Source organism: Chanodichthys erythropterus, chromosome 5, assembly GCF_024489055.1.
Source record: "Chanodichthys erythropterus isolate Z2021 chromosome 5, ASM2448905v1, whole genome shotgun sequence".
NCBI lineage: Eukaryota > Metazoa > Chordata > Actinopteri > Cypriniformes > Xenocyprididae > Chanodichthys > Chanodichthys erythropterus.
This window is the reverse complement of record NC_090225.1, coordinates 16,008,932-16,123,472: the sequence shown is the minus strand read 5'-3', so window position 1 is coordinate 16,123,472 and position 114,541 is coordinate 16,008,932. Positions and strand designations below refer to the sequence as shown.

Here is a 114,541-nt window from a genome sequence, read left to right as displayed (position 1 = left end):
ACCTGTTCACTCTGCATGAAATTCAATTGAACCCCTTTCTCTCTGTTAGTTAATGAGAAAGCTTTTCATTTTGAGTATCATATTACCCATTTAAACTAAGTAGAGCTTATGAGTGAAGCAAACTGGTCAACTGATTTTGGACATGGACTAATGACTAGTGTTGTGCTACTCCATGTCCCAGTGGGAATATGGACTTCTTTTAAGAGCTATAGCTTTATCTACCATAGTAAGCACTTTTTGAATCAATATTTTATTAATCAAGTACTTATCATCATTATTATTTAATGCAAGGCATGTGCTGTAGATGCAAAGCTATATTAGAAAAATACCACTGAGAATAGCTCCACGGTGTTTGATGTAAACAACGCTTTCCTATTGTCTTACTTGTGCAATACTAATGAGAATCTGTTTGACAGAATCTGACAGTAAAAACTGTGATCTTATCTACTATAAGACGGGCTATCATCTGAAAATGATCTTGTCAAGTAACCACATTTAAAAAGAAAGGAGGTATATGTCATGAATCTGCCTATGCATTTGCCTGTCTGTATTGATTTACAGTGACCATATGTCTGAAAATACCACTGTGTGTCTGTTTTAGAGTAACCTGAGCTTTTTTAATCTGCATCATGTATATGGTTATGAGCCTACATGCTGCTATGTAAACAAAACCATCCTGTGGTTAATATGCAGAGTAAGTGAAATATTTATACGGCATAACAAACATCTCAACAAAAAGGTGGAGCTGGAAACTACACCTTTGTGCTCTTTGTATTTTTATGGGCCATAGTTATAATTGTTGTGTATAATTAATATTAAAGTTGTAATTATAGAATTATATATATATAGAAATATATATATATATATATATATATATATATATATATATATATATATATATATATATATATATATATATATATATATATATATAGAAATATATATATATATATATATTATACAAATATAGATATATATAATATATAATTAGTGTGTGTGTTCAATTAAAGTGCACTGTCTGGTAAGTGGCTCTGCTTGTTTATTTCTGTTTATTTCTAAATAGGACACACATTTTTGCTATTTCCATCATATAGCCCAGAATTGGAGGCTTTTATGATTGTAAAATACCCCTATTAATTTTTTGCATACAAAACAACAGAGAAGTTATTTTGTTACCAAACCAAAGCATCTTTGGTTGCCCTCTTTCTCTTATATGTATGCTTAATTTGAGGTCTCCACTATAGTTTCATTTGGCATCCATCAGGGCAGACGTTGATTGGAGTGATTGCCCTGTGATGCACTGGTGGGTTGCCCTAGAGGCAGAGTAATGCATCATGCTTACCCCTCTTCACAGAGAGCTAAGCAGTCAGCTGGTCCAAGAGCAACCCGGCACAGACATAGACTGGTCCTAGACACTGCCAGACATCAGGGCCAAAATGGGCCGACACCATCTTGAACTCACAACAACCCTCTTAATCCTTGGCCTTTACTGACAGTATTAAATTCTCTAGAACACTGTTGTTTTGAACATCAGGCTTTGGGTGTGGTTTGTCCTGTTTGTTGATTATTGTGCCTGTGCACCTGATTCTTATTAAACACTGTTTTGGAGCAAATAAAATGTTCCTGCAAGGATAGTTTATTTACTTTAATTTATTTTATTGTGAATTAGTTTGACAAATCTTATTTCGCTCATACTTTTGCCCTGCACCTCTGTTTGACATAGAAATGGACTTATTCTCGTCATAGTGCATGATTTTAAACAGTTCACATTTTTATTTTTTTAGCTAATATAGAGGAGTGGGGCTAGTTGTCACACAGGTTAGTTACTGTATGAACACATTCCTTAAAAGTCTTGGATACAAAATAATAATAATAATAATAATAATAATTTCCACTGTTATTGACCGGGAAAAAAGTTACAGTTTATGTAACATACATTAATCTTTTGCGACAACATGCCCAAATTGCAGCATATTTTATACTACGTGGAATAAGTTCACGATATATATATATATATATATATATATATATATATATATATATATATATATATATATATATATATTAGAAAAATCAAGCAACATCAACGAAAACAGCAGGGGAAAAAACAACTGAAACAGTGCAGTCCACGAACAGCAAAAATGTTAAAACACGTGACAACTTACCCGAACTTGACAAAAAATTTGAAATCGTTTAAAGAGAGAGAGAGAGCTTTTTGCACAAGCTCTTTGAAACCAGCAAAGGTGACTACGTCAAAAATCAACATGTATGTAATTGGAAACCTTATGATTACTGAGATTAACATTTTAAGGCAATAATTTCCCCTCTGTTCCCCCTTATAACGCAGATATCTGTAAATGAATTGAGTTACTTGCTGCGTGAGTTGTGTCTGCACTGCATATTTAAAAGGATAGACTCTGGGAAATGAGTGTTTATAAAAAACTATCAATAATGAATAATATAACCTAATGCATAAAATAATTGAAAACCAAAAAGTGAAAGATTACAGTTACCTTTTCCCTTTACCACATTATTTGAATGTCCCCAAAATGCAGTTTTAATTCATTAGGAACTCTTTGACTCATTGAACAGCCGGCGATGTGATTCAGGACGGAAACACACATCTGAGGAAATTGGCTGAATGTGATGTGAACCTCCCCCTGCTGCGCTCTGTGTGTGTGTGTGCGCGCGCTCACGGTCCAGCAGCTCGCGCTGCAGTCACCCGTCAATGGGACACTCACGTTAAGGACTTTTGTGGCTCCTTCGCGCGAATCATAAACACTGTAAAGTTCTGTTTTGGGAATCAGAATACTTTTGCCTGTTCATTGTGAAATTACACCTATGATTGACAAGTATGGGAACTACGCGTGGAATCGTTTGGAGAGACATCGCGTTGCTCCTTCTTCTCCTGTCTGAAGGTAAGGATTAACAGTCTGATGTCACCTCGCGCGAAGTCTACGATATCTAGCCCTCTTTGTGTGGGATAACAACTGTGTTGAGATCTAGAATTTGTGAATTACTGTTCAGAGGCAGTACTTCAGCTGTACACTTGTCGTATTTTAACTTAAATAGATTTGTCGCCTCTGGTGTGCATCCTTCAGAAACCAGTGACAACACAGGGGCTGTGTGTCAAAACCTAGAGAGCTACCTACCTAGACTATGTTTTGAGCAACATATGCTCCTGTAGCATCTCAGATGACTCCGATGAACGTTTTTTTTATTCCCTTGTTCTTCAGAAATCCTCCTAGATCCACAGATCTGAAGAACCTGTGATGTGAATTCACGTAGCCTACTTCTTTTAATTTCCAAAGAACCCTAGATAGTGTAAATAGTTCTTTATAAGAAGAGGGTCCTTTGCTGAAACGAATGTCCTGAAAAAAATAACCTCTATTTTTAAGGGTGTAGAAAGGTATCTCAATAGTTTTTGAGACAAAGCAATGATATCATAACATAACTCTGCTCTTCTGCATGCTTTCCTTTGGATCATTAAATGTCATTAAATATACATATTAAAATACGAGGCCTCATAATTTATATAAATAAATCTATAAATTTTGAAACACAGTAAGCTAAGTAGAACCTTCGTATATTGTGTTCTCCTGATTAATTTGATTTTCTCAAGCATGTTTTTGACTAATGGAAAACATTTTATTCTGTTTACTTATCGAAAAGTGAATGATTAGGCCAAAATCAGCAAGGATACACTAAAAAATCAGTTTTGCTTTAATTTAATTTGAGTAATGAAGAGCAAAGTAATGTATTTCACAGTTTTTGTCACTAGTTTTAATAACAATTTACATTTCATCATAAATTATACATTTGTATAAAACATCATTTTACTTTACTATCTTTCATTTAGTTTAATTTTGCATCCTATTTTTTCCGTAACTATGTTGCCAAACAAAAGGAAATACAGAATTCATCTTTATATCCAGGGGGTCTGCATCTGCCCCCACACACGGGCCACTGTATGTTACTGGAGAGAATTACCAGACAGTTTCATAGAGGCAATCTGGAGCTGAAGCCAAAATATGTGCAACCTTAATGTGCCACATGGTCCGTGCAAGAAGTACGCATGTCTCTATATACGTCATTATATTATAATCCCATTTAAAACCTCTCTGCCCAACTGTACTAACACACCTCTCTCAAAATAACTGGAGTTAACTAGAGTCGAACACGTTCCCGAATAGATCCTGTGGCCTGTTGCATTAAAAAGAAACGGTCACTTCGCAACAGCTTGAATACTGACAAAAGTGAAACATAGCAGAGGTTTCACAGCTATTCTGGTCATTCGGAAGACATTTGGCAGTGTGTGAATGCAAAAGTGTTGCATTTCTTTTAGCTCAATAGTGGTTCCTGGATGGCAATGATTGTGGTGACTAAATGATCATTATTTAAAGAGTCAAAAGCAAGAAAACAACAAAAGATGCATTGTAAAGTACTCAATCTCTCAGTCTAAATAATGGGAAATTGAATTTTAATGGTCTTGTTGACTCATCAAGCACTCATCTGTCCAGTAAACTACCAGGAATTATACAATCAAATACACAATTTCCAAAAATGGATGTAAAATCAGCAATATCAAGGTCTGTTGGAAGCAGTTTATTGTTTAATTCTTTAAAGTCGAGACTTCATTGTGCTTTTTTGATTAGCATATTACTAGATATATTAATACATAATGCATATAGTAGGCAATTGCAATGCTTATTAAATTATAATAAAGCATTTTAGGGAGCTGAAATACGAAGAAAACTAACAAACAAACATTTTTGATGTGAGTTGCTATTCTCATGAACGTCAGTATTAATTAATAATTGCTTTTATTATAATTTTAGGAACAGTTTTGACTTTATAAATATTGATGTGTGCGTGTATGGGTCTGTTTATTTAATATATTAATTTTTAACACTCTTCTCTGGGGGCAGTGGCTGATCATGTGCTTGTCTGATGTTTCAGTACGAGTTTACATTTAAATCAGTTGTTCTCAACACAAACTTTTAGAATTTACCTTAAACATGTATGTGAATATTATCTTGGTAATCACCAGGTGGGAAAGAACAATACAATTAGATCTCATCCTATTGAATGGCTCTTGTTTTAACCTTTGTTCGAGATGATGCGGAAGCACCTTGATTCTTTGCCGTGAGGAAAAACAAAAGCCTGGAGCCGAGAGGTGGTCAGAGGGCAGGTGTGCAGCAGGTGTGCTTAGCTCTGGGCAAACACATTGTGTTTGTCTTCCGAAAGGAAAATACTGCCAGTAAAATAATAGAGTACACAGCTCTCTGATAACAGATGAGGCTTAAAACCCCTCATTAAAGGCACAGGATGGTTGGCAGCGCCTCCCGCAAAATGGATCTCATCTATTTTATGACAAGCCATCCCATGAAAATGGATGATGACAAAAGCAATGGGTTTTGTCCATGTTGGGGATACATGTAATCGTGTCTGGTGTCGCCACACTTGCTTTGATGGTTTGACTTTTAAAATACAGTTTGTTTGGCTATATTATACAGTTGTTTGTCCTTGAATGCGTCATTAGTATAGTGATGCAAGATCTCTTGTTTGCTGTTGATAAGACCTCAAGTTTACTCCTTTGTCATACGTTTCTTACTTTATACTAATCACCAAATATATGGTTGACAATTTATTTTTTATCAGTATCTTCCGTGCATGCCATTCATTTTCAGCAATGCTGCATATTGTAAATAAAGCAATATAATTTTTTCAAATTAATAGACGACTATTAAGGTGATGAGCTTCTTTAATGAAGGAGAGTATATGTGTGATTGATAATGAAATATATCCTTTGACCTCTAAAGTCACATAGCTGTCCATTGCTTTCCATCATACTAGTTGTTTGCATAAAATAAGTCCAGACCCCATGTCATGTATTGTGTGTGAGGCATTGATTTGTGGATACACAGCTCTGACCCTGTTACTTTATCTGTTGGAGTGCCATGGCTTCTGACCTCTGAAACCCTCACCCATGAAGTATATCCCTATGATCAGGCCACATGAGATTGCCCATCCAATGGGAAGTTACATTAGGGAATCAAGTTCAAAGCACCTCACAATCCTTCCCTGTATTAGGACAATCATTTTTATCAACCGTCATTGCAGACCGATAAATCTCCCTTTGATACGTTGCACTGTTTTATTTTGGACTTTATTGCATTAAAAGGTTTAGTTTAGTTTGTGTCTTTAGCAGTCTATATACAGGAAATCCTGCCAATTTCCTCAGCGTCATCACTACTTTCAGCATGATTGGAAAAACAGATATGATTTAGGTAGTTGATTTTTCATATTCTCTAATGCAGATCATTGTTCGTACCTTTAAGAAAGTCTAAGGCCAAATCTTTCATTTAATTTATTTTAAATCTTGAATGAAGTTCAATGACCTACTATTTTCAACTTTTTAGCATGCCTTTAAAGGATTATTATTTATTCCCACTGTAGTCAATCATTTCATCCCTTAAAACTCATCTTTGATTACCAAAATGAAATATTTAAACGTTTTTTACTGTGAAAAACTCTACATCCTTGCTTCATTTAGTATACGCAGATATATGAATATGATAATTAGCCCCGCCTCTACTCACTCACAGCTCAGAGATCCACTCGGTTAACTTACTGAGGTAAATACTGCACAATGGTATTGATTTTTACAACATTGGACACATAACCGTAATTAATACGATTAGCATTTTGCTTGACTATGTTATCAAACAGCTAATAATGTGTTGCTAATGTTACACAAACCATGTTCGCGTTCGCCATCTCTGAGTCAGACAGCTGCCTTCTAACAATCAGTAAAAATGCTTTAACAGCTCAGAACGTCAGTGGAGAAAGGCATATAGTTCATCATAACGTCGTTATATACACTATACTGCCAAAAGTTTTGGGACGCCTGTCTTTACGTGCGCATGGACTTTAATGACATCCCATTCTTAATCCATAAGTTTAATATGGCATTGGCCCACCCTTTGCAGCTATAACAGCCCCAACTCTTCTGAGAAGGCTTTCCACAAGGTTTAGGAGTGTGTTTATGGGAATTTCAGACCATTCTTCTAGAAGCACATTTGTGAGGTCAGGCAGTGATGTTGGCGAGATGGCCTGGCTTGCAGTCTCTGCTCTAATTCATCCCAAAGGTGTTCTGTCGGGACTCACCAGTCAAGTTCCTGCACACCAAACGCGCTCATCCATGTCTTTATGGTCCTTGCTTTGTGCACTGGTGTGCAGTCATGTTGTGAAACTGTTCCCACAAAGTTGGGAGCATGAATTCACATTTGTCGCAGAATTCTCTGTTAAACCACAGATATCAGATCAAACAGTGCCTATGCCTATGATCTGATATCTGCGGTTTAACAGAGAATTCTGTGACAAATGTGAATGTTTCTCACAGGATTTCACAGTGATGTTATTAATTCTGCGGTGAATTCAAACGCTTTCTTTCCATCGCTGTGTAATCTGAAAACCATGGGAAACATTGTGCCATGAACACAAAGTGTAGGTAGTGTAACTTAGTAACACTAACAGAAATAACTCAGAAAAAGTCTGTTTTCAAGTGCTTCACACAAATTCTCCCAGTACTTCAAAGCCAAATTTTAATGTTATTTTGATGTGATGTCCAAAGCATTATTTGTTCATTCTTCATAGTTTATCCCCATTTGTAAAACTAAAAGTTTCACAATGTAGGAAAGCAAACACTTATTTAGAAATAAAAAAGACTATAAATTACCACTGTAGTAGATGCTGCAGAGATGCACTTATTGGCTTATTAGCCATTTCCACATTATTAATATTTATTAAATAGAATAATAAAATAAAAGTTAATATTATCTGCTTTTCTGTCAGCCCTCACAGCGCTGCTAAATCAGGGGCTGGTGCCACCTTGGAACTTAATGGCACCAGTGCTACTGCCCTCAAATGTTAGTCTGGAGCCCTGCAAAGGTTCAGAAAAGTAATAACAATGTTAAAAGAATTTAGTCTGTTTTATCGTTTTTTGTCTTTTTTACAGCAAAACAACAAGAAATGCTGTAAATATTGCTGCAAATTTTGAGAAAAGCCACTGCAAATTCAGTCATTTTAGACCGCAAAAATCAGAAAAAAGTCCCGCGAAATCCCGGTAGGACTTTCTAAAGTCCGCGTGCATGTTGACGTGAAGGCTTTTCTCCTTGAAAGAAGGCTCTTGTCTTCATGATGATCCTTTGTACATGCGCATTAATGAATATATCACAAACCTTGTTTAGACTAATTGCACAGCTTCTGTACCTATTGGAGTCATATCCCAGATCCTTCAGTTAGTTATGGGTCACATTTCTCCCCTTGCATCAGTGGAATCTAATTTGCTTTGGTGGAAGGACAAGAAGACATTGATTGAAATTGTGTCCCAAGGGCAGTTGGGGCTCTCGATTTCTACATGGGTCTTTACATGTTATTTTCTAGTGGTCATTGATGCATGGTGTGTTTGACCGATCATTTACAACAATGAGCAACCAACACAATGGCTTAGTTAGGACTTAACTGTCCTCGTTTGGTCTTGAGTTTGTTTGGAGGGGGAAGGGTGCTTGATTGTGAATGACTATCATTTTGAGATTCATTCATTACCTGAAAATGAGTCGGTGGAGTTTCTTAAAACAATTACAACAAGACTTTTAAAAATGCACATACAACGTTGGCATCATAATACTGAAATCATTTTCACTGTGAAAAGTGGTAACCTGCAATTGTTACCTTATTTATCTGATCTAATTTTTAAATTCAGATTTGTTTGATGTAATACAATATATTTTATTTGTTTTACTGATTGTAAATAATATTCTGACTTAAATAAAATCAATTCATTTACATTTAAGGTTAGCATCTTTTTCAGTACATGGGTGGCTTTACATTGCACTCTTAAAATGCATGGCTTAGCATTTAGGAAATGCCAGCTCTTGATGACCTAATGACTCAAACTCACTAGTCCATGTAAATTCACCCACTGGCCCATTTCAACCTGCACTGTGAATTTTAAGACTCAGCAGGTAAAAGCCACAAAAACGTCAGTATGTGCAGTTTGAAGCAGTGGAGGTGAACGCTGAGGAATATACTGAGCAATGGATCATACTGGAGGTTATTTCAAAATATTGCACAAAATAGTAAAGAAATACTTCCAGGTTTTGTTTCTGTTTAGTCTAATCTTGACTGTTGTTTTGTCTCTGGCTTATATTAGAACATTAAGTGAATAATGTTGGTAATTGCTTATGGTAATGATACCCTCCAAGAGAACATGTTGTTCAAAGGTCCCTCATTTATGAGCTCTAATGTCCCATCCAATCCCAAAAGAGATTATAAAGTAAATTCAAACATACTTCCTTATCCCACAGGAGATGTGAAATTAGATTTCTTAATGACGGACGTCCATTCCGTGCTTACATTGATGGGATGCTGAATTACATTTCTGACATTGAATTTCTGATGATGATGGATATATATGGCTGTTTGATAACAGCTTTAGATATACACTTTAGATATGTTTAATTGTACCCTTGTCTGATTCTATTATAGAAATCTACCATGTCGCATTTGGCTAATTCAATAAATTTGTACTAATTGTACAATTCTTGTCCTGACCCTGCTATCTCAAACCTTCTCAGTGTCGCATACTAAAGAAAAAGAAACCCGTTCACATCAGAGTGAGGGGAATTTAACCATAATAATCAATAATAATAGTCCCATATTGAATTATAGCGTAATTGGCAGCCTTTTAGTTAATTAAATCGTTTGTGGTCACAGAGTAATGATTCTCATTACTATATTATAGAGATGGAGTCTTAATCATTTTGCTTTGTAATTAAGTTTGTTTACTTTGATTAGTCCTCTTACGCTGCATCCATAGTATGTCATATGGATCTTAATTCAGGAAAAAGACATTAGCTGCTCCGAATAATCAGCATCATTTTAATACTTCATTTTATATCCTTTTGTATCTTTATTATTTATTAGAAACACACTGAGATTAATTGTAATGTGAGAAATTCTTCTTATTAATAAAAACAAGTATTATTAATATATAGTTTATTATTTGTAATTTTTGATCATGACTACATGTCCATAGGTTTAGGATGCGGCTACTACAATACTTACATTTGACTTTGCTGATTTTAGGTGGCTTTTAATGTGAGAGTTTGATGGCATCCTTTACATATTTACTAAAGTCACATGCTTAATGCAGGACAGTTATTGGCTGAATGTGCTCAGCTGTTGATTAATATTGTTATTGATTGGCCTGCAACTTCTCAATTTGGTCATCACTGTGGACAGATGCTCTGCACATTGACCTTGGCTGGAAGGGCAGGGGCCAAGGGGCCGACATCAGCATGGTTTATGATGATCCCAAACAGAAAGAAGTTCAGATTGTCAGACTGAATCATTATCAAGATTACACTATATTGATATTTACAGCAGTTGTAGCTGCAGACATGAAGCTAAATGGGAATGCTAGTGATTGCAACAAACACATCCCTGTGTTTACATACAGCATGTCATGAATGGAGCCCTTTGAGGAGTAACTGGATTATGGAAAGTGGATTGCTCTGACTGCTAGCTTGTTTCCGCCACTGAGTTGAGTTCAAGGAAATGGCAAGAAAGACCCATGCGCTCTTCCAGCTCCCATGATCTCATAGATGGTACATTTGTGCGGCGGTGTGCATGTTGAGCTAATTGAATTCTTGGCTTTGAGCAGTCCGGTCCAGAGGTCGTCCCCCCATTAACCTGTTCTCTCGCTGAGAGATCAAGCTTGAAAACATGCAGACCTCACCAGAGTGGTGATTGACGCTAACTCGGGACATTGTAAATGTCCATTTGGTTTCAAATGAATGCTCTGAAACAATTGTGGATTTATTTATATTCAGAACTGATTGGTCTCTTGTTATTTAATTAGCTTGTTGCATCATCAGAAATGTTTTCAAGTAGCAGACTCAAGAGTTACTTTAGGTTAAGAAAAAGAGAGCTGGCACACCTTCTTTTGACCCATGACAACAATGAACAAATCGCTGATGGAAATTATGTGCAGATGTTTCATATAATTCCTAATTCAAAAATAATATGACACGTGATTTCACTCGTTAAGCTTATCCTGTCTCGTTTGTGCGTACGTGTGCGCTAAGTTCAAAGTCGATTCGCCTGTGAGCTGAAATCAATATGTCAGATTGCATCATAGTGCTTACAACCTTGATCCATGATGTGGCTGTGAGAGGTCAGACCAGTGAGCCCAATCTGATCAAGTGATCGAGCATATATCCTCCCGCCCTTCTGCCATCATCCTAATACTCACAAAATGCTCATCCACGTGTCACATCCTGTCATACTCGTCTTGCTGAATACCTCATGTCAATCTTGTGACGTCACAGAGTCATTCCTGCTGTGTACTGATTCTCTGAGTTAATTAGCTTGATATAAACTGCTTTCTGTTGGCTTCCGGCCTGGAAATAAATTGAATTTGGAATGATTCAAATCAGTTGGATAGACTGTAGTTTGCAGCTGCCATACCGCAAAAGTTTAGAATTCAAATGACTTAATGTTTGCTTAAGATTATTTCTTACCTCGACTAGGACCATCAAGAAGATGAAAGTATAAGAATTATGAAGATTACGGTTTTCGTTAAATGCTGTATGTGAAGTCAATCGTGCATACACACGCTTTAAATCCGAAAAAGATCATCGTATTTAAACTTGTCGTCATGATCAGTGGCTACTTTGTTCTTCATAAAATTTAATCACACAACATTTAAGGCGGAAAACTGATCAATACATTAAAACTGCCATTTGAACAGTGTTGCTAGAGCAATTTATTCGTGCTTGTTGGATCCTTGTCAACGTTTGATCATTAATCACTGGAAGCATTTGGTTTTTGCCAACACTTCTCTTCCTCTCTATCTTCAGATTGGAACACTAGCTAACTAATTACTCAATACAACACGGTTTACACTGGCTCTGTTTACACTTGGCATTATTTTGTGTTTACATTTGGCCGCATCAGTTAGCTTCTATAACCAGATAACAAGTCGGATGTCTTTTCCCTGCACAATTAATTAAAAAATAATTGAAATTACAATTTCAGCTGCCGCAATTAAGTAAACATAAAGTGTTAGAGAGTATTATATTTAGATGAACTCCTGCTGCATCAAAGGTTTCTATTTACAGCATGTTTTTTCAGCACTGAGAACTGATATATTGCAATTGCATTTTTAAGCCATGAAAATTATGTCAACTTTTGACTGTCAGATCAAATAATATCAAAAGTTTTGTCAAAAGTAATTACTTCTGGTTCATTTATAACACTGGAAATGTTGGGTCAAATTTGCATTGTGTGCTCTGTTGTATACTGCACATTTTGACATAATATTCTTTCCATACAGAAAATGTGCATAGTATATACTTTTGTATTAAGACATATTTGGATAAGTGATCACCCTCACTTATATGCTTACTTAATTTATGCAGTTTCCAGATAGATGTATAAAGCTGTCAGTCACAGGCCCTGAATTCTGCAGTGGAGCAACAAGGCAAAGGGTTTTGCTTGCATTACCATGTTCTGGAAGTCTGGAAATCCTTATCCCAGGAGGACCACACAACTACTCCAATTTCATGCGTTTATTTAAGTACAAACGAAAGTAAATGCTATCAGCCCTGCTCTGAATCTCCGAGTGGCATAATGCTGCTAAGCACTTCACCTGATACACTGACACAGGATGATGAATGAGTGTCACAGCAAATCCAGTGGCTTGTTCAACACAGTATCTGCATCAGCTAAGATTAATGCTGCCATCCTGCAGCTATGGTTTATGAACCAAGCGTACACGCCTTTCTTTGTTCTATTGACTTTCTCTGAAAAAACGCACCTGAAATACATCATGGATTTCACCTAACACGGCTCAGAAAGCTTATTTTAAAGAAATGAATCTTCAAAAGTTTTTTTTTTTTTTTGGGTTCAGTGCCTGGTCATGTTACCTGTTACAGTTTTATGGATGGATTTATTACATCTTAGTCATTATTTAGATTTTTTTTTCTATTCTTTGCATTATATTAACAGGGAAAATGTTTTTAAAAACCTATAAAATGGCCTGATGACTTTTCTTTCTTGAATAGACATAGTTTGTACTGAAACAGGAAGGGGACATATCAAAAGCCTCATTATTTGTTTAGCGGATATCCTTTAGTTCAAGTCACATTCTTGAACCGTTATTTGCTACTTTTTAGAGCAGGAAGTTAGCATCACCCTGGTTCCCTAGACAAAAACCCAGTAGGATTTTTCCAGTGGCTTTAGGATTATTGCAGAAAATAAGCTCTGTTTATGATTCTTACGTTCATTTTTGTTCATCATGATTTTCACAAATAAACTAACCCGATCTCCTAACACTGCATATCTATAGCACAAGTTTCGTACTTTAATTTGGCGTGCTCTTTAAGCGCAGAAATCACTTTTTAATTGGTTGTCTAGCAACAGCATTCCCAACAGGCGTCAGTTTTCCTAAACACAACTTTTACGAATTTCTCAGCCTAAATTCAAACGGCTAAAGTAGAAGAGCTAAACGCTATAAACAAACTACACCACAGTCACATGACTTCAGCGTCACCACCATTAAGCTTCTGACAACTCTTTCAGTCTTCATTTAAAAACATTTCCCTTTGAGTTTGAGTTAGAATTATTTGCAAGAGCGTGGTTATAAACTCAATGATGATGTAAAAGCAGACTAGTAAGTAGATGAGTTTACCTGTTTGGCGTGGTGACGTTTAATTTCCTTGACAACCTCTGTAGTCCCATTTAGTTACTTGTAAACCACCATCTTTTTCAAAGCTTTAAAAAGTCACAAGAGGGTATTACTGATATATTTTATGTTGTAGAATAAAATGTGCTCACCACACACCCTATTTCAGGCATGTAACCAAAACCCAATAAAAAAAAACACATTGACTTCAGGATGATGGAACTGGAAGTGATAAATTGCTTTTTCCCGGATTTTGGCCTACGAAATACGTCATATCTGCAGCACTCTATTGCTATTGCTATTCAGAGACAGGTGAAGAAAGGCATTCTAGAAAGCGTTTGATTGGATAAAAAGTTGGGCGTGAGTGTCAACAACATTTTTGATCCATTTCCCTAGACGATAAAGATTTGTGTTAAGCATTTGTGTTACCTTTCTCAGTACATTAGAATATTGATGGTTTCAAATAGATATTTACTAAAACCCAAATAAGTTTAAGTTTAAATTCGTGAGGTCTTTAAAGAGACCTTTTATGTCTGCACACAACGACTGGTGATCCCATAAAGGAAAGGAACACAAACCAGTTCTGTGCTGTCTTTCTGTCTTGACAAGGCATTTAATAAAAATGGTTGTAGTGTTCCTGACTGCGTCTCCATCCTTCAGGAAGGTTGGCCACATTGTATCCATCAATCCGGCCTCCTGTCATCCCAGCACAGCTAAATTAAATCAATGTCTGAAACCAGAGACAAGGCTTCAACTGCAGCAACAGAAATAGAAAATCTAGTTTTGCTGTCTGCTAATGATATTAGTACGTTCCTAAGTGGCCGCCCACCGTCGTCGGACAGGAACACAGGAGAGATATAATTACAGCCTGAACACTTGCATCTCCATTTACTGGTAAAACACATGGGGATCTTACAGTGTTTTATAGATTACCCTTCCCCCCAGCCCCCATCCACACTCGTTCCGCAGGTAATGATTCATTTCTAGGCAGTATTATGTTATCCACTGTAATTAAACTTCTCAAGGTGAACCCAAGGAGAATCGGAGACCGCATCATATTGACCATGTGAGAAATTCATTAAAAGACCAGTGTCGATGTCATATGAGACGCTGTTTCATTTTTCGATGACAGAGGAGCGAGGGCTATTTCAACAGAAAAGCGGATGTGTTTAATGAGTTCATTGTGTAACCTGCATACTTGTGTGGACGTTTCTGTTGTACAACAGATTGAGATAAGAAGCAGATCAATAAGGGGAGATTTGATGGAGTTAATTGCAAACTATTGAATGCATCATGAATGCCAGAGGTTAAATTGTGTGTTTTTAAATTGAATGTTCTTTTTTATCATTTAGAGAGGATCAACAGCTATATGTTGCTTTACCAAATGCACTTGCACAAAATACCTTTAAACAGTAAAGATTATTTGAAGAAATGTTCATATTGTTCATTTGTGGCAAAATGTTGATTACCATGAGAAAAAAAATTATAATAATAATAACAATTTGGACTCATCTCATCTTCTTTAAAACAAAAAGAAAAAAAAAACTAGTCAATGGAAGTGAATTGGAGCCTTTTTTTAAAGCAGAAATGTGAAGATTATAATTTTTTAATCTTACGTAACACTTACATTAATTATTATTTTTTATATCATTTCTGTGTTATTTGAGCTGTAAAGTTGTTGACATTTTTATGGTCATTTTATGTGTCAAGTTTTATGACAACAAAGTTGTAAAATTGGATTTTCTAACCTTTTCTTTACACAAAAGAGGTTTGTAAGCAGTTTAGCTTTTTTATGGAAAAGGAGGAAGAGGTTTATTGAGCTCAACATTTATTGAACCCAAAGTATTTCTTCATGGGAGTGATTAAATTGCTCAGTTTTCTTCATCGGTGACAGGTGTATTGAGGATTGCCAAAGTTAACAATGGCTGGAATCAGACTGAAATGATGAATCTCCACAATGCACGCAGTATGACATTTCGTGTTTATTTTGGACAGGTTCACTTGGACTGTATTTTCCACAAAGGGTCTACACAGAGAGCATCTTCGTGGGTCAGCCGCAGGGATCACCAGTGCTTCAGGTCCATTCAATGCTGGAAAGCAATACAGAGAGGCCCTATTTCTTCGTGTGCTCCCATAGAGAAACTTTTGCACCATGGTTTCACATGGATGAGGCATCTGGAGTCCTTTCAATGAACAAAACCCTAGAGTGGAGTGACTTCAGTAGTATACGTGAGTTTGACATATCAACTTATACATATATATGTGTGTGTGTGTGTGTGTGTGTGTGTGTGTGTGTGTGTGTGTGTGTGTGTGTGTGTGTGTGTGTGTGTGTGTGTGTGTGTGTGTGTGCTTTTGTTTATATTACATTGTGGGGACCAAATGTCCCCATGATGTAATATAAACCTGAGTTCACCTACATCGTGGGGACCAGCCAGCGGTCCCCACAATGTAAATGGGTTTATAAATCATATAGAATGAGTTTTTGTGAAAAAGTAAAAGTTTGCACAGTTTCCTGTGAGGGTTAGGTTTAGGGGTAGGGGCAGGGTAGGGGGATAGAATGTACAGTTTGTTCAGTGTAAAATGCATTGAAGTCTATGGAAAGTCCCCACAATTCACAAAAACAAACATGTGTGTGTGTGTGTGTGTGTGTGTGTGTGTGTGTTTGAATGCTTCCTTATATGACAGCTATTTTAATGATATATCACATCATCTATCAGAAAAGTAGTCTCTATAGTTTGACTGAAGCTAATAGTTGTATGCTTATACTGTATTAACACTGTAAAAGGTTTTTGTATTTTAAAAAAAATATATATATATATCTAAACATGCTTAAAGCATATTTCATTTGATTTATTTAACTAAGATAAATTTACTTGAGATACAAAGAGAATAAATCTATTTTGTCAGAGAATGTCTTAATTAAGTTTACATATTGTTTTCTTCTTTATGAGTACAATACATCTCACTTAAATTTGTTAGATTTATGCTTAAAACAAGGGGAAAAATTGCCATTGAGGTAAAACATATTAAGTCTTAATTACTCTCTTTATTAAGTACAAATCTTAAGCAGTTTTGCTTCAAAAGTGATTTTTGTTTTAAGGATGTGTAGATATTTTTTTAATCAAAAAAACTGATCACAAAATTAGTTTTTGCAATGCAGTGCAATGTTATTATGTATATTTACAAAGAGAACCTTGTCAGGTGAACACTGAACAGTGGGTTAAATGTCACTCTTGTTAAAGGACTCATGCCTTAAAAACATGCCTCATGATCTCTCTCCTCCAGGCAGCAGCTCGGGCAGGTCCCAGAAGGATCTCAACCTAAAGGTCGGAGTCTCTTCAGTGCCCCCGCAGAAAGGGATGTGCACGTTCCTGCCCAAAGTGGAGGTCAAACTAATATTCATTAATGACACAGCGCCCTCCTGTGGTCAGATCAAGCTGAGCACTTTGTGCTATCCTGATAAGGATTCAAACCCCCACATCACAGAGAACCGTATGCCAGGGGCCCTGCGGCAGCTCCGGCGCTTTACACGCATGAGCATTTGCCCCAACTACACCATCAGTTATGGCGTGGAATCAGGTATGAACCAAACCCAGTGTAAATGTCAATGCTTTTCTGCATATTACAGCACTGTAGCAAATTAGCCAAAAAGGAAATATGAACAAGTAATTATAACTACTTATAATTATTATAAATACTAACAAGAAGCTATAGCAAACCATCAGTTTCTTAGTTCTAACGCACACTTCTTTAAAAGGGTTATGGATACTTAATGTATCAAATAATGAGACTAAGTTTGATACTAAGTTTGATTTGCATGTCTCACCCATTTGAATAAAACTGTCCTGATGCAATTTGTTGAGGCTCCAGTTGAGGCAGGGAGCGAGAGATTTAAAGGGGCCGCGCAGCCTGAATGGGCACATAGTTACAGGGATACTCCACCGTTTTTTCATATTAAACTATGTTATTCCCTTAACTAAGACGAGTTGATACATACCTCTCTCATCTCAGTGCGTGCACTAAATCGCTCTGTCTTGCGGCGAAACTTTGTTAGCACTTAGCTTAGCCCAGTTCATTCAATAGGGGCCAAGCAGAGAAGCTACCAAACACCTCCACGTTTTCCCTATTTAAATACAGTTACTCGAGTAGTGTAACTCGACCTAGGACGGTGACACAAAACAAAACGTTGCGCTTTTCTAAGCGTGTAAAATGGATAAATATATTGTATGGCGGAATACCATAGTAAGTGCTCGGGAGCACTTTGACTTGGCGCAGTAATATCTTCACTCGTGAAAAGTACTCTCACCATCCCCCGCTCCCTCTCCTGTAAAAGTCACGTTGGTTCTATTGACGGAAATGAGAGGGAGGATGAGAGGGAGCGGGGGCCGGTGAGAGGACTTTTCACGAGTGAAGATATTACTGCGCCAAGTCAAAGTGCTCCCTATCACAGCATAAACAAAGTTTACACAGCTAATATAACCCTCAAAATGGATCTTTGCAAAGTGTTCGTCATGCATACTGAATGCATGCGTCGGATTATGTGAGTATTGTATTTATTTCGGTGTTTACATTTGATATTGAATGCGTTTGAGGCTGTGCTCTGTGGCTAACTGGCTAACACTACACTGTTGGAGAGATTTATAAAGAATGAAGTTGTGTTTATGAATTATACAGACTGCAAGTGTTTAATAATGAAAATAACGACGGCTCTCATCTCCGTTAATACAGTAAGAAACGATGGTAACTTTAACCACATTAAACAGTACATTAGCAACATGCTAACAAAACTTTTAGAAAGACAGTTTACAAATATCACTAAAAATATCATGTTATCGCGGATCATGTCAGTTATTATCACTCCATCTGCCATTTTTCACTGTTTTCCTTGCTTGCTTACCTAGTCTGATGATTCAGCTGTGCACATCCAGACGTTAATACTGGCTGCCCTTGTGTAATGCCTCAATCATGGGCTGGCTTATGCAAATATTGGGGGGCGTACACCCCGACTGTTACGTAACAATCGGTGTTATGTTGAGATTCGCCAGTTTTCCGGAGGTCGTTTAAACAAATGAGATTTATATAAGAAGGAGGAAACAATGGAGTTTGAGACTCACTGTATGTCATTTCCATGTACTGAACTCTTGTTATTTAACTATGCCAAGGTAAATGCTAGGGCACCTTTAAAAAAAATCTATGGGTTATTTTGAGCTGAAACTTCACAGACACATTCAGGGGACACCTTAGACTTATATTACATCTTTTGAAAAGACGTTCTATGGCACCTTTAAAGTGACACTACATTTCTTTGAGTTGTAAACCAGTCTTTTCTTGAGGATTTGTCTTTGTTTCTATGATAAACAGAGGTCTGGTGTTCATGGGTAGCTCTGCCTCATGGTTTGCTTGTTGGGGGAGGGTTATTGTGGATTATTTGTCAAAAATAACAAATAATTGTGTGTTTGATCCGTCTCAGTTGCTACAGCGCAGTGAGATTAGTTTTCTTTTATTGCTTGTATTAAATTCAGAATCTCCAGTTCCATTTGCGGTCGACAGCTCCACTTCAGAACTGGTGGTCACTGCACCTGTGGACCGTGAGGAGAAGGAAGTGTACCATCTGGATATAGTGTGCATGATACAGACAGAAGAAGAGCTGCATAAGTACTTTACTTCTCTGCACGTGAACATCTATGATGAGGATGATAATCCTCCGTACGTGAATGGGACTGACAGTGAGGACGTCATAATAGAGTTTAACCGCAGTGAGGTGTGTATCAGGCACTGAAACCACAACTGTCTGGCTGTCTCATAAATTCATGGCCTTTTTGTGTTCATATATGAAATATGAAAGTGACTGAATAATGGTAATCTGTTTTCTTTTATAGGGTACTGTCTATGGAACTCTGTTTGTATATGACAGAGACACAACGCCCGTTTATCCCACAAACCAAATTCAAAATAAATTGGTGGGCACCCTCATGACAAATGACTCCTGGATCAGAAACACTTTTACTATTGAACACAAATTTAGAGAAGAAAAGTCCATCTTTGGCAATGTCCGCGGGACGGTTCATGAATACAGTGAGTACCTTTTTTTTCTTTTTCTTTTTTTTGGCAGAATAATTTTTCCTTTTTACACAAATAAGCCCAAGACTTTGATTCCATCCAGTCGGAGGATATTAAACAAGTTTAATATTTTGAGCTGATTATTGTTTTCATTTGTCATGCACCTCATTTAACATTTAGTATTTTAAAAATTGTTTAGATTTTAAAAGTCATGAATTCTGTATTCCAGCCTTAATTATTTAAATCTTTGAAATACAGAATGGTTGTTTTAGGAACAACAGAATGGTTGTTTATAAGTCCAAGAGGACTGTCATGTCGGACGGTGAAACAATTACTCAGTGCACCTTTATTAACTGAATAGCTTTTTTCCATAACATATAGCATTGTTCTTTATTCTTTTGTCTGCCCTCAGAGCTGAAACTCAGTCAGAATCTGTCTGTGACTGAGCAACGTTCATTTCAGTTGGACTACCTAGTAAATGACACCACTTTTCCAGGCCCCGAGGGAACAGTGCTGTTACATTTCAATGTGACTATCCTGCCGGTTCCTATTCGCTTCTCTAATATCACCTACTACTTCACTCTCTCAAAGAAAGCAACGACATACTCCCAGGTGCTTTAATAATGTTTTTAGTCATTTTGAACATGTGCAAGGAGGAGTAGAGAAGTGCTATTGTAAATATTAAGATCTGCAATATTAAGAAACAGATTTGCAATTCCTGAAGATAATACCAGTCTTTGCAAAAGAATACTGTTTTATGCAGTAAAAAGAAACATTTTAGGTAAGTTTAAAGTTTATGAAATGTCATCTCAAAGCTGGTACTAATTCAGTACATACAAACATAACAAGGCTTGTTAATCCCTATTGCTGCTATTGATGTTTAAATAGACAAGAAATGCTAAGTCAATCACAATTGACCTATATCAATACATTTCTATGCCTCTGTTTTCAAGTGCATGTGGAATTATGATTTGTTGTTGTTGCTTTTATTTGACAATTTTCATATAATAAATGAAATTACAATAGACTTCACAGATTGCTCCAGATGATCCCCACTGATGTGTTGTTTGTTTCTTTATTAGATTGGAAATGTCTGTGTGGACAACTGTCTGAAGTTTAAGGGCATTCATGTCACATATCAGTTAGAGATCGCAGACAGGAACATCTCTGCTGATGCTCAGTCGTGTTACATGGCAGTTAGCCTTGCACAGACCCCAAACGATAAGACTGGTGTGCTCTATGTGAATGACACTGAGGTGTTAAGCAGAGAAGAGTGCCTAAATCTGCAGTACGTAGTTATTGCCCAGGAGCAGCAGAACAATTTTCAGGCCAAGACTCAGCTCTTCATCATTTTTAATCCTGAAGGTAAGGACAAAAGTTTGCAAGACTATGTCCATGAATACCAATCATGAACCATAGGTGTGAAAGCAACAGACCTGTTGATACAGGTGCTAGTGGGATTGTGATTCTGTGCTCTGCTTTTTCCTGTCTGACTGTGCCGTGTAACAGAACAGATGAGCAGCGGGACGGATGAGCAGCGGGTTTTGGCTTGTGCAGAGAAGAGACAGCGAGGGGAGTGTGAGGCGTCTCGAGGCCTGGGAGCCCCTACAGGCAGATGCCAGTGGAGACAAGGCAAAGATAAAGGTTACCCACAATTCCCTTGACTTCTAAATGGGCATAGAATCAAATACACTGCACTTACCATATTACTGTGGAGCTGTTTCTATCATTCGAAAGGACAAATTCTGTGTCATTGTGTTACTTTTGCAGGAATATCTAAAAAATACTCCACCTGTTCCCCTGACCTCCGCACGTGTCCAGATGGTTACTGTGATGCCATTGAGAGCAAAAACATATCCATATGTCCTCAGGATTGCTCCAGTGAGACTTTAAACTTCTACCATGTTTTGAGGCTTTCATATACTGTTTAGTTAGATCAGCATAATTCTGCAGTTATGCTTTTTAGGAAGTGCAACGACTACACTGTAAAAAATCTTTTGTTGATTCAACACATATTTTGTTCCTTTTTTGCATGGGCTTTTTCGAGTTTTACTTATTTGCAAAAACATATCTGATAAATTATGAAGTAATCTGAACTGATTAAATTTAGTTATGAAAACTTCACATTAGTTATATGAACTTAAATTGGAGAGTTATGACAACTTCACTTTAGTTAGCTGAACTTTAAGAACTGTAGCTGCAAAGCTGCTTTAATCAATACTGAATGTATTAGTACTAGAATATTAATTTGTAAATTACATATGATTTAGGCTAAAACGATGGCAAATTAAAATCACAGCAACGAATTTCAATACACAATTACATTTATTGCAAATGATTCACATTTTGCACGTGACATATCGTAATATAACGTGATAATAAAATCAAATAAATTACTAAATAAATTAATGAATAAACAAGTAGGCTAAATTAACCAATGAGGGGGGCCTCAGACTTGCTGTTCAGAATCGGACCAGTGTCTCTGATTCATTTGAATAAATGAACTAAATCAGTTAGACCAATATTTTGGTTTAATTTAATGAATCTGTGCTGATGATTTTAAAATAACATTCATATTTTAATGTCTGTGTAACTCATTTATATACCACAGACACTAGTAATAATTAAAATAATAGAAATAATGATTTTATTCACAAAAGTTGACTTTTTTATACTTTGGTCAAATCAATGTTCACAGTAAATTAAGTTTAGTTTACAACAATTTAAAAAATATTTGGAGTGAAGCCTGCAAAAAATCTACTGTTGTTTCAACCTGCGTATTTGAAAACTTGTTCATTCAACTTGCGGCATTGTTGAGGACAAAGAAACTTAAATTTTCTTGTCTGGAAAATCTATATCTACATAAAAAAATTAGTTAAATTAACTAAATCGCAAAATTATTTTTAAAAATTACATTTTTACAGTGTATAAGAACATGTCTTTTTGTCAGGTCTGCCCATAATTGGGGGTTACGAGAGGGACCTGTATGGAATCAAAGCTGGACATGGGACCTGCTACTGTTTTTCAGGAAAGTGCTTCTGTGAAAAGGAAGAATTGCAAGGTGAGCTGTATGATTTTTTTTTTTTTTTTTAATTTTTCATCAGAAGCTACATAAGATATAAACATGTTTCCCAGAGGTCAAAATAAGCCGCAATCATCCAGTTAAATAAGTTTACACCCCCCTGTGTCTTATTTCAGCGTGTTGCCTTCTTGAGCATCAGTGAATGATTTCACCTTATGTAATAGTTGTATATGAGTCCCTCAATTGTCCTCAGTGTGAAAAGATAGATCTCAAAAGTATGCAGTTACTGTTGGAAAGGATTAAAATGTGAATAAGATGCTAAAAACAACAAGAAAATGTGCAGGACCTAAAGGATTTTTCTGAAGATCAGTGAGCATTTTAACTGCTCTGAACAAACAAGGGACTCGTGAACAACTATCATAAAACATAAAATCAGTCTTTGATCATCCAGGTAAAAGCACAAAGAGATTAAGATTAAAGGGTACTAAAATTTTGAACTGGTTCATTTGTGTAAAATCACTTATTTTGTCAAAATTAAAAATAACATGCAATTTTTATAATCTTTTATAATATAAACTTACCACAGTACAAATATTAAAGCCAAAAATATGCATCAATGCTACTTTCATAAAGTAAAATCACTAAATGCCTTCCTTCTGCTGGAAAAAGTAGTCTGATGTTATTTCTTTAACAGAACCGTTGGGTGAAGCGGTCATAATCGCGCTTTATCATGAATAAAACGCAGCTAATGCCCAATCAGAATCACTGACTGAAACTATATATACAGACAAAAATTGTAATGCTTTGTTTCTAATTGTTTTTCAGAGGCTTTTTGTGACAACACGTGTAAGACCGTCATTGCAACTGGTGTCCTCCTATCCTTCATTGTCTCCATTATCCTGTCTTCATACTTTCTCCACCGTTATCACAAGAGCACACCTAAGCCGCCCATCGCCTCAGCTGAAATGACTTTCCGACGGCCGGCCCAATCCTACCCAATCAGTTACTCAGCCAATAACGTTCGTCGAGCTTCTCTTGATTCCATGGAGAATCAGGTGGCCATTGACACCTTCAAAATACCTGTAAGTGTTGCTCGGTGTCTTTTCAGTCCAGTTAATTCATACATGTTTTTATATATATATATATATATATATATATATATATATAGTAGGCAACATTTGAAGTGGATCAAAACCTTTCATCAAAGTTTCATCTTTTTCAACTTTGATGAATTTTTTTGATCCATTTCAAATGCTGACTATTGTATATATAAATTTGAACTGGTTAATGAAATTATTATTAATGAGATTGTTTCTGTTCTGTCCTTTTCTCATTTCTGTTAACAGGAAGATCCAAAGTGGGAGTTCCCACGAAAAAACCTAGTGCTTGGTAAGACTCTTGGAGAGGGAGAGTTTGGGAAGGTTGTGAAGGCCACAGCTTTCCGGCTCAAAGGAAAAGCTGGATACACTACAGTTGCTGTAAAGATGTTGAAAGGTATGCAACTCAAAATTCATTGCTCAGATGCAGTTTTGCATTTGATCAAATAACTTTTTAAAAGCTGGAAAATTCTCTCTATAATGAATCTTAAGCATCCTTTTTTTTCGCCACAGAAAATGCGTCTCACAGTGAGCTTCGAGACCTTCTGTCAGAGTTCACATTGCTCAAGCAGGTTAATCATCCTCATGTAATAAAAATGTATGGAGCTTGCAGCCAGGATGGTAAGACATTTTATTAAAATGCATTTGTTTTTGCTTTGCTCTGTTTGCACAGTGTGCTTACACAAGTTCCTCTGTTCAGGTCCATTATACTTAATTGTTGAATATGCCAAGTACGGCTCACTGCGGAACTTCCTGAGAGAGAGCCGGAAAGTTGGACCAAGCTACATGAGCAACGATGCCAACCGCAACTCAAGCTACTTGGAAAACCCAGATGAGAGAGCTCTGACCATGGGTGACCTCATCTCCTTTGCATGGCAGATCTCCAGAGGAATGCAATACCTGGCTGAAATGAAGGTATGTCAGCAGTTTAGGGAATATCCATCACAAAATATCAAATGTTCCATTTTAAAGAAATGTTGTAATGAAAGAAAATGTGCTTAGCTTGTTCACAGAGACCTTGCTGCCAGGAATGTGCTGGTGGCAGAGGGAAGGAAGATGAAAATATCAGACTTTGGTTTATCTCGAGATGTCTATGAGGAAGATTCATATGTGAAGAGGAGCAAGGTGATACATTTTGTTCAGTTGCATCAAACTAGATATGTCCTATCTTTCACAGATTCTTGAATATTTGTCTCATTCATTCTCTCGAATAACTTATTTGGATGCCAAATGTTTCCTACATATGGTTTAATGCAATTTTACAATTGTTAGACTTTATGTCTTAATGTGCTCTTAATTTCTAGGGTCGTATTCCTGTCAAATGGATGGCTATAGAGTCTTTGTTCGATCACATCTACACCACACAAAGCGATGTGTAAGTTATGGCAAGGTTTCGTGCAACACACATAACTCTAAAGACCCATTCACACAATATGACGATAGCATTAACGATAAAGATATAGTTATAAAAAGAATTCAAACAACCATAATTGGAATCACTTTTCAGAATGATATTTTCCATCTGATGATCAATAAAAACATTGACAGCCAATCAGAATCCATCCTGTTTAAGGAGCTCAAGCATTTAAAGCAGCAGAAGACGCTAATATAGTTATTGTTATTATAGATATCTTTATAGTTATCGCTCTTGGTGTGTGAATGGCCTTAAAGGGTTAGTTCACCCAAAAATGAAAATTCTGTCATTTATTACTTACCCTCATGCCGTTTCACACCCTTAAGACCTTCATTCATCTTCGGAACACAAATTAAGATATTTTACTTGAAATCCGATGGCTCCGTGAGGCCTCCATAGGAAGCAATGTCACTTCCTCTCTCAAGATCCATAAAGGTACTAAAAACATATTTAAATCGGTTCATGTGAGTACAGTGGTTCAATATTAATATTATAAAGCGATGATAATATTTTTGGAGCGCCAAAAATAACAAAATAACGACTTATTTAGTGATGGCCGATTTCAAAACAATGCTTCAGGAAGCATCAGAGCACAGTGAATCAGTGTGTCGAATCTGCTGTTCGGAGCGCCAAAGTCACGTGATTTCAGCCGTTGGCAGCTGAAACGTGATCCGATTCATGATTCGACACACTGATTCACTTGTGCTCCGATGCTTCATGAAGCAGTGTTTTGAAATCGGCCATCACTAAATAAGTTATTATTTTGTTATTTTTGGTGCTCCAAAAATATTCTCGTCGCTTTATAATATTAATATTGACATTAAATATGTTTTAAGTACCTTTATGGATCTTGAGAAAGGAAATGACATTGCTTCCTATGGAGGCCTCACGGAGCCATCGGATTTTAACTAAAATATCTTAATTTGTGTTCTGAAGATAAACGAAGGTCTTACGGGTGTGAAACGACATGAGGGTAAGTAATAAATGACATAATTTTCATTTTTGGGTGAACTAACCCTTTAACCCTAGCTAACATGTATCTGTACAAACAATCTCCACTTCATATTTAACATTTGAAGAATTAGTTCTTGGAATAGGGTCCAACTTCCTAATGCAATCTGCCTCTACATTTTTTCTCTAGTTGGTCTTTTGGTGTCCTGTTATGGGAGATTGTGACTCTGGGTGGAAACCCCTACCCAGGCATTGCTCCGGAACGGCTTTTCAACCTTCTGAAGACAGGCTACAGGATGGAGAAACCAGAGAACTGCACAGATGAAATGTGTGTTTAACAGTCATCCCGCCATCAGTTGAATGTATTATAGAATTAAGAGATGAATTAAGAAATCATGTTCCAAAACCACCATGTCATCATGGGATATATATCATTTTAACATTTAAGTTAGCATATTTAGCATTATATGACTTGACATGTTGTGTCCACAATGTACTGTACTTATTTTTTGTGTATTTGTTCTGCATTTCACTTGTATAATTTATTCAATCAGAGATATTCTGTATCAGGTGATGAGTGCTCTGTTATGTGATGTAGGTACAATCTGATGCTTCGTTGTTGGAAACAAGAGGCAGATAAGCGTCCCACTTTCTCAGACATCAGCAAAGAACTTGAGAAAATGATGGTGAAAAGCCGAGTAAGAACACAATGAACACTTCCTCTCACATACAATCACACACACAAATCAAAACACTTCTGAATGAAATCACAACCTGAGCTGAACCTGACTTCACAAGTCATTTTTAAACTTTATCAGTTAAACATGAGTAGTATTTACACACTAATTATCTTATGCATACATTACTGTTCAAAGGTTTAAGGTCAGTAAGATTTTTAGAAATTAGTACTTTTATTCAACAAGGACTCATTAAATTGATCAAAAGTGTCTTTTATAATGTAACAAAATTTCTATTAAAAATGCTCTTTTTTGGACTTTCTATTTATTGAAGAACCCTGAAAAAAAAAAAATGTATGACAATTTCTACAGAAAGTTTTTCAACATTGATAATTAATTTTCTTGCATATTGCTAATATATGTTTCAGCATATTAGAACGATTTCTGAAGGATCATGTGACACTGAAGACTGGAGAAATAGCTGCTGAAAATTCAGCTCTGCTGTCACAGAAATATAGTAAATACTAATAGTTAGTATAGTAAATAGTTGTTAAAATAGAAAACAGTTATTTTAAGTTGTAATCATATTTTACAATATTACTGTTTTTACTGTAACAAATAAATGCAGCCTTAGTGAGCATACGAAACACCTTTTAAAAACATTTAAAATATCTTATTGACCCTAAACTTTTAAACGGCAATATATGTTTATTCATGTATGTTGTTGTTATAATGATGAAGAATTCCTCTAGGTAAGTGATAATGTAAAAGAGTGGATGAACACAGAAGAACCCTCCTGCAGAGAGTAAAGGTTTTTACTACTTTGTCGATTTTCAACCATCATAACCAAATGTAATTATAACTCGGAATAAATTAAATATTAAACTAACTTTATTTCACAATTATTATAATTTGACAACCTGCTCTCTAGTGAGGGATGTTGACTAGTGAATAAAGACAAATCTCATCATAATGTAAGTCTTGCTTTTTGACATGAAATATGTGATGTTATGGTACCTTTTCTCTCATTGGCATAACTGTGTGTTTCCCTTCATCAGGACTATCTGGATCTCGCGGCTTCCACGCCGGCAGACGCCCTGCTATATGACGACTCCCTCTCTGAAGAGGACACACCTTTAGTGGACTGTAGTAACGCCCCTCTCCCTCGAACCCTCCCCTCCACTTGGATTGAAAACAAGCTCTATGGTAGAATTTCCCATGCATTTACTCGATTCTAATACAGGGAACAAAATCAGTTTATGTTTGTGCCTTCCATAGGAAGTGCTGTGATTGTGCTAACGGCATGGTTGCCAGTGGCTTATGAATACTGCTCGTGTTTTATAGACTCAGTTAGTGCTGTAGTGTCTGGATCTAGGGATCAGATGTTTCATTTGGACCTGCTTCCGATGTACTCGGAAAATATTAATTTTAAAAGGCTTTATTGTCCAAGTATTATTACTACTGATAAAAAAATAAATCAATTTTTACACATATACACACAACTTAATATGTATTATGTTCAGCTAGGAAAATATATTTTAAGATGTGGTTATGATTTACATCATATGTTAAATTTGTATTGGTTTGCAGGGCTTTAGGTTAAGTTTTACATTTGAAACAGGTCCCGTGTGCTCTGGATGTGCTCTCTCTGTAATATCATGAACATATTACAGAAAAAGAGTGTTTAACATAGATGGAGTCAGTTCTGAAAGCAGTAAGGCTTTTGAATTAAACTCTTCTTTAGATCCTAACAGTATGCAAGACTTTCTTAGCTTTCCCTAAAATGATGGCATTAATAGTAGAATAAATAAGCAATAAAATGGCCAGGAGTAAAACACTTTCTATGCATGGGCTCTTTGATGTCAATTATTTTTGGGAGCACACACACACACACACAAACATTTTAGCGGAGTACTGATTATCTCTTTCATTTAAAAGCATGTGCAAAAAATGCCAAAGACAACAGGAGCCACAATACTGATGTCATGATGATGTCATAGAATATATGATGTCACCTCAGTGGGATATTGACATGAATGACCAAAAAGCACTCAAAGGACCAAAGAATGATTTCATGCTTATACCACATGCTCAAATGAACCCGTAATTCATGCTATTTTATATAACTGTGTTCAAAAGCTGAGCTGAGTTTTGTTTGAGAGCCTTACTGTCTGGACTTAATGCTTCCTCAGTGCAGAAAAAATGATATGTTCTCGTTTTTAGGCATGTCATACCCGAACTGGCCTGAGAAGAGCCCGGTACCGCTCAACAGACTTGATGCCACTAACCCTGTCTTTACAAGATATGCCAATGATAGTGTTTATGCAAACTGGATGGCTTTGCATTCTCCCGCAAAAATCGTGGACACGCTCGATAGTTAAAAACGCAAACCAAAATCATTGGTGGAAAAGACGTGGGGGGTGGGGAGATGTGTATATTTCTATGATACTGTATATATGTTGTATGATGATAAAGTGGGTTCCCTTTTATTTCTGCTGTTGTGTAGAAGATGGGAGGGTGGTCAAAGATTTCAAATTGGCTGGAATTGGATAAAATATGCTTCAAGCAGCTCATAGGCAACTGTTACCACAAGGCCCTGTTGGCCATGTTGTATCACTGCATGACTCTGTACAGTTTAATGTCCATGTTTAAGTGCCTGTGCCGCTTCTGTTAGGGAACACCAGTTATAAATGCATGACCGAGACATTCTTGGTCCCACTCCAGGAATTAAAGGGAGCTTCTTTACCATCACCTACTGAAGATGTTTGCCTCAAAGACTGGACATGATTATTTGAAAAAAAAAAGAAGCCAATTTTGTTTCTTCTTGATCATGCGTCATCTGTCATATGACAGAATCAACTACTTTTTGTTTTTTAAATATTCATATTTTGCTCTGTGGTAACTATGAGTTATGAATATTGCCATAACAGAGTATGAACATGTTTAATTTAATGTCATATGGTGATTTAATTTTCATTCCTTGTAAAGACATTATTTGTGCAACAATAACTAGGCCTACAATACATAAAGCTGAGTGTGATTCCTCATTATGTTGTCAAAACATTACATTTCAATAAATAAAACTGTTAGAAGATGTCAAGGTTTCCTTGTTATTTCATTATCAGACTTAATGAAAGAGTGAAAGAATCATAATTATTTACATAAATAAAAAGTTTCAAATGTTATAACATCTGTCCATCCATGATAGCAGACACATTTTTATACTGTGACCACAAAAATGAATGAATGAAAGATTTATTGAAATCACACACAATAAAAGTTTTTCCTTTCATAGAAATAAAGTGGATCAGCAGCACGAACACAAAATAAATAGAACCCTATAAAAGACACGAAATGCAACTTTAAAAAGCAAGTGGGTTAACTTTCAAAAAGTAGGTAATTTTGTTAATGATAGTCTTTAACGATTTTAAAACATCTGAAGACGACATACTGGCTTTTATTTTGAAATGCTGCGGCTCAAAGCGGAAGTAACATTTTTATTGTGCTTCCTTTTTTTGTTGCCCCGTGGCGTTCTGTTCCCACATTTATTATGCTCGGTATTCTGTTGAACAGTTGCATAAAGAAACGGTTACCGACAGCCACATACAATCACAACTACCGAGGTAAGTGTCGTACATTACGTGTTTGTTTTACCCAAGAAAACAACTTCAATCTCGATGTTATCTTCCGCAAATTGCTATAATTTTTTTCTTTTCATCAGGCAGATGTTCTGCTGTGCGCACAAAGCTGTATTTTCGGTGAATATGAATAGTTATATTGTGTATGGAGTCAGTCTATAAAATAAACAGATAGGGTGATCAGGAATCCGACCCCACTTATCACACGGCTACCTACCAAATATCAAAAACATTGATATAAAATAGTCATTATTTAATTATTATAGTTAAAATATTTAAATTGTCTTATTTTTAGATTATCTTAAAGTTTCGATCCTCTAAGAATTATAGTCCACTATTTAACAATCTGAAATCTGCCTAGCAACAATTTAACAATATTAATTTACATATTATCAGTTTGCAATCCAAGTCTCTTTACTTTTGTGTATGTATATTCGTTTAATAAATGAATAACGTTTTAATAAAGAATAGTATCATTAATATTTTTTTTTAAATGGAGTGTTTTCATGTTAAAAAGCAAGGTACTGTAGGCTGTCAAGTTATTTTTATATAGTTTTAAATTATTTGAATATTTGTTTCACTATTGTCTGGTCTACCGTTTAATATTTTGTCAGTTCATGCTTGGGCTATAAATATATTGATTAGAAACTATATTTATCATGATTTGAATCTCTTTTTAGATGTGTTGCTTCTCATAACTGAGGAATATTGTGCAAGCAGGATGGCAGTTTGTCAATGGTGTATTCACACATCTCTGAGGAATCTGAGCATGATCGGCATGCTGTAGTCTCAGAGGAGCATCATTACAAGAGAAATGTGACACTAGCGCACGCCCTTCGCTTTGCTTGGGAATGGATTAATGTGAAAGACTTCATCCTTCCTAAAGGTTACGTTTTGACTGGGTGGGAATGCAACAGTGTGGCTGGTAAAGAGCACCCTGCCTCTCAGAAATGCCCAGACGGGGGCTTCCTCTGCAGGGGCGGGCGCGTTGGCTTCTCCTGGGTATATTTTTGCTCCTGGTGCTGCTGCTCTTTGCTTACCTGCTGGAATGCACACCACCTGCAGATGTGAGTCAGGTGCTGCCTGGCCTGGGCGGAGATCCATATGGGAAGGAGTATTACCAGGCCCTCCTGCAGGAGCAGGAAGAGCGGCATCTCAGCCGAGCGGCCAGCCTCAAGAGGCAGATCGCACAGCTCAAACAAGAACTCCAAGAGATGAGCGAGAAACTGAGAGTGCTTCAAGAAAAAAAAGAGGGTCCCGGGCCACAGAGCCTGATTGATGGCAGAGATCAAGAGCCGAGTGACCTCTTGGAGTACCTGCACTCACAGATCGACAAAGCAGAGGTGAATACAGGAGCGAGGCTGCCGAGCGAGTACGCGCTTGTGCCCTTTGAGAGCTTCACCACCACAAAGGTGTACCAGCTGGAGATGGGCCTGACGCGCCACCCCGAGGAGAAGCCCGTGCGGAAGGACCGGAGGGATGAGTTGGTGGAGGTGATAGAAGCAGGTTTGGATATTATTAATAACCCAGAAGATGATGACGGACAGGAGGACAACATCCCCATGCAGAGGCAGACGTTCACAGAAAGCCATTTTTTTGAGGGTAAGAGCTGTTTAGATGAAGTATACACTATGTTCTGGGTTTGTGTGTGCTTGACGGCGACTGTTTGTATTTGAGCATAATAAAGGTGGTGTGAACTTTGCACAGCACAAAATATTCAGTAACTTGAGCTGCTTTTGTGTACTTGCTATTCTTGGCAGGACTCTACAGGACCGAGAGGGACAAAGGCACACTGTATGAGCTCTACTTCGCTAAAGAGAATTCCCACGAGTACCGTCACGTCACCCTCTTCCGTCCATTTGGGCCTCTCATGAAAGTGAGGAGCACGTCTGTAGACGCCGCCGGCACCATCATTAACATCATAGTGCCACTGTCAGGCCGCACTGAAGCCTTTGTTCAGTTCTTGCACAACTTCAGGTGAGAAGGTCACTATAGAAAGTTTCAGGAGGATTACTCCTGAAATGCGTGCAGTTTAAATGTGATGACGTATTTTGGTGAGCGTTAGGTTCCCTAGACAAAAACTAATAGGATTTATTCCATTGGCTTTTGGATTATTGTAGAAAATAAGTTCTGTGACCAGGAAAAGTTTTACGATTCTTACATGTTTTCTTCATCATGATAATCTTCACAAGAAGAAGACCATTTAGGGATTTTGAAGAAGAGCTAAATGTAGGCTATAAAGAAACTACACCACAGTCACCACCATTAAGCTTCTGAAAACCATTAAGCTTCTTTCAGTTCTTTATTTAAAAACATTTTCCCTTTCAGTATGAGTTAGAGTTGTTTGCAAGAGTGTGATTATAAACTGAGGCTGTAAAAAGCACAAAAGTGCGTAGATGAGTTTCACTGTTTGGCTGATAACCCAACGACCTCTGTAGTCCCATTTAGCCACATGTTAGCAATCTCCTTTTTCAGGATATGTAATATAAAATTACGAGTGGTGTATTACAATATCATAGATATATGTAGATGCCACATTTGACCACTACAGACATGTCTGCATGCCCACCATCTTGGATCGGTCAGAGTGTCATCACTCATAGTAAGAATCAATGATTCCACAGCTTCTGGTTGTGAAACTGCCAACATTCCCATTCCAGAAGAAATGGGATAACCTTTCATATACAGTCGTGCCCAAAATTATTCATACCCTTGGTAAATATGACCTAAGACTGCTGTGAAAATAAATCTGCACCGTTAATACTTTTGATCTTTTATTTTAAAAATCTACAAAAATCCAACCTTTCATTGGAGAATAATAATTTTTAATGGGGGGAAAATCTCATTATGAGAGAAATGTTCTTCTCTAATACACACTGCTCACAATTAATCATACCCTTTTATTCAATACTTTTTGCAACCTCCTTTTCCCAAGAGAACAGCTCTGAGTCTTCACCTATAATGCCTGATGAGGAGTTTGGAGAACACCTGACAAGAGATCAGACACCATTCCTTCATGCAGAATCTCTCCAGATCCTTCAGATTCCCAGCTCCATGCTGGTGCTTCTTCTCTTCAGTTCATTCCACTCATTTTCTTTAGGGTTCAGGTCAGGGGACTGGGATGGCCATGGCAGAAGCTTGGTTTTGTGTTCAGTGACCCATTTTTGTGTTGATTTTGATGTTTGTTTTGAATCATTGTCCTGATGGAAGATCCAACCACATCCCATTATATGATTCTAACAGGGACATTCAGGTTTTGATTTTTTTTTATCTGTTGGTATTTGATAGACTCCATGATGCCATGTATCTGAACAAGATGTCCAGGACCTCCAGCAGAAAAATAGGCCCACAACATTAAAGATCCAGCAGTATATTTCATTGTACACATGGGTCACTTTTTACCCCTGTGTGCACCAAAACCATCTTGAGTGTTTGCTGGTAAAAAAGCAATTTTTGCTTCATCTGATCATAAAACATTTGAAAAGTAACTGACACTACTGGAACTTCAAACAGGATGGGTTATATAGTCAGATTTTACCTGCAAACACTTAAGATTTCTCTCATAATGAGATTTTCCCCCCATTTAAAATTATTATTCTCCAATGAAAGGTTGGATTTTTGTAGATTTTTTTTTAAATAAAATATAAAAAGTATTAACGGTGCAGATTTATTTTCACAGCCTTTTTTGGTCATATTTACCAAGGGTATGAATAATTTTGGGCACGACTATATATATATATATATATATATATATATATAGATCACTTCTGCAGCACTAACTAATTTTCAGAGACATTGATCACACAGAACTCCCTTTTAATTCATGTAACCAACTTGAACCCGATGCAAAGTCTATATGGGAATGTGCAAAATGTTTCACCATCATGCACACATGATGTGGATTCCTATTGAATGAATGGATTATAAAAACAAAATTCGCTAAGCATGTAAAAGAGATCATGTCAGGGAATGTGCGTGTCAGTTTGTTCTTATGTGCTCCAAATCATACGGTTGAACTTTTAAAGACATGTGGGATGCAGCAACACAGAGCCAGATGTTACACTGTTTTACAAAAAAATGTTTTCCAGAACAGTTTTCTCTTTGGAAGTTTTGTAAATGTTATGATCAGATGGTGTTTTCTGTGTGCAGGGAAGTTTGTATACAGCAGGACAAGCGGGTGCATCTCACAGTGGTGTATTTTGGTCAGATGGGCTTGCAGGAGGTGAAGGCGTCTTTGAGGAAAATGTCCAGGTTTGAGCTTTAAAAATGCTCTGTCATACTACATGTGCGTCATTGAAGCATTCTCTGTTCGCCAGCATCCTGAATGGAGGAAACCCAAGGAAAAGAAATTTGCTGTTTACCCATCTTAATGGGGCAGTAGAAATGTTCTTTTGATAAACTGTAATTTTCTTGACTAGCAGGAAGTAAGCTTCCTTTTTCATAATTATTGCTTGTAGAGCTCGTAGAGTAATTCACATTATCTGTACACTACCATTCAAAAATTGTGCAGTCAGTAAGATTTTTATTGAAAGAAATTTATTTTTTTTATTCAGCAAAGATGCATTAATCATTTATAACATTACGAAATATTTCTATTTCAAATAAATGTTGTTCTTTTGATATTGCTTTTAAAGAATACTAAAAAATATACCATGGTTGCCACAGAAATATTAAGCAGCACAACTGCTTTCATGAACATTGATAATAATAAGAAATATTTCCAAATCAGAATGATTTCTGAAGGATCATGTGACACTGAAGACTAGGGATGTGTTAAAAAATAAAAAATAAAAGCCTGTGTTTATGTATTATATATCTGTGTTTAATAATTATGTATATATAAATACACACACATACATGTATAAATTTAAGAAATATATGCATGCTTAAATAAATATATATATTTATATATATTTTATATTAAATATAAATATTTTATATATAAATCTAAAAATGTTCTTAAATATATACATGTATGTGTCTGTATTTATATATACATAATTATTATACACAGAACACACATATAATACTTAAACACCGACTTTTATTTTGCAAACGATTAATCGTGATTAATCGTTGCACATCCCTACTGAAGACTGGAGTAATGATGCTGAAAATTCAACTTTGCCATCACAGGAATAAATTACATTTAAAAATATATTAACATAGAAAACAGTTGATTTAAATTGTAATACTATTTCACAATTTACTGTTTTTCCTGTAATTTTGATCAAATGAATGCAGCTTTGGTGAGCAAAAGGGACTTAATTGAAAAACATTTACAAATCATACCAATCCAGACTAGTAAATGGTAGTGTGTGTAGATTATAAACGTGGTGTTATCCAGTATGTTTCATTTTGTTTCCTACACTTATGCAGTTTAAGCTTCATTTTGTTTCCTGCACTGTTATTTATGATCCTTTCCAGTGAAGAGAACTTCAGTAACTACACTCTGATCCCTGTGGATGAGGAGTTTTCGCGTGGTCGCGGTCTGGACATTGGAGCTCACGCGTGGGAGAAAGGGGGGGACGTGTTGATGTTCTTCTGTGACGTTGACATCTACTTCACCATGGAATTTCTTAGTACCTGTCGGCTTAATACAGCTCCAGGTTTGTCTGGATCTCAACAAGCATTTATATCTGAAAATTCATGGACCCATTACTAGATAAAACATCCATATTTCTCCCATTTTGCAGTAATAATATTAGTAATAATAGGGTATGTAGCAAATAAATTAATGACATTTTCTTGTTTTATGCATGTTTGACAGAACAGTAAAATATCTTCATCAAAAATCATTTTTATACTAAAAATATAATCCTTTATGTAATTTTATAATAACTTTTTTTTTCCCTCCCTTGCAGGTAAACGTGTTTTCTATCCGGTGGTTTTCAGTTTGTACAATCCAGCTATAGTTTATGGAAATCTTGAGTTTCCACCCCCAATTGAGAATCAGCTGGTATGTAAGCTCATGATTTTTGTATGCAACTACATATTTTTTAGAACATATTGTTTTCTAGTGATAAAAAAATAATACAATTGTATGTTATTTATAGATTCATAAAAAAGATGCTGGATTCTGGAGGGATTTTGGATTTGGCATGACTTGTCAGTATCGCTCTGACTTTCTAAGCATTGGTAAGTTAATGTGGACTTTTAGGAAAATAATGTTCTAATAATAATAATTTTCTTATTTAGGGTGAATGGCTTTGACCCATAATTCTATTCACTCAAAAATAAATAAATAAGATTTTCAGCATCATTACCTCAATCTTCATAAATCATTCTAATATGCTGATTTGATGCTGTGGTAACATTTCTTCTTATTATTATTATCACTGTTTAAAACAGTTGTGCTGCTTAACATTTTGTGGAAATGGTTGTTTTTTCAGGATTCTTTGAGTAGAATGTTCAATGAATAGCATTTGTTTGTACGTATTAAAGCATTTATTAAATAGAAATCTTTTGTAACATTATAAATGTCTTCACTGTCACTTTCGTTCAATTGAATTTATCCTTGATGAATAAAAGTATTAATTTATCTTTGAATGGTATCATTTCCACAAAATTAAGCATTAAGTTTTCACTATTGATAATGATAATAATGATTATTATTATTATTATTATTATTATAAAAATAATAATAATAGATGTTCGTTGAGCAGCAAATCAGCATATTAGAAGGATCATGTGACAATGCTGAAAATTCAGCTTTGTCATTACAGAAATAAATTTAATTTTAAAATGTATCAAAATAGAAAATTATTTTTAAATTTTAATATTTCACAATATTACTGTTTTTAATGTGTTTTATTATTATTAAATAAATGCAGTCTTGGTGAACAGGAGAGACTCCTTTCAAAAACATAAATTGTTTTGTAATAAAAATGTTTTCAAAATTTTGGCAGGTATTTTATATACACTTAAAACAAAATAAATTCAGCAACATTAGATGAAAGCGATGTTTCATGTATGCCAATAATATGTATTATATAATATTTTATTGTACTAACTCTTCTTGTAAAATTAAACAATGAAACTCAACTTTTTTTTTCCTTCGTAAATGAATGCATGCATGAGAATACTTTAAAACAAATGCATCAAAATACAATTAAAAAAAAATACTTTGCTGCTTGTTTCATACAAATAAACTCCCGTTTCTCTTTTCTAGGAGGATTTGATCTGGAAGTGAAAGGCTGGGGTGTAGAAGATGTGCACTTGTACAGGAAGTACCTACGGAGTGATCAGATTGTGATCCGCACCCCTGTATCAGGCCTCTTCCACCTGTGGCATGAGAAGCTGTGCGCAGACGAGCTGACCCCAGAACAGTACCGCATGTGCATCCAGTCCAAGGCAATGAATGAGGCGTCACACTCTCACCTGGGCATGCTTGTGTTCAGGGAGGAGATTGAAACTCACCTTCGAAAGCAGGCCTACAAAACTCAGAGCAGACCAGCAGAATGAATCAACAATGCAGCAAGGAGCACAACTTTGTTGATAACAGCAATGAAGAAATGGGTCAAAATAATTTTCTTTTTCATATTATTTGAACTAAAGTCAAATCTATATAATTATCCAAGGATTACAGAAGACTTAGACAGCAAAGACTACGTGTTATGGGAGGATGGTACTGATTGGTACTACATAAAGCGTTTACATCAATTACTTTGATTTACAGTCTGGAATAGTTTGCTTTAATGCCAATTAGGGTTAGGTGTTAAGCACTAAAAGGTCTTTTTGGATTTGTTTACTACATAAGTGAATAATGACTAGTCCCTTTGGGGTAGTTAGTTACTGAAGAGATTGTTTGGGCCTCATTCATGAAAACAAGTTTGTGGAACCAATTCATAAATTTGTTGTGTAAATTGTCTTGTTGAATTGAATGCAACAGCGTAAAAACATACAAATGATTTGCACAGATTGCACAATGATTTGCAAGTAATGGCAATTGAGAAGACATGCCATGTGTAAAGTATGTTTGTTTTTTTGCCATTAATTGACAAAGCCATGCGTTACATTTTTATATTATTTCTGTTGAAAATGTGTATGGTGTGACAAAAAGGGAGATATGTTGGTAAAAGGGACAATCATCCACATGTGGATGTAGTTACACTTGCTGGATTTGTACTGTAGGTTATGTTTCTGCTGGAACAGTATTCAGGCTCTTCCCTAATCTTCCACATTTTTGCTGTGTAAGATAGCATGGACCTGATATGCATTTTGATGCATGTGTCAAACCTTTACTTTGCACCATGTGTGAGGACACTGGTCAGTGCCATAGTGATATCTGTCAGGGGTTTATGTTACAGGCTCTAAACATCCAATGCGTTGGCCTCTGCAACCACTTTGAAATGAATCTGTGGTATATAGTAAGGACATTATGTATTAATTCCACTTAAACTGGCAGGTAGATTAAAACTAACCATTGCTGTCTATTGTAGAGCCTCTAATTGATCAGGATGTTGGGTTACATTGCTCATTTTCTAAAACAAATAAAAGGAATACAACAAGCTATTTTTAATGTCCCCAAAATAAGGTTTGTGCACTGATATCATAATTGATTAGATCTTGGTGCTAGATCGAAATCAACAAAAACTGTCACAACATCTGGGAAGTTTGAACCTTAAAGCGTTGACCTGCTATTTGATCCCCAGTGGTTCTGTCATAAACTTATGTTTTGGAAGCAAAATCTGTGTGCCAGTAAATCAGTTTACTCAAATATACAGAAAACATGGGCTAACAAGCCAGAGGAACAACAGCTACTAATAGTTCAGTTTATTGTGACTTCTTGGTTGTAGTTTTTACACAGCATAATATTTCTTTGCTAACTCTAGATAAAGTTTCTGTTAATACCATTTGATTCCATTTGCAATTGCACTCAGACTTCTTCAGATCTATAAGCTATAAAAATGTTATTTTAAACCGTTGCAGTGGTATTGAAATCCACTATTAATTTCTTAATTTAAGACACATGGAATAATACAAGTGTATTCATTTTTATACAACAGACTACAGGAAAATAAAATAAAAGAAAATAACAAAAACTGCTGGGACAGTCCCAGTTGAAGAGTTGAAAACTGTTTAAAATATTTATTTATCTTCAAAGTAATGTGACTTCTGATGACTAAGGTGTTTTAGTGACCCATCACATCAATGCACTGGCTGATCTGGCCGAACGTTCATGGTCTTATAAATTTCCTTGAGAAGAAGCAGAGCTGTATCTTCAGATTCCCTGAAGAAAGAGACAAAAAGAGTCTGTATTGTATTTCATAAAATGACTAATACAATTACATAATGACAATGTTATGGAAGATCGCGTACCAGTAACACAGATGACTCTGGAGTGCAAACAGGTATTCGTTAAAGCTCTCGATGGGTTTCTCTTGCAGGACATAATCAATACGATTCCCTCCATTCAGCAGGCCCACTTTTACTCGTGTCTCCTCTTCCTTCTGAGGCTCTGGACTCTCAACCATCTTACTGTCCTCTGCAAACAAACATTGAGATTCAGATTTTGATTGAGTTTGCATTGAAGTGTGCACAGTGAACTGATGAGGCTGAGAGGATGTGCACTGTGGTTGACTCACCTTCCCCTTCCTGCATTTCCTCTTCCGCTTTGATCTGACTGGCGACCATGGCCAGCTGTTCGTGCAGTTGAACAGAAGAGGTGTGAGCACGAGCAAACTCATTCAGAGTCTGCCAAGCACTCTTCAGAGAGCTGATGAAGCCTTGCTTAATGTCAGAGCCCATCCTGGATAAACTCTCTTTTAATTCTGGATGCAAGACAAAAAAAATTAATTAAATCTCATACTAAAATAAATCTCGAAAATAAAAAAATAATTTATTTATTGTTTGTTTTTATATATAGAAAGAAAGAAAGAAACACACACACATTTGATGAAATCCGAGAGCTTTCTGATCTGCCTAATACACAGCAACGTCATAAATTTCATGGCCCAGAAAGGTAGTAAAGACAGAATAGTCCATGTGACTACAGTGGTTCAACCTTAATGTTATGATGTGACATTGCTGTGTATAAGGAGATCAGAAAGCTCTTGGATTTCATCAAAAATATCTTAATTTGTGTTCCTTATGGGTGTAAGGAGTAATTAATGACGGAATGTTCATTTTTGGGTGAACTAACCCTTTAACTGCAAAGAAATTGTTACATACCGAGATGAAGCCTCTTCCTCCCTTTATGATGAGGGATCAAAACCGGCTCCAGTTCAATGTCTGGTAAGATCATGGGTTCGATTCTGTATGCAACTGGATCCAGCTGAGAGCACAATATCATCAATGTATTAGCGACACAGCTAACCCTGAGAATGTTAAAGTTCCAAATCTTGTTCATTATTCTTCATTTACACTGACACTTTAGTCATAAACCATGTGATTTCCAAAAGATCAGATGCAGCTGTAGAGAAGCAGTTAGACAAGCTAAGACACAACTCACTGGATGGTAGATGTTGAAGAACCCTTTGCAGGTGGGAAGCTGGTAAGACTCTTCGATTTTCTCCACCCCACGTACTGTCAGAAACATACCGATGGGAGAGCCGAGAGCAAAGAAATTCACCGGTTCAAAGTCCAGAGCGTGATATACCACGGACACCTGGAGGAGAACAACCAAGATTGCAGAGCATGTTCACGTTTTAGTCCCACAATCAGGTTCTGATAAAATTATCTTCATTTAATCATATTGGTCCATAGATCAATTTGGGATGGTGTATATTCGAGCTTTACCTGTCCTGTGCCTATTTCGAAATAGTTGTAATCTACATGGATTGAGGACATGTTTCTTCCCGCTGGCAGTTTGCTGATGGCAGTATCTGGTGTGGGCTCTGTCTGGACAGGAGGTTGGGTCTCTTTCGGTTCCTCTTTTTCTACAATTTTCTCTTTCACAGCCTTTCGTGCAGCCTGTTGAGAAGAAAATGTGTTTCAAAGCATCACATTAGAATGAAAAAATGAAAACCTGATGCAATATAAAGACAACTGAAAATTTGCCTGTTTTGCAGACTTCTCTTTGACAAAGTTGGCAAGTTTTTTACGTGGCCCCAGAGGAATACTCATTTCTTTTAGGTCATCTATTGTGCACAACAGCTGCAATAGAAATAGAGATATAGCAGTGATTAGTTACTTATTGTTTTCAATATAAAAATGTGTAAAAACAAATTTAAAATGCTCTCACCAGAGACTCAACATCAATCTTCTCATTTTCGAAGGTGCTCAGATACTCAGACAAACCCAGCATCTCCAGAACAGATGACATGTTGCCAATCTCCTCTTCTTCCTCTTTAGCCTCTTCCTCAGCAGCCTCTACTGTAGGCACTTCATTGGCCTGGACCACGGGACTTACCTACAACAATTAAACAATTAAAATAAGAGAAAGCCATAAACAGACCATGTCATATTTTAATATACAACCTTAATAAACATGCATCATTTTAAGATCATCCTCATCTAAAATGTACTGATACCTGTTTCACATTAGTCGGAGCATTTCCATTGGTTACTGGATCTGATAAAGGTGAGCTGACCTTCTGATTGGACAGCAGGTCAAAAAGTATCAAAGAGCCTAAAGATTAGGGGAAAATAATAAATTGTAATACAAATATGAATACTAGTTCAGTTCAATACATGGTGTTGTCACACACTATAAGTGTACTCTAATAGTGCATCACTTTAGTTCAATTTTTATCTTAATCATTTAAGACCATGATTCAGAGTTAAAGCATGTAAAAGGAAAGGTTTCTCACCCAAGCTGTGTCCAGCCACGGACACTCTGCCTTTGAAGTCTGGGTTTCTTTGCATGAAAAGTGCATGCAAGCGGTTTATTTCAAATGCCACGGTGTCCATAATGGTCTGGCAGTAGGTTGGGCTGTTGTAGAAAAGCACGTCTAAGAGCGTTTCATTAGTGAAGTGACGCAAACGACCTGTGCTGGGCAGAGTAATCTTCTTTATCCTCCTACATGATTCAAAACATAAAAAGACAGAAAGAACTACTGGTAAATTACAAAACAAAAGGTTTATGATATTACAGACATTCAGGCAGAAATGTATAGAGATTTCAAGTTCATAGCAGAACCAACTGTTTTTTTTTAGTTAAAAAAAAAAAAAAAAAAAAAATATTTTCTTAAAAAAGGTTCCTAAACTTTCTGACCAGCCAATTTCCTTTTTTTTTTTCCCAGAGTGGGATAAAACTTGATCAAAAATACAGTAAAAAACACACTATTGTGAAATATTATTACAATTTAAAATAACTTTTCTCTTTTTATATATTTCAAAATTGTTATTTATTCCAATGACGACAAAGCTGAATTTCTTCAGCAGCCATTACCCAAGTCTTTAGTGTCACATGATCCTTTGGAAATCATTCTAATATAATGATTTGGTGCTCAAGAAACATTTCTTATTACTATCAATGTTGAAAATTGTGCTGCTTTTTGGTTGTGATACATTTTTTCCAGGATTCTTTGATAGATAGAAAGTTCAAAAGAACAGCATTTATTTGAAGTGGACATTTTGTAACATTCTAAATGTATTTATTGTCACTTTTAAAAAATCTAATGTCTTTGTCACTTTTGATCACAATTTGTTCAAAACAAGCTCAGATAGACGCCAACAGAGACACTGATTTGACAAAACCCGACGAAGTGTCTGTTGTTGCTGTGTGAACTGGCCTTAAAGGGATAGTTTAATTTCTTTAAAAAAAAAAAAAGGAGAAATTGTCATCAGTAATTTGTATTTTGAATAGATTTAACATTATTAAATTATATAAAATTATATATTGGTGGCTGAAGGGCCTGTGCAAAAGAAAGTGATCAGCAAAAACAAAAATGGGAACAATAGTTTTAGGCCTAATATAGAGCACCCAAGTAAGGCTTCTTCTGAATGTGGCTGAATGTTGTGTCTCTACCTGTCAACCCCTGTAGCATCACCGTGCAGAGCCGTGTGCCAGTGCACAGGCAGAAACTCCACACGACTTATAACATGATCATCACGAGCCTTCTTAAAATGACTCTGCAACAACTTCAAGGACACACTGCGGAAGTCATCCACTGAAAACATAAACACACAGTTTGACTTAAGTGCAATATAACAGTATGATTCGTTTTCACTGAAAGTGTTTGACTGAAATCCTTAGAAAACTGTTTTCATCAGGAGACTAAAAAATGTGTGTGTAACATACCACACTCCACCATGCTCCTGAACCTCAGATCACAGACGGGGCCGATGCCATGCACCATAAACACCAGATGATCCACCTGAGGCATCTCACCTACACAGGAAAAGACAATTTTCTTCAGTGATTCTGCCATGCTCTGCATTCACCTTCAAATAATACCCAAGAATCTTGAGTTTGAGGGCTGTTTGATGAGTTGTATTTTGAAACATTTTGAAAGTTGGCGGATTTTAAAATGAGAAACAGCAAAACAAATCACAATTTTTTTGTCTGGCTTAAATGAGAACAAAAGGCTGATTTACCATCAGGAACTTCATCATGATCATCATCCACACCCCTCTTGACAACCCGAGGTCGGGTCTGACCGTCCTGCGTCGTGCCCCACTCATCAGGCACGGCAGATGGCTGAAACTGCACAATCACCTGAGGAACCAACCAATCATTTATGCTACAAGAAACAGTTTACTATAACTAGTGTCTGTTCTAAGAGTACATTTACACGACAACGATGTACTAAAAAAAGGGAACGATTTTTCACGATTTTCCAAGTACAAGCAACAACGTTGTCAAAACAATCCCCAATCACACAGATCTGCGAAAATGGTTAAAAACGCTGTATTATCCTGCCAGTCCAGTAGTTGGCAATGCCATTTTGTAAGCAACACTACACGTCTATAAACTGAACACGTAGTAAACATGCGCATGACGTCACCATTTTCGCAAATCAGGTTTTTGTAGTTTACACGGAAACAGTCACGGTATCGTCTCTGAAACCTTTGAAAAAATTTGCGTTTTCATGCCCCCAAAACACCACTGTTGTGTAAATGAAAGGCCAAAATACATAAAAAGTTGTCCATTATTAGTTGAAAATGATGTGTAAACTGCCTTTAGAGCATTTGAAAAAGTTGTACCTTTGGATTGTGCATTACGATGGTCTCACCAGATGGGAATTCCAGTCGTCGATGCCACTGATTAGTGGTAACAGCTTTCTTATATTCGGCCTGTTTACAGCAGACATAACAGATAAAGCAGTTCAAATGGCATCCTAATAATCAGTGTTCTGAATACTAATGAGAAAAAAGTATTGGGGAGCACAAACCTCCAGCTTCTCACTGAACTCTTCTGAATAAGGGATGAAGCGACTGTCTGTGTCTCCTTTGTAGAACCAGGAACAGCGGCGGACCTCGGTGGGCTCTTCCTCCCAGTATACGGAGGTCCGTATGCGATCATACAGCTGCACGTCATAGCGCCCTCCATCCGTACACACAATCACATTCTCTGGATCTGGCTGAACTGAATCAACAGATTGCAAAGTGACTATGTTGTGAAATAGACTAAGAATGGCCATATGCTCTTGGCATACATAGAAAAACACTTTACTATTGTTTAAAAAACAAATTAAGTTACAGTGACAGAGGCATTTAGCCTAACATTACTCAACTTAGTTTTCCTAAAAGTAAACAGCTGGTTTCATACATCATAAGTCAGAGAACTATTGCCAAAGTTTTGGCAGTGCCTTGTACAATTTTTCTGCCAATTTAAGTGGGTTTGATGAAAACACTCCCTGTCTTACCAGAGTTGAACGTCTCTTCCAAGCGAATGGAATCCAGGATACTAAAGGGAAGCCAGACCATCTTTGACTCCACTTGTTTACAGTAGAACCAGTGATGTTGGATAGGTTCATAAACATTATATGTGTATGGCACCATTGTGTTGGCAGGGACTAACGGTCCAGCCATGCCAGTCGATCCAGGGGGTGGTGGAATCTGTGGTGGGGGAGGCTGAAGAATAGCAAAACAGTATAAGGACAAAGTACAATCCCTTTTTAAAACTATTACAAAATATGCCAGGTTTATTAAACATGCTTAAAAACACAATTAAGTGAGTCTTTTTTATCTCAATTTTATGAACATTACATAAGGATGCACCAATATCAATATTCTGGTCGATACAAATACGACCAGATATTTTTTTTGTTGTTGTTGTTATAGTTCATAAATCATATTCATATTCTTATTTTGTATGTATTAATATTAAAATGTAATATTATTTTGTCTAAATAAATGACAAATAAAATATTAAAATATTTTTTTTTATAAAGTGAATTAAGTTATTACAACATTACACTGTATATTTTTTTTATTTTTATAACTAAAAATAATAAAAATTGATAGTGGTAATGGTGAAGGGATGGATTCTGGAATCCACTGCCGCTTCAATATATATCTTTTAAGTTATTAATCAACATTTATATTTCTGTTAAATTATGTGAATGACTTCAATGCATGTTAAAGGATCCTCTGTACCTCTCACTGAGAGAAAAGAACATGTTATCAGTATGTTTCGGGGAAAGTTTCCTGCTCAGAGCAGATCTCAGATCAACTTCAGCCTTGAAGAAGCTGTGAATCGTGTATGTGCGCTAAGTGTTTTGTGCAGGTCCCTTTGTATTGGACAACTGGCATTCTGCTTGAGACCAGCAGACGCTATGTCATGACCCCAAAAGGACATCCGGTACCTAAATCCAGGGTCCCCCTCGTCATCTCCATGACGAAGGCAGATATGCTTCTTACTATCTGTCCACGTGTGGAAAATTTGTAATCTTGTCTATTTTTCTTAGCCAATCAGAATCATCCAACCTGAAGTAATGACGTAGTTAGTTGACTCTGTTAGAGTATAATTGTTATGGAAATGTGAATGTACGCAGAGCGGCCTTACAAACTCGTGAGACTTGAAGCTGGCTTCTGCTGATGAAACTGCAAACTATTCTTCATTAAATTTTTCTTGAATTAAGATGCCTATCTTTTTAAACTTTGACTCCGGGTCTTCATTCGACATATTTGGTTTCAAGGGTCCTAAACTGTTTATCCCCAACAATGGAAATAAAATTGAAATAACATAAAATATAAATGAGATGAAATAAGAGTGAAATAAGTTTAAGCTGAAGTACTAAAATGACTAAAACTAAAACAGAAATATTAGAACAAACAGGAAAAAACACTAAGAAAAATGACAAAAGAACAACAAAGGTTTAAAAAAAAAAATGTAAATGGAAAATATAATCATTCAAAATATTAATAATACTTTAAGTGTATAAATAACACTAAAGTATCACTATTGTACAGTATGAAAAAAATAAGATTTTATTTGATGTTATTGTATTATTAGTGTTTTAAAAGATTAATTTTAAATGAGCATTAGATGATGGCAAAGGTAATCTAAATGTAAAACAGGAATTGAGCATGAATAATTAAATACCAATATCGGCTGCTATAAATCAAATATCAATTGATTACAATAAAAACATTTATAAAAAATCTCTAATGCATTTCTAATATTAACTGCAGTCAGTCTCAGTAGAAAATGAAAAACTCTGATAATGGCAGCAGATGATATTTTGAGTATTACAGAGCCAGTAAAATCTCTCTTATATGTAACTAGACAAAGATGCCATTACATGACCAACCTTGGTGAATGCTGTGGGTGGAGTCTGGAATGAGGGAGCAGGTGTCGCCTGAGAATAGGGGTTTAGATGCTGGGGTGTTTGGCTGGGGGGCTGCTGCTGTAATTCAGGAGCCATGAGATAGGGACTAGCTTTGCTACTGGCAGCTGTGTGACGGTAAGGATTATAGGACTGCTGGGAGCTCTGCGGAGGAGGAGTCGGTGCATTAGGCGGAGGAGTGTATGTACCCACAGGAGTCTGATTAGCAACAGTGCCATACTGCTGAATGGGGTTCATGTGAGATATTGGTGGGTTTAGAGGCAGACTAGCTGCAATGGATACAGGTGACGGGCCTGTTGTTGATGGAACGACAGTGGCGGGTGGAGGTGGGCATGGTTGCTGCCCAATAGAGGCAAACGGGTCGCTGCTGTTGGTGGTGCTTGAGAAATAATTGAACGTCGAGGCCTGAGGAGCTGCTGATGACGTCTGACCAAGAAAACTGTCTTCTTCTCCAACTTCACTGGCATCATCTTTACAGAGGATCACATAAAGAAATATACATCAAATTTATAGTTTAGAATATTAGTATATGATATTAATATATATCAGTATTTATATTATACTATTAGTATAAAGAAATACACAAACTTAATTTATTCGGTTAGTTGGAATATAATAACAAAAAGCACTCAGGCTATAATAAATACTGGCCTGGATTGAATCTGTCTTCCTGCAATAATAAAAACCCTCAAAATTAAAAACAAAACTAAGCTTAAAAAAAATTAAATAAATAGCAATACAAATGTATTAAAATTATTATCAATTGCTGTGATGTTTTTAATCTATTCACAGGTGAAATATGAATATGAAAATAGAGCTTCAGGATGAAGACTGACTTTGATATTTCCAGATTTTATAAATGTTTTCATCAATATCAGTTAGAGCATATGAGGACAAATGCATATGGCATTTTTTAAAATGAACCTTGTCATTTCAGGACATATTAGTAATGGTTCTTCAAAAGATGCAGATGTATATTTATGTGTTCCTATAATATATAATGTAATTTAAATTATGTTTTGGTGTGATGACAGGTGGTTTCAGGGACAGTGGGTGATAATGTAACGCAAATCTTATCATTCTGATGAAACGAAATGGCAGTTTTGAGTTAAGATCATAGTAATGAAAACTGATTAATTTCACACTGAAAACGTTACCGTTTAGTGTACATTTGCCCTGTATATAAAAGTGAGTGTAACGTCAACTGTTCTCCTTTACTAATCAAACAAATAAAATAAATACAAAATTCATAAAATATTTGACAACAGTAAAAACGGGAAATTCTGTTTACTGGATTTAAGAGTAAAATAACCTTATAGAAATCATGAGCTAATTATCATAAAGAGCAGAGACCTTTGAGCTGAAAAAAAGAGGAAAGCTAACATCACTAGCCACGTAAAGCAGCTCATTTGAAGACTTTATAAGCTCACCTCCAGATAAAACCGCCGGGCCGGTGGCCTGACTGACCGGTAAGAACGGCAGGCTGAAGTTGAACTCCGGTGCTCCTGAAAACAGCAGATTTGAGCCGCTGTTAGGGATGTTATTGGCTTTCCTATCAGCCATTTTCAATAAAATATTACACGTAGCTTGTCCTCCAGTCGGAACAGGCAGAGCTTTTTTACAACACTTCCTGGTTCGTCACTGTGGAGATAAAGGGGTACGCTGGATTTTCACAGATCTGTGCTTTCATTGATCGTCTGAAAGGTTCATTCGGTCGTCGACTCTGATGACTAGTGCTTGACATACAGATTTGCGTCACGTTGACGTCCTAAGGCAAAAGTAATCAACGACAAACAACGTCGATAGTTTAATTTCTTTCGTTTTCTTTTAAAAACAGTCATGATGCTAGAAAGCAAAACGCTAATAAATATTTACATAAAATATGTACAAACATGTACAACAACTTCTTACTCGAATGGTTGAATAAATGCCAAATTTCAAAAAGAATTTTCTGGAAACACTCTGAATTCATCAATCATCTTGGTTCTTGAACATAACTAACTCACTTATTGTAACTTAATATTTATATATAATTCTGAATTATATTTTATATAATTATTTAATATCTACTTTAATATAAACATTGTTTGTAGAAAGGGTTTGACTAATTGCTACTTTGTTTACTAAAGCCACTATCGGTGAACTACTGTCTAGTCTTCGTCGACTAGACAGTAGCGAAGCAAACATGCCCCCTGGTCACATGGTCGTTTTTATGACGCAATTTTCCCGCCACGGCGTATTGTGCGGCGCTGAACTCTGGAACGTGCTTGTTGTAGTTCTTGTCAAAACAGTATTAGTTTTAACTTTTGTGAGTTTCTTAATCCTGCAGCGATGCCTACGGTTCACGACTGGATCAATAATCCACTGGGTGTCGTTGACGGGATGTTCGGTAAGAAGCAGCAGTCAAAATGTGTTTGTCCTACTAATTCGCATTTCGAAGAGGAGCATGTGATCATCATTATGTGCTATGATTTTTAAAGTTTAACTTGGATATACTGACCTGAATTATACTGTAAATAACCATGCTAAAAGGTGATTATGCTTTGTGTTCCTACAGCCCAGAGTCACTCCAGTCCAGACTGGGAGAAGAAAGTTGTGGAGTATTTCAAAGAGAAACTGAAACTTAACGATGCTCACACATGGGTAAGTTAAGTGTTAAAATCATATCTGCTCTGGTATTTTTAGTGTTTTAACACATGTTAATAGCTTAGTGCAATGTTTTTGCAAAAGTAAAGGAATCTAAGTGTTTGTCTTTAGTATAGTGGTCAGTCAATTTTGTTCTGATATGAGGAGTGGTTTGTTTTGACAGATGGCATAGATATCATGCAATAGACTTTATTGGAAATTATTAATGTCATTCATCTGCTGGTTTTTCTAGGTTCCATCTCTGAATGATGTTCCCCTGCACTACCTGAAGCCTAATAGTCTTGTGAAATTCCGTTGCATGGTCCAAGATATGTTTGATCCGGAATTTTTCATGGGTGTTTATGAGATGAGTGATCCCACATCAAACTCTAAAGTAAGTACTACTAAACCTGTCTGATTTAAAAATCCATTCGCTCAGGTTTTTTCTCAAACATAATGGTATACATAAATACAGTCCATTAATTCCACCTGGGAATTTTGAGATAAAAGGCCTGTTTGAATAATTTCTAAACCTGTCCTCACAGCAGGTGAAATGTGGAAAATACAAAGATGTCACAGAGTGTGGGGTGAGTAAATATTTGCCTTGTTAACTAACAAAGAGCACAGACCAATGCATTTATGTACTAAGCCTTGTATAAATGTTTATGTTCAAATTCTGGGTATGATTTTTATGGTTTTGGTCAAATTGACCCTAATTTGATTCAATACAATTGATCAAAAATCACACTATTAAAAAAAAAAAAACAATACCAGCAAACCATTAACATTAATAAACTTTTATTTGTTCATGAACTTGTGAATTTTATCAAAAATATATTTTTTTAAATTACTTTTAAAACAAAAGTGTGGAAAAGCACTTCTTCTGTGTGCTTTCCTGAAGCTCAAACAGTAGAGCAAAGCAACACCAAGATAGTGGGTTCAAATCTTTATGAACTGAACATGCATTAAATGGTAAAAATGTGTGCTATCAATGCAGTGTAAGTTTCTTCTGATTAAAGTGTCTTCCAATAGCATATTTGCAAATGCCCTCAGAGGGTAGTTGAGAAACTGACATGACAAAGTACATCAAAAAAGATTTTATTTTGGGTCTGTGCAGCTTCCTTTAAAGGTGCCATTGAACGTTTTTTATAAGATGTAATATAAGTCTAAGGTGTCCCCTGAATGTGTCTGTGAAGTTTCAGCTCAAAATACCCCATAGATTTTTTTAAAAAATTTTGGGGCATCATTAGAAATGCGCCGATTCAGGGCTGCTGCCCCTTTAAATCACGCGCTCTCCGCCCCTTCCCGAGCTCTCGACTCTATCACTGCATAAACAAAGTTCACACAGCTAATATAACCCTCAAAATGGATCTTTACAAAGTGTTCGTCATGCAGCATGTCTAATCGCGTAAGTACAGTGTTTATTTGGATGTTTACATTTGATTTTTGAATGAGTTTGAGGCTGTGCTCCGTGGCTAACGGCTAATGCTACACTGTTGGAGAGATTTATAAAGAATGAAGTTGTGTTTATGAATTATACAGACTGCAAGTGTTTAAAAATGAAAATAGTGACGGCTCTTGTCTCCGTGAATACAGTAAGAAACGATGGTAACTTTAACCACATTTAACAGTACATTAGCAACATGCTAACGAAACATTTAGAAAGACAAATATCACTAAAAATATCATATCATGGATCATGTCAGTTATTATTGCTCCATCTGCCATTTTTCGCTATTGTCCTTGCTTGCTTACCTAGTCTGTTGATTCACCTGTGCAGATCCAGATGTTAATACTGGCTGCCCTTGTCTAATGCCTTTCATAATGTTGGGATCATGGGCTGGCATATGCAAATATTGGGGGCGTACAGCCCGACTGTTACGTAACTTATGTTGAGATTCGCCTGTTCTTCGGAGGTCTTTTAAACAAATGAGATTTATATAAGAAGGAGGAAACAATGGAGTTTGAGACTCACTGTATGTCATTTCCATGTACTGAAGTCGTTATTCAACTATGCCGAGGTAAATTCAATTTTCAATTCAATGGCACCTTTAAAGGGATAGTTCACCCAAAAATGGGTGAGAACATGAATATCCTCATGACATTCCAAACCTTTAAGATTTTTGTTCATCTTTGGAACACAAATGAAGATGTCTTTCAATAGACAGCTACGCAACTACCACTTTGACGCTTCAAAAATGTTCATAAAGAGATGCTAAAACTAATTTGTATGAATTGAGCGGTTTAGTCCAAATTTTCTAAAGTGAAAGTTTTACAATCGCTTAATGAACTTTTTTAAGAGTCAAAGTGGTAGTTGTGTAGATGGGGGGACAGAAATCTCAGATTTAATCAAAAATATCTTTATTTCTGCTCTGAAGATGAACTGAGGTCTTATGGGTTTGGAACGACTTGAGGATGAGTAATTAATGACAGAATTTTCATTTTTGGGTAAACTAACCCTTTAAATAGACATAAGCAACTGGACTTTATATCAGCAGGTGGACTTTAACTCAAGAAACACAGTGACATCAGAGAGACAGACGTTTTATTGTGTCCCCATCCCGGGAGAATCTCAGTGGGTCAAGGAAATATCCTTTATAAGAACCAAAGAACTATCTTGTTTACACTTAGGATTCTACCAGCGTTCTCACCAAATATTATTGGTGGTTTCTCTTCATCCTTATTGACCAATATGGTAGTTCATCTATCCTTAACGGCTCAGAACATCTACGCCGGCACCAGTCAGGCTCGAGTGGTGCCCTCCACTTCCTATGTCCCGAACAGGCATAAGCGCAGCTATGAGGAAGACGATGATATGGACACACAGCCCCAACAGATGAAAGATGTCAGTCAAGGTAAGAAGGAAAAATTAACTTTATCGGTCTGAAAAATGAATTTCCAATGAGTGTGGAAATTTTTAAATCAATCAAGTATACGGGTTCATGTTCAAGATTTAAAATTTGACATTTTTCTTCAAACAGGAGCTCACAGCTTTGTGGAGTCTCATGGCAACATGGAGCCGAAGCGTCAGGAGACAAAAGCCCCCAGTCAGGACTCGTCCCCAACACACTGCACATCCAGTCTGGACCTCAACTTCCCTTTGCCTGAAGAAAAGGGCCCAGCCTGCCTTGTTAAGGTTTAACTGGTCCTTCATTTTAAACTCTTAAACCATCATCTTGACAGACATTCAATTAAATTTTTTTTTTTTTTTGTAGGTTGTCATTTTTAATGCATACTTTTTAGACTAACACTATAATCAAGTTGTCTTGAGCAGGCACATGTTAACATTGTAATTTGCTTGATATAATATGATGGTTTGCTCCATTGGATTGTTCCCCACCTACACAGACAGTCGTGTAACTTGGCCATCTTCTGTAATTGGCAGGTATATGAGAACTGGGACAGTTTCAAACTGAATGACATGTTGGAAGTATTTGGCATCCTTTCTGTGGACCCTGCCTTGAGTGTGATTGCAGATGAAAGGTAATCTGCAGCCTTTTTTGATGGCTGTAATTGCAATAGGAGATTCTCTATGATTAAACTGTAATATATTGTTTGTTTCATGCTTTCAGAGAGGCGTCTTCACTGCTTGACCCCACAGAAGGCATGGAGACTGTGGAGGAGCAAAGAGTTCACAGCCCGCCAGCATCCCTTGTACCACGACTGCACATGCTTTATGCCCAGCCTCTAGTGCACAACAACCCACTACTGCCCTCTAGTGCCTTGGAGAATAATGGAGACTGTAAGACATCACTCTTATGGATCAGTGAATTAGGTCTTGCAGTGTAAATCAGTGTTGTTTTTAGTATTATTTATATACTTTTAATAGCAGACATTCGACTTTGCCCAGAAGTTCTGTGAGTCTCGACCGCAAATTAAATGCAATATCCAGGAAATCAAGCCTGTTTTCAACTGGTGCGTTTTTAGTGATTCGATCACAGGTGGGCAGCCAAGATGCTTTACCGTTTACACCTGGCATTATCATGCATTTCAAATGCATCTCCTGTGAACTCTTGCATTTGTATTTCTTCGAGACCTTCCCCTGTGTCACACTCTACATAACTTTCTATTTTGGCGCATGAATACTATTGAATGAACGAATCCATGTTACGCAGCTCACAAGAATGAATATAATGTAATGTAGCATATTTTATATTACAGTATTTAATAATTATCTGAATTTTAACTTAGGTTTTTAGTTTTCATTTTAATTAAAGTTTTAATAATTTTATTTTATTATTTTTCAATTTTGCTTTAATCTATATTTCAGTTTTAGTCATTTTTGTACTTAAACTTATTTAATTTCAGTTAGTTGCCAAAGTACAGTAGCGCATTGCTGCCATATACATCTCGTAATAAGATGTAATGTCGTGTACACGTCACGTACAAAATGTAATTTTAATGACATAACACCTCATTATTGACCTAATATGAATATCTTGTTATTACGAGAAAAGATGCTGTTTTAGTGGCATAATATCTCATTATTGTAAAGATGTTGTATTAATGACATAATGTCTCATTATTACGACATAATTAATATTATGTATGTGGCAGCAATGCACCACCTTACCAAAGCAACGTTTCTAATTTAAATTTTTTAGGTTTAAATTTTTCATCTAATAATTTATTTTATTTCAGTGGTATTTCAATTAACGAAAAGTGATTTTTAATATAAGTAACAACATTGGTGTAAATGCAGTTGAGCAGAGCTGCAACTTTCTATTACCATTTAATATTAATGACATTATATTGACAAGAAGATTAAAGTCTTGTCAATATTAAAAAAAAAATACACAAAGAAAATCATTGTTCTTAATTTCTGACTATTTACTTGAACATGTACTAATCCTTTTATTATGACATTATGAAGTATTTTATTATGAAAATACTTTTATTATGAAATTTATTATTATAATTTTTTATTCTTATTACAATAACATTTTTTGTGGTATCAAAGTTGGTAGATAGAGGTGTGAATTTTTAGTATTAGCATCGACTATAGACATTTTGTATTTTGACAACCATGTCTGTGTATCCTGTCTTCAGATTTAAGCAGTGTTCATGGGGAACTGGCTTCAGTCAGAGCAGAGCTGCTCACCTTCCTCACACATGTCCTGTTGGGGGATTCCCTTGCTGCAGAGTACCTCATTCTACATCTCATCTCCAATGTGTACGTTTCTCATTTCGAGTGGCTTTGTTGCATGTCTGAAGTATGACTTTCTGTAGCATGCATCCCCGTTTAATTTATGGCACTAATTTAAGCATTTACAATGTATACTTTGGAAAGTCCTATGCCACCTATTTGCTAGATATTATGATCATTTTCCACAGTGACATGTTTCTTACGCAAACAAACTTACCCACAGTCCACAGTCTAGACTACACATCTTGAAGTTTGCACTGTGTCTTAATTTTAGATACAGCAGACGGGATGTTCTTCCTTTGGGCAAATTCACATTGAATCTCAGCGGCTGTCCTCACAGCTCTCCATACACCGAGCATCTCTACAAGGTCATCCAACAGCTCATGCCATCTGTAAGTCACTTGATGTATCTTCGAATTATATTACTTCTCTCATAGAAATAATTGATTAAATACTGTAATAATAGAAGCTGCCATTACTACTACTACTACTACTACTACTACTATTAAATTTTAATTCCCCTTTCTTGGTAGTCATTCCGGCTATGCATGAGTCTGCACAATATGAACAACCAACGCATGGTGCCCCGGAAAGATTACACGGCTAACCGCCTGGTGAGTGGAACTCTTCAGCTGGCCAATAACACGTCACTGTTTCTGGATGAGACACAGCTGGAGCAGGGCCAACTGGATACCACAGGTGAGAGCACTGATTATAGCAGTGAAAAGTAGTGTGCAGACTAGACAAGACAATAGGAGTCCTAAAGTCTGAGACCACATAGGCTACATTTACATGCAACCTATAATCCTTTTATAATCTTCTTTATGGCTCAGTCGGACTGAAAAGAATTAATGCAAACACCTCAATCCAATTGAAATTATGCACATGCACAGTGCTGTGATGCATGTGTCACTATGCTTCTTGAAAACATGCATATTATTTGAAGGAGACAGAATATTTGCTACATGTTTACTGATATAGATTTTTTTAGATATGACATCAAAGCATCAAGTCATCCACACAGTGACATTCTTGCAGTAGTTTTCTCCATTTCTGTACACGGTGACTGGGAACTGCAAATGTGCTGAAATTTAGTTCAGAACACATGTAATGCACATTTAAATGAATATGTGAATCAGATTGCAAAGTTTAGATTGACTTTTAGAACTTTCAAAAACAGCTTTCAGAATCTGAAATCGTGTTGCATTAATTCGGACTGACAATGCATGACAATGCATTGTTCTCATCATGTTGGAGAACATGATTATCAGGTTTTACACAAACCTGTGGAGTTTATGCAGCTTGAGTTCTTTTGACAGTGGCAAAAGAGACTAATATTCTGAGACATTCTGAAATGTTTGTCCACTAACTGAATAAATAATGTGTAATTTTAAAAGCTGTATAAATTTAAAGAAATCATGATCTCAAACTTTTGGACTCTAGTGTATGAACAGTAGTTTGTCTGTCAGGAAGTGGGTGCTTGTGGTTTTGATACATGCATGTATTCCTGTTTCTAAAAGTATTTATATTCATAATGAGATGTGCATAGACTTAGTTGTTCTTTTGCCAAATTTACACTACAGGAGTGGCATAGAAAGTACTTCTGAAGTGGCATTTAGGTGTCTTCACAGACTTTTTAATGCTGCTCAAAGGTGGCATAAATGCATTTACACTATCACAACTATGCTTTGATACTGAGGGATGAGGCAGGACAGAGCAGGCATAATTTAGCATTGCATCAGTACACTGAATTTTAAGCAGGCATGAGCAGTCTTAACTTTGGATTGCCTTTCGAATTGAGTCTTCATCAATAGTCTTGACATTCTCTGTTTATATCAGTACACTCATCATCCAGCCTCTGTCAGAGACCGTTAATGCTAGAAGGAAGTGTAAACATCCTTTTCTAAAGCAGCTGGCATTTACTTTTAGACTGCATTGCTCTGTTGTTCAGTGCATTTATCTTAGATACACAAGGCTTTGTGTGCTGTCTGTTCCGGGTGTAGGTGTGCGGAATATCACTGCGCTGGGGAACCTGATCTCCTGGCAGAAGGTTGATTACGACTTCAACTACCACCAGATGGAATTCCCCTGCAATATTAACGTGCTTATCGCATCCGAGGGCCGATCGCTCCTCCCGGTAAGAACATCAGGCCTGGGTCTCTTTCAGCGTTTTATTATTAAAATATTACCCACATGTATTTGGGGGCGAATTAGAGAGACCGACATCTTAATTTCCAACAGGTGGAAATGACTTGGGTTGAATGCCTCTCCCATGGGAGTTTCCATCGTGCAGTTGTAAAGATGGCCTAGTATTTCCATTACAGTCCACATGGTTGTCGTCAGCTCCCTGGCTGGGCTCTTATCGTGGCTTTGCCGTGATGCTAACAGCCTGTGGAATGTGCTGTGCTATTCCTGTATGTCAGCTCTCTAGTTGCTATGGTGGCAATTCTATCGAAAGGACATTAGAGGGAGAGGGCAGGACGAGCCACTTATTTAATGGCATGAAAGCTCGATACACAGTATTTTATAAAGTTTAAAAAGGCACTAAAGGTTTAGCAGGGGCAGTTTCATGACTCTTTAATGGCTTGGCATTTCTACAAATGAGAATTTGAAATATCAGAGTCATTTCAAAAACATTCCACAGTAGAAAAAGCAACATTTAAATGAGGTTTTGAAGAGACTTTCTTCTCTGCTTTCTCAGTCTGACTGTCAGGTTCACCTACGACCCACCCTTAATCCACCTAACCTGGAGGAGTACTTGAGCGCGGTGCAGGTGGCGCAGGTTCCATCTCAGCTCAACAAGTATCGCATGTATCTGAGCATGGCACGTGCCCTGAACTACACCATTTCAGATGAGATCACAAAGGTCAGGATTTTGTCTCTGATTGTCCAGATGTTTATGATGATTAAAGCTTTCCTGTAGCTCAGTGGTTAGAGCATGGCACTAGCAATGCCAAGGTCATGGGTTCGATCCCAGGGATTGCACATACTCAGATACAAATGTATAAAATAATGCAATGTAAGTCGCTTTGGATAAAAGTGTCTGCCAAATGCATAAATGTCAAATGTAAATGTAAATGTCTTTGCTGAACTGCATACTACTCTTACTGTTTCTACCATAGAAAAATAAGGTAAAAGCAGAGTAAGGCAGTGTGTCCACCAAAGCGTTTTTAGCCAGCTGAAAACGCTAGGCTCTCAGCTTAAAACGCCTATCTGTGAGCGCTTGAGAGCGCTTCTGCAGCGCAGCGTTTTTTCCCGTTGAGACGCTTTGTTGCTATGATACGGAATATCCGCGTCACTGTTGCAGGTAATTTGTTTCAGACTAAAAATGTTCACACAATGTGGAATTACTTGCTATGTATGTTTGGAGACCAGAAATATTAATTTCTCATCCACTTTGTTTCTGTTTGTACAGCAAGAATGTGACAGTTGGTCGGAGTTGTATTTGTCCCGCCCCTCCTCCACTCTGATTGGATGGCTGGCTAAAAAGTGACAGTGATGAGCGCAGCGTTTTACTCAAAGTTGAACATTCTTCAACTCGAGGCGACCGGTACAAAACGCCGAGCTGTCGGTGCTTGAGCGTGAAAAAGACGCTCAACGCCTCGTTACGCTCCTGGCGTTTAAAAAAACGCAGCGCTCCCATTGAAAACGATTGAAAAAGTACGCTAGCAGCTGGAAAAAATGCTTTGGTGGACACGCGGCCTAAGAGTACTATGTTTCAGATTCAGCACTTGTTTCATGGTTTATGGTCTTGATCTGTAGGCAGTAGAAGAGGACTTTGTTGAAATGCGAAAAGATGACCCTCAGAGTATGTCTGCGGAAGACCTTCATAGATTGCTGGTTGTTGCGAGGTGAGATTTTAATTGCCTTTTTGCAGCTAATCTAGTTCTGTTAACCATAAGCAAATTAAATACCAATTTGTATTCTGTTTCAGGTTGCTGTCATTAAGTCACGGGCAGAACACACTCTCTAGAGAGGGCTGGATGAAAGCCAAGCAGCTAGAGGCCTTGAGAACAAGTCGAACACAGCAGCAGAAATGTGTGAATGGAAACGAGCCTTAAAATATATTGCTATTTACAAATGCTTTAACAGTAACCATACTTGTTAATATTTTGGATTCAAATGTAATGTTTTCATATGGCATGACTTTTTGTACAGGTTTTGTTTTTTTTATACTTCATTTTAAATTTGTGGGAAAACTTACAGACACTGGTGAAGTAGATTTTTGATGTATGCATTGTTAAATTTTGATTTTGGTACTTGCATTGTATATTATCATTTATACGCAAATGCAGACATGTGACAAAGAATAAACTGCCTTACAGCAAACATGTACACTTATGACACAAGGGTATTAGAAAAAATAAAGTTTTCAGAACTTTGCATATATAGTCTTACTTAAAATTTGATGTAACAATTTATAATAAGGTTCCATTAGTTAAGATGAACAATGAAAACTACTGAAGCACTTATTGATCTTAATTTCAACACTTACTAAAATCACAATTTCTATCCGTTAATACTTAATGGACCTGAAGTAACTTCAATTAATGCCCCACTGTGTTTTTAATGTTAACAAAGATTAATAAATGCTGTAACAATCCATTGCTTGTTAATGCATTATCTAATGGGACCTTAAGTGTTACCAAATATGAGAATGACAATAGCAATCTATACTAACAATTGTCAATTAAAATCATGCAATTGAAAAGCCTTACAAGGAGGTTCATCGGGATGGTTTGAGTTAATAGCAAAAGCCTAAAAGTGCCAATGCTGACACGTTAATGTTGAATGTCTTGGGCAATGCAACACCAGTCTATTCCGCTCTTATAACCTGAGTGTAGGAGCCACAAACCTCTCACACTGCATCTGAATGCTAAAAATGTAATACAGTGTAGCTCAGAGGAGTCAAGAGGTCGTCACTGGGAGGAACCACATACTGACACTATAAAGAGAGTTTAGTGAGTGGTGTGTTAGGAAAAAACATTTTTCAAGTGATATCTGTAGTATTTGGTGAAGAAAGTCTCCAAAAGCTAAAAATTAAGCTAGTGAAAGCTTGTTCTAATTAAGCTGCCATCAAAGTTGTGAATGAATTGACATGACAATCTTTTTTTTAAATTATTTACTTAAAAAGCCTCCCAGGTACAGCCCATAACATTTTAAAATACAGCAGTTTACACAATTATTATTAACATAGGAAAATACTAAGGAATGCACTTGAGAACATGATTTTCAAATAAATACTCTGGGGAGAAAAAAAAAAAATGTTGGGTACAATAGATGAAAACAATTCACCAAAAGAATTAAGAAGCTGAAAATGATGTGCTTTAGAAACAAAAGACTTTTGGACAAAACATAATATGATACATGTCAGTTCAGTTACAAACATTGAAAATAAAAAGTGGATTCAGAAGCACTTTGTGACAATTTGCAACAATTAAGATGTTGGGGAACAACCACAGAGACAGTGCAAGTCTTTATGCATAGAAAATTAAAAACGTATACATAAAAAACAATCTACCCCACCTCCAAAACAAGAGGAATGTTTATCATGATCCTCCACCAAATTACAAGTTCAAAGGAAAGAACAGGTTGCAGTCCAGTGCATGCGGTCTTAAATAGTAAAAAAAAAAAAGTAACAAAAATCCGCTTACCGCCAAAACTACTGCACATTTATTTATCACTATTGCATAACAGCCACCATATATTAAATCTCAGACAGTTCCAATCTCAGAAGGTTCTTAAACCACGTACCAGCTCCAGGAATGTCTGAATGTGTATGCATTGCAACAGCGTTGTGTAACCCACTGCCTTGCACAGCACTATGCTACAGTACATGTGAGAGAATGATAAGAAATGATAAGTGTAAGAAACAAAGCTCATGGCGTGACTGAAAAATGGACTGCGGCCCAAACAACTGATAAACCAGCCCTCAAAGCTAATATAATGCTCTCACTGATGTTCACTTGAGATCACAGTGTCTTATTTAGATATTATGTAGCCCATAAGATTTTTAACTACTTCAAAGTCTCTTAATACACAAAGATCAATCCCACAGGATCTGCACATAAACATTGTTAAATAATGCAAAATTAACCTAGGTTCTACTGGATATCACCCAGTAAGGCTTTATGTTCTTTCTGCATCTAGAATATCTCGAGTAAGGCAGCCTCAAAAGATGATCTAATCCGTATTACTTCCCGATTTTGAACCGAATGGCCAGAGCGAATCTGAAGACATAGCATAGATACTACAGACAAAACAAAAATGTAACCTGAATGACTTCAATGAAAACAGATTTATAGGTAGACTTGGCATTTAGCGCTTGCCATTTAAGAGTGCAAAAAGTTGTGTCATGGGTACCCTGCATCAGACCTGTGTCAAATACTAGTCAAAAGTCATTATACTATATGCTATATGCATATTGAAGTCCAATGCCTTCGCAAATAAGTGTTTATATTTTTACAGGTACTTAAAACAGGTCGTATCTGCATATGGACGTTCCCCAACGTACGAGCAGAGCATTTTAAGTTATCAGCAGACCACTGTTACATTCTCCCATAGCATTCAACTGAAAAACATTAAATAAACAGGATTTTAAGACATTAGCTTTTCTCCAAATAAACATGTAATAATAAATATCAGTTTTAGTCATCTGCTAGTGCTGTGAAACAACCATTTTGTTTTGTAAAATGATTTAGTTGCATGATTACATCTACAGAGCCCAAAAGAACTGGCGACGTTTGTTTCCATCAGCTATGATTATAAACATAAGAGCATGTAAATATAATTCTCTGTCTATAAACATCTTAATTGGAGAGTTCTAAAGGAAACTGCTACAGTACTTACATATAATACTTACAGTTGAATAATATAATTTGACCATGGATCCTACACAACTATTGTGGTCCTATTTTGGTATATTTTTATGACAAACACCACATCAAATATATCCATATAACTGTACGGTTTGGTTGTCTAAGATGCCCACTGATAGATATTCCAATTAGGAAAGGTTTTAGTTACAGCTACAACAGCCAGTGAATTGTACTGTACAAATGGGGTCACATGACATATCTAGGTCTTGGGTCTTGACATGCAATACAACTTGCCTGTCCTAATCTACCTCAGAGTTACCTACTTCTTGACATGCAAATCAGCAATATATAGATGTTAAGGATTTGACTTGGACTCAGTCGGGTTAATCTTAGAGGTACTACTTACTACTAAACACTGGCTGTAAACTTTGGTTTGGTTAACTGGAGGGAAACTAGAGGTGTGGCTGGACATTTGTGAGCATATGCTACCATTACTTTACTGGAAATCACAATATAACACTAAAAATACATCTGCTAAGCACGCTAAATCTGAATGATCCTGGTCTGGCACTGTGTAAACATCGCTCGCAGTTCGTTCTCTTGGGTTTCATTGACAGCTTCTGGCTCTGGGCTTTTCTGTACCTTTGCTACAGCAAAGTTGATGCCTTGGGTAAGTCCAGCCTGGGTTAAACTAGCCACCTGCACCATGGAGCTCCTGATCTTCGCAAAGGGCGACACGACACGGCTTCCGTTGCCGTCCGCCGGGGAGTGTCCTGTGATGCCTTCCAAACTCTTTTGTGACCCGCATGATGTGGCGGAGCCAGCAGGCTGGACAGTCAGTAGATTTGCCCCTTGGACGGAGGACTCCACCTCAAGTTGAGATGGACGAGGGAGTTGCTGTTGTGAAGATCCCAATCTTGCGTCTGGATCCGAGGAGGCTTGAGGTGCTTGCTGTTTGGGTGCTGGAGCCACTTCCTCAAACACCTCTATTGGTTTAGTCTTGGCATCCTGAACAAACTTGTGGCAGTAAGCATCGATAGGTGTCCCGAAGTCAATCAGAATGGCTTCCTCTGCCTCCGAGGCTGTCCCAGGAGACTGGCCATCTAGGCCAACTGACAAGCTATCCGCAGTCTTATTATCACAGCCTGTAACTCGGATGACAGAGGGCACCGCAAGCTCGACGCTGCCAATTGACTGCGAGCGACTGCCAAGTCGAGGTGCAGATGCTACAATTCCACAGCTAGGAAGCACATAGTCTACGTTTTCCCGAGAGCCTGAGCATGGCTGCTCATCTGAGATGTAGGAATCAGAATCAGAGGAAATCTCATCCGAATGTTTGTCGTTAAGGTCTTTCAAGGATGCAGAACCAGTACTGCCATCATGGGTCTCTAAACTGCTGTCTGATTTCCAGAGGTTCACATGCAAATTGGGCTTGAGGAAGTTCACTTTCACCTCAGGCTTTGAGAAGGTCCCTAGTTTCCCCAAGGGCTTGAAATTTCCAATGTTGACGTTAGTCTTTGTCTGCTTCACTTTCTGGTTTAGCGTTGAGAACTTGTTCAAAAGGTAACTTTTGCCTTGAGCCAAACCAGACCCAAGGACTTGGTCCACAGCTTTTCCTTGTATTCCCATTATATCCTCGTGTGGTTTGCTGTGTTTCCTGAAACAAAGCAATTAAAGCAAGATTTATCAACAAAAAAAGCACGAATTGGCTTTGTTCAAAAGTGTCCTACAATGTGGACATGCTAGCAAACGCAACAAAAGCAATCATATCCAAACATATAACTTATTTAGAAATAAGATTTATGAAAAAGAAGTTTTAAAAAAATCTGATTTCCTCTGATTTCCCCTGAGGTCTGAACAAAGCCTATGTATCCTTCGTAATTAAGGTAAAAAAAACATCATGTTACAGAGTCTACTGAAGAAATCCACATACAAAAGTTGTTCCTTTTTTACCTCTCTAGTTTCTTCTCAATGACCAGGACGTCAAGCCCCATAGCTTGCTTTGTAATACGAAGCATTTCAGCAATGCACTGGAGTGTGTCTGAAATGCAAACAACCCAACAAGTGCAGAGGAAAGGATCAATTATTTAACACAAACACAAAACTCTTCAAGCTCCACCAGCTTACACAAGGCCAAGTTATATCTTTTACCAACTTAACCCATAATGTCATTCACAGAATTATGCAATACAGAAGAGCTGAACTAGTGCCACAACAAATCATGGTATCCCAACACAAACCTTTCCCATCATCCTCTGGATTCCGTGTAACAGCCCTCAGCGTATGGAAGTAACCGCTTATCTCCCCATTCTTATAGTGCAGCCGCATGCAGCAATATTTAGGCTTTCCGAAAAGAGTTGGTTCTGGACCTAAAAAGAACAACATTGGCAAGGTGTCATGATATTATGGAACATTTTATTTAATTGGACAAAAATTACACCCACAAGTTTATCTGCAAGCTCTTACCAATTTCAATCTTTTCAAGCCCTTCTAAACTGAGTCTCTGGTACTGGTTGACTTTGTCCGCCTCCTCATCATAACTAAATAGCAACAGCAAAGTGAAGTGGCATTACTAAATCAATGCCAAGAAAAAAGGATTTCTTATTTTAGAAAACACAAACATTGAGAGAAAATGCACTTACTAGGCTACATAATATGCACTGTTGGACAGCAGCAGAAGAACGTCAACATCTTTATGAGTGGCATCTATAAGACTAAAAGTGGGATGGGGAAAAACAGCATAATAAAAGGTCAATCTTGAAAGTGAGGCTCATAAATAGTACTATTATACTCTGGGCATTTAGGAGAAAGAGAAACACTGGGAAGGCAAAATGCATGAAATTTGACTAGAATGCATTTAATCATCCAATGTTAACTTTGGCCATAATATGTAATGCTTATTTGAGTTCATCTTCATACAAGATATACTCAAATAAAAATAATAATATGGTCAGAGCTAACCTCTTTCAATTCACAAAGATTTAAGAAAAATTCCAACCCAATCAGTAACAATTTTCAGACATCCATCACCATGACCTACCACCAACAAATGTCCATACAATTTGAGGAAATATGGCTCCCTCACCCAAACAATAATTGTACAGTAGAAAAAAAAAAATATGTACAAGTACCTCTGAGCCACTGATGAAAAACTGTAGGAGGAAGAGTACACTAACAATATGAATTTTTAAATCAAGCATTATATTAGATCTAAGTGTTATTACTGTATTTTTTTTATTGTAGTTCATCTTAAGTTGTAACTGAATGTTTCCCAATAAAGAGAAAAGAGAGATTACATAGATAAAGGGCCATTCACACAGAACACATTTCTTTATTCCACTGTGCAACTTTGTTACCATTTTTTTATGTAAATATTGAACGCCATTTTTAGAATGCTGTGTAGATGTTAGTCTAAGATAAAATAGGGACATTTTTAAAAAGCACAAAAGACCTTTTGTTTCTTTTGATTCCACTGCCCTGCATCTTGCGTATTTGAATGCAAAAACATGTCCTGTGTGTGCAGCCCATCAATACAGAATCTTTTTCTGAAACTGCATCATACAATTGGCATGAAATGAGAACTCTTCTTAACGGAAGATATTTTAAAGAATGTTGGTAATCAAACAGTTGATGGCAGCCATTGACTTCCACAGTGGGAAAAAATACTATGGAAGTCAATGGCTACCGTCAACCGTCTGGTTTCCAACATTCTTTAAAATATCATCTTTTGTGTTCAACAGTAGAAAGAAACTCATACAGGTTTGGAACAACACGAGGGTGATTAAATGATGACAAAATTTTCATTTTTGGGTGAACTATCCCTTTAAAGCACTGCATGATAAAGTTGAGGGCTCTCACCTCGGATCACAGTCGATAAGAGCCCATCCACCATGGAACTTCTCATCATCAGGTAGCAGCAGCTGCATGTACGTCTGCAGTAGGAAGCTGACCTGCTCCTGAGCTCCTCTTTGGCTCTCCTTCTCTTTCTCCTCATGCTCCTTCTCTTTGCTGAAGATGGAGTACAGGTCTTCTGTTACTGGATGGCCCATCATCAGGTCTGGGAGGATCAGAGAGACAGTACATGGCAGATGAGGCACTAAGGTGTGCTAACATCAAAAAGTTCACAATAGGGATTCAAACGACATTCTTTCATACTCACCAATGACGGCCTGTCGGTAGGCATCTCTGAAGCGGTTCAAATAATAACGATTAGCTGAGTTCACACCATCCTTCATCACCCCCGCTAACTTTCGCTCTCCTGTTCGTGTGAAATCTCCCTACACAACAGATTGCACATATCAGACTACGTGGACAAGTTTATTGGGTAGTCATCACTGTCCTACTTCAGTTATGTTAGAGACTTTAGTCTTAGTTTTTACTCCCATTACATCCTTAAAAAGATGCTGTGGGGATTCCTTTAGGAAGCCCAAATTTAACAACAAAACCATTTAAAATAAAAAAATTTTTAATTTTCAACAAGGTTTCACTAGTTAACATTAGTTACTACTTTAGTTAAGTTTTGTTAACATTAGTTAAAACACTGTGAACTAACATGAACAATGAATGACGGTATTTTTGTTAACTAACATTAACAAAGATTAATAAATACTGATTAAAGAACTTTTTTTATTTATATAATATGACTATATTATATATTAAATATTTATTAACTAACTATATTAATATATTATCCATTACATTTTTTTATTTATATAAATTAGTGATTAATTTATGTATAATATGTAAGATATGTAAGATTAAAATATCCACTAGAACAGTGTTGTATATTTTGTTGACTTGTGTACTTACATTATCCCAAATGTTTCCAAGAATGTTTAAATCCAGAGAAATAAGCAATTTTAACTAGGACACAGACCTTGTCCGTGCATCACCTATCAATGACATCATACCGCAGTTTCCGGTTCTATTTTGTAGAAACCATGGAAACACCAAAGACAGTTTAATATATTATGTGTTTTATTAGACAGGTGAGCAACTGTTTGGGTGGATACATTCATCGACAAAAAAACAAATCATGTTATATAGCTCATCTTATTGTTTAAATCTCGTTTTCTTGATTTACACCGAGTACCATGCCTAATATCGATCAAGCTTACTGCAGTGTGCATTAATTGTCTCACAGTAGCCGCCAAGGGAATGCAGAGTAAAGCTGTAACAACTTTCAATGCACAAATGTATCTAATCTGATAAAACAGTGCTGCATTACGTTTGACCAGAAGAAGCAGAAGCGGCGACTGTGGCATAATAAAAGTTCTGCTGCTCTCAAGACATGTGTCACGCTCGTTTCTCATTAGCAATCACTCTTGGCCCTGCTCTACTCAAAATCAAGGCGTCATCAAGCTATGCCTTTGTTTTGAATAAGCGACCTCTAACGGCAAAAAATTACATAGTGTGCTTTTAAGAAAAAAAATTATTAATCATTAATTTATATAAATAAGTGAATAAATTATTTATATAATAGTTGGATGATTTATATAATATAGTCACTCCCAATAAGATGACTGGTCAAAAGATTACTGACTTGTAAATCTGCAATCTTGATGCCATTTGCTGACAGATGGTGGTGTAAACAGGCAATGGGGACAGCATAAAATCAAAGGCAGGCATTCAATCTATTTACCTTCAGGGCAGCTGTGCCAGCATACTGACGGCTAATGGTGTCTCCATTGTTGGCCCACATCACCTGATAGATCCTGTAACACTTGAGGGGCAGTGGCTGCTCGGGTGGCATTACACCAAGTTTTTTCAGCTGGAACCAAACAGATCAAAAGACTCTTTGAATGTACTGGCATTCTGTGAGAATCTGAGAGCGGCATTGTTTTGTGGGCGCGGTATGGCAGCATTCCTAGAAGCCACAGTTTTATTTACACCTTAAGGCATTTAGCATATGATCTTATCCAAAATTACTTTAATTGTTATGTAAGAATTTATCCGTGTAGCATGTTCCAGTCTCAAATGTGAATTTGTATACCTGCTGTTCCATGACTACGCGGGCGATAGCGGCCTGTACCACGTTAGTTCTGTCCAAGCAATCCATGCAGTTAACCCGGAAGATGCCTTCCTGTTGGCAGATGACTCCTGCTTGGTCCACCCTATTTGCAAATCAAAGTAGATTGATGATAATTAACCAGCTGTCCAACTCGGGAGCAGTTCTTATGACAGAATTGGGACTTAAAGGCAAATGAAAGACTTACCAGGCCCATCTCATGTCTGTGATAATGTCATAGATGGCATCAGTGAGAGTCTGCACATTCTCAAACTTCATCCCTCGACTGGGAAGAGACAAAGGAGAAAATCTGTTGTAGAGATATTACCATAACAGGCTCTTTTGTAAAATTCAAAAGGGTGGGTATCTTACCAGTGCTCATGGAAGTCAAATGAAACATATGTTAGGTTGGGATTATTGTATAGCAGCACTTGTTTGAGGTAAGCATCACCAATCATCTTCTCACGTCCATTTTGGTCCACTAAATTAATGATGACCTGATGGCGAAAGAAAAAACCCTCTGTAATCTAAGGATATCTATTGCTTTTTGTTAGAGCTATAAAAGTTGTGTTGACAAATGCAATTAATTATGATTAATGCAGGTGGTCATTTGTTTTGACCATTAACACATTCATTTTGACAGAACATAATTGTGGTCTGGGTTGTTTCTAATAAAAAAAGAGAAAAAAAGCTGAACTAAAAAAGTTTAGGGTCAAAGAGTTTTTTTTTTTTTTTAAGAAAATAACACTTTTATTAAGCAAGGACACATTAGATTGATCAAAAGTGACAATAAAGACATTTATAATGTTACAAAAGCTTTCTACTTATGAAAAGAGTTCCCACAAAAATATTAAGCAGCACAACTGTTTTTAACATTGATCGTAAGAAATGTTCCTTGAGCACCAAATCAGCATATCAGAATCATTTCTGAAGGATCATGTGACATTGAAGACTGGAGTAATAGCTAATGAAAATTCAGCTTTGCCATCACAGGAATAAATGACATTTTAAATATACATTAAATTGATTATTTTAAAATTATCTTAAATTGTAATAATATTTCACAATATTACTGTTTTTACTGTATTTTTTGATCAAATCAATGCAGCCTCTGTTCAGTGTCATTATATATTATACATTACATATTTCATTATGAATGTCATCCACACAAAACTGCTGAATTCAGTAATTAAACACATTTATAGTCTTCTAAAGGAACTGAATGCCCTACTTTTTATACTACATTAAAAAAGTATTAGTATTTCACTCATTGAAATTGCTATTTTAAACACACCTTACCAGTTTTTTGTAAATCTCAACTTGCTGTTCAAAGTGAGAGGCAAAAAAAGGCATAGTTTCCCTCTCTCCTGCAAAGAAACACATATGAGATAACACATCATATAGGAAACACACAACACTGCAGGTGGATCACAGTATTGAAGTCATAGTAAAGTGCTGAGCCATCACCACTGAGCCTCAACATCCTCTCTGAGCACTATGTTCAACTAAGGAGCCATGAAAGCACACCTGCTTCACACCTGATGCCATTTACAGGACAAAACATTTCTAGACGATGACTACGCTGATGCATCACAGTGATAGCTTGTCAATAAACAGAAGTGCTAGACTGTGCTACGAGTTAGATCTCATTTATAACTCGAAGAGAGAATCGATTACATTGATATGCCCCACCTTTCTCTATCCGAGGTCTAGGGTTGTAGCGGTACCCAGCTTGGCTCCAGAACACAGGGACAGAGCCTCGCGTTTGTACAAAGGACAGCGTGTGACTGTGCACGTGGATTAGCTGCTCTGTCTCCACATAGTTGGCCACATGTCCATCTGCATCCACCCCCCTCCGCTTGTAGCGCATTCCTTCATCGCAAAGCACATGATGACATTATCATATTGATGGCATGCAGAGTAAATTTAAATTTCTTTATTTCTTTTGCTTTCCTATGTGCTGTACCTGCACGGTGGCGGCTTCTTCTGGAGATGAGGGCCACGGTGAAGCGAGGGTGAATATCATCCACACAGGTGGGTTCCTGCAGAGGCGTCTCCGGGCTGCTCCTCTCTTCATCAGAGCTCTCGTTGTAGTTCACCACCAGCTCCTCCACCTGCACGAAGCCTTGGATGATAGGAATCACCCAAAAGTCCACCTGAGGCACCTGCAAAACAGTATTATCACCATTCAGGGGTGTGTTTCCCAAACAACGATGTAACTCGCTGCTGAACTACCATAGTACGATGCATCGTTGAACAAATCAACTGGCTAGTCACGACTGTTTCCCGAAACCGTATTGTCGTAAACCTGTCGTTCAACCACGCTGGTGAATGACGTCACGCAGGTGGTGTAGTAATAACTTCTTTAAATGAATCCACTTGAGATCGAATTAATGCTAGAATTTCTACTATAAATTACAGAAATGGCATTTGAGGACTAATTCTCATTTCCCTCAGTTATTTTGCTTTATTTCCAGATTAAATCAAATGCTTGTTCTGACGTACTAGAGCACATACGCACATGCGCACTCTCCAGAAACGGTGCTTTAAATCTCTTTACAAATTAAAATATATAAATGACATTTATATATTCTAAATAAAAGATATACATTGTACTTGATGTCAGCTATCTTATTTTGCTCAAGATAATGATTTATTAAGTCCACATGTCATAAAAACAGGAAACTATGCTTCTAACCACAGCTCGAGAGTTGTCATTCCAACCACACAAGTTTGCGAATATTCATTTGACCTATGGTTTCGGGAAACACCAAATCGTTGAACTATGTAAGTAACGACGGAACTTGCGATGTTAGTTGGCTAATGATGCTTTTGGGAAACGCACCCCAGGGCTGGCTTACAAATTCAAACATTAACCATTAAAACTCTGGAAAATTTGAGAAAACAATTTTGCACCTGCAGGTCAATTAGGTCTTTGACCATGTGCTTGTTCCAGAAGAATCTATCATCCACCTAAAAGAAAACAAAAACATTATGGGAATCAGTATTCTGTGAGATTGTCAGATGGAATAGGCTCATGTTTGTGTTTTATGGACTTTCTATTGGAAAATACAGAGCGACAGGAAATGACTGGGGGGACAATGGAGAATGGGATTGGAAAATGACACCAGTCCACACCACAGACATTAATCATTTTAACACTGATGAATCAGTGTTATTAGTATTGTTTATATACTAACATAGTATTTATTAAAATTGTCTTTTTTTTTTTTTTAAATATTTATATTTTATTTCAGTTTGTCATTTTTCATCTTATATTTATATTTTATTTTATTTCATTTCAGATTTATTTAAATTATATATATATATATATATATATATATATATATATATATATATATATATATATATATATATATATATATATATATATATATATATATATATATATATATATATATATATATATATATATTTTAGCTAACAATAACACTGTGGTGAACCCACTATTGCTTCTTCCCTTCAATCTTTGTTTATTGTTAGCTATATCTTAAGAAATAACTGATACAAATTTGTCAGAGCTCAACTGTTTAGAGCAATATCCAGGAAGTGTCTAAATATAATAGTTTATTCTTTGAAAAAAGAGAAATGAAGCTTGGCTATAAATGTCTTGCATCCTGTATGTGTGGGACAAGTGCAAAAGAGTGCGAAACATCATCACTCTAATAAACTCAACAGTTTCCTGCTTTCTCAAGTATTTGCACAATTGTCGCCAATCTCAATATTAATTTACATTTTAAAATTAGTCATTATCCTAAAGTAAGTCTTTTATCATTTTTTCTTATTGAAAATGGAAGGAGTTGAAGTAAATAAACAGCTACTAACTAAATTGAGATTGCCGTCTTTCTAAAAAATAACTTGAAACCAGAAAGCTAAAATACTCAATCAGTACACATTTAACTTTCAAAATGCATAAAACAGTCTCTCACCTTTTTCCACAGGGGTTGATCTGACTTGCCTAATGCTCCCTGTCGCTGGACTGTATTGGTGAGGTCATAGGTCAGACTATAGTAAAATGAATCCGAGTCCATGAATATCTTATAGAGCTCATCAAGCAGCCGCCTCTCCAGACGTTCTTTCTCTTTACTCTCTTTGACCTGAAAGGCAGGGGAATACTGGATGGGAGTGAACAAACAAAAGGAGATTAAAGAGACAATCCTAAGTTAAAGAGAAGTACATTTATTGGGGGAATCAGGAGACTCAGTTTTTACATTAACCACGCTAACATGTCAAAGTACTAACAGATTAAGTAAAACAGGAATATTTAGTGTCAAAATGATTGCCATTTTAAAATGATATCAATTATCAAAATTTCCAAATGACCCATCAACCTTTTTCTTCATGGGAACAGCAACATTAGATTTGATCTGACTCAGGGTCTTTAACAGGAACTTGGACTCATCTGGTGACTGGGTGATTTTCTCAGGTTTGTTGATTCCAAAATGATGCTTTTTACAGAGCTGCAAGAGAATGAGAGAAAAAGAATAGTTTATAAAGAGTTAGTGTTATTGCTAACAATCTGCTGTTATTGGTGACAAACCTACATCCACATATAGAGGGTATGCACGTGACGTCACTGTCGGCTGGAGTGACTGCGGTTATGCCCACTTAGTGACAAAAAAGATTGAGTGGCAGCATTGGTTTTCAGTGTAAATGCCACGAAAAACACACAAAACACATTCAAAATGGGAAAGAGCTGTGCGATTGACTGTACAAATAGATTTGACAAGAAATATGAAGTATATTTTTACAGACTGCCAAACGCTAAAGAAAAGAGAAGCATATGGATCGCAGCAATTCACAGAAAAAACTGGACTCCAGGCAGAGGAACATGGATTTGCAGTAATTTTATTAATATGTTGAATTGTATTGTTTATATATTGTATTGTTATATACTGTATTGACACTCATCAATTAAATATTTACAATCTTATATTCTGCATAATTGGGTGTTTTTTAATAAACACGGATAAAAACTATACAAGTTTTAGGACAGGATGATATATATAACATTGATATAAGCGATTACCCAGATTTAGACCTACCTATATTGTATTTATATAAAACGTTCACAGGCAAATTTGCTTTATGTATTTTCCTGGCGTCAAAATCAGGCACATATAAATTCCTGGAAACAAGGTTCCTGGCTGCATGTCAATATCCATGAATTACTAAATCTCTGGTAAGTTGTGACAGGAACACTATTGAGTCCAACCTTTAGTTTAATAGGTGTTTTACTCATGTTTTTGCAGTTTCCCTTAATAAATCCAGTCATTCAAGCAGGCTCTTTTGCCACTCAGTCCACCTGAGGAGATGTGTTTCGACGGGAAAGTGACATCAGTGCATACCCTCTATAGTACATGATCTCTGTTTACCCTGCTCAAGTCCATCTGAAAAATGCTGCTACGGTAATTGCTTTAATTAAAACCAAAAGGGTGCCAGGTTGTGTACTAAAACTAGCCTGCTGATGCCAGAGCAGATTCATGTGCCCATTAAATAGAAAGAACAACTAGAGTCAAACTACACAGGCAGGCTGCTATCTCAAAGTAATTTAAGGCAATTATTCTGTGATAAACTACTCAAGCAGAGATAGCACACCAGGAGAATGGATTACAGTGACCTCTGACTGTTTCACTTACATGTTAAACATCTCCTTTCAATCCCAGAGGCTCTGCTGAGAGACTGACTCCTTAGAAACATCATGCTTCCTCTGGAACCCTTAGCAACAAACACCACTACTCTTGCACCAATTATGTGTCAACCATTTACAAAACAAAAGGGCTGAAATACCTAAAGTCCAAGCATCAACTGGACACTCTAACAAGTGGGAATGTGGGAAGACAGTCTGGTAAATTCTATCAGGATCCAATAACGCTTGCTACAAGAAATAACTCTTTTTTGTTTGTTTGTTTGTTTTTTAATTCCTATTAAGTGCTTTGAAACACTTAAAGGGGCTATATATAAGAATTTTCATGTATACATTGCTTTTTTATTGCCAACGTGTAAACAGCTTGTAACAAAACTTGAAAAAAAAAAAGACTTTCCCGACTTCCTAGAATGTCTCTGAAAGTGAAGTTATGTATAAGACTCGGGACGTTTTTGCCGGGAAAATCAAAAGGATGTGACGTTTGAGCACACTCCAGAGAGCCTCTCTTCCATTCAATGACACAAAATAAAAGCTTATACAATGTACACGATAATGCTGAAAGTAATGTCAATGTGTAATCCAAAGAAAAGGGATCAATTCAAGCTATAGCCTCACATAGCCAGATCTATAGTCTATAGTCTCAAATATACTTAGTAATCAAACTATCATATTAGTGTAATTTTAATTACCTCATCTGTCGACAATAATGATGGTGACTTGTGCAAACATATCCAGATTCCTATGATCAGATGCTTTCTTAACCGCCGTTTTCTCACAGCTGTCATTTTTGTTGTTTCTTTCATTACTGAGAGGTAAGTGTGCAGCACATATTTAAATATTCATCTAAACATCGTTCTCAGCAGCGTGGGCGGCGTCAGGAAGTTTGTTAACAGTATATTGCTGCAAAGGTATTTTCAACTTCTTCATACTTCAAAGCAAAGAACTAAAAAAAAAAAAAAAAGAATTTTGCCATGAGTATATCAAGGCCTTCAAACATGATCAGTCTCTTATACGATTTGTGTATGAGAGTACGAGAACAAGCAACAAGTTTTATTGTTTGATGCAGTTTCACTTAACGGCCACCTGAGTCGCTAATAACAGGGGTTTCCGAATTCTACATATAGCCCCTTTAAAGGATTAGTTCACTTCTGAATGAAAATTTCTTGATAATTTACTCACCTCCATGTCATCTAAGATGTTTATGCCTTTCTTTCTTCAGTCGAAAAGAAATTAAGGTTTGTGAAGAAAATATCCCAGGATTCTTCTCTATATAGTGGACTTCAATGGGGAACCACGGGTTGAAGGTCTAAACTGCAGTTTCAGTGCAGCTTCAAAGTGCTCTACGTGATCCCAGACAAGACCCTTTTTCCTTGCCTAGCAAAACGATCAGTCATTTTCTAAAAAAAAAAACCATTTATATACTTTTTAACCACAAATGCTTGTCTTGCACTATCTAACGCAAACGTGTACCCTTAAACCAGAGTACCGCGGTACTTCTGCCTACGTCACGCATGACCTTTCAATGTAATGCATGGTGCATTTGTGGATGCAGTGCAAGATGAGCATTTTTGGTTAAAAAGTATATACTTTTTTTTTTTTTTTTTTTTTTTAATGACCAATCATTTCGCTTATTCCTTGTCTGGGATCACATAGAGCTCTTTGAAGCTGCACAAACTGCAATTTAGACCTTCCTACTGGTGAACCCCACTGAAGTCCACTAAATGGACAAAAATATTTTTTTATTTTTTTTGTTTTCCTCAAACCTTAATTTATTTTCAACTGAAGAAAGACATAAACATCTGAACATGGGGGTGAGTAAATTATCAGGAAATTTTCATTCAGAAGTGAACTAATCCTTTAACCCTGGGTCATTCTAATGCTTGGGTAAATGGAATCTTAAAATATCTTTAATCCGGGGTTACAATTAATCCTCGGTATATTCACTAATTGCACATCAACCATTTACTACACAAGAGGGCTAAAATAACTAAAGTCTTGGCCTAAGCATCAACTGGGCATACTAACAAGTGGGAATTTGGGAAGACAGTCCAGTAAATTCTATCAGGATCCAATGAATGCTCTCTACCAACATGGATAATGACAAGAAATAACTCTTCAAAATGTTAGAGCAACACATCTTTATGATGAAATGTAATGTAGCTAAGTTTTACATTATGTCTTCTTCTGATTCTATACTATCTTTAATTAAATCCAGCATGGAGAATGTTTGCAAAAAACAGTATTAGTCACCTCTAACTCTAGATCCTGTGGTTCATCCTCTGAGAGTGGAATGACTACTATCTTGGTGATCTTGTAGACTTTGTGGTCTCCTGGCAACTGGCCCACCAGTGCTTTCTGGCGAATCAGGATCAGACCCAGAGGAAGATCTGCCCAAAAGGAGGGAGGAAGGAAATGTGTCATGAGTGCAGAGTTCCACGCCTCATTTTCCTGTTCTATCCGGCATGAATCATTCCTATGGCAAACATTCTCATAACAATGACTTCAAAGACATTTGCATGATGAGATGCAGTCATACTTTCACTGACAACTCAATGTAAATCAATAGATAAAAGCGCATCCTGCAGCAGGCAACTCTGACATCTCAAGGTGGAAAATTTAATGAGAACGGCCTGGGCTCTTTGTAGGAACGGTACAAGGAAATATCAGCTTTGCCAACTGGATTATGTTACAAAGTAAGGCATGTATAATATGAAACTGATGATATGGCTCATTTATTTGTGTAGCCTTGCCCTGAAAAAATGCAAATGAGCATAAAAAGTCAAACAATTGTTTTAGCCATCAATAATACTACAAAATGCTGAGTACATATACAGACATAGCAAGTATTTCTCTGATAAAGGAAGAGAAATAATGACATTATACATAATGTCAACCTGTTAACAATAGACAAGAGGTTGACTTCTCAAATCAGCCAACTGAATGATGAAATGAAAGTATGATGTATGCCATCATTTCACTTTCACTGTGTATATAATCCCTCAAGAGCTTCCTTTTTAATCTATTAAGAGGCATTGTTTAATGGAAATGGATGTCTATGTATGGATCAACCATGACAATATTCTTTGAACTGAGTATCATGTAAATACCACGGTATGTGAACAATTATTCAGTGCCATTCTATTTAACCTGCTAAAGCTATATCAGAACAGATGGGCTTCAAAGCACTGAAAGACATTTAGCAATTACAAAAAAAAAAAAAAAAAATCAAACCAAATTTAGCTGAAATGTCTGATGCTGGAGCATCATTATTTTAATTACGAGTCTCTGGTACCCAGTTTCTTCCTGCTGCAAACTGAATTACAGAAGAAACAAATAAAAATTGTTTCTATTAAATCAGGCTCTGAATGGTATTTTAGCAAAAATAAGGTCTGCTTTAGTCCAAGAGCCACCAAATTTATTGCAAACATTACAGTGAATTTAAAATATTAATTCTCATCCTTTATACACAAAATATACTAGAATGACGATCAGACTTACCCGCATGAAGCTGTATTTTTCCAATAATACCCTCTACAAGGCCCAGACAGACAGGGTTCCATGCTAGCAGGAGGTCGGTTGCTGAAAGAAGGTTTAAAATAAAGTCATAAGTGTTCAAAACATTTTTTTCAGTTCCTAATAAGGGCGTATCACACTTGTGATATTTAACCCTGGGTCATTCTAAACCCTGGGTAAATGGAATCCTGGGTTATCTTGCTACACATTTTACCTGCTCACAAATTTACCCAGGGTTAACAATTAATTCTAGGTATTTGTACACTGAAGTTTCAAACTGTACATTCCTAATCCCAGGGTTAATGTTCTTATTTGCATATTTGCCGTGTCAGTGTCGTTGACTGTATTTTTATCACTATGAATTTTTATCCTGAATTTGGACTATAAAAAGGTAAGAATGAAATGATCTCTTCTTTACCCCAAATCGCGCTTTCCATTATCATTTGACAATTTTTTTCATGACTGTCCAAAGCATGTGAATATGAGGTATGCAATTGGGAGTTTGTTGTTAAGCATCTAGCTGTAAGATTTTACCACCATATAATTTCACACTGTACAAATTTCATAACCCAGGGCAAAAAGTGGTGCTACTGCTAACCCCATTCTAAATTAAATATGTGAAAGGTTTCTACCCAGGATTAAAATGAAGTTTAGAAAACTGTAGGTAATTCAAGCAACACAAAACAGGAGTTTTCGCCCTCAGATAAGGCACGCTTTATGTTTTGAAATATTTTGGTAAATATAGTCAGGGTTATGTGGTTGTTCACAATTGATCTTAAAAAAACTATCAAAAACCAGGTTCCTCACAAAGATGACTGCTGTCTTAGGTCACCAATTTGCTAAGTAGTTCCTCTTAAGATGATTGATTAGCATCACCTACATTGTCAGGTATGATGTGCGGGGTCTGAAATGTCATATGCAAAGACAGCATTTTCTGGAGCGTCTACGAATATGGTAGCTTAATGGCTCCTACTATCCTTTGACAGAAATCATAGTTCCACTTGGAAGAGGATGCTCTCAGCACATTTGCACTGTCATGCACTCAACCATCTCCTGACTAATTGGGAAGAGACGTTCACCAACTGTTGATGGATTGGGAGTTGGATGAGCTGCATCATGAAGTTGCAAAAAACCCTCCAAAATGACCATCAGCTTGGCATTGGACATCATTCCAGTTTGAGGAAAGTTCTCCAACTACTACATCATGAAAAGCTAGTACATTCGTGGAGTTGAATGATATCTTGGTATTCGCAATTACTTGATGGGAACCAATACCAAGAAATTCTGAAAATTCTGTTATGACGATTACACAATATGTAATTAAAAATACATCAATGTGATCTATTCATACGAGTATCTAATGGAAGTTTGAAGTGGCTTACCTTTAACTTGACATTATGATCTATTCATCTGGCACACTACACTGACTGGGACTGAATAATAAACAAACTATTAAGTAATACAGTGGTATAACCTCACCCAGACATGCTGGCAACTGTGGAATTTGTTCAAAAGAACTGAGACTATCCATGCATCATGAATACAGTGGAAACCCTTATCCAGTTAAATAATGAAACAGACTGCAACCTAAACCCGATCAGCACGGCTGCACACACGTGGCTAAAAACAGCTAAACTTATTCAAATCTTCGCAGGCTACAGTGTCCTCAATACACTGCAAGATGGACTAGCTGCCCATCTAGTTTCAGACTTGGCAAGAGATAGAAGCGTGTGAATAGGCTGACATTCACAGGTGAGATGAACAAGAGTGTGAAAAACGCCTGTCGTGGTTGAGCATGCAAACCTTTTCGCAAAAAACCTCCCCCAAAAAAACAAAATAAAAGTCTACTAAAAAATATTTCTAGTAAACACATTTTTGTCATTTCTGATAAAAGGCATACAATTCACAAGAGCGATATCAAAACTGTCTGAGGTTAAAGAAGCCTATCGGGACATACTTTATTAGTTTAAGGCCTGGGCAGATAACTTTCATTTGATTATCTACCACTACTATGACACCTACCACTTTCTCCAGTAAAACAGTCACATGTCTGACCCTGACTTTAACCTTCACCATTTAACTGTGTATCCATATTCCCTTGTGAGACATCTATAAGCATTAGCATTATCCAGCATATTTAGAAATACACACTGGTCAGACGAGTTAATGGACATTTAAATATTTATTCACTACTGACATTTCTTCCCACCAGCCATAGTTTTTAAAGAACCAATTATAATCAAAATACACTAATGATATTTAATTAAGACCATTTGTAACCCCTGTAAACTGGTTAAAGGCTATTATTCACAGATCTAGCCTGCACTATTGGAACTGGGCCCAAAGGATGCCATAACTCAAAACCAAGTTCATTTTTATGCAAAATGTGTTTTTAGATAATATATAAAAAATTCATTTTGTTTATTATATCATATATGCATTTCACTCAAATGACAATTCTGTCATCATTTACTCGTATATAATACATCCTCGTATTGTGTGGCTTTCTTCCATGGAACACGAAAGTAGATATTTGAATTTTAAACACTGACAGGCTTTCACTATTCTCTTTTATTGCATGGGGGAAAACATGATATGAAAGTAATGGCAACTGAGTCTGACTGTGCCTAACACTCTGCCCAACATCTCCTTTTTTGTTCCACATTTTTGGAATAACATGGTGAGTAAATGAAGTCAGAAATGTAATTTTCATGTGAACTGCCCCTTTAAGATTATCAATTGACATCTAAACGCCCTTGACCAAAACATACTGACCCCCGAGCCACATATACTGTAGTAAGTAAAAGGGGTTTCATGCGACCAAAACATCAGAGGTTTGCACAGACACTCATGTCATGCACGCGCAGCTGCTTTAAAAGTAGGGCAATGAAAACACCACAACTGGGCATCTTTCAAGTCAACAGCCTCGCTCGACAAATCACAAAAAAAACTGATATTTCCATCTCTTTTAGTATTTATACAACTATACAACTCAGTGATCCATCTTCTCCTGTCAGGAGCACAAAATCATTTGTCTCTGTTTTGAAGCAGCGTGTCGTGTCCATTATGCGTGAGAAAAATGGCAACAACGTAGACAGTAAGAACGGAAACATTGAGGCACTGAAACATATGTACACTGTTATAAGTTAAAATGCAAGCATTACCCGGTCTCACGGCCACAGATCCATCCTTCCTGCTGCACCACAGCGCGTTATCTCCGCTCTGGAGAATATAATGATCTTTAGCTTGAAACAGCTCCATGTTTATCATAATACCAAAACATAAGAGCGTCCCGATACTAAACCGCTGGATTTGTTCCCAAACGGAAAAACGAGGAAATGAAGCTGCTCCCTTGTCGTCCACTGGCAATCCAAATAGACTCCAGCTAACCTGCTAGCTCTGTACCTGTGTAAACATTTATAATAATCTGATAAAGCATCGTGCCTCTATGTCAGGTACTGGCCGATCATCGAAAACGGGTCCTCTGCGAATTTAATGTCAGTTTATTATGTGCGATATTGTAGTAGTGGTTCGGAAATGTACCGGTCTGTCTAATATTTTCCACTGAGGGGAGCAGCAGCAGCGACTGAAACAATTTCCTCCAGTTAAACACACACGTGACCTCCTCCGTCACACCGAACATAGTTCATCTGTGACTAGATGCCCCATCTGCAATACTTGTTTTGATGTATTATTTTATGTTAGATCGTTTCTTGTATTGCATTGTATTTTGGAGAACCTTATATAATTATTGAGCTGTTTCGATATTATATTGCTGATGCAATGTTTGAAGGGTTGTCAAATTTGGTATTATTCGAAGTAAATTCATGGTTCTGTGGGTTAAAATAATAAATCATTCAAGTCGACATTATGGTGGTCACACTTATCTTAATGATCAAATATATTTGGGAAATGTGTTTAATAAATTGATAAACCATATTCCAATTTTGTCTATGTATCTTGTGATTATGATTCTAACAAAAGCGCATGAGCAGTAATGTTGCTGTGATGTTTAAAAATATTGGCTTGAGCACTTTTGTTGGAATTATTTCGGACACATCAAAAGCAGAAACATGTTCTGTGTGAACTGCAGTTTCCATTGTTTTTCTATGTAAACATGCACTAGTTTCTTGGCACCCTTGACAGTTTATAGCCTTGGGCCCTTTGTGAAATTGCATTTTGGGGGGTGGGGGGACCCTGTCTGAAAAGGGACCCTAGAATCATTCTAACATTCCACTGTTTTACAGCGCCCCTGTCTGTGTTTTGCATGCAAAATGAGATCTGTGTGAATGGTCCCTGAAAATGTGGGCCCTACTAACTTATGAAAAAAAATCAGTATTTTACGTTTTAGCGAATTGGTAGCTAATTCTTATAAAATTCTTATAAAAACATCTCATCTATATGTTTTGCTACAATCTACTTACGCCCCACTAACTGTTAGATTTAGGGTTGGGGTTTGGGGTGGACTTTACAGGATTAGTTCACTTTCAAATAAAATTTTCCTGATAATTTACTCATCCATGTCATCCAAGATGTTCATGTCTTTCTTTCTTCAGTCGAAAAGAAATTAAGGTTTTTGATGAAAACATTCCAGGATTATTCTCCTGATAGTGGACTTCAATGGCCTCCAGACGGTTGAAGGTCAAAATTACAGTTTCAGTGCAGCTTCAAAGGGCTTTAAAGGTGCCCTAAAACTTTTTTTTAAAAGATGTAATATAAGTCTAAGGTGTATGTACAGTGTTTATTTTGATGTTTACATTGATTCTGAATGAGTTTGAGGCTGTGCTCCGTGGCTAACGGCTAATGCTACACTGTTGGAGAGATTTATAAAGAATGAAGTTGTGTTTATGCATTACACAGACTGCAAGTGTTTAAAAATGAAAATAGCGACGGCTCTTGTCTCCGTTAATACAGTAAGAAACGATGGTAACTTTAACCACATTAAACAGTACATTAGCAACATGCAAACGAAACATTTAGAAAGACAATTTACAAATATCACTAAAAATTTCATGTTATCATGAATCATGTCAGTTATTATTGCTCCATCTGCTATTTTTTGCTATTGTTCTTGCTTGCTTACCTAGTCTGATGATTCAGCTCTGCACATCCAGACGTTTATACTGGCTGCCCTTGTCTAATGCCTTTCATAATGTTGGGAACATGGGCTGGCATATGCAAATATTGGGGGTGTACACCCTGACTGTTACGTAACAGTCGGTGTTATGCTGAGATTCGCCTGTTATTCGGAGGTCTTTTAAACAAATGAGACTTATATAAGAAGGAGGAAACAATGGAGTTTGAGACTCACTGTATGTCATTTCCATGTACTGAACTCTTGTTATTTAACTATGCCGAGATAAATTCAATTTTTGAATCTAGGGCACCTTTAAACAATACCAGACGAGGAGTAAGGGTCTTATCTAGCGAAACGATTGGTCATTTTAGAAAAAAATACAAATGATTGCCTTGCACGTGCTTCCGCTTTACGTATTCTTCAAAAAGCTTTCTCTACTTACTTATTCTACTTACGGAAAAAAATGGAACTGGCACTGCGTTTGTTCCTTAGGTTGAATAGGGAAGGTGTAGGACATACAGCGTAAGCGTTTTGAAGAATGCGGAAAGCGGAAGCAATAATTTGTGTTTATGAAGCATATACAATTGCATTTTTTTTAGAAAATGACCAATCGTTTTGCTAGATAAGACCCTTATTCCTCATCTGGTATCATTTAAAGCCCTTTGAAGCTGCACTGAAACTGTCATTTTGACCTTCAACCGTCTGGAGGCCATTGAAGTCCACTATAAGGAGAATAACCCTGGAATGTTTTCATCAAAAACCTTCATTTCTTTTCGACTGATGAAAGAAAGACATGACATTTCAAATTTTATTTGAAAGTGAACTAATCCTTTAATGTTTGCGTTTTGAATTGTTTCCATATGATTCACATAATACAAATTCATACAAAATCATCACATCATAAAATTGTTTTCTCATGAGATAGGGTTGAAACTCACTGAAACGTAGGCCTTATACACTAATGTAAAACGTTTTTTTGTTTAAACAGACCAACCTTTTGTTTTGACTGCCTTTTATATTAGTATTAATATAATATAGACTATATTAATTTATATTCTTTTGAAATCCATCCTAAAATGACTGGAGAGATGCAGCAGTAATCAGTGGTCAGTGAAGTGTTGTTCGCTGTCTGGCTTTTAAAGCTGTAGTTGGCAGTAGGCGTCATTCAGTAATTCCTTTGTGCATTATAGTCTTTGAATCCCATCCTAAGAGGAAATAAAATGCTATATATGTAATATTATCCCCAATTGATTACATAATGCTGTGGCCTCACTCTAGTTTTCAAGTAAGTTTTATTCTGCAAATTTGCCTAAAAGGACTCTTTACCACTGACTCATTTCTTGACTTTTCTAATCTAAATAGCTCACCTTTTTTATCACTGTGGTTTTGGTTGACCTACATGTTTAACTAGACCTCTTTATTATAACTGAGATTCATAATTTGTTAATATTGATAATATTAATATTGATGTTTACCATATAATCCCTTTCCTTACCAAACTCAGATGAGATTACATTGTTTTAATCATTTTGGTACAGTGGGTACGGAAAGTATTCAGACCCCCTTAAATTTTTCACTCTTTGTTATATTGCAGCCATTTTTTTGTTAAAATTATTTAAGTTCTTTTTTTTTTTCCTCATTAATGTACACACAGCACCCCATGTTGACAGAAAAACACAGAATTGTTGAAATTTTTTTTGCAGATTTATTAAAAAAGAAAAACTGAAATATCACATGGTCCTAAGTATTCAGACCCTTTGCTCAGTATTTAGTAGAAGCACCCTTTTGATCTAATACAGCCATGAGTCTTTTTGGGAAAGATGCAACAAGTTTTTCACACCTGGATTTAGTGATCCTCTGCCATTCCTCCTTGCAGATCCTCTCCAGTTCTGTCAGGTTGGATGGTAAACGTTGGTGGACAGACATTTTTAGGTCTCTCCAGAGATGCTCAATTGGGTTTAAGTCAGGGCTCTGGCTGGGCTATTCAAGAACAGTCACAGAGTTGTTGTGAAGCCACTCCTTTGTTATTTTAGCTGTGTGCTTAGGGTCATTGTCTTGTTGGAAGGTAAACCTTCGGCCCAGTCTGAGGTCCTGGGCACTCTGGAGAAGGTTTTTGTCCAGGATATCCCTGTACTTGGCCGCATTCATCTTTCCCTCGATTGCAACCAGTCGTCCTGAAAAACACCCCCACAGCATGATGCTGCCACCACCATGCTTCACTGTTGGGACTGTATTGGACAGGTGATGAGCAGTGCCTGGTTTTCTCCACACATACCGCTTAGAATTAAGGCCAAAAAGTTCTATCTTGGTCTCATCAGACCATAGAATCTTATTTCTCAACGTCTTGGAGTCCTTCAGGTGGCTTTCATGTGTCTTGCACTGAGGAGATGTTTCTGTTGGGCCACTCTGCCATAAAGCCCCGACTGGTGGAGGGCTGCAGTGATGGTTGACTTTCTACAACTTTCTCCCATCTCCCGACTGCATCTCTGGAGCTCAGCCACAGTGATCTTTGGGTTCTTGTTTACCTCTCACCAAGGCTCTTCTCCCCCGATAGCTCAGTTTGGCTGGACGGCCAGCATAGGAAGGGTTCTGGTCGTCCCAAATGTCTTCCATTTAAGGATTATGGAGGCCACTGTGCTCTTAGGAACCTTAAGTGCAGCAGAATTTTTTTTGTAACCTTGGCCAGATCTGTGCCTTGCCACAATTCTGTCTCTGAGCTCTTCAGGCAGTTTCTTTGACCTCATGATTCTCATCTGCTCTGACATGCACTGTGAGCTGTAAGGTCTTATATAGACAGGTGTGTGGCTTTCCTAATCAAGTCCAATCAGTATAATCAAACACAGCTGGACTCAAATGAAGGTGTAGAACCATCTCAAGGATGATCAGAAGAAATTGACAGCACCTGAGTTAAATATATGAGTGTCACAGCAAAGGGTCTGAATACTTAGGACCATGTGATATTTCAGTTTTTCTTTTTTTATAAATCTGCAAAAATGTCAACAATTCTGTGTTTTTCTGTCAATATGGGGTGCTGTGTGTACATTAATGAGGAAAAAATGAAATTAAATGATTTTAGCAAATGGCTACAATATAACAAAAGAGTGAAAAATTTAAGGGAGTCTGAATACTTTCCGTACCCACTGTACATTTTATGCTGACCAAGTCCAGTCTTAGTGAGCATGATACTATAATTTTACCCTAAAATATTACTATCACTGTACAAAAATAATACTTAATAAGCCACTGGATGGTCCATGCAGTAGTTTGTTTGTTCCTTAGCATTTCATATAAAGTTACTGGACACAGCATACATCTTTTTTAAACTGTGGTTGTAAATTAAAAGCCATACAACTTAATGTAAGCAAACTGCTTTATTATTTTTATTTGCAGTCATGCTTATGTGACCATATCATGTCAACATTTTAACAAACTGCAAATTTCCAAGCTGTGAACACTGAACACTGCATACCATTTCACAAAACAGACTTGTCAAAACCAGTTTTGTTCGCAGTGTTATTACGATATCAGAATCAGTAACAGGTCATTGAGATAAAAAAAAGGCTCACAACAGTATTGTGAGACATACAGCACTCCGTTTTAAACTGAATTGAGCTGACACATCATACAAAGTAATTTTTGGTACACTCATTTCAAGTCCATTTCAAGCAAGTTGTGATTAAGTTGCCTTGCTCAAGGGCACAATGTTGATAAAACAGAATTATTTTGGTACCTCGAGTTGACTCACCACAACTTTGGACTGACCCTGACTGCTTTAACAAACCATCCCTCAATCATAAGGCGACCATATTCAGTGAGAATTTGTAATGTTTTTTAAATTTAACATTTTTAAGAAGAACATTCTTACTACTGGAAATGTTCATTTTGGCACAGAAAAATAGAATAAAAATATAGCATTATTTGTATCACTGTCATTCAACAAATAACAATACTGACAAGCATTCAAACCATCTCAGGGAATTTTGTCAGCAAAGCTCACTCTCAACAATCAGTTATTCTCCTGTATGATGTTCAAACGTTACTATTAAAAAGGCATTTTATATATATATATATATATATATATATATATATATATATATATTTATATTTATATTTATATATATATATATATATATATATTTATATATATATATATATTTATATATAAATATAAATATATATAAATATATATAAATATAAGGTATATATATAAAAAAATATATATATAAAAATATAAATATAAATATATATAAATATAAATATAAATATAAATATAATATATATATATATATATATATATATATATATATATATATATATATATATATATATATATATATATATAAATAATATATATACATACATACATACAGTGTATATATGTATATATACACAAACCCTTCCCACAATCCTAAAACCAAAATGAATGCTTTAATATTTAAAATGTATACATTTCTTCTATTTTAGTCCACACATGAAAAATGTTACAAATCAATTCAAAGTTTTTCACTGTGATAGCCCACTACTTCAAAAAACATGTGTTCTTGAGGAATATTCAAAAGCATTTTAACATTCATTCCACATTGTACAAAAGATACTTATTGGATGTTAAAATACTTTCTTCTGGTTCAAGGCCTCATTTTCGTGTATGTTTCTGAATAAAACTTGTCACCGCTATGTCTTTTGCTATAAGACACTGGCATGGTGCAGATTTGACAACAGCAGCATCACATAACAGCACACGATTGCACTCAGTAAACAAATCACGTTAGATCATTTCCAACAGAAAACTTCAATTATTCGTGCATGCAACTAATAATAATTGTGCAAGTAAAAACAAGAATGGGGATTTGATTAGTGTTCTTCTCAAATTTGTGTGATTATGAAATCTCCTTGTCCTTCTCTGTGTTTGCTTGGTAAATCATTCTCTGCTCCCCTTTCGCCTCGGGGCATGTGTCACCAGCCAGCCCCTCCAACTGCTCTCCAAACACCTCCAGTTCATCTAGAATGGTCTGAACTCTGCGGACACCATCTCTCCGAGCCTGACGCACATCTGGACGTCCTTCAGGGTCTACTGAGTCCAGAGCCAGCAGTTCTTTGGTCAACATCTCCTCCAGGACCAAGTATCTTTTATCATTCTTCTTCCCATCGAAACTTTTCACCTCCTGTGCCAGTTTCTCCACACGTTCCAATATCTGGTGCACTTTGATCAGTCCTGGGTGACTCAGATCTTGTTCCAGAGTCTCCTCAGGCTGGAATTGTGGAGGTGGGATGTCTTGAGGTGTTTGAGGGGCAACGGTTTCCTGGGGTTCTGGTGCTGGAGGAAACTGTATGGTAATATTGGATGTCTCCGATACCTGCGGTGAGTGTGGTACGGGTTGTTGTGCTTTTGGTTGAGGTGTTTGTGTAGGTTGCTGTTGTTGTTGATGTTGTTGTTGTTGTTGTTGCTGTACTGGCTGATGATGTATTTGCTGAGGAACATCATTCACTCTCTGAATAGGAATCTCAAATGCAGGTGGCGCTCTGACAATTTCTTCAAATGGTTGTTCAGCTTTAGGTGGTATTGCTGCGTGTCCAATATGTTGCTGGATCTGGCAATGTTAACATATTTACTTTTGTTAAATTTCATAAATTACTTCTGAACACTTTAGTAATGCTAACACTTAATCCCCCGGTTTCACAGACAGCCCCAAACTAAAATGCGTTTTTAAATGAAAGCCACTTGTACCAACATACCTTAAAATATGTCAGTGTCATTGTTTTGTCTCAAGATGCACACCAGTAATGTTTTTTCTAAGGCATGTTTATAAAAGTTACATAAATGTCCTAATTGAACTAAGGCTTAATCCTGGCTTAAAGCTGCAGTCCGTAAGTTTTGTCTCTTTGTCGGCATCTCCGTTTGAAACCTGCAATTGCAATTATTTGTGGAATTATCATCTTTACAGGTTGTGCATTGGCACGGCTCCTCGGCCTGGATGAATCTAATGTTTGCTGTCAGTCACACCGGTGTGGATACTGTACTTCTTGGTCACCTTGGAAGTATGACCAAAATAAGAATTAAATAAGAAGTAATGTGTCTGCCACTTTTGTTCTGACCAACTAAGGAAAAAAGCATTACAATAAATCGAGCTGCCAATGGTGATTAAATGTAACGATCGTTTAGCTCAGATCACGTCAAACCATGCAAATGATTATTATTGTTATACTTTGTTTTCAAATTGAGAATGTTAAAGGTGCCCTAGATTGTTTTTTTACAAGATGTAATATAAGTCCTAGGTGTCCCCTGAATGTGTCTGTGAAGTTTCAGCTCAAAATACCCCATAGATTTTTTTTAATACATTTTTTTAGCTGCCTATTTTGGGGCATCATTAACTATGCACTGATTTTTTCAGCACGGCCCCTTTAAGAGATGCGCTCACTCTGGCCCACAAGCTCTCAACTATATATACATCGCATAAACAAAGTTCACACAGCTAATATAACCCTCAAATGGATCTTTACAAGATGTTCGTCATGCATGCTGTATGCATGCTTCGAATTATGTGAGTAAAGTATTTATTTAGATGGTTACGTTTGATTCTGTATGAGTTTGAGGCTGTGCTCTGTGGCTAAAGCTAACATTACACACTGTTGGAGAGATTTATAAAGAATGAAGTTGTGTTTATGCATTATACAGACTGCACGTGTTTAAAAATGAAAATAGCAACGACTCTCGTCTCCGTGAATACAGTAAGAAACGATGGTAACTTTAACCACATTTAACAGTACATTAGCAACATGCTAACGAAACATTTAGAAAGACAATTTACAAATATCACTACAAATTTCATGTTATTATGAATCATGTCAGTTATTATTGCCATCTGCCATTTTTCACTGTTGTTCTTGCTTGCTTACCTTGTCTGTGCACAGATCCAGCCGTTAATACTGCCTTTCCTTGTCTAATGCGTCGAATGGGCTGGCATTATGCAAATATTGGGGTCATACATATTAATGATCCCGAATGTTACGTGAAAGTCGGTGTTATGTTGAGATCCGAGTGTTTTCCGGAGGTCTTTTAAACAAATGAGATTTACATAAGAAGGAGGAAACAATGGAGTTTGAAACTCACTGTATGTCTTTTCCATGTACTGAACTCTTGTTATTCAACTATGCCGAGGTAAATTCAAATTCTGATTCTAGGGCACCTTTAACATCAGCATCCCGCGGAAACCCAGTACCACCCAAAATGTAAAACATTATTACAAGCTTACCATTGTGAATCGGGCTAAGGTAAGAAGATAGTTTTGAACACTGGCTGGTTATGTACTTGCTCAAAAATTGATTTTGGATCATTTTTAACCAAAAAAGTTATGTACTGCAACTTTAAACTAAGCCCTGTCTGTGAAACCAGGCCAATATTACATAAATTAACATTAATTGCTTGAGCTTATGCCAAAAATAAATCCTAATACCTTACTAAAAAACACACATACCTGGGGTCTCTCTCCCATGATCTGAGACACAACTGGTGACTGGGCCCTTAAGGGGACCGGGATGGGACTGGCAGCACGGTTCTGTTGAATCTGAATGGGCACTTGTTCACGGTAGATTGGGAGTTTTTCTCGTGTGGGATGAGAAATTTGGCTAGGCTGGGATTGTAAGCCCCCCCCTACACCCTCGTGGATCACCGGAATAGGGATGTAGCCCGCCCGGAGACCTGTATTGCTGGGTCGGGGCTGTTGATGAAGGCCACTGATTTGTTGGTGTGTCCCCTGTGGTTGATGAACCTAGTGAAAATGAAAATACAGTTTGATTTTGGAAATAGCTACCTTTAGCACTACCTTTACAATATACACTACTGTTGAAAGGTTTGGGGTCAAAAGGATATATTTTTTAAAGAAATTAATACTTTTATTCAGCAAGGATGCATTAAATTGATCAAAAGTGACAGTAAAGACATGTATCATGTTACAAAAAATATATATATTTCAAATCAATTTTTTTTTTCAAAGATCATAAAAAAAAATAAGCCTTAGTTTACACAAAAACATTAAGCAGCACAACTGTGTTCAACATTGATAATAATAAGAAAGGTTTAAGTACCAACAGCTTTGCTATCAGAAAAATACATCTGAAAATATATCAAAATAGAAAAGTTATTTTACACAATATTACTGTTGTACTACATTTTTGATCAAAAAAAGGCAGAAATGCAGAGCAAATAAAGACAAAATATCTAGGATACTTAAAAAAAAAAAAAAAAAAAAAAAATTATATATATATATATATATACATAAACTATTTATTAAAAAATAATTATTTATTAAAAAATAATTATTTATTAAAAAAAAATATTGCATTGACTTGGGCAAGGGTTGACATACCAATGAAGTGCCACATTAAATACAAGCAGAACATATGAATCAGCAATAATGTGTTTATATTGCCACATTTAGCAAGTGTTCATTTTCAGAAACCTATAAAACTGTAACATTTTCAAAATTTAGCAAGAAAATACAGGACACCAAGGAAAACTTACAAGTGAAAATCCTTCCGAAGCATAGTCAGTAAATTAATGTGAACCTTTCACAAGGAATCCAAAGTCTGACAGAAACTGCCGTGTCTAATAGAGTCTAATGGGCTTACCTCAGGCCCATGTGAAGCAGGAGAGCAAGACAAACATGCCTCTGATGGGGCCTGCACTGGAGATCTAGGCCGACAGTGTGCTGTTGGGGTCGGGGAAGGTGTACGTCCATCTGTTCTCAAGTTTTGCTGCACTGCTGGATGGAAGTAGGAGAAACTCGGATACTGCTGCAGCCTGGGTTCAGTGTTTTCATGGGAGACTGGGATGGGGATGTAGCCCTGGCGTAGCATTGGTTGCCTCATCTCTTGAATAAAGGTTTTGTGCATGTCCTGAGGAGACTCTGAGGACATAGAGGGGCCATTTGAAAAAATCTGAAAAAATAAGTAAATAAATAAGTAAGCAATTGAAAAGACTATTCAAAATGAACTCAGTGTTTGTATTCATAATGGTTGTATTCTCATGCAATGATGAGAAATTTAACACCATAATGCCAGTAATGCAGTATATACTCTGGTAAACAACATAAGTCTGATCAACAACATCACTTCTGATGCTCTTTTTTCCTTCCATCTCTGCTGAAGTATTTAGTAGCTATACGCTAAATTGTTTTGCAGGAGAAGGCAAATAACTAAAGCATGTGGTTGACTGGGTTACTGAATAAGCTTCAATTATTGACACTGCCATTACAAAGGAGCATGAGCATATTTGCTACAGCCAAAAATATTAAAAACAAGCCAGAGATAATGGTATGTATATGTTTTTATGAAATAACTCCGCACAATCAGTACTTAGGTCATTATTCTCATGATTAATCTGAACTGGTAAAGGGAAAATAATGGTTATACACCACATCCACAATTGACACAAACTTTAGGGAGTTAACATAAGAGTTAACATTCTTATTAAACATAAGAAGAGCTTTGCTACCAAGCACAATGTCTAATATTCAAACTCCAGTATTATCTTAATGTTATCAGTTATGATTATACACATTTTCTGAACTCAAAGTCACTCTTGTATTAGACATATGACACATTATGTGATTAACAGTGTTTTATACCCGCTAAATTTTTCCTATTAGCTTCACATCACTGTCAAGTTGTAGACTTTTACGACTTGTCATACTCAGTCGTGTGCAAATTCCACCCGTTGTAAAGCTGTCTAATGTCAAATTATATTATTTATTATGTTACTGCGGCCAACCAATCAACTTGCTTGTGGGTTCAGCCATTGCTTCAATCCAGTACATAAATGTAAAACTCAGCTCTAACGCAGCTCGTGTTTTCTCTCATCAGTTTGACATGAAAAGGTCAGTCCGCCCTCGCTCAATGACAAGGCAGTCCAGGATCAAACATGAAACATGAGTGGGTAAAAACTGTACACAGCAACTGTTAAGCGACTGCATTGGCTTACAGGATATACCCAGTATGCCGTTGATTCTAATGCCATGACTCACTGTAGGCAGCATTTTTCAATGGGTTCCTGTGCTGTTGACACTGTGTCTTAAAATACTCTTTGTGAGGGGGAGGGCCTTCCTTACTCATCAATGTAAATCAGAGGTGCACAGACACAACAAACATCAAACGAGATAAAATCATGAAACACCTATTCTGATTTTGAAGCAGCAGAACAGCCAGTAAACATACTTCAAGACAGGGGTTTGTCAACAGGGGGCCGATTATTGTTAAATAAAAGGGCGGCCACAGTTACCATACTGTTGCTCATCGTCTGCTACAAAATCCAGTCATTTCAATTGAATTCTACGTGTTTGGGAGTATCGCATGAGGGCGAAACTAATTCTCCAGCTTGTGTCAAGGATATTTGCTGTGTTGAGCAACAGAAATCTGTTTGGTTTGAAGGTGACTTCTGTGTGAGCTGTGCTTCATACATTGCTACACTACTGACAATTTTCAGTGGACCATTCTTCCCTGTGAAATTCCATTTCCTTTTTGTTTTCCAGAGGAAAAAAAAGACCGTCAACCAAAAATTCCAAAGTTCAGATGCAGCTGTTTAGCTAAATGTTTTACTGTCCACCCCAAAATAAAATGTTAATGTACAACTACAAGTTTTTGCACTGTAAACATCAAAACAAAACACGTAAAGACATTAACATGACAATATATCCATGTTGTTATAGGCCAAGCTTAAAATGTAACACTCTCTTGGACTCCTGGGCTTGAAAAAGGTTAAAACACCTGATTTAAGTTTTATAATGTTCTGAAAGTAGGAGAGTTATGCTAAACAGAGAGAATAATGGCTAGTTAGCATATATGACCTCACGCCCTCTGCTTTTTTCGACACGGACGCCAAGAGTAGCGCCGAGTTTATCTCCTGGCAGCTGTGTCTTTCCAGTAGATTCTTGGTGACACTAATTTCGGACAAGTGTTGATCTATCTAATGAAAGATGCCAACTGGCAAGCCCTGGTGTCCCCCCCACACATTTGTTTTTTACTTCCAGAACAGTTTGACACTTCCAGTGTGTAACTTTCAAGCCCATTCATTGGGAATGACAGAATCCTTTAGTGGGTGGATCCTTCTCAAATCCCATGTAAGGGAAACTTTAGGGGACATGTTATGCTGTTCAGTTCCAGGGATGTGGAGAACAAGCGCAGTGTGCGTAGTTCTCGAGGCTTTAAATAAACATTGTGGAGTCGTTCTAACACTCTCACATATGACTGCAGTGCGTCACACACTAATCACTTCAGCTGAGATCATAACACTAATATATTTCGCCCGTGCATATTCAGTCAAGCCGTTCGAACGCACGCGAAGCGCTATTTTAACAGAGGTGACTGCGATTCACGCGCGAGCTAAAGCAAATATATCAAGTGCGTGGCTGCTCTACCATAGACAGTCAGTGTCTGCTCAAGTATGATTTGGATGTACTGTGTGGGATCGTAGCCTACGCACTCAACAAAATTGTCTTTTTCGATGAAACACCCTCTAAAATGCCATAACCCAAAGTAATCTATTACGCGCCATATCTAGATCTGCATTTTTAAATCGCCTGAAAACCGATCACGTTTGACAGCGCAACTTCCAAAAGCAAAATCAAGATCTTTCTTACCTTTTTCGTGTCATGCCTCGGATCATTCCACGTCGTTGTGCGATTGTTATGATCCACAAAAAACGGCCAACCTGTATGCGGGTCAATTTTGATCTCCCACCCAGGTGGTAGAGGATCGTTAGTTGCCATCGTTTCGACTGGAGACAGTGTTTTCATACTCTGATATTGCTTCGCTCCCGAATATTGTGCCATTACAGCCGCTACAGACGCTTTAAAGGGTCCGTTTGATGACGTACTGTAAATGGGGATGGGTTTCTGGAAGCACCAAGGTCTTACCGAAGACTACCGAGAAAGTTCTAGCTAAGGGTTCACTGTGACGCCCACGTGTGTGACCAAAAATGACCCCCTGACCGTCCAGACACTTTAGTCGCTCGCCTCCCCCTCCGGTTTACTGGACAGAGAACACTTGTTGCTTTTTAGCGTTCATTTCAAAAGACAGACAGTAATACATAAAAAAAAAATCTATACTCATTTCTACTCTTCTTCTCATTTGTCATCTATCACATAATGCTAAATGATTTGGGATATATAGAGAAGGCCATCTAATCTCTTGATTATTTATATAGATAAAATATAATAACCAATACAATTTAAAATACTAGGACAGTTATAGCAGTTTCAACATGTTGTACAGCTTTAAGTGGTGTTTTGTAAATCTATTAATTAAATATTTGATATTTTAAAATATTTAGGCCCTCATGCATCCTTGAATATCCTCCTGAATTTTTTTCATTTAGTATTTTTCACGTCATTATATTGTTTAGAGCATAAGAAACAAATGAAAAAATAACATTTTTGAAAAATCATATTTAAAGGATTAATTGACTCACCTCCATGTTATTCAAGATGTTCATGTCTTTCTTTCTTCAGTCAAAAAGAAATTAAGGTTTTTGAATAAAACATTCCAGGATTTTTCTCCATATAGTGGACTTCAATGGAACCCAAACGGTTGAAGGTCAAAATTACAGTTTCAGTGCAGCTTCAAAGCATTCTACACGATCCCAGACAAGGAATAAGGGTCTAAACTTGAGAAACCATCATGTATTACTGCCCTCCACAGGTCAAAGTTTGAACTAATTGTTATATACTTGCACTAGCATATTGTGTATGACAATTTAGTTCTAACTTTAACCTGAAGAGGGCAGTAATACACTTAGCAGCGTCTACACTGCCGGAACTCAAATAGAGAAGAAGAAGAGAGCTAGTTTAAGATGACAATTTATGGTTAAAATGTATAAAAATTTTATTTATTTTTTTAGAAAATGAGTGATGGTTTCTCTAGATTAGACCCTTATTTCTCGCCTGGGATCGCGTAGAATGCTTTGAAGCTGCACTGAAACTGTAATTTTGACTTTCAACTGTTTGGAGTCCATTGAAGTCCACAATATGGAGAAAAATCCTGGAATGTTTTCATCGAAACCTTTCATTTCTTTTCAACTGAAGAAAGAAAGACATGAACATCTTGGATGACATGGGGGTGACTAAATTATCAGGAAATTTTAATTTGAAAGTGAACTAATCCTTTAAAGACCAAGAAGTTGTCTGAAAATTCATTATCTCTGCAATGCCCTGAATGTGCTATTTACAGGACATCCACACTTAAAACTGTGACATGTATTATGTCAGAGAAAATCAATAAAATATTATGTCCACTACAGAGGCCAAAAGTCTATTCCTGGGTCCCAGGAGGATATAAAGAATACATTGCAACTTTTTTTAATCATAATACACACACATTTTCCACAGGACAATACTGTTTCTTTCACTGGGGTAACGTTCAGTTAAAGTTTTGGACTAAGAATCGAATTTGATGATGACATTTTCTTGTTTCTTAAAATATTAAATTTCTGAACAATCACTAATTAAAAATATTATCACTAAAAATGTTACCTGGTATCAGTGCGACTGTGTGTCCTGCCTATAAAGTATGTTACTTTTTGCCAAAGACTTCATTAAAGCTCTAACAAGTGGTCACGAAAACAAGTAAAAAGCCTTGAAAGATTAGGTTGAATGAATACATACAAATACATAACATGCAAGGTCATATTACCAATTAAAAATCTGTGATGCATGATATATTGACACCTGCTGCATACAAGCACGGCGATTTTATCAAGCTCCCCTTTCCTGTCTGATCAATCGTCCTGCTTCTGCACATGCGCAGTGACTGTCTTCCTGACTACCCGGGTTCCGCCATTTTCTACTCAAGATTGAAAGTAACACCAGTCCAGTATTGTTCATCCTAAAAATAAGCCACATTTGAGAAACTGAAAACACGTTTTGTTAGCACTCCTTCCGGCATCCAAGAATGGAAGACGAGAGCCACCCAAAAACCCTGTAAGTAGCTGAAAACACAAACCCTGTCAGCGCTCAGTGAATAACCGCTCAATCCTTAGCACCACTGACACACTTCTAGCTAACAGCTAGCTCCAAAAACGACGTCCTACAAACGTTTTTGACATCAAGGGCTTTTAGTAAGCACTGCTTAATATCGACAGGGGTGCAGTCAGTTACTATTGCTCACATTTTGTACAGTAGAAAGGACGAAAAGTTTTTATCTCCATCCGGCGAGCGTGGGAAACATATTTAGCTGTAGCATGCTTAAGCTAAGCTAGCGGCTAAGTAGTCAAATTGGCTAAGCATCAAAAATAATTAAATCCAAGGCTCATTCAAATAACATAGCTAAATGTGAACTGTATTTCCTATGTTACAGTATATGGGTTTAACATGTTAATTAATAAACCTCAATGTTCTGTATCTGTGTGTTTGAACGAGTATGTCATTGTCTGTTGGTTTAGTAAAGGCCTAATCTAATCTCAGGCCTGATATCTTTTTTAGAAGTCTGGATTTTGTGTTTGGTATTGGTACTACACTGTCAGATTAAAAAAAAAAAATCTCTACTCCTGATTCAACTGGATGATTAAATACACATCGTTTCAGTAGTTCGGTTATGAGGGTAAATGTGTTTCCATCCTGATGTCACTCATGCATAAAGGGGCTGTCACATCTATACCCGGCTCATCTATAAATATACATATATAACCGAACATCATTTTATGTTTGCACAACACATGAAGGGTGTTATATCTCTGCAAAAATAAATGTGTATTTTTAGTTTCATGGATGTATGTACCCTAAAATATACTTTTGAATTATTTTATCATAATTTGTTTTCAAGTTTGATTTTGAAAAGTACTGTATCATTTTCTCTTTTCCTTTTTCCATTTAACTAAAAATTGTCTTAACATGCTAAATTATAAAGGGGGAAAATATAATTGTTTTTATCTTTTTATTTAATGTATCTTTTATCTGCATTTTCAGCTACGTGGGGAATCTTTCAAGAGATGTAACGGAGAACTTGATCCTTCAGTTATTTACTCAGATTGGGCCATGTAAAAGTTGTAAAATGATAACCGAGGTAAACATTCATCACAACTACACTTTTTCAAATGTTTACTGAAATGTACTGAATTTGAGCTCACCATGATGAGTTTGAGTGTAAATGGGTTTGTGTGGAAACGCCTGCCAAACTCTACATTTATGTTAATATGTGGAATAAATTTACTTTGAACCTAGAACGAACTAATCATTATTCCTTACATTTTCTTATTTCATAAAATCAAGCCAAAATGATGTTAATAACAGAAAATATTAAACACAGTCTTCCACCCAATACCCATGATTTTGCAATAATATATTTTCCTGGCTTTTCTTCTCAGCAATCCGATAGCAGCAGGAAGGTGAACTCTTCTATTGGATTTTCTGTTTTGCAGCATACAAGCAATGATCCGTATTGCTTTGTGGAGTTCTTTGAACACCGAGACGCTGCAGCTGCTTTAGCCGCCATGAATGGAAGGAAGATTTTGGGAAAGGTACATCTTGTGGCATCGTTTCATTAGACAAGCGTAACAAAATTTGGGTGGTTTGATGTTTATTGTGAAGCGTTGCACCCTGAATATCATGTTATCAAAGGTAATGCCTTCAACAAGTGTATTTCCAATGACAGGAAGTCAAGGTAAATTGGGCGACTACTCCTAGCAGTCAGAAGAAAGACACATCTAGTAAGTTATTGTCTTTTATATCAATTGTGGTTTAGTTTTTTTTATTATTCTTAAACGTCACTGTTTGTTAAATGTTAAAAATTTCTGCAGATCACTTTCATGTTTTTGTGGGAGATTTGAGCCCTGAGATCACAACTGATGACATCAGAGCTGCATTTGCACCCTTTGGGAAAATCTCGTAAGTTCCATGAAGTCACACCCTTTTGTGGATTATGTTTTGCTTTTGTCTGAATAATGTTGAGTGGTGGTGTGTTGTTAATTTGAGCCAGATGACCTCTCTATATAATTTTTTTTTAACCCCTGTTTTCTTAAAACCATGCAAACAGTTTCATAGTTTTATTTATTTTTAATTTGGTTACCTTTGGTTGTTAACATATTTGCTCATTTTGGGAGTAAATTGATGCAAAGATAAACATTTACTTTACATTTGTCATTTGTGCCAGGATTAGCTGGCACATTTAGTCCCAGTTCTGTCAGGAATGAAGTCTTTGTTTCTCTTTTATATAAAACACCTACATTTATACAATTGTTTGTCACAGCAGTTGAGAACAGGATGTCATAGTGTTTTAGAGACTATAATTTTGGTTTAAAGGTAGTATTTAATTGCATTGATAAATTGAATAGTCCCATAATCAGTTATGATCAGCAAGCACAGGGCAGTATAGTCAATATTGTGTACCCAGATCGATCTGTTGTGCACCTTAAAATTTTTCATCACTCCACTGCTTTTCCGAAATTGGTAAGTAGTCTTGATTTACCTAAATTTAAATTTTTTTAGTTGTCAACACTCAAAAAAAAAAAAAAAAAAAAAAAAAAAACATTATGCACTGCTACTCTGCAAAATTTTCAGAGTCTCCTTTAGCTCTGAGTGTCAGTTAATAGAGCTCTGGTTATTTTACAGAAATGCTCATAGGATTGGACAGGAGCTTGAAGGCTAACAGCAAGGAACTGTGCACTCTGGGAACTCAGATGTAGATTTTTTTTCTATTTACTCTTTGCTTTTTATATTTGTATACTGCAATATTTTTCTATTAACGCTGACGTAGTGTAGACTTTTAACAATCCTCAGATAATTCATGAATATTTGCTTGTAAAATTGTTTTATGATGGTTTTCCTAGTTGTGTTGATAGATTGATTCTCCTGAAATTCTGAAAATGTTAATTTCTCGAAATTTGCAGCTTCCCAAACTCCATATTGGTGGTAAAGAATTGACCAGGAAAAATAAAGAAATCTGTTAACAGGCCATGTATGCCGTTTAATTCCTTTTTTCTCTTTTGATATTTCTATGTACTCTTGAGTAGAATTAGAGACAGCAGTTGAAACTAGGAATGCATGGTAATGACATTGATGACTTTTACTAATATAAGAGATTAAGTACTAGTGATTAAGATGAAGATTGGATCACTATGTTGTGTCACAGGAGATGTCTAAGAAAAGTTGCAATCTTTGCAGGAGCTTTTAAACATACATGCAGTAGTGTAGGTTGCATGACTTTGTTCTTGTTTTTTATTTTATATATTTTTTGAAGTACCAGTAATCAAGAGAATATGCAGTTGTTAGTGTAAAGTTTTGTTAGAATAACTTAGGATATTGTTACAGTGTCAGTACAGTGCAATGTGTGTGTGGTTCCTTTCTTTTTTAGTTCCTCTAGCAAGCCTTCAATGGACTGACTTTTCCGTTGTTACGTTTTTCTTTCAGGGATGCACGAGTGGTGAAGGATATGACAACAGGGAAATCAAAGGGGTATGGATTTGTGTCCTTCTATAACAAACTGGTAAGGCTCCAGTACAGGAACACAGAGTGAAGGTTATTCTATTTCTGTTTACTACAATTCATATTATAGCTGTAGGATTACAGATATTCAATCTACTGGAACGAGTCAGACTGTTAGAGTTGAATTTGCTGTTTGAGTGTAAGTTTTTGGTCAGCTTAATAATAGTACTTAAAAGCAAACTAGGACATTTATGTGGGAAGCTCCTAATTATAAATATGAACTATTGAAAGACTAGTAGTGCTTCTAAGAGGTTATGTTTTTTGTTGTGCCTTAAGTTTACATTTGTTTGTTAAATCTGTCGTTTCTTCTCTTTTAGGATGCTGAGAATGCTATAGTACACATGGGGGGTCAGTGGCTTGGTGGACGGCAAATCCGGACTAACTGGGCAACTCGGAAACCACCCGCCCCCAAGAGTGTGCAAGATAGTAAGCTTGATCTTAATCCACTACTTTGTCTTTCTTTGGTTTGCTAACTGTCTTTGAGTTGAGCTAATTTAATGTAACTGTAATTGGGGAAAATTCCAGACAGCTCCAAGCAGCTGAGGTTTGATGAGGTGGTAAACCAGTCGAGTCCTCAGAACTGCACAGTGTACTGCGGTGGCATTCAGTCAGGTCTCACAGGTATGTGTGCATTTGCCCTTTTACTCACCCATTCTGAGTATTAGTATGCATGCTCGCTCTTAATATTTTTGTGATGTGACTCTCACTGCTCTCTTCAAACAGAACACCTTATGCGACAGACGTTTTCTCCTTTCGGACAGATAATGGAGATCAGAGTTTTTCCGGAGAAGGGTTATTCTTTTATCAGGTATCATTCACCGAACTATTCCTCTGATGTTTTTAGTTGTCTTCGATTTAGATTTTTTATAATGTGGACAGTCTATGTATAATATAAAATATTGTAGAAGCACCTATAATTATAATGAATATGTAAGACATTAATGGTTGCTTGTTGTTGTGGTGGTTATGGCTGCAATTAAATGGTGCCCAAAATTGCTGAAATAAAATCAATGCTCATTTGCTTGTTTTTACTCTTCACAAAACAAAAAAAGGTTATATGGATTGACAACTTCTCTTAATCTGCCAAGCCAGCAAAATACCAAAATAAAATTACATTTTTAAACATTTTCAAATGGAAAATGTTATTTTGAATTGTCTCTTTCACAGTATTACTGTTTTTATTTAATCTTTGATCAAATAAAGGCAGCCTTTTCATCAATAATCATGGCAATTCTAAACGTATAATTTATTTGCATGTGTAATTTATCATATATGTTATGGCGATGTTTCTAAAATATTCATATTATTTCTATTATATAATTTATTATTAAAGGCAATATCAAGATTTAAGTAGTCACATGGTGACAAAGACAGTCCTTCTGATTTTATTGTAAACCATAGGATTGCTGTGCTCTTCACATTTCTTCAATCACCAGCATCATTTTCTGTCAGGTTCTCCTCTCATGAAAGTGCTGCTCATGCCATCGTCTCAGTGAATGGTACAACCATTGAAGGTCATGTTGTGAAGTGCTACTGGGGCAAAGAATCACCTGACATGGCCAAAAATGTCCAACCCGTAAGTGCTTGTGAATTCGATTTATTAGTAGTAGTAGTATTAATCTTAATCTCATTTTAATGTGGTATTAAATCTATCCCATAGTGTTGAGCTATTGTGACATTGTTTGAATCAGGCCAGCACGTGTTTTTCATCTTCAGTGCTGGGTTAAATATGGACAAACCTAGGGATTGGGTTGTTTTCACCCAGCCATTTTTTTTTTCAACCAATTTTAGATTTATTTTTTTAGCCAGCAATATAGTAATATAGTAAAAGGCAAGTTTATGCTCACCCCCAAATAGGGGCAAATTTGTGGGGTATTTTAAGCTGAAACTTGACCAGACCAGAGACTGATATTACATCTTGTGAAAGAGGGCATAATAGGTGCCCTTTAACCCAACCTGCTGGGTTTGTCCATATTTAACCCAACTTGGTTGTTTTTAACTCTGCATTTTTTTTAGAGTGTAACAGTAGAAAAGTCAAGTTTAAGAAAAAGTTCTTGATGCTTCATTCACAGATGGAGTATGGTCAGTGGGGACATTGGAATCAAATGTACGGCAATCCTCAACAATATGGTCAGTACATGACGAATGGCTGGCAAGTACCGTCATATGGAATGTACGGACAAACATGGAATCAGCAAGGATTTGGTGTAGAGTAAGTTTTCATGTATTTCTATATGTGTTGGTGTATCATGTTTTACCTATGTAGGAACTTGAAAATGTTAACAGCCACTTTTTTGTCGTTCTTTGCTCTAGACAATCACAGTCTCCTGCCTGGGTGGGAGGCTTTGGGACGCAACCCTCTCAGGCTCAGCCTGGCCCAGTGATGAACCAGGCTAACTTTGGCATGGCCGGGTACCAGACACAGTAATCTGACCTTCGTTCTCCATTACACACGCCTCTCACGTCTATACATCCTGCACTCACTGGGAGGGTAGCTAAAAACTAATAGGTGCACATCATCTTTTCCTTACAAGCTTTGGATCTGAAGCAGGAATCGCTTTATTGTAAAGATGCAAATTTAGATTAAAGGCAATTGAGATGAGCGCCTTCAATGGAAATCTGAATTAATTCACGAGATTTGTTCCTGTTTTAGTGGAATTCGAGATGTACAACTCTTGTATCCTCACCATTTTTTTACTGCATATCTTGAGGAAAATTGCTGATTTTCCCTTAAATCCCAGCTTCAGGAACTTCACAGGTACATTGCAGAAAACCCATGGTGTAAATGGTTTTTTTGAACTAAGTATTTTCTTTTCTTTTTTTTTTCTCTTCCTAAACTGATCATGCGTTTGCTTGTTCATTGCAGTATGGACTTTGAATTTTGTACAAAAACAAAACAAATGGCAACAAAAAAACTTTCATTCTGCATTCTGACTTGGCAAACAAATGTAAGTAAAGGCACTTTTTGGGGGTTCATTGAACCTGTGTCTTGTAAATGTTGACGTGTAAATGAATTTCTATGTGCAGTGGTGTATATTTAATCCACGTTAGCTCCCTTGTTCTCCTCCGATTCTAGAGCTCTTTGATACAGTGTGTATAGTGTATCTTTTTACTCCAATTTACAGACAGTGAAATCTCTCCCATTCACTATGGAGAAAAGGTCATGATGGCCATACCTGTAAATATCTTTTGATATCTTGGCCTGGAATAAGGGTTTCAAAGCATGCGCTCTACTTGACAGACTTTTGCAGAACTAATGCAGCGTATGTTAGACAAACGTTACGTGTGTGACTTGACAGTTACAAGCAAGCCTTAATTTTTGCTCAGTCCCACACAATTTCAGTTGAACACTTTGAGACCCTCGTAGAGAGCTGTATGATTTATTTTAGAGCCTACTGTAAATTTGTCCTTTTGCTGTTTTAACAAATATGCGTGCCATTTTTGAGTAGCCAGAGATAAGGTTTGGATTTTTTTTTTTTTCCCTTGGGGATGTTAAGGAATTGCATGTTTCAAACCATAATATTGAGGTTGCTCAAAGCATTGAATGTAAAAGGCAGAAATGTTTGAATACAATTTAGCATTTCAAGTTTTCTTTTTAGTCTAAATGAGTCTCAATAAATGAACCATTGGACAAGAAATGTTTTCTCTTTTTTTAAAACAATGTATGACCATTTGTTTTGCAATTTTAATTATTTATTTGACTCAGAAAAGAAGAGAAAGATAAAGATATAAGTATCTTTTTATATATACTAGAAATATTGTTTCAAGATTAGTGTATAAACTAAAGTAGTTTGAGTATACACTGATATGCTTCTCACTATAAAATACAACATTTACAAGGTTCATATCAAAGTAAAGGAGATTAAGGAAAATGTCTCAAAGTGTGTAATAATGTTCCATAGACTAATAATACACATTAAACTTTGACTCTTTTCATAATTTGTAAAATGTAACTGACTTTTCTCACTAATTTTAGCTCTGATGTTTCCATATATAATTGGAAATAAAGTTTTGAGATTACATTATGCAGGGTTTAATTAATGATTTCCATATCTTATTTGTACAGAAATTGTTTCACAATAACTAAAAGTAATCATGAAAATTCAGTCTTTAACAGGGAGGAAGGTCAGAAGAATAATTTGTGGCCTGATATAGTTGAAAAATTCCCAGAAACTAGAGGGAATCTATTTAACGCACCACAATACATCAATTACACTGTGCTGAAACATTAATCAAGCCTTAAAGAGAAATATAATCAGACTGTCAATCATATCATCTCTTATTCCCTCTTATAAATGCCACAGTAACTGCACGTTAAACAGTCAGTATGGAAAAGAGACACAAGCAGATTTCTCTGCCGCCTGTAACAGAGTACTACATCTATTCTACAGTAATACCTTCCTCTTTACGGTCACATTCTGAGTCTATATCCACAGACGGCTTAGATTAAGCCTATATATTAGTCAGTTTTAAACAAAAGGTTTTGATGAATCAGTGGCGTGCAGAACTACTGTTCTCAGAAACGACTGGCCATCCTACATCTGGGTGCAAACGATTCCTCATATTCCCCATCGGACCAGCTAATGACCAGGATGGTGGTCCCTGAGCCAAGACTCTTTCCAGGTTTACCTGAATATTCCCTCCTGAAGCCGGTCTTGATTCCTGTCACAATACAGCAGTATGGTTTACATACTTCTATAATATATTTAAATAATTTCAAGTATGATGTCATGAGGTTCAATAGAACTAAAAACTCACATCATCTCTAGCCATCTGCTTATCCATGTCTCTGTTTTCTGTGTTGAATGTCTGAAGTCTCATTTTCTCCATAACAGTGTCCAGTTTGGACATTATAGTGGTCACAGCATTTTCAAGCTGAGCAACTTTGTGAACCAGCCTGGAATAGAAAAACAATAATTTGTGCTTAAAAAACTAGAGCAAAAATGAGAAATGTTGCTTTGGTAACTAACTGAAATACATTGAATTTGAAGTATTAAATGACTAAGACTGAAATAAAAATAATTTAAAGAAAAATATAATACGAAATAAAAACAATACAATAAACATATATTATACAAATTTATATATATATATATATATATATATATATATATATATATATATATATATATATATATATATATATATATATATATATATAAAAAAAATAAGTGTTACCAAATGTTAAATGAAAGGTTTAATTTCAAAAGTTGTTGGCCTATCTGTTAGCATTAATTAATGCACTGTGAACTAACATGAATATTTCTATTAATTAACATTAAAAAGTTTAATAAATGCTGTAATATACAAACCCGATTCCAAAAAAGTTTGGACACTGTACAAATTGTGAATAAAAAAGGAATGCAATAATTTACAAGTCCCATAAACTTATATTTTATTCACAATAGAATATAGATAACATATCAAATGTTGAAAGTGAGACATTTTGAAATGTCATGCCAAATATTGGCCCATTTTGGATTTCATGAGAGCTACACAGGTAGCAATAAGAGGCCGGAAAAGTTAAATGTACATATAAGGAACAGCTGGAGAACCAATTTGCAACTTATGTCAATTGGCAACATGATTGGGTATAAAAAGAGCCTCTCAGAGTGGCAATGTCTCTCAGAAGTCAAGATGGGCAGAGGATCACCAATTCCCCCAATGCTGCGGCAAAAAATAGTGGAGCAATATCAGAAAGGAGTTTCTCAGAGAAAAATTGCAAGGAGTTTGAAGTTATCATCATCTACAGTGCATAATATCATCCAAAGATTCTGAGAATCTGGAACAATCTCTGTGCGTAAGGGTCAAGGCCGGAAAACCATACTGGATGCCCATGATCTTCGGGCCCTTAGACGGCACTGCATCACATACAGGAATGCTATGTAATGGAAATCACAACATGGGCTCAGGAATACATCCAGAAAACATTGTCGGTGAACACAATCCACTGTGCCATTCACCGTTGCCGACTAAAGCTGTATAGGTCAAAAAAGAAGCGCAGGCATTTTCTCTGGGCCAAGGCTCATTTAAAATGGACAAGGACAACCCAAGTTGTTATCAGCGCTCAGTTCAGAAGCCTGCATCTCTGATGGAATAGGGCTGCATGAGTGCATGTGGCATGGGCAGCTTACACATCTGGAAAGGCACCATCAATGCTGAAAGGTATATCCAAGTTCTAGAACAACATATGCTCCCATTCAGACGTCGTCTCTTTCAGGGAAGACCTTGCATTTTCCAACATGACAATGCCAGACCACATACTGCATCAATTACAACATCATGGCTGCGTAGAAGGATCCGGATACTGAAATGGCCAGCCTGCAGTCCAGATCTTTCACCCATAGAAAACATTTGGCGCATCATAAAGGGGAAGATGAGACAAAGAAGACCTAAGACAGTTGAGCAACTAGAAGCCTGTATTAGACCAGAATGGGACAACATTCCTATTCTTAAACTTAAGCAACTTGTCTCCTCATTCCCCAGACATTTGCAGACTGTTATAAAAAGAAGAGGGGATGCCATACAGTGGTAAACATGGCCTTGTCCCAACTTTTTTGAGATGTGTTGATGCCATGAAATTTAAAATCAACTTATTTTTCCATTAAAATTATACATTTTCGCAGTTTAAACATTTGATATGTCATCTATGTTGTACTCTGAATAAAATATTTAAATTTTAAACTTACACATTGCATTCTGTTTTTATTCACAATTTGTACAGTGTCCCAACTTTTTTGGAATCGGGTTTGTATATTGCTCATTGTTAATGCATTAATGTTAAATGAGACCTTAATATAAATTTTTACCAAAATATTAATAAATACAATACAGCATATAAATCATACTAAAATAACACTGAACATCAGGTTTTACTGCTGACACTAAGAGTTTGAGACAATGAATCTGTACACAAACCTCTGAAAGTCCTCCAGAGGAACTTTGTTTCTATGGTCCTCTGTGGGTTCAACACTGTTTTCAAGATTACGAAGCTCTGCATTGAGTGCATCCTGATTGAAAATATAAGAAAAACAGAGACTATATCAGATTAATGTCTCCATGGAGATCCATCTTAGAAACATTAACTTGCCAAACCAGCCCATGAAAAAAAATAAATTAAACACACCCTTTTTTCCTCCAACTCTTGTTTCATTTTCTCCTGCTCCTGCTTGTCCAAAGTCTGGTTCCCATCTTGGTCAAATCTGGAGAAAGCAGCTGAGATCTCATGGTCAGCATGACCCATTCTGACATGTGGGACACATAACCACAATACATGAATTCCTCTGCATCATTGCTGCTACTATACATGAATGTGTTTGTGTTTCACCTGAGACTTACTCTTTCAAAGCATCCCTGAAATCTTTGAACTCCAGCTCACTCGAGCCTCCATCCAGGGCTTTCTGAACATCAGAGATCTTTTCCTTTTTAAGTTTCAGTTTCATGAAGGTCTTTGCATAACTCTAAAATTAAAGTATAATTTTCCCACGTGTACATAAACAATGCAAACACAACAGCCTTGGTTTTCGTGGTGGTTACACAGTTTTCCAATCATAAATGAAATAGATCGTATCCACTGTATGCTCTAGGATGACTTACCTGTTTGATTAGATCTGAAATCTGGAACTCATCTTTCTGAGAAGCGAGTTCTGACTTCACCTCAGAGTATGTGTCATTGATGATGGCCAGAAACATGTTCTGTTAATGCCAATTCATCATGTTAATTGAGAAAGAGGCACTTATGATTTAGAACAAACAATTATAAGCAAATTATATACGTCTGAAGAACTTACCAGTAACACAAAGAAGACAAAGAACACATAGGAGAAAAAGTATATTGGTCCGAGTACTCTGTTTGCCCTGTCAATGGCATCATAATCGAAATCTCCAAGGATGATTCGAAACTGTGTGAAACTGCAGAGTGGAGAAATAAAGAAAAAAAATTAACGGTAACGGTAACACTTTACAATAAGGTTCATTCGTTAAACATTAGTTAATGTATTAACTATCATGAACTAACCATGAGCAATACATTTGTTACTGTATTTACTAATCTTCGTTAATGTTAGTTAATGAAAATACCATTGTTTATGTTAGTTCATAGTGCACTAACTAATGTTAACAAGATGTATGTATTAGTAAATGTTAGTAATGTAATGTATTAGTAAATGTTGAAATTAACATTAACAAAGATTAAGAAATGCTGTTCATTATTGGTTCATGTTAACTAATGTAGTTAAATAATGTTAATGAATGAACCTTATTTTAAAGTGTTACCGAATTAACATTATTTTCCACGAAAGATTTTATGCATCAATTTTTTTATTGAAATTATAGTTTTATCAGAAATTAATGTTTTGACTGCGTTTAATAAGAATAAATTATGATATATAATATATAATATGATAAAAAGATCTGTGCCTTGCCACAATTCTGTCTCTGAGCTCTTCAGGCAGTTCCTTTACCTCATGATTCTCATCTGCTCTGACATGCACTGTGAGCTGTAAGGTCTTATATAGACAGGTGTGTGGCTTTCCTAATCAAGTCCAATCAGTATAATCAAACACAGCTGGACTCAAATGAAGGTGTAGAACCATCTCAAGGATGATCAGAAGAAATTGACAGCACCTGAGTTAAATATATGAGTGTCACAGCAAAAGGTCTGAATACTTAGGACCATGTGATATTTCAGTTTTTCTTTTTTAATAAATCTGCAAAAATGTTCTGTGTTTTCTGTCAATATGGGGTGCTGTGTGTACATTAATGAGGAAAAAAATTAACTTAAATGATTTTAACAAATGGCTGCAATATAACAAAAGAGTGAAAAATTTAAGGGGGTCTGAATACTTTCCGTACCCACTGTATATAATAATTTATTCTAAAATAGTTTTAACAGAGAGAAAAAAAACATCCTTACATGCACTTGTTAAATGTGCTGAACGTTTCAACTTCCATTCCAAAGAGCAGGTAACCCAACTGAGCATACGCAAAGAACACAATGAAGAACATAATGGCAAATCCAAAGATGTCTAATGCACACCGAGCCAGGGTGGATGTAAGCTGGGTCATCGTCTTATTGAAACTGATATACTTGAAGATCTGCAGAGATTAAAGCCATCATGATATCAATATGGGTGAATTTAACTAAAAATCTGAGGTCCTACTTTATATTAAGTGTCTTTAACTACTATGTACTAACATTTAAATTAATCAGGGCATACGTTTACTGTCGGGAATTTGTTGTGTCGCACCTCATCCAGTGTAGACAGCATCACCGATTATAATGGGTTCTATTTGCTTTAGATGTAGACACGGTGTTACCTGTATCCCACCTCAATAGCAGCTAAAGTGGTTTACCATACAACATGGACAATAAGTGCACTGTAACATTTTTTTTTACTGTAAGTACATGGTAGTTAAAGACACCTAATATAAAAAGCAAGTTGCATAAACAGCCAAGAACTAGTATGACCAACTATTATACCGGCAACAAATTAGACCTTTTATGTTTTTATGTAACAGACTTAAAAAAGTTATGAACAGGCTTAAAGAAAAAAAAAACTTAATGACTAATTTGTAAGACTAGTCTTAGCAGTTTATGCATCCGGCCCAAAGTGTGACCAGATCTGAAACTCCACCTTGTTATTTTAAAAACTCATAATAAAAAATTACCTTAATCCAAGCAAAAAACAAATTTACTGCATTCATATTGTTGTACTGGGTTTGCCAAAATGCAAGAAATTCAAAATCAGCATAGATGTCAGGTTGTTCTAGAAGGTTTCCAAGTAACTCATCCACTTTGATGGTCCGAAATGCACTGAAGATTATCGCCACCACAGCAAGCTGTTAAAAAGAGAACAGTTACTATTAGAGTCTGCTCTTGTCAAGTAATGTTTACCAAATTAGATGTTGAATTTTTATTATTATAGCTATAAATAAAATCTTTCAAATATGTTTGATATAAAGTGATATCTGATACTAATATGATCTGATTTCCTCCTACCAGTATCACCACTAAATCTAAAATGTTCCAGATGCTGTTGAAATGGGACAGTTTGTGGATTCGGAATTCCAGAATCTCCTCCACAATGTAATAGAGTATGAAGACACAGAACAGTATCTCGCAGCCAATGATGAAGAAATCCCAGGTGGTGACGTAACGAATCAGCTTTACAGTGCGGATCTGGTAGGAGGGAATTGCTCCACCGGTAGCTGGAAATTCAACCACCAATCTGAAGAAAGAAGAAAATAAAAATTATTTATCGTTTTATAAATAATACAATGCAATAACACATTTTGACATCAGATTGTTTATTCCATATTAATATTTTATATTTAATTATTTTATGTTATGTTATGTTTCATATTTATTGTTTATATAAAAAAAAAAATGCCTTGTACATTAAAAAGGACAGCTTATGTTAAATAACAGATGTAGAAATTTAATTTTATTAACTAACCTAGCAAACCAGACCAAATGTATAATTTTGGGCATACAAATGCAAAACATTTTAAATGAATGTTTATTTTCGGTCAAGTACCTTACAACACAGAAGAGATTGATGTTAGCATTGTATGCCGTGAAGTCAATGAAAAGAACTCGAGTTCCACGATCAAGCCACAGGTTGTCTTTGAGGTCCTTTAGAATAGCAGTACTCTCTTCTTTGGTCTTCGCCAGGTCTTGGTAATATCCTGCTCCGCTGTATGTGGTCAGTAACCCCCAGTGACTTGACCCTTTGATCTCCTTTTCTGAGTGGTACTGCCAGCTGAAGAAAAATGAGATTATATTTAATAAAAATCAACACATTTCAACCCTTGAAGAGAGAAATACAACTGTTGCTAATCATAAACGTCACTCACGCTGTTCCGTTGATCAGTCCAAACATGCTGTCATCCTCCTTCTTGTCGTTGTACACATCAAAACAATCAGAGATCTCCTGCTGAAAGTCTTTGTGCACCTTGCAGGAGTTGCTCTTCACTTTGAGCTGTCGAATGCGGGGGACTCCTAACAACAAATTCTCATAGTAGATAAAGGACTGATTTTCGTTCTGAAGAGGGTCATCATTATACCACTTAGTCCAGTACAGGCTGTCAAGTAATGGGCCCTCCATGTACTGCAAAGATTCAAGAAAAATCAAAGTAAGACTATTGGATTTGTCCCATGAATAGACAAACATTTATTATTAAGTTAATACTAAATAAAGATACTTAAAACTACAATAGGCCTAAATAATTAATATGACATAAACAGTAACAGTATTTTAAAACATTAAAATTGCTTAAATAAAAATATTAAAATCAAATAACCATATTAGAAAAAACGTTTTAGCTAAAAGCTGACAATAAGTGAATGTAGAGTCAGGCAAAAACAAACATTTAATAAAGTATACTTAAGACTTTTACATAAAAACATGAAAATTATATAAACAATAACAGCCAAAACTTGGAATTTATGTTAGAATAAATTACACTTAATTTAATGTATCATTACTTTAAAGGGTTAGCTCACCCAAAAATGAAAATAATGTAATTTATTACTCACCCTCATGTCATTCCACACCGTTAAGACCTTCGTTCATCTTCGGAACACAAATTAAAATATTGTTGATGAAATCCGATGGCTCAGTGAGGCCTCCATTGCCATCAATGTTACTGCACCTCTCAAGATCCATAATGGTACTAAAAACATATTTGAAACAGTTATGTGAGTTCAGTGGTTCTATCTTAATATTATAAAGCGACAAGAATAATTTTTGTGCGGCAAAAAAAAAAAAAAAAAATTAATTAATTAATAAAGATTTTTCAACAAAATCTATATTGGCCGATTTCAAAACACTGCTTCGGAGCTTTACGAAACGAATCAGTGACTCGGAGCGCCAAAGTCACGTGATATCAGTAGTTTAGCCGTTAGGAGATCCGAATCATTAATTCGAAACAAAAGATTCATAAAGCTCAGTGTTTTGAAATCGGCCCATATATTGTTGAAAATTCATTATTTAGGGTTTTTTTTGGCGCACAAAAAGTATTCTTATCGCTATATAAGATTAAAATAAAACCACTGAACTCACGTAACTGTTTCAAATATGTTTTAGCACCTTTGAGGTGCAGTAACATTGCTGGCAACGGAGGCTTCACTGAGCCATAGGATTTCATCAACAATATTTTAATTTGTGTTCCGAAGATAAACGAAGGTCTTACGCGTGTGGAACGACATGAGGGTGAGTAATAATGGTATTATTTTCATTTTTGGGTGCGCTAACCCTTTTAAAAAATCACCAGGAAAAGAACGTTATAGCTATTAAAATGATGTAATATGCCTACTTATATAGATAAATACACCTAAAGCCTTATTTTTATTCACATCAGTATAAGAAAAGCCATTAAAACTCACAGTCCAGACATCATTCACGCTGCCAACAGAGGAAAAGCTGATTCCACTGCCACCCGGTAAATTCACAAAGAGATCGGTCATAGCTTTTGTATAATAGTAGGTGGCGCTGCTGGTCATGCCATAGGTCACTGCACGAGAACATGATTATTATCAGTCGACAATCACAACAACGTTTATTGAACTTTGCACAGACGTGCTACAGCATTCACCCTCCACACAGATAAAGGACATCTTTTCATTTAAGTTTCATCCATTAGCGGTGCTCACGTCATGAAAGCTGCGGGCACAGATGAGGGGAGGGTTATTTGTTTGAGCACACACAAATAGCCCTCTTGAACAATGTGACTCCAGCACAGACAAAGCTTCAATTGCCTGACCTGAGCTCTTATCAGTAAAAGACAGCAGGGTCCCGCTTGTGTTCCTTTCAGGGCTAATTTTCCCCTGGACAATGCTGTGTTGTTACACAGGGGACCAGTGGACATTTTATAAGAAGCACTTAGGCTGATACACATCTCTGATCATAATGGAGCCCAATATAATAGAAAACCATGGGATTAGTTTGGATTACAGCCAGTACAATCAAAAAGACAAAAGAGCAAGCTAATGACATTTTACAATTTTACGTTTACACATGCTGATGTTTTAATGTATGTCCTTAATATTCACAGCTACAGCACTATATTTATCCATTATCAATTAATCCATACAGTGGTTTCAAACTCCACCAGGTGGTCCTAACTGGTAAAAATATACATTCAGACAGAGAGACAAGGATAAATATATCAAACAACCGACCTAATACTTACACAGACACAAATCCACTAGGAAAACAATGTAGACGAGCAGTTCTTTGAGATTTGCTTTGACATTGAGCTCAGGATTCTCCTTTGTGTCTTTTCTTAGAGCTGTTCCCCACAGTCCTACCAAACCAAAACAAACAAACACATTTATATATATATATATATATATATATATATATATATATATATATATATATATATATATATATATATATATATTTTTATATATATATATATATATATATTTATTTATTTACTTACATTTATTTTTATTAACTTAAAATAGTAATGTATTTATTACTTATTATTTAGTTATAATTGCAAGTTTTAAAAAAGGGATTTTAAAATATTACATCTGAATATATTAAAAATATTTCTGCTGGGTTAAAAACAAAAATTGGGTTGAAAATGGACAAACCCAGCAATTGGGTTGTTTGCCCAACCTGCTGGGTAGTTTTATTTAACTCAACTATTGTTTAAAAATGACTGTATTGCTTGCTTAAAATTACCCCAAAATATATTGGAAATTAACAGTTATTAATATATTTTAAAAAAATTGACATTTATTAATAAGTTTAATGAATGAAAATTTAAAAAAAAAAACATTTATTAACATAAATTGCCTATTTTTGGGTTTATATATATATTACCACCTATTTTGGGTTTATATATATATATATATAATTCATAACAATAACAATAACAATATTAGCATCACTCAAACAAATGGAATAATTGAATATTAAACATGGTATATAATAATAATAATAATAATAATAATAAATAAAAGCTAACAGTGCTAAAGTAAATCTAGAATAATCATATCATGGAAAATATAAAGATGCATGCATCCTCCCTTACCTTTGATGGCTTTCAAGAAAAAGGAGCAGCATCCAGACTTCTTCTCCTCAGTGGGGTGGGTTCGCAATTTATCCTCAGCCAAATAGGGGTTAGGCAGATTCAGTTGGTTCATGTTCTCCAAAGAGCTGTGAAACATGGGCTGAGGGTCGTAGATGGTGCTGATGGGGCGTCTGATGGGTGCAGGAGAACCACTGTAGGCCTGATTCACCCAGGCTCCTTTCCCAAAGTTATCCAGTTCGCACGCTACGGTGCTGCTCAGCTGATTTTCTGCCCGGTTATTGAGGTGTTGCATTGTAGTAAATTGAGAGGTTAAGGTAGATGGATTTATCATGAAATACTCAAGTGAAGCTTGTGCCTGTGGATAGGTTCAACTTGTATTTATACCTTTCTCCTTGAGTCCTCTCAAATAGAGCAGGACAGTGGTTCTGTGGAAGGAGGGGCTCATCTTTTGTTCACACATCCATTAAAAACACAATCCTGCCATTAAGGAAACTGAGATTGTCATTGACAATGCACAGCTAATGTGAATTTGCATCACATTGTTTTAGACCTGCTGAAAAAGGGATAATTTTCATAATAAAGAAATAGTAATTATATTTTTACCACAATTAAACTATCTGTCATCATACATCTAAAACAAATGACTGAAATATTATCTTAAAATATTTAATTCGTATTAAGATTACAGTGTCTATTCTGTTTCAATATTTACTTTACTCGACATTGGTGTATTAGAATAAAGATACATCATACATTTTTGAAAATTAAAATTAAATTAACATTTATTTGTAAAGTAATTTTTATTGAAATGTTGTTTCAAAGCAGCTTAAAATAAGCTTAAATAATGTATCAACCAATGAATGTGCTAAGGAACACTGCATA

The 114,541-nt window shown here is 36.4% G+C and overlaps 8 protein-coding genes across 18 annotated transcripts; 4 read left to right on the top strand and 4 right to left on the bottom strand.

Moving 5' to 3' along the window:
* The first annotated feature begins 2,695 nt into the window (after positions 1 to 2,695).
* ret (ret proto-oncogene receptor tyrosine kinase) lies at positions 2,696 to 30,064 on the top strand. The gene is made up of 20 exons (XM_067386290.1): positions 2,696 to 2,918; positions 15,749 to 15,982; positions 17,039 to 17,332; positions 19,276 to 19,514; positions 19,633 to 19,828; positions 20,226 to 20,425; positions 20,896 to 21,178; positions 21,323 to 21,457; positions 21,584 to 21,694; positions 22,764 to 22,874; positions 23,661 to 23,917; positions 24,182 to 24,329; positions 24,446 to 24,553; positions 24,633 to 24,847; positions 24,935 to 25,057; positions 25,237 to 25,307; positions 26,488 to 26,625; positions 26,896 to 26,995; positions 28,033 to 28,180; positions 29,198 to 30,064. Exons 1-20 carry the CDS (start codon positions 2,855 to 2,857, stop codon positions 29,353 to 29,355), a joined length of 3,333 nt encoding a protein of 1,110 aa, XP_067242391.1. The 5' UTR covers positions 2,696 to 2,854; the 3' UTR covers positions 29,356 to 30,064.
* Positions 30,065 to 30,484: 420 nt separating this feature from the next.
* Positions 30,485 to 39,309, top strand: csgalnact2 (chondroitin sulfate N-acetylgalactosaminyltransferase 2). Of its 2 annotated transcripts, XM_067386289.1 has the most exons (9): positions 30,506 to 30,597; positions 30,696 to 30,732; positions 31,293 to 32,214; positions 32,373 to 32,589; positions 34,762 to 34,863; positions 36,040 to 36,221; positions 36,477 to 36,571; positions 36,669 to 36,750; positions 37,784 to 39,309. In XM_067386289.1, exons 3-9 carry the CDS (start codon positions 31,563 to 31,565, stop codon positions 38,074 to 38,076), a joined length of 1,623 nt encoding a protein of 540 aa, XP_067242390.1. In that variant the 5' UTR covers positions 30,506 to 30,597; positions 30,696 to 30,732; positions 31,293 to 31,562; the 3' UTR covers positions 38,077 to 39,309. The 2 variants fall into 2 exon arrangements, with proteins under 2 accessions (XP_067242389.1, XP_067242390.1); XM_067386288.1 differs by lacking the exon at positions 30,696 to 30,732 and having other exon boundaries at positions 30,485 to 30,597.
* Positions 39,310 to 39,380: 71 nt separating this feature from the next.
* sec23ip (SEC23 interacting protein) lies at positions 39,381 to 48,933 on the bottom strand. The gene is made up of 18 exons (XM_067386287.1): positions 48,722 to 48,933; positions 47,256 to 47,761; positions 45,366 to 45,573; positions 44,892 to 45,085; positions 44,704 to 44,793; positions 44,095 to 44,215; positions 43,799 to 43,888; positions 43,526 to 43,667; positions 42,366 to 42,574; positions 42,087 to 42,184; positions 41,798 to 41,965; positions 41,614 to 41,709; positions 41,353 to 41,526; positions 41,066 to 41,221; positions 40,786 to 40,888; positions 40,200 to 40,385; positions 39,934 to 40,099; positions 39,381 to 39,844 (listed from the first exon to the last, which is right to left on the bottom strand). The coding sequence occupies exons 1-18, from the start codon at positions 48,852 to 48,854 to the stop codon at positions 39,763 to 39,765; spliced, it is 2,922 nt and encodes a 973-aa protein (XP_067242388.1). The 5' UTR covers positions 48,855 to 48,933; the 3' UTR covers positions 39,381 to 39,762.
* A 582-nt stretch (positions 48,934 to 49,515) lies between these two features.
* mcmbp (minichromosome maintenance complex binding protein) lies at positions 49,516 to 59,658 on the top strand. Of its 2 annotated transcripts, none has more exons than XM_067385270.1 (16): positions 49,516 to 49,680; positions 49,849 to 49,934; positions 50,170 to 50,310; positions 50,462 to 50,503; positions 52,415 to 52,506; positions 52,644 to 52,771; positions 52,898 to 53,052; positions 53,302 to 53,399; positions 53,489 to 53,658; positions 54,966 to 55,089; positions 55,337 to 55,454; positions 55,596 to 55,761; positions 57,066 to 57,199; positions 57,764 to 57,928; positions 58,825 to 58,913; positions 58,997 to 59,658. In XM_067385270.1, exons 1-16 carry the CDS (start codon positions 49,623 to 49,625, stop codon positions 59,121 to 59,123), a joined length of 1,893 nt encoding a protein of 630 aa, XP_067241371.1. In that variant the 5' UTR covers positions 49,516 to 49,622; the 3' UTR covers positions 59,124 to 59,658. The 2 variants fall into 2 exon arrangements, with proteins under 2 accessions (XP_067241371.1, XP_067241370.1); XM_067385269.1 differs by having other exon boundaries at positions 52,412 to 52,506; positions 58,997 to 59,656.
* Positions 59,659 to 60,203: 545 nt separating this feature from the next.
* On the bottom strand, positions 60,204 to 81,636 carry inpp5f (inositol polyphosphate-5-phosphatase F). Of its 3 annotated transcripts, XM_067386284.1 has the most exons (21): positions 80,233 to 81,636; positions 77,054 to 77,134; positions 75,806 to 75,942; positions 72,240 to 72,368; positions 71,838 to 72,023; positions 70,804 to 70,860; positions 69,854 to 70,052; positions 69,580 to 69,759; positions 69,187 to 69,254; positions 68,260 to 68,384; positions 68,096 to 68,173; positions 67,873 to 67,993; positions 67,522 to 67,650; positions 66,040 to 66,157; positions 65,739 to 65,937; positions 65,012 to 65,032; positions 64,523 to 64,594; positions 64,347 to 64,420; positions 64,121 to 64,249; positions 63,834 to 63,921; positions 60,204 to 63,537 (listed from the first exon to the last, which is right to left on the bottom strand). In XM_067386284.1, exons 1-21 carry the CDS (start codon positions 80,336 to 80,338, stop codon positions 62,424 to 62,426), a joined length of 3,411 nt encoding a protein of 1,136 aa, XP_067242385.1. In that variant the 5' UTR covers positions 80,339 to 81,636; the 3' UTR covers positions 60,204 to 62,423. The 3 variants fall into 3 exon arrangements, with proteins under 3 accessions (XP_067242385.1, XP_067242386.1, XP_067242387.1); XM_067386285.1 differs by lacking the exon at positions 65,012 to 65,032; XM_067386286.1 differs by lacking the exons at positions 75,806 to 75,942; positions 77,054 to 77,134; positions 80,233 to 81,636 and adding an exon at positions 74,245 to 74,438.
* Positions 81,637 to 86,460: 4,824 nt separating this feature from the next.
* Positions 86,461 to 94,029, bottom strand: bag3 (BCL2 associated athanogene 3). Its single transcript, XM_067386283.1, has 4 exons — positions 93,776 to 94,029; positions 90,771 to 91,079; positions 89,618 to 89,911; positions 86,461 to 87,733 (listed from the first exon to the last, which is right to left on the bottom strand). Exons 1-4 carry the CDS (start codon positions 93,965 to 93,967, stop codon positions 87,023 to 87,025), a joined length of 1,506 nt encoding a protein of 501 aa, XP_067242384.1. The 5' UTR covers positions 93,968 to 94,029; the 3' UTR covers positions 86,461 to 87,022.
* Positions 94,030 to 95,945: 1,916 nt separating this feature from the next.
* tial1 (TIA1 cytotoxic granule-associated RNA binding protein-like 1) lies at positions 95,946 to 103,172 on the top strand. Of its 7 annotated transcripts, XM_067386276.1 has the most exons (12): positions 95,950 to 96,112; positions 97,097 to 97,193; positions 97,495 to 97,647; positions 97,782 to 97,836; positions 97,927 to 98,014; positions 99,536 to 99,611; positions 99,928 to 100,036; positions 100,136 to 100,231; positions 100,334 to 100,418; positions 101,063 to 101,186; positions 101,683 to 101,822; positions 101,924 to 103,171. In XM_067386276.1, the coding sequence occupies exons 1-12, from the start codon at positions 96,084 to 96,086 to the stop codon at positions 102,036 to 102,038; spliced, it is 1,167 nt and encodes a 388-aa protein (XP_067242377.1). In that variant the 5' UTR covers positions 95,950 to 96,083; the 3' UTR covers positions 102,039 to 103,171. The 7 variants fall into 7 exon arrangements, 6 of the variants coding, with proteins under 6 accessions (XP_067242377.1, XP_067242378.1, XP_067242381.1 ...); XM_067386277.1 differs by lacking the exons at positions 95,950 to 96,112; positions 97,097 to 97,193 and adding an exon at positions 98,738 to 98,807 and having other exon boundaries at positions 97,563 to 97,647; positions 101,924 to 103,172; XM_067386280.1 differs by lacking the exons at positions 95,950 to 96,112; positions 97,097 to 97,193; positions 97,495 to 97,647; positions 97,782 to 97,836; positions 97,927 to 98,014 and adding exons at positions 98,017 to 98,575; positions 98,738 to 98,807; positions 99,016 to 99,083 and having other exon boundaries at positions 101,924 to 103,168.
* Positions 103,173 to 103,392: 220 nt separating this feature from the next.
* On the bottom strand, positions 103,393 to 113,951 carry pkd2l1 (polycystic kidney disease 2-like 1). Its single transcript, XM_067386275.1, has 15 exons — positions 113,660 to 113,951; positions 112,805 to 112,918; positions 111,999 to 112,126; positions 110,468 to 110,721; positions 110,149 to 110,373; positions 109,611 to 109,839; positions 109,280 to 109,450; positions 108,525 to 108,706; positions 107,401 to 107,521; positions 107,207 to 107,305; positions 106,949 to 107,070; positions 106,737 to 106,854; positions 106,529 to 106,620; positions 104,369 to 104,507; positions 103,393 to 104,272 (listed from the first exon to the last, which is right to left on the bottom strand). Exons 1-15 carry the CDS (start codon positions 113,949 to 113,951, stop codon positions 104,102 to 104,104), a joined length of 2,457 nt encoding a protein of 818 aa, XP_067242376.1. The 3' UTR covers positions 103,393 to 104,101.
* Between the last annotated feature and the right edge of the window lie 590 nt (positions 113,952 to 114,541).

Coding starts and splice junctions, on each gene's coding strand:
- ret (XM_067386290.1), top strand. CDS start 2,855: ATGGGAACTACGCGTGGAATCGTTTGGAGAGACATCGCGTTGCTCCTT. Junction 21,695..22,763: donor ATGTCCTCAGGATTGCTCCA/GTGAGACTTTAA, acceptor TCTTTTTGTCAG/GTCTGCCCATAATTGGGGGT. Junction 22,875..23,660: donor TGAAAAGGAAGAATTGCAAG/GTGAGCTGTATG, acceptor ATTGTTTTTCAG/AGGCTTTTTGTGACAACACG.
- csgalnact2 (XM_067386288.1), top strand. CDS start 31,563: ATGCCCAGACGGGGGCTTCCTCTGCAGGGGCGGGCGCGTTGGCTTCTC. Junction 34,864..36,039: donor TCTTTGAGGAAAATGTCCAG/GTTTGAGCTTTA, acceptor GATCCTTTCCAG/TGAAGAGAACTTCAGTAACT. Junction 36,572..36,668: donor CCCCAATTGAGAATCAGCTG/GTATGTAAGCTC, acceptor TGTTATTTATAG/ATTCATAAAAAAGATGCTGG.
- sec23ip (XM_067386287.1), bottom strand. CDS start 48,854: ATGGCTGATAGGAAAGCCAATAACATCCCTAACAGCGGCTCAAATCTG. Junction 45,086..45,365: donor GGAAGAGACGTTCAACTCTG/GTAAGACAGGGA, acceptor CTGTTGATTCAG/TTCAGCCAGATCCAGAGAAT. Junction 44,216..44,703: donor TCGTAATGCACAATCCAAAG/GTACAACTTTTT, acceptor TTGGTTCCTCAG/GTGATTGTGCAGTTTCAGCC.
- mcmbp (XM_067385269.1), top strand. CDS start 49,623: ATGCCTACGGTTCACGACTGGATCAATAATCCACTGGGTGTCGTTGAC. Junction 49,935..50,169: donor TTAACGATGCTCACACATGG/GTAAGTTAAGTG, acceptor TGGTTTTTCTAG/GTTCCATCTCTGAATGATGT. Junction 55,762..57,065: donor GGGCCAACTGGATACCACAG/GTGAGAGCACTG, acceptor TTCCGGGTGTAG/GTGTGCGGAATATCACTGCG.
- inpp5f (XM_067386284.1), bottom strand. CDS start 80,338: ATGATAAACATGGAGCTGTTTCAAGCTAAAGATCATTATATTCTCCAG. Junction 69,760..69,853: donor AAGAAGCCGCCACCGTGCAG/GTACAGCACATA, acceptor TTTGCGATGAAG/GAATGCGCTACAAGCGGAGG. Junction 65,938..66,039: donor CTACCGACAGGCCGTCATTG/GTGAGTATGAAA, acceptor TGATCCTCCCAG/ACCTGATGATGGGCCATCCA.
- bag3 (XM_067386283.1), bottom strand. CDS start 93,967: ATGGCACAATATTCGGGAGCGAAGCAATATCAGAGTATGAAAACACTG. Junction 89,912..90,770: donor CTGCTTCACATGGGCCTGAG/GTAAGCCCATTA, acceptor CATTTTCACTAG/GTTCATCAACCACAGGGGAC. Junction 87,734..89,617: donor TCATGGGAGAGAGACCCCAG/GTATGTGTGTTT, acceptor TAACATTGCCAG/ATCCAGCAACATATTGGACA.
- tial1 (XM_067386276.1), top strand. CDS start 96,084: ATGGAAGACGAGAGCCACCCAAAAACCCT. Junction 96,113..97,096: donor GAGAGCCACCCAAAAACCCT/GTAAGTAGCTGA, acceptor CTGCATTTTCAG/CTACGTGGGGAATCTTTCAA. Junction 99,612..99,927: donor TGTCCTTCTATAACAAACTG/GTAAGGCTCCAG, acceptor CTTCTCTTTTAG/GATGCTGAGAATGCTATAGT.
- pkd2l1 (XM_067386275.1), bottom strand. CDS start 113,951: ATGCAACACCTCAATAACCGGGCAGAAAATCAGCTGAGCAGCACCGTA. Junction 110,722..111,998: donor GCGTGAATGATGTCTGGACT/GTGAGTTTTAAT, acceptor GAATCTTTGCAG/TACATGGAGGGCCCATTACT. Junction 109,451..109,610: donor TAGATTTAGTGGTGATACTG/GTAGGAGGAAAT, acceptor TCTTTTTAACAG/CTTGCTGTGGTGGCGATAAT.